Here is a 128,070-nt window from a genome sequence, read left to right as displayed (position 1 = left end):
TGTCACCCGATCCCCTAATACTATGTGTCGGTTCGTGACACCCGATCCCCTACTACTACGTGTCGGTTTGTGACACCCGATCCCCTAATACTACGTGTCGTTTCGTGACACACGATCCCCTAATACTACGTGTGGGTTCGTGACACCCGATCCCCTAACCTCATTCTTTTAGTTCATCAAGCCTTCTTTTATACCAAGGCATCATCATTAACAAGAGGTTTTCAAGATTTAGGATTCAATAGCTCTTCATCATGCTTATTTTATCGCCATTATATCATCACATCATGCAAACACACAATTAAGCATATAGAAGGGCTTACAATACTACCCAATACATATCATTCGCTATTAAGAGTTTACTATGAAATAGCATAAAAACCATAACCTACCTCTACCGAAGAATAGTGATCAAGCAAGCAAATTCCCCAAAGCTTTGTTTTCCTCTTCGTTTCTCCTCTCTCTCGATCGTTCTTCTCCCTCTCTCTGTTCTTTCTATTTTTCTTATTCAACCCTCTTTATTTTACCCTAATTAGTATATAATTAAGTATAAAAGATGATAAAATACCCCACTACTTGTTTCAAGGTTCTCTCTTTTAACCCTAATTAGCAAGACTTGCTCACCCTCCATTAACTCCAAGTCCCTAACCTTTCGATTTGCATATTCTTTTTGTCTACTTTGAGCCGCTAAAAGCTTTTCTTGAATGTATTTCACTTTATCTAACGATTCTCTCAGAAGATCAGTACCCCACGGTCTAAATTCAAATGCATCAAACCACCCAATGGGAGACCTACATCTTCTCCCATACAGTGCCTCAAATGGGGCCATGTCAATACTTGAGTGATAGCTATTGTTGTATGAGAACTCTACTAAGGGTAAGAAGTTATCCCAATGACCTCCAAATTCTATCACACATGCACGAAACATATCCTCCAACACTTGTATCGTTCGCTCAGACTGACCATCAGTCTGAGGGTGAAATGCGGTACTAAGATCCAACCTAGTACCCAATTCAGCATGCAATGTTTTCCCGAACTTAGAAGTAAACTGCGTACCTCTATCTGATATGATAGAAAGTGGAACTCCATGCAATCGAACAATCTTTGAGATGTAAAGTTTTGCTAACTTCTCTGCATTGTAGGTCACCTTGACCGGAATTAAGTGAGCAGACTTAGTTAACCTATCAACAATCACCCAAATGGAGTCATACTTACCCATTGTCTTTGGAAGACCAACCACGAAGTCCATTGCAATTCTCTCCCACTTCTATTCGGGAATGGGCATTCTCTGAAGTGTTCCTCCGGGCCTCTGGTGTTCATACTTTACTTACTGACAATTCGGGCATTGAGCAACAAACTCAACAATGTCACGCTTCATCCTACTCCACCAAAAATATTGCTTTAGATCACGATACATCTTGGTTGCACCCGGATGTATAGAATACCTTGAGCTATGAGCCTCTGTAAGAATAGTGTGAATCAAATCATCGACGCGGGGTACACATACCCTTCCCTTAATTCTCAAAACACCTTCCTCATCGATTTTTGCTTCTTTAGCCTCTCATCGCAACACCTTATCTCAAATCCAAATCAGCTTCTCATCATTAAACTGCTTTACCCTTCTCATTTATTTCTAGCCTCATTAAGTCATTAGCCAGAATTTGGACCTCTCTAGCCAATGGGCGACTTGAAACTTGCAAGTGGGCTAGACTTCCCATGCTCCCTGCCTTTCTACTTAAAGCATCTGCCACAACATTAGCTTTTCCCGGATGATACAAGATAGTGATATCGTAGTCCTTCAGTAATTCCATCCATCTCCTCTGTCTCAAGTTCAAATCCTTCTGAGTAAACACATACTGTAGGCTACAATGATCCGTATAGACTTCACACTTAACCCCATATAGATAGTGCCTCCATTGCTTTAATGCAAATACTACCGCGGCCAACTCTAAATCATGGGTCGGGTAATTGCGTTTGTGTATCTTTAATTGTCTTGAAGCATAAGCAATTACGTTCTTCTCTTGCATTAGCACTGCACCCAAACCCGAATAAGATGCATCACAATAAACAATGAAGTTCTTACCTTCCACTGGCAAGGTGAGAATGGGTGCAGTAGTCAACAAAGTCTTGAGTTTCTGAAATCTTTCTTCGCACTCGTCCGACCATACAAATGGAACATTCTGCTTAGTCAAGCTTTTCAATTGGGAAGCAATAGAAGAGAACCCCTTGAAAAATCGGCGGTAGTAGCTAGCTAGACCAACAAAGCTCCTTACTTCTGACACATTAGTAGGTCTTACCCAATTCCTCACTGTTTCAATCTTAGATGGATCCACCATCACTCCATCCTTAGAAACTACGTGCCCTAAGAAGGACACTGAATCTAGCCAAAACTCACACTTAGAGAATTTGCTCTTTGAGTATACCAGTATATCATCAATGAATACAATGACAAAGAGATCCAGATATGGCTTAAAAATCCCATTCATCAAGCTCATGAAAGCAGCAGGGGCATTCGTAAGCCCAAAAGACATTACTAAGAACTCATAATGCCCATACCTGGTCCGAAAAGCAGTCTTGGGCACATCTGCTGCCCGTATTTTCAATTGATGATAACCAAATCTCAAGTCGATTTTTGAGAAGGTACAAGAACCTTGTAACTAATCGAACAAATCATCAATGTGAGGAAGAGGATACTTGTTCTTAACCGTTACCTTATTCAGTTGTCTGTAGTCTATGCACATTCGAAAACTTCCATCCTTCTTCTTCACAAACAAAATAGGAGCACCCCAAGGGGATGCACTTGGTCTAATGAAGCCTTTGATCAACAACTCTTGAAGTTGGGCCTTTAACTCCCTTAACTCAGCGGGAGCCATTCTATAAGGGGGTATAGAAATGGGGCGAGTACCCGGTTCAAGATCGATGCAGAAGTCAATATCTCTATCCGGTGGCATACCAGGAAGGTCTGCAGGAAACACATCCAAAAACTCACGGACTATCGAAACCGACTCAATTAAAGGTACTTAGGTAGTATCATCCCTGAGGTGTGCCAAGAAAGCTAAAAAACCCTTACTAACCATTCTCTTAGCACGAGTAAAGGAGACGATACGAACTGGATTTGAAGTGTAGTATCCCTCCCACACTAACAAATCTGTCCCAGGCTTGGCTAACGTCACAGTTTTAACATTACAATCCAAGATTGCAAAATTTGGAGAAAGCCAAGTCATACCCAGAATTACATCGAAGTCAACCATTTCTAAGATAACCAAGTCTACATGAGTATTGCTCCCCACAAAAGTCACAAGACAAGACCTATACACCTTTTCAACTATAACAGACTCACCCACCGGAGTAGAAACACGAATAGGCATGTCAAGCAATTCATAATGTAAATTAAGACCATTAGCAAATGAGGAAGATACATAAGAAAATTTGGATCCAAGATCAAACAATACAGAAGCCATGCAATCACAAACCAAAAGATTACCTGTGATGACAGCATCAGATGTCTCCGCTTCAGCTCTCCCAGGGAAAGCATAACAATGGGCTCTATCACCTGTCTGCCCGTTGCCCTTACCATGTTGTGCTGCAGAAGTCCCAATTTTCCCATCACCCCGGTCGTTTTGATGACCACCATTACCTCGGCCACCACGTCCTCCCGAATAACGGCCTCTTCCATGACCACCTCTACCTCTAATCATTGGGGGTCTGTAACTCTGTTTTGGACAATTCCTCCTAATATGTCCAGTATCTCCACATCCACAACATTCTCTGTATTCAAGCATAAGTCTCTGTGAGAACGACAGAGTCTGGGGATAACCTCCAAACTCAGAGAATTGTTGACCGGTCTGTGGTGGACCCCCAGCTACGGTCTGTAGTGAAGACTGAATAGGTCGGGCTGGATAACCTCCGGAACTCTCCCCTCTGGAGTAAGAACCATTAAACTCTCCTCCCTTACAAAACTTCTTAGTTGCTGATGCCATGGTGAAGTCATCTGGCTTCACTCCCTCCACCTCTATCACAAAGTCTACCACTTCGTGAAAGCATTTTGCTGTAGCAGCTACCTATAAGGCTGAAATCCGCAAATCTGACCCCAACCCCTTCACAAAATGGTGAATCAGCTCTTGTGGACTGAAGCAAAGTTGGGTGGCATATCTGGAGAGTGCACGAAACTTAGCCTCGTAAGCAGTAACCGACATCCTGCCTTGCTCTAGGCTTAGAAACTCATATCTCCTCCTGTCCCTCAAAGTACGGGGTATATACTTCTCCATAAATAAACTAGAGAATGATGCCCAAGTCATAGGTGGTGCCTCTGTTGGTTGACACTCAACATGTGACCGCCACCACATTTTGGCGTTCCCTTGAAACTGATAAGTCACAAACTCAACGCCAAGTCGTTCTACTATACCCATCTTGTGTAGTAGCTCATGACAATCAACCAGAAAATCATAGGCATCCTCAGATTCAGCACCCTTGAAGACTGGGGGTTTCAATTTCAAGATCTTACTGAAAAGTTCATGCTGATCACTTGTCATTATAGGCCCTGTAGTCAACCAAGGAAACGAGCCTATTTCAAATGAGGCATCCATGCGGGGAGCCACAGTAGCCACATTTTGTACCTCCAGAACCTGAGGTACTGGTGCAGAAAACATTGGAGGCGTCTGGCCTTGATCAGATAACCCGCTAATATAAGTAAGAACCTGATTGATCATATCTGGGGTAGGTTGGGGTGGTAATTTCTCATTCTGCACTTTCTCATTTTCCCCTTCCTCCCCCTCTCTTACTACTTCCTCAGTCGGTGGAGGAGTCATCGCCCTAGTACTAGATGGGCCAGGTGTTTGTCCTCTTCCTCTAGAGGACGTCCTCCCACGACCTCTTCCACGACTTCTTGCCACTACTTCTCCTCGAGCTACAGCCCTAGTGGCTGGCTCAGACGCATCTTGTCTTGTCGGTGTTGGTGTTGGCGCAGTTGTTGCTCTAGTTCTAACCATCTGCGAAATAGAGTGAAGATGGTCAGATACCAATTTGTATCACCTAGATACCAATTGGATCCAAGTAATAGCACGAAAGAAGAAAGAAGGAATGGAATTTTCCTAAAGTCTTATAGCCTCTCAAAGAAAAGTAAAGGCGTCCCCCTACCGTTCCTTAAGACTCTACTAGACTCTTTCTTGTGTGATTAGACCAACGAACCTAATGCTCTGATACCAAGTTTGTCACGACCCAAAATGGGCTGTGAGTGGCACTCACATTTATCCTCCTATGTGAGCGAACCAACCATTTAAAACCCCAATATTTTAACCATAATAAACAGAATACAATGCGGAAGACTTAAAACTCATTAACAAAAACAGATTAATAACTTCTAAAACTCAAACACTTATTATTATCCCCAAAATCTGGAAGTCATCATCACAAGAACATCTATCCTAAAATAACTAATTCTAAGAGTATCTAGAAAGCTAGAATAAATAAAAAGCTAGTCCATGCCGGAACTTCAAGGCATCAAGACATGAAGAAGAAGATCCAGTCCAAGCTCGAAGCGTTAGCTCACCCTGAAATCCGGTGTAATGAAGAGTGGCTAGAGTTGCGGTTGAGTTGAAGACAACGGTACGTTTGCTGCACTCCACAAATAACAAAAAAACAATTACAAGTAGGGGTCAGTACGAAACACAAGTACTGAGTAGATATCATCGGTCAACTCAAAATAGAAAACAATATATATCAGATAATATCATAAAATCAACTACAATACTCAACAGGTAGCAACAACAAGTACAAGAATCATTGATAATAACGCCAAGTACACCCATGAGGACTCAAGCCTCCATACCATACTTATTAGGGAAATAGGTTTATTAAACTTTGAGTATATTAAGATAATTCAAGATTCATTCTCTTTATTCCTCTTGTGTCGGAACGTGACACTCCGATCCCCTAATACTACGTGTCGGTTCCTGACACTCGATCCCCTAATACTACGTGTCGGTTCGTGACACCCGATCCCCTAATACTACATGTCGGTTCGTGACACCCGATCCCCTACTACTACGTGTCGATTCGTGACACCCGATCCCCTAATACTACGTGTCGGTTCGTGACACCCGATCCCCTAATACTACGTGTGGGTTCGTGACACCCGATCCCCTAACCTCATTCTTTTAGTTCATCAAGCTTTCTTTTATACCAAGGCATCATCATTAACAAGAGGTTTTCAAGATTTAGGATTCAATAGCTTCATCATGCTTATTTTATCGCCATTATATCATCACATCATGCAAACACACAATTAAGCATATAGAAGGGTTTACAATACTATCCAATACATATCATTCGCTATTAGGAGTTTACTATGAAATAGCATAACAACCATAACCTACCTCCACCGAAGAATAGTGATCAAGCAAGCAAATTCCCCAAAGCTTTGCTTTCCTCTTCGTTTCTCCTCTCTCTCGATCGTTCTTCTCCCTCTCTCTGTCTTTCTATTTTTCTTATTCAACCCTCTTTCTTTTACCCTAATTAGCATATAATTAAGTATAAAAGATGATAAAATACCCCACTACTTGTTTCAAGGTTCTCTCTTTTAACCCCCAAGTAATTAAATTAACATTAAACCACTAACTTTATAATTATAAGCAGGAATAGTCCAACACGCCCCTTAAAACATTTAACAGATATTCGACCCAGCTTGGGATTACGCAGTCTGTGACGGCCCATCGTGCCTGCGACGGTCTGTCCTGCATCTTCCGTCACAAAGTTCAGAGACTAAATTTCACTAAAGGATCTGTGGCGGCGCGTCACGCCTGTGACGGTCCGTCCTACCATTCCGTCACGAAGTTCAGAGAGTTGATTTCAGTACCCAAATTTCATAAATCTAAGTGTTTTGGAACGAGATCCCCTCGACGGTCCGTCGTGCCCATGATGGTCCGTCGTGAGATCCTTCGTCTCAGCCAGTTTTTCCAGACATAAAATCTTCTGCTCAAAACGACTAAACAGGTCGTTACAACCGATAGATTACAAATTTACTTTTTTATCTTCTTTGTCTATATAACATTTTTAAGTATTGAGTTAACAATTCTATTCTTCAAAATCCTTTTAGGGTGTAATATTGCCGTACATTTATGTTGATTTATTATTTTATCACTCTATTAGATTGACATTATGAGTGATCTCATGTAACTGTGAACGTACATATTTGTATTAATATAATATTAAATATAGAATACTTGGACTTGGACTTGGGGCTTTGGCTTGGATCAAAACTTAAAATAAATATTTCATCTATAGATTATAATTTTTTTACAGACAAGAGTAACATATATAGAAGTAATGGTCATATCATACATATATATTTGTAGTGCGATACAAACTGTACAAAATAGGTCCAAAATAAAAGAGACCAAAATAGAAGATGGCGATAATGAAATTTATGTACACTCAATAATAATATTGTGATGATCGTTTTTGAGAAATCTCTTCACAATATCTAGGCATAGTTGCAAAACAGTAATCGTCCATGCTTCGTGAAGATCTTCTTCTCTACTTCTTTGAAAACGTCTGTAGTAATAATATGATGCACTTACCACATTTTCTCACTTATTAATCCATCAATCTTGTCAAGTTGGTTAAATATTAACATACGAGTATTACGCTTGATACTTGAAATTGAAGATTGAAGAATCATCTGCTTTGATTCATCATCTCCGTCTATATTTGCTTCTTCCCTTAAATATTTGTCCATTTCAGAGACTCCGATGGACTGTCGGATTCCTTTGGTGTAATCTGCATCTAGATTGAAAATTTGTCGTACCTCATGATCTAGCCTTGCATGCAACACAAATTTAAAGAAGAGTTTTATTTAGTAGAACATAGATTTGATAACCACAAGTTTTTAGCTATTTGCACGATAGTATATCTTGATTGATACATAAAATATTTACAAAAAATACTGCTTTGACCATTTGATCAACCCTCATGTCAACTCTATGGTTCAAGATTGATTGCTCAACATCAATCCAAATAAAGCAACTATCATACTTATATTTAAACATGAACACAACATCTTCCCCAAGTTTTTCAATATACGAATTTGACCCTCCAACAATTATTGGAACACGTTGAGTCTTCTATATTTTTTCTATGTAGACGACAGCTTGCAAACAAAAATCCTCAGCTGTGAAGTCTAAATCTGGTTCAATTTCACCTAAAAATGTGATCAAATTAACTTTCTCAGAATTAAAGAAATAATTTTCTAATAGTAAAGTATATTTTCACTAGAATCTATTATTACTACTATAAAATTATCTAGGTAGTCATTTGATATAAGTATTCTTGAGAATAAACATATATACTTAACAAATAGTGCCCTACACCTTGTTTATCCGAGTTGATTATTTCTCCTCGAAAATTGGTGGCAACGTCAACAGAGAGACGGGATATTCCCATTCCTGTGGCCCTCATTATGAAGATCACTTTTTTCTTGTTGAACTCTTCATTGTTGATGAAAGTGTTCATTTTATCTACCAAAAAAATATTAATTAGTTTAGAATAGTGAATTCATAAAGTCAGACATTAAAAGTCTTGTAAATATAAAACTAGTAAGTAGAAACCTTGCTTGACTTGGAATATACTATCTAGAAATATAAAATTTTCTTGATGGTGGATGTTAAAAAATAAAAAAATTACATTAAGCTTTTATAGTAAAATCTTTTTGTGGACTTATTAATTGAAATACCAATTTCATAATTACTGATATATTCTAGGATAAGAATGACTTTTAAAAGTTTATAGATATGTCAACTTCAATTTTGGTAATTATTATTAAATGTATTTTAGAATATAGTTATTAGTGTTGTTGTTAGGAGATCACATAGAGCTGGGCTTTTATCTTAAAAAAATATTTTTTATGGACTTATTAATTAGTAAATAAAATTAAATATATATAAATTCATATCGTTAAGAATAAGAATAGTTTATTAAAAAATTTAGAGTATTTCACCTTAAATTTTTGCGATTAAGCATAAATTATTTTAGGATGACGTTTCTAGATGTATATTGTTATGAGATCACAAGTAGTTACAAAAGGATTGTACAAAGAACTCAATAATATTTCTAACGGAATATATTTAAGTGATAATGCGTCAAATCTTACACTATTCAACAACACATCATAAGTGTTAAGTCTATTTCCATAAGAGGGAAGTAAACAATTATAGATAACTATTTCAATTACGAGTATTTATATCAAATTCTGCACCATATAATAATAGATCAGGACTTTATTGAATCAAGCTTCAATCATCGTGATAGAATTAGGTAGAATGTATTCATTACCGATAGATTACAAATTTACTATTTTATCTTCTTTGTCTATGTAACATTTTTAAGTATTGAGTAAAGAATTCTATTCTTCAAAATCCTTTTAGGGTGGAATCTTCCCGAACATTTATGGTTATTTGTTATTTTATCACTCTATTAGCTTGACATTATGAGTGATCTCATGTAACTATGTACGTACGTATTTGTATTAATATATATTAAATATAGAAGACTTTGACTTGAACCTTGGACTTGGGCTTGGATCAAAACTTAAAATAAATATTTCATCTATACATAAGAACTTTATTACAGACAAGAGTAACATATATAAAAAAAATGGTCATATCAAACATATATATTTGTAATGCGATACAAACTGTACAAAATAGGTCCAAAATAAAAGAGACCAAAGCAGAAGATGGCGATAATGAAATATGTATACTCAATAATAATATTGTGATGATCGCTTTTGACAAATTTCTTCACAATATCAAGGCATGGTTGAAAAACAGTATTCGTCCATGCTTCGTCAATATATTCTTCTTTATCTTCTTTGAAAATGTCCGTAGCAATTATATGATGCACTGACAACATTTTCTCGCTTATTAATCGTTGAATCTTGTCATGTTGGTTACAAATTAACATACTGATATACCGTGGTTTCACGGTGTTATTATTACTTTTTCCTTAAGTTTAGTATGTCCAAAAGCCTTTTTGTGCTGATTTTTATATAAGTTTCTCTTTGTTTTGCAGGAAATCTATCCAAAGATGAATGCGGAGATTTTAAGCGAAGAAATGCAGAAAAGACCACATACAGAGCTTATGATGGTCCGTCGTTCTTGTGATGGTCTGTAGGTGGCAGTGTAGTGCAGCTGCTGAAGGAAGATGAGAAAGTCTGACCAAGTGTGGGGTTACACAGCTTGTGACGGTCCGTCCTACAGGTTCGTCATGAAGTTCAGAGAAGTAATCCCAGTACCCAGATTCCAAGAGTTGAAGTGTTTTGGAATGAAGAACCTCGATGGACCGTTATGCCTATGACGGTGTGTCATACTTGCCGTCGAGGGTAATGAAGAGAGCAGCAGAAGAAATTGCACAAGTATGGGACGACGGTGTCCATGCCGGACCAAGGATTTAGAAATACATAACTTATCACTTTGCATGCAATATACTAGGAAAGAATTGTTATAGTTAGAATTATTAAGTTATGAACCTATGGGGAACAGTAAACCCTAGTTACTTTGATTAATTGATTAACATCAAACATTCAAAGCTGTTAAGTGTCTCTTTCAAGTTCGTTAGTTATTTTCACTCATTTAGAAATAGAAACCCCCCTCACTAGTTGGGTTATTTACTCGACACGACCGCTTTACTTCTTATTTGAGAAGTAAGTTTGAGTGTATCAAATTTTGGCGCCGCTGCCGGGGAATATAGCTTTTAGTAACTTGAACTTATTACTATAGTTTAGTTGATATTTTATTGATTTTACTTTGTTTTATTGTTTTTGATTTTTTTCCAGAACTATCCTCCTTGTATGCCAAATACACGGAGAGGAAGAGAACCCTTGTTTACCTATGATCACGAGTTAGAGCGTACACTGCGCAATATGAATTGAAACTTGGGAATAAATGATGATGATCCGAACCAGAACATCCCAGCACCGGTTGATGTTCATTGTCAGATGTTACCTGCTGCTCCGGGTGAACACCAACAGAGGGGACAAAATCCCGTTCCACGGCCCCAAGCATACTACAGAGGTTATGATAACATAGCAGACTCGGATGGGCCACTTGTCTTGCCTCCTGTACCCACAGGCCACACCTTTGTGGTAACTAGTAGCATGATGCAAATGCTCATTGCCAAAGGTTTGTTTTCAGGTCTACCTTCTGAGGATCCACATGCCCATATAGCTAAGGTAAGGGTAGTGTGTAAAAGCTGTGTACGGAGGCCTGATTTGGATCTAGATGTAATAGGGCTCAGAGTGTTTCCTCTCTCACTGACGGGAGAGGCTGCTATATGGTTCACTGAGCTCCCATACAACTCAATATTCACTTGGAACCAACTAAGGGATGTTTTCGTAGCATGCTACTATCCGGTATCCAAGAAACTAAACCACAAAGACAGAGTGAACAACTTTGTGGCACTACCAGGAGAGTCAGTTAGTAGTTCTTGGGATAGATTCACCTCATTCTTGAGAAATGTTCCAAATCACGTATAGATGATGAGTCACTGAAGGAATACTTCTATCGGGGACAGGATGACAACAATAAAGCGGTGTTGGACACTATAGCAGGTGGATCTTATGGGGAGTGTCCTTATGCTGAGATTGCTGAAAAATTAGAGAAAATCTCCTGGAATAACAAAGCTTGGAGTACTAGGAAGTCTGATACAGGGAGAAACACCTTCGCAGTGCAGTCCACTCACAACCCAGCCACAGAGGAGATTCGCGAAGATATGGCTCAGATGAGAACCGAGCTTGGGTTGGTACTAAAACATGTCACTAGGGGTGTAGAAAAGATAAATGCAGTCAACTACTTGTCGAAACCACCGCCACAAAACGATGAGTGTTATTATGAGGAGGATTCCTATGCAGTAAATGAACAGATGGGGGGTTTCCGACCAAGTGCCCAAGGCTCTAATCAGGAAAATTGGCGCCAAGGTCAAGGGAACCAAGGTCGGAACTATGGTAACTACAATCGTGAGGGTCATTATGTCCGAGATGGAAACTACAATCGCGACAACAACTTCAAAAGGGGTAACTATGGGAATAGAAATGACAGGAATGGACCCTATATTCCTCCTCAAAATCGTGAATTTACTGCTAGGGATGGTGAAGTTAGTATGTCGCGAGTTGAGGATATGTTGCATAAAATGATGACGAGGTTCGATGCTAGTGATGAGCACAACAAAGAGTTGAGGAATGATTTAGCGGGTATTGGGCAAAAAGTCGATACACATGCAATATCGATTAAGCAACTTGATTTACAATTGACCCAATTATCTGCAACTGTGAACACACGGCAACCGAACACTCTTCCTAGCAACACTATCCAAAATCTAAAAAATGATGGACATTGTATGACAATTACTACTCGCGGTGGCAAGAAAACCATTAACCCACCTATGCCGTTCAATGAGAAAAAGGTGACAAAAGATACTGATAAAGTGGTAGATGTTGATGGTGAATTAGAGGATAACACCGCAAAAGATGCTGAAGTGCCGAAAAAGGTAACTCCCACGCCTAGGCCATCACCCCCATTTCCTCAAAGATTATTGAAAAAGACCGAGGATGGTAAATATCGGCATTTTATAACAATGTTGAAGCAAATTTCTATCAATATCCCTTTGGTAGAAGCTTTAGAACAAATGTCCGGTTACGCCAAGTTTATGAAAGACTTGGTCACAAAGAAAAGATCGGTCACTTTTGAGGATGATGATAGAATGCATCATTATAGTGCTATTTTTACAAGATCTCTGGTTCAAAAGAAAGAAGATCTGGATGCGTTTACTATTCCTTGTACAATTGGGCTATTACATTTTGCAAAAGCATTATGTGATCTGGGGGCAAGCATAAATCTCATGCCCCTCTCGATTTAAAAGAAGTTGGGTTTGGGTAATCAAAAGCCTACTGCGATGCGGCTACAAGTAGTTGGGTTTGGGTGATCCTATTACATATTTCTGGCAGATTTTGTTATTCTTGATTGTGAAGTCGATTTTGAAGTGCCCATTATTCTTGGGAGGCCATTCCTTGCTACGGGAAGAGCCTTAGTAGACATGGAAAAGGGGCAGATGAAATTTTGGTTGAACAATGAGGAAGTGACCTTTAACATTTGTAGGTACATGAGGTAGGGTGGTGAGCTCCAATCAGTATCTGCTATATCCTACAACATGGGTTAGACATCTGAGACACAAATAGAAGAACGTCTAGGAGTAGAAGCATTAGCGGCAGTGATAATGAACTTTGATAGCGATTGCATTGAAGAGTATGAGTCATTAGTCGCGGCTTTTGACCGAGGTGATGTTCGGTTTAAACCGAAGAAATTTGAGCTAGATATGAAGAATCGCGAGTCCCCACCCGCGAAATCATCTATAGAGGAGGCTCCAAAATTAGAACTAAAAGCTCTCCCACCTCATCTCAGGTATAATTTCTTAGGAAATGGTGACACTTTGCCGGTAATCATTGCATCAGACCTGGATGAACAACAAGTTCAGAGTTTGGTGAAGGTACTAAAAAGTTTCAAAAGAGCTATTGGGTGGACTATTGCGGACATTATTGGGATCCCTCCTGGTATTTGCTCTCATAAAATCCAACTCATGCCTGATCATAAGCCAAGTATTGAGCACCAGAGACGCTTAAATCCTCCTATGCAAGAGGTCGTGAAAAAGGAAATCATTAAGTGGTTGGATGCCGGAGTAATCTATCCAATCTCCGATAGTAGTTGGGTATGCCCGGTTCAGTGTGTACCTAAGAAAGGGGGAATGACTGTGGTCCCCAACAAAAAAAATGAACTTGTTCCAATGAGACCGGTTACTGGATGGAGGGTGTGTATGGATTACCGCAAACTAAATTCATGGACTGAAAAAGACCACTTTCCTATGCCCTTCATGGATCAAATGTTGGATAGACTTGCCGGAAAAAGGGTGGTACTGTTTTCTTGATGGATATTCGGGGTATAATCAGATTTCTATTGCACCAAAAGATCAAGAGAAAACCACTCTTACTTGTCCATATGGGACCTTTGCGTTCAGAAAAATGCCGTTTGAGCTGTGCAATGCACCCGCCACCTTTAAGAGATGTATGATGTCGATATTTTCTGACATGGTGGAGGATACTATCGATGTTTTTATGGATGATTTTTCTGTGGTTGGTGATTCATTCGAGCAGTGTTTGACCAATTTATCTGAGGTCCTTAAGAGATGTGAAGACTGCAATTTAGTACTAAACTGGGAAAAGTGTCATTTCATGGTGAAAGAGGGTATTGTGTTGGATCATCACAATTCTGAAAAGGGCATAGAGGTTGATCGAGCTAAAGTCGATGTAATAGAGAGACTTCCCCCACCGATCTCTGTGAAAGGTGTGAGAAGCTTTCTTGGGCATGCAGGTTTTTACCGAAGATTCATCAAAGACTTTTCAAAGATTGCACATCCATTGTGCAAACTGCTGGAGAAAGATTGTAAATTTTGTTTTGATGAATCCTGTCTTAAAGCATTCGGTGAGCTAAAAGAGAAATTGGTGTCTGCACCTATCATTATTTATCCGGATTGGAACAGTCCATTTGACGTGATGTGCGATGCTAGTGGGGTGGCTCTTGGTGTAGTATTGGGACAGAGAAAAAACAAAATCCTTCACCCCATTTACTATGCTAGTAAAACCCTAAATGAAGCTCAGAAGAACTACACAGTAACCGAGCAAGAACTTCTTGCAGTAGTCTTTGATTTTGAGAAATTTTGCTCCTATCTGCTAGGTACTAGAGTTATAGTGCATACTGACCACTCAGCATTGAGATATTCGATGGCGAAGAAGGATGCGAAACCTAGGTTGATTCGTTGGATATTACTGCTACAAGAATTTGACTTTGAAGTGATGGATAGAAAAGGAACTGAAAATCAAGTTGTCGATCACTTGTCTCGTCTAGGGGATGAAGCTATGAGAGAGTTAGGGGATAAGACTGACATTGATGATACTTTCCCCGATGAGCATGTATTGGCTGCTTCACAAGACTTGATCCTATGGTTCGCAGATTTTGCGAACTATCTGGCTAGTGAAGTCTGAATCAGGTTCAATTTCACCTAAGAAAATGTAATCAAATTAACTTTCTCAAAATTGAAAGAAATAATTTTTTAATAGTAAAGTATATTTTTCACTAGAATCTATAATTACTACTATAAAATTATCTAGGTAGTCATTTGATATAAGTATTCTTGAGAATAAACATATATACCTAACAAATACTGTCGTACACCTTGTTTCTGAGCGTGTGTGATCTTGTTTGTAACAATTTCAAGTCGCTTGTAAACTTGCATTTTATCTGAGTTGATTATTTCTCCTCGAAAATGGGTGGCAACGTCAACAGAGAGACGGGATTTTCCCGTTCCTGTGGCCCCCATTATGAAGATCACTTTTTTCTTGTTGAACTCTTCATTGTTGATGAAAGTATTCATTTTTTCTAACAAAAAAAAATATTAATTAGTTTAGAATAGTGAATTCATAAAGTCAGACATTAAAATCTTGTAAATATAAAACTAGTAAGTAAAAACCTTGCTTGACTTGGAATATACTCTCTAAAAATATAAAATTTTCTTGATGGTGGATGTGAAAAAAAATTACATTCAGCTTTTATAGTAAAATAATTTTGTGGACTTATTAGTTGACATACCACTTTCATAATTACGGATATATTTTAGGATAAGAATGACTTTTAAAAGTTTATAGATATGTCAACTTGAATTTTGGTAATTATTATTAAATATATTTTAGGATAAAGTTATTAGTGTACGTTGTTAGGAGATCACATAGAGCTGGACTTTTATAGTAAAAATGTTATTTTTTATAGACTTCTTAATTAGTAAACCAAATTAAATATATATATAAATTCATATCTTTAAGAATAAGAATAGTTCATTAAAAAAGTTAGAGTATTTCATTTTAAATTTTGGCGATTAAGATTAAATTATTTTAGGATGACGTTTCTAGATGTATATTGTTATGAGATCACAAGTAGTTACAAAAGGATTGTACAAAGAACTCAATAAAATTTCTGACGGAATATATTTAAGTGATAATTCATCAAATCTTACACTATTCAACAACACATCATAAGTGTTAAGTCTACTTCCATAAGAGGGAAGTGAACAATTATCGATAACTATTTCAATTACGAGTATTCATCTTAACATGTGCACCATACAATAATAGATAAGGACTTTATTGAATCAAGCTTCAATCACCTTGATAGAATTAGGTAGAATATATTCATTACCGATACATTACAAATTTACTATTTTATCTTCTTTGTCTATGTAACATTTTTAAGTATTGAGTAAAGAATTCAATTCTTCAAAATCCTTTTAGGATGGAATCTTCCCGAACATGTATGGTGATTTATTATTTTATCACTCTATTAGCTTGACATTATGAGTGATCTCATGTAATTATGTACGTATGTATTTGTATTAATATATATTAAATATAGAAGACTTGGACTTGGACCTTGGGCTTGGGCTTGGATCGAAACTTAAAATAAATATTTCATCTATACATAAGAATTTTATTAAAAAAAAGAGTAACATATATAGAAATAATGGTCATATCAAACATATATATTTGTAATGCGATACAAACTGTAAAAAATAGGTCCAAAATTAAAGAGACCAAAACAGAAGATGGCGATAATGAAAGTTTATGTACACTCAATAATAATATTGTGATGATTGCTTTTGAGAAATCTCTGCACAATATCAAGGCATGGTTGCAAAACAGTATTCGTCCATGCTTCGTTTGTATCTTCTTCTTTATCTTCTTTGAAAACGTCCGTAGCAATTATATGATGCATTGACCACATTTTCTCGCTTATTAATCGTTGAATCTTGTCAAGTTGGTTACAAATTAACATACGAGTATTACGATTGATACTTGAAATTGAAGCTTGAAGAATCATCTTCTTTGATTCATCATCTCTGTCTATATTTGTTTCTTCCCTTAAATATCTTTCCATTTCAGGGACACCGATGGACCGTCGGATTCCTTTGGTGTAATCTGCATCTGGAATGAAAATCTGTCTCACCTCATCCACTAGCCCTGCATGCGACACAAATTTAAAGAAAAGTTTTATTTAGTAGAACATATATTTGATAACCAAAAGTAAAAAATTATATAAGAAAAGTTTTTAGCTAGCTGCATGATAGTATATCTTTATTGATACATAAAATAATTACAAAAATTACTTGCTTTGACCATTTGATCAACCCTCATGTTAACTCTACGGTTCAAGACTGATTGCTCAACATCAATCCAAATAAAGCAACTATCATACTTATATTTGAACATGAACACAAGATCTTCCACAAGTTTTTCAATATACGAATTTGACCCTCCAACAATAATTGGAACACGTTGAGTCTTCTGTATTTTTTCTATATAGACGACAGATTGCAAACAAAAATCTTCAGCTGTGATGTCTGAATCTGGTTCAATTTCACCTAAGAAAATGTAATCAAATTAACTTTCTCAAAATTGAAAGAAATATTTTTTTAATAGTAAAGTATATTTTTCACTAGAATCTATAATTACTACTATAAAATTATCTAGGTAGTCATTTGATATAAGTATTCTTGAGAATAAACATATATACCTAACAAATAGTGTCGTACACCTTGTTTCTCAGCGTGTGTGATCTTGTTTGTAACAATTTCAAGTCCCTTGTAAACTTGCATTTTATCCGAGTTGATTATTTCTCCTCGAAAATGGGTGGCAACGTCAATGGAGAGACGGAATTTTCCCATTCCTGTGGCCCCCATTATGAAGATCACTTTTTTCTTGTTGAACTCATCATTGTTGATGAAAGTATTCATTTTTCTGACAAAAAAAAATATTAATTAGTTTAGAATAGTGAATTCATAAAGTGGGACATTAAAATCTTGTAAATATAAAACTAGTAAGTAGAAACCTTGCTTGACTTGGAATATACTATCTAAAAATATAAATTTTTCTTGATGGTGGATGTGAAAAAAAGTTACATTCAACTTTTATAGTAAAAAATTTTTGTGGACTTATTAATTGACATACCAATTTCATAATTACTGAGATATTTTAGGATAAGAATGACTTTTAAACGTTTATAGATATGTCAACTTGAATTTTGGTAATTATTATTAAATATATTTTAGGATAAAGTTATTAGTGTACGTTGTTAGGAGATCACATAGAGCTGGACTTTTATAGTAAAAATGTTATTTTTTATAGACTTCTTAATTAGTAAACCAAATTAAATATATATAAATTCATATCTTTAAGAATAATAATAGTTCATTAAAAAATTTAGAGAATTTCACCTTAAATTTTGGCGATTAAGCTAAATTATTTTAGGATGACTTTCTAGACATATATTGTTGTAAGATCACAAGTAGTTAGAAAAGGATTGTACAAAGAACTCAATAAAATTTCGGACGGAATATATTTAAGTGATAATGCGTCAAATCTTACACTATTCAACAACACATCATATGTAACGACCCAAAACGAGCCGCGAGTGGCACCCACACTTATCCTCCCCACACTTATCCTCCTATGTGAGCGAACCAACAAATCTAAACCCCAACATTTACCAATATTTCAACCATAGTGAACAAAAAAATAATGCGGAAGACTCAAAACTCATTAACGAATATCAATTAAATAACATTTAAAACTCAATACTTATTATTCCCAAAATCTGGAAGTCATCACACCAAGAACATCTATCCTCGAATTTCTAAATCTAAGAGTATTAAGAAGATAAAATAAGTAAAAGGATGGTCCATGTCCGAACTTCAAGACATCAAGACGCGAAGGAGAGAATCCAGCACGAGCTAAGAAAAATAGCTCACCCTGAATTTTGATATGCTGGAGACTAGCTAGAGTTGAGGGAGAGTCGAAGTCGATGGCACGCTTGCTGCACTCCACAAATAACAAAGAAGAAAATTACAAGTAGGGGTCAGTAAAAGGAACAAGTACTGAGTAGGTATCATCGGCCAACTTAGAATAGAAAGCAATATATATTGAATAATAATATAAAATTAACCATAGTACTTAACAGGTGACAATCAATAAGTATAAGAACCATTGACAACAACACCAAGCACACCTATGAGGACTCAAGCCTCCACACCATACTCATTTGGGAATTAGGTTCTTTGGATTTGAGTATATTAACATAATTCAAAATTACTTCTCTTCATTATTATTGTGTCGGAACGTGACACTCCGATCTCCTAATTCTACGTGTCGGAACGTGACACCCGATCCCTTAATGCTACGTGTCGAAACGTGACACCCGATCCATTAATGCTACGTGTCGGAACGTGACACCCAATCCATTTATCTCATTACTTTAGTTCATCAAGCCTTCTTTATGTCAAGGCATCATCTTAATGGAGAGGGCTAAGATTAAAGATTTCCACAATCACAACATACAAACACACAATCAAGCATATAGAAGACTTTACAATACTACCCAACACATATCGATCGCTATTTTGAGTTTATCTATCAGATAGAAACAAACCATAACCTACCTCCACCGAAGAATCGTGATCAAACAAGCTACTTCCCAATGCCTTTGCTTTCCTCTTCTCTTCTCCCTTTTCTCGCTCGTTTTCCCTCTCTCTGTTCTTTTTAGTTTTCCTCTCCAAATTCTTTTTCTTTTACCCTAGTTATCATATTATTCATTATGACAAAAGTAACCCATTATTTATTTCAAGGTTATCTCCTTTAACCCCCCAAGTAAGTAAATTATTAAACTTACCCCACTAATTTCATAAAGTTTGTCATGAATGGTCCAAAACACCCCTTTAAAACTTTTAGCAGAAATCCGACCAAGTCAGGGTTACGTAACTCGTGATGGTCCGTCGTATCTATGACGGGCCGTCCTGCAGGTCCGTCACAAAGTTCATAGACTCAAATTCAGTAAAGAGGTTTGTGATGGTCCGTCATATCTTCGACGGTCCGTGCTGTATTTTCGTCGCGAAGTTCAGAAGTTGATCCCAGTACCCAGATTTTCGAGTTGAAGTATTTTGGAACGAAAACTCTTAACGGACCTTTGTGCATATGACGGTTCGTCCTATCCTGTCGTCGATGGTAATGAGGAGAGCAACAGAAGAATTTACACAAGTGTGGGACGACAGAGTCCATCACGGTCCGTCGTGACCATGACGGTCCATCGTGTGATTCGTCGACCCAGTCAGTTTTTATCAAAAATAGTTTTACTGCTCGAACTGACTAAACAGGTCGTTACAATAAATACCAATTTATCCATCGTTCGTCCCCGAACTATTACAATAAGAAAATCAAGGGCGAGAAAGAGTACCTGAATTTGTAAAAAGATGTGGATATCTTTCTTGCATATCAGCCTCAATCTCCCAAGTGGACTCTTCAATTGGCCGATTCTTCCACCGAACCTTGATAGATGCAATCTCCTTTGATCTCAACTTGCGGACCTCTCTACGTAAAATAGCAACAGGCTCCTCCTCATAAGACAAATTCTCATCAAGGAGAACTGAATCCCAGCGAATAATGTAGTTTCCATCCCCATGGTATTTTTTCAGCATAGACACATAAAATACCGGGTGCACTCCTGACAGTCCTGGAGGCAAGGATAATTCATAAGCTACCTCCCCCACGCACTTCAAAACTTCAAATGGACCAATATACCTCGGACTAAGCTTACCTCGCTTACCAAACCGCATCACACCCTTCATGGGTGAAACCTTCAGCAAGACTTGTTCACCCTCCATAAAATCCAAGTCCCTAACCCTTCGATCTGCATATTCTTTCTGCCTGTTCTGAGGTGCTAGAAGCTTTTCCTGAATGAATTTTACTTTATCTAACGATTCCCTCAAAAGATCGGTACCCCATGGTCTCACCTCCAATGCATCAAACCAACCAATGGGAGACCTACATCTCCTCCCATACAGTGCCTCAAATGGGGACATATCAATACTTGAGTAATAGCTATTATTGTATGAGAACTCTGCTAAGGGTAATAAGTTATCCCAATGACCATCAAATTCTATCACACATGCACGAAGCATATCTTCAACACCTGAATTGTTCAGTCAGACTGACCATCGGTCTGAGGGTGAAATACATTACTAAGATCCAACCTAGTACCTAATTCATCATGCAATGTTCTCCAAAACTTAGAAGTAAACTGCGTACCTCTATCTGATATGATGGAAAGTGGAAATCCATGCAATCGAATGATTTCTGAGATATAGAGTTTGGCTAACTTCTCTGCATTGTTAGTCATCTTGACCGGAATGAAGTGAGCAGACTTAGTTAACCTATCAACAATTATCCAAATGGAGTCATACTTACCCAAGGTCTTTGGAAGACCAACTACAAAATCCATTGCAATTCTCTCCCACTTCTATTTAGGAATGGGCATTCTCTGAAGTGTCCCTCTAGACCTCTGGTGTTCATACTTTACCTGTTGACAATTTGGGCATTGGGCAACAAAATCAACAATGTCACACTTCATCCTACTCCACTAGAAATGTTGCTTTAGGTCACGATACATCTTGGTTGCACCAGGATGTATAGAATACCTTGAACTATGAGCCTCTGTAAGAATACTCTGAATCAAATCATCGACGCGGGGCACACATACCCTTCACTTAATTCTCAAAATTCCTTCCTCATCAATTATTGCCTCTTTAGACTCTCCTCGCAATACCATATCTCGAATCCGGATCAGTTTCTCATCAGTAAACTGTTTTCCCTTAATCTTGTCAAGAAAGGAAGATCTTGCCTCCACACAGGCCAAAAATCCTCCCTTCTCCAGTACATCCAACCTCATAAAGTCATTAGCCAGAGTCTAAACCTCTCTAGCCAATGGGCGTCTAGAAACCTGCAAGTGCGCTAGACTTCCCATGCTCCCTGCCTTTCTACTTAATGCATCTGCCACAACATTAGATTTTCCTGGGTGATACAAGATAGTAATATCATAGTCCTTCAGTAGTTCCATCCACCTCCTCTGTCTTAAATTCAAATCTTTCTGATTAAAGACATAATGTAAACTACGATGATCTGTATAGACTTCACACTTAACCTCATATAGAAAATGTCTCCATTGCTTTAATGCAAACACTAGTGCAGCCAACTCCAAATCATGAGTCGGATAGTTGCGTTCATGCACCTTTAGTTGCCTCGAAGCATGAGAAATTACATTCTTCTCATGCATTAGCACTGCACCCAAACCAGAATAAGATGCATCACAGTAAACAATGAAATTCTTACCTTCCACTGGCAAGGTAAGAATGGGTGCAGTAGTCAACAAGGTCTTGAGGTCTGGAAGCTTTCTTCACATTCCTCCGACCACACAAATGGAACATTCTGCTTAGTCAAATTTTTCAGTTGGGAAGCAATAGAAGAGAATCCCTTGACAAATCGACGGTAGTAGCTAGCTAAACCAACAAAGCTCCTTACCTCTGTAACATTAGTAGGTCTTACCCAACTCTTCACTGCTTCAATCTTGGAAGGATCCACCATCACCCCATCCTTAGAAACCACGTACCCCAAGAAGGACACTGAATCTAGCAAAAACTCACACTTGGAGAATTTGGCATAAAGCCTTTTCCCCCTCAACAATTCCAATACAATTTTCAAATGCTCCTCATGTTCTTTCCTTCTCTTTGACTATATCAGTATATCATCAATAAATACGATAACAAAGAGATCCAGATATGGCTTAAAAATCCCGTTCATCAGGCTCATAAAAGCAGCAGGGGCATTCGTAAGCCCAAAAGACATTACTAAGAATTCATAATGCCCATACCTGGTTCTAAAAGCAGTCTTTGGCACATCTGCTGCCCGTATTATCAATTGATGATAACAAGATCTCAAATCGATTTTTGAGAAGGTACGAGCACTTTGTAACTGATCGAACAAATCATCAATGCGAGAAAAAGGATACTTGTTCTTAATAGTTACCTTATTCAGTTGCCTGTAGTCTATGCACATCCGAAAACTTTCATCCTTCTTCTTCACAAATAAAATCGAAGCACCCCAAGGGGATGCACTTGGCCTAATAAAGCCTTTACTTAACAACTCCTGAAGTTGGGCCTTTAACTCCCTCAACTCAGCTGGAGCCATCCTATAAGGGGGTATGGAAATGGGGCGAGTACCCGGCTCCAGATCAATACAAAAATCAATATCCCTATTTGGTGGCATACCAAGAAGGTCTGCAGGAAACACATCCAGAAACTCACGGACTATCGAAACAGACTCAATCGAAGGTACTTGGGAAGTATCATCATTGAGATGTGTCAAGAAAGCTAAACAACCATTACTAACCATTCTCCTGGCATGAAGAAAGGAGATAATACGAACTGAGGTGGAAGTATAGTCACCCTCCCACACTAGCGGATCTGTCCCAGGCTTGGCCAATGTCACAGTTTTAGCATTACAATCTAAGATTGCAAAATTTGGAGAAAGCCAAGTCATACCCAGAATTACATCGAAATCAATCATTTCTAGAATAATCAAGTCTACATGAGTATTGCTTCCCACAAAAGTCACAAGACAAGACCTATACAACTTCTCAACTATCACAGACTCACCCACAGGAGTAGAGACACGAATAGGCATGTCAAGCAAATCACAATGTAAATCAAGACCAGTAGCAAATGAGGAAGATACATATGAAAATGTGGATCTAGGATCAAATAATACAGAAGCCATGCAATCACAAATCGAAAGATTACCTGTGATAACAACATCAGATGTCTCTGCTTCAGATCTCCCGGGGAAAGCATAACAATGGGCCCTATCACCTGTCTGTCCGTTGCCCCTACCATGTTGTGTTGCAGTAGTTCCAACTTGCTCGCCACCTCGGCTGATTTGGTGACCACCATTACCTTGACCAACACATCCTCCAGAATGGCGGCCTCTCCCATGACCACCTCTACCTCTAATTATTGGGGGTCTGTAACTCTATTTTGGACAATTTCTCCTAATATGTCCAGTCTCTCCACATCCATAACAATCTCTATAGTCTAGCATAGGTCTCTGTGAGAATGACGAAGTCTTGCGATAACCTCCAAATTCAGAGAAATGTTGACTGGTCTGCGATGGACCCCCAGCTACAACCTGTAGTGAAGACTGAATAGGTCGGGCTAGGTAACCTCCTGAACTCTGCCCTCTGGAATAAGAACCACTAAACTCACCTCCTGTGCGGAAATTCTTAGAGGTCGACTCCATGGTGAAGTTATCTGGCTTCACCCCCTCCACCTCTATCACAAAGTCAACTACTTCCTTAAAGGATTTTGCTGCAGCAGCTACCTGTAAGGCTGGGATCTGCAAATCTGACCTTAATCCTTTCACAAAACGGAGAATCCGCTGTTGTGGACTGAAGCAAAGCTAGGTGGCATACCTGCATAGTGCACAAAATTTAGCCTCATAACCAGTAACAGACATCCTGCATTGCTCTAGACTCAGGAACTCATCTCTCCTCCTATCCCTCAACTTCCGGGGTATATACTTTTCCATAAATAAGCTAGAGAATGATGCCCAAGTCATAGGTGGTGTCTGTGCTGGTTGACACTCAACATACGACCGCCACCACATTTTGGCAACGTCAACAGAGACAGGATTTTCCCGTTCCTGTGGCCCCCATTATGAAGATCACTTTTTTCTTGTTGAACTCTTCATTGTTGATGAAAGTATTCATTTTTTCTACCAAAAAAAAATATTAATTAGTTTAGAATAGTGAATTCATAAAGTCAGACATTAAAATCTTGTAAATATAAAACTAGTAAGTAGAAACCTTGCTTGACTTGGCATATACTATCTAAAAATATACAATTTTCTTGATGGTGGATGTGAAAAAAAATTACATTCAGCTTTTATATTAAAAAAATTTTGTGGACTTATTAATTGACATACCGATTTCATAATTACTGATATATTATAGGATAAGAATGACTTTTAAAAGTTTATAAATATGTCAACTTGAATTTTGGTAATTATTATTAAATATTTCATAGGATAAAGTTATTAGTGTACGTTGTTAGGAGATCACATAGAGCTGGACTTTTATAGTAAAAAATTTATTTTTTATAGACTTCTTAATTAGTAAACCAAATTAAAAATATATAAATTCATATCTTTAAGAATAAGAATAATTCATTAAAAAATTTAGAGAATTTCACCTTAAATTTTGGCGATTAAGCTTAAATTATTTTAGGATGACGTTTCTAGATGTATATTGTTATCAGATCACAAGTAGTTACAAAAGAATTGTACATAGAACTCAATAAAATTTCTGACGGAATATATTTAAGTGATAATGCGTCAAATCTTACACTATTCAACAACACATCAATGTCACGACCCAAAACGAGCCGCGACTGGCACCCACACTTATCCTCCTATGTGAGCGAACCAACAAATCTAAACCCCAACATTTACCAATATTTCAACCATAGTGAACAAAAAAATAATGCGGAAGACTCAAAACTCATTAACGAAAATCAATTAAATAACTTCTAAAACTCAATACTTATTATTCCCAAAATCTGGAAGTCATCACACCAAGAACATCTATCCTCGAATTTCTAAATCTAAGAGTATTAAAAAGATAAAATAAGTAAAAGGATGGTCCATGTCCGAACTTCAAGACATCAAGACGCAAAGGAGAGAATCCAGCACGAGCTAAGAATAATAGCTCACCCAAAATTCTGATATGCTGGAAACTGGCTAGAGTTGAGGGTGAGTCGAAGTCGATGACACGCTTGCTGCATTCCACAAATAACAAAGAAGAAAATTACAAGTAGGGGTCAGTACAAGGAACAAGTACTGAGTAGGTATCATCGGCCAATTCAGAATAGAAAGCAATATATATTGAATAATAATATAAAATTAACCATAGTACTTAACAGGTGACAATCAATAAGTAAAAGAACCATTGACAACAACACCAAGCACACCTATGAGGACTCAAGCCTCCACACCATACTCATTTGGGAATTAGGTTCTTTGGATTTGAGTATATTAACATAATTCAAAATTACTTCTCTTCATTATTATCGTGTCGGAACGTGACACTCTGATCCCCTAATTCTACGTGTAGGAACGTGACACCCGATCCCTTAATGCTACGTGTCGGAACGTGACACCCTATCCCTTAATACTACGTGTTGGAACGTGACACCCGATCCATTTATCTCATTACTTTAGTTCATCAAGCCTTCTTTATGTCAAGGAATCATCTTAATGGAGAGGGCTAAGATTAAAGATTTCCACAATCACAACATACAAACACACAATCAAGCATATAGAAGACTTTACAATACTATCCAACACATATCGATCGCTATTTTGAGTTTATCTATCAGATAGAAACAAACCATAACCTACCTCCACCGAAGAATCGTGATCAAACAAGCTACTTCCCAATACCTTTGATTTCCTCTTCGCTTCTCTCTTTTCTCGCTCGTTCTCCCTCTCTCTGTTCTTTTTATTTTTCCTCTCAAAATTCTTTTTCTTTTACCCTATTTATTATATAATTCATTATGACAAAAGTAACCCATTATTTATTTCAAGGTTATCTCCTTTAACCCCTAAGTAAGTAAATTATTAAACTTACCCCACTAATTTCATAAAGTTTGTCATGAATGGTCCAAAACACCCCTTTAAAACTTTTAGCAGAAATCCGACCCAGTCAGGGTTACGCAACTCATGACGGTCCGTCGTATCTATGACGGGCCGTCCTGCAGGTCCGTCACAAAGTTTAGAGACTCAAATTCGGTAAAGAGGTTTGTGACGGTCCGTCGTATCTTCGACAGTCCGTGCAGTAATTTCGTCGCGAAGTTCAAAGAGTTGATCCCAGTACCCAGATTTTCGAGTTGAAGTGTTTTGGAACGGAAACTCTCGACGGACCGCTGTGCATATGACGGTTCGTCCTACCTGTCGTCGAGGGAAATGAGGAGAGCAACAGAAGAATTTACACAAGTGTGGGATGACAGAGTCCATCACAGTCCGTCGTGACCATGAATGTCCGTCGTGTGATCCGTCGACCCAGTCAGTTTTTACCAAAAATAGTTTTACTGCTCGAACAGACTAAACAGGTCGTTACATCATAAGTGTTAAGTCTAATTCCATAAGAGGAAAGTGAACAATTATCGATAACTATTTCAATTACGAGTATTCATCTTGACATGTGCACCATACAATAATAGATAAGGACTTTATTGAATCAAGCTTCAATCACCGTGATAGAATTAGGTAGAATATATTCATTACCGATAGATTACAAATTTACTATTTTAGCTTCTTTGTCTATGTAACATTTTTAAGTATTATGTAAAGAATTCTATTCTTCAAAATCCTTTTAGGATGGAATCTTCCCGAACATGTATGGTGATTTATTAATTTATCTCTCTATTAGCTTGACATTATGAGTGATCTCATGTAACTATGTACGTATGTATTTGTATTAATATATATTAAATATAGAAGACTTGGACTTGGACCTTGGGCTTGAGCTTGGATCGAAACTTAAAATAAATATTTCATCTATACATAAAAATTTTATTAAAGACAAGAGTAACACATATAGAAAGAATGGTCATATAAAACATATATATTTGTAATGCGATACAAACTGTAAAAAATAGGTCCAAAATAAAAGAGACCAAAACAGAAGATGGCGATAATGAAAGTTTATGTACACTCAATAATAATATTGTGATGATCGCTTTTGAGAAATCTCTTCACAATATCAAGGCATGGTTGCAAAACAGTATTCGTCCATGCTTCGTCAGTATCTTCTTCTTTATCTTCTTTGAAAAGGTCCGTAGCAATTATATGATGCGCTGACCACATTTTCTCACTTATTAATCGTTGAATCTTGTCAAGTTGGTTACAAATTAACATACGAGAATTACGCTTGATACTTGAAATTAAAGCTTGAAGAATCATCTTCTTTGATTTATCATCTCCGTCTATATTTGTTTCTTTCCTTAAATATTTGTCCATTTCAGGGACACCGATGGACCGTCGGATTCCTTTGGTGTAATCTGCATCTGGAATGAAAATCTGTCGCACCTCATCCACTAGCCCTGCATGCGACACAAATTTAAAGAAGAGTTTTATTTAGTAGAACATATATTTGATAACCAAAAGTAGAAAATTATATAAGAAAAGTTTTTAGCTAGCTGGATGATAGTATATCTTTATTGATACATAAAATAATTACAAAAACTACCTACTTTGACCATTTGATCAACCCTCATGTCAACTCTACGGTTCAAGACTGATTGCTCAACATCAATCCAAATAAAGCAACTATCATACTTATATTTGAACATGAACACAGGATCTTTCACAAGTTTTTCAATATACGAATTTGACCCTCCAACAATAAATGGAACACGTTGAGTCTTCTGTATTTTTTCTATATAGACGACAGCTTGCAAACAAAAAACTTCAGCTGTGAATTCTGAATGTGGTTCAATTTCACCTAAGAAAATGTAATCAAATTAACTTTCTCAAAATTGAAAGAAATAATTTTTTAATAGTAAAGTATATTTTTCAATAGAATCTATAATTACTACTATAAAATTATCTAGGTAGTCATTTGATATAACTATTATCGAGAATAAACATATATACCTAACAAATAGTGTTATACACCTTGTTTCTCAGCGTGTGTGATCTTGTTTGTAACAATTTCAAGTCCCTTGTAAACTTGCATTTTATCCGAGTTGATTATTTCTCCTCGAAAATGGGTGGCAATGTCAACAGAGAGACGGGATTTTCCCGTTCTTGTGGCCCCCATTGTGAAGATCACTTTTTTATTGTTGAACTCATTATTGTTGATGAAAGTATTCATTTTTCTACCCAAAAAAATAATATTAATTAGTTTAGAATGGTGAATTCATAAAGTCAGACATTAAAATCTTGTAAATATAAAACTAGTAAGTAGAAACCTTGCTTGACTTGGAATATACTACCTAAAAATATAAAATTTTCTTGATGGTGGATGTGAAAAAAAATTAACATTCAGCTTTTATAGTAAAAAAATTTTGTGGACTTATTAATTGACATACCAATTTCATAATTACTGATATATTTTAGGATAAGAATGACTTTTAAAAGTTTATAGATATGTCAACTTGAATTTTGGTAATTATTATTAAATATATTTTAGGATAAATTTATTAGTGTAAGTTGTTAGGAGATCACATAGAGCTGGACTTTTATAGTAAAAATGTTATTTTTTTATAGACTTCTTAATTAGTAAACAAAATTAAATATATATAAATTCATATCTTTAAGAATAAGAATAGTTCATTAAAGAATTTAGAGTATTTCACCTTAAATTTTGGCGATTAAGGTAAAATTATTTTAGGATGACGTTTCTAGATGTATATTGTTATGAGATCACAAGTAGTTTCAAAAGGATTGTACAAAGAACTCAATAAGATTTCTGACGGAATATATTTAAGTGATAATGCGTCAAATATTACACTATTCAACAACACATCATAAGCGTTAAGTGTAATTCCATAATAGGGAAGTGAACAGTTATCGATAACTATTTCAATTACGAGTATTCATCTTAACATGTGCGCCATACAATAATAGATAAGGACTTTATTGAATCAAGCTTGAATCACTGTGATAGAATTAGGTAGAATATATTCATTACCGATAGATTACATATTTACTATTTTATCTTTTTTGTCTATGTAACATTTTTAAGTATTGAGTAAAGAATTCAATTCTTCAAAATCCTTTTAGGATGGAATCTTCCCGAACATGTATGGTGATTTAATATGTTATCGCTCTATTAGCTTGACATTATGAGCGATCTCATGTAACTATGTACGTACATATTTGTATTAATATATATTAAATATAGATGACTTGGACTTGGACCTTGGGCTTGGGCTTGGATCGAAACTTAAAATAAATATTTCATCTATACATAAGAATTTTATTAAATACAAGAGTAATATATATATAAATAATGGTAATATCAAACAAATATATTTGTTATGCAATGCAAACTGTAAAAAATAGGTCCAAAATAAATGATAGCAAAACAGAAGATGGCGATAATGAAAGTTTATGTACCCTCAATAATAATATTACGATGATCGCTTTTGAGAAATCTCTTCACAATATCAAGGCATGGTTGCAAAAGAGTATTCGTCCATGCTTCATCAATATCTTCTTCTTTATCTTCTTCGAAAACGTCCGTAGCAATTATATGATGCACTGACCACATTTTCTCGCTTATTAATTGTTGAATCTTTATAAATTGATTACAAATTAACATACGAGTGTTACGCTTGATACTTGAAATTGAAGCTTGAAGAATCATCTTCTTTGATTTATCATCTCCGTCTATATTTGTTTCTTCCCTTAAATATTTGTCCCTTTTAGGGACACCTATGGACCGTCGGATTCCTTTGGTGTAATCTGCATCTAGAATGAAAATCTGTCGCACCTCATCCACTAGCCCTGCATGCGACACAAATTTAAAGAAGAGTTTTATTTAGTAGAACATATATTTGATAACCAAAAGTAGAATATTATATAAGAAAAGTTTTTAGCTAGCTGCATAATAGTATATCTTTATTGATACATAAAATAATTACAAAAACTACCTGCTTTGACCATTTTATCAACCCTCATGTCAACTCTACGGTTCAAGACTGATTGCTCAACATCAATCCAAATAAAGCAACTATCATACTTATATTTGAACATGAACACAGGATCTTCCACAAATTTTTCAATATACGAATTTGACCCCTCCAACAATAATTGGAACACATTGAGTCTTCTGTATTTTTTCTATATAGACGACAGCTTGCAAAAATGTAATCAAATTAACTTTCTCAAAATTGAAAGAAATAATTTTTTAACAGTAAAGTATATTTTTCACTAGAATCTATAATTACTACTATAAAATTATCTAGGTAGTCATTTGATATAAGTATTATTTAGAATAAACATATATACCTAACAAATAGTGTCGTACACCTTGTTTCTCAGCGTGTGTGATCTTGTTTGTAACAATTTCAAGTCCCTTGTAAACTTGCATTTTATCCGAGTTTATTATTTCTCCTTGAAAATGGGTGGCAATGTCAACAGAGAGACGGGATTTTCCCGTTCTTGTGGCCCCCATTATGAAGATCACCTTTTTCTTGGTTAACTCTTCATTGTTGATGAAAGTATTCATTTTTCTACCAAAAAAAATATTAATTAGTTTAGAATAGTGAATTCATAAAGTCAGACATTAAAATCTTGTAAATATAAAACTAGTAAGTAGAAACCTTGCTTGACTTGGAATATACTATCTAAAAATATAAAATTTTCTTGATGGTGGATGTGAAAAAAAAATTACATTCAGCTTTTATAGTAAAAAAATTTTTTGGACTTATTAATTGACATACCAATTTCATAATTACTGATATATTTTAGGATAAGAATGACTTGTAAAAGTTTATAGATATGTCAACTTGAATTTTGGTAATTATTATTAAATATATTTTAGGATAAATTTATTAGTGTACATTGTTAGGAGATCACATAGAGCTGGACTTTTTTAGTAAAAATGTTATTTTTTATAGACTTCTTAATTAGTAAACAAAATTAAATATATATAAATTCATATCTTTAAGAATAAGAATAGTTCATTAAAAAATTAGAGTATTTCACCTTAAATTTTGGCGATTAAGCTAAAATAATTTTAGGATGACGTTTCTAGATGTATATTGTTATGAGATCACAAGTAGTTACAAAAGTATTGTACAAAGAACTCAATAAAATTTCTGACGGAATACATTTAAGTGATAAGGCATCAAATATTACACTATTCAACAACACATCATAAGTGTTAAGTCTAATTCCATACGAGGGAAGTGAACAATTATCGATAACTATTTCAATCACGAGTATTCATCTTAACATGTGCACCATACAATAATAGATAAGGACTTTATTGAATCAAGCTTTAATCACCGTGATAGAATTAGGTAGAATATAATCATTACCGATAGATTACAAATTTACTATTTTATCTTCTTTGTCTATGTAATATTTTTAAGTATTGAGTAAAGAATTCAATTCTTCAAAATCCTTTTAGGATGGAATCTTCCCGAACATGTATGGTGATTTATTATTTTATCGCTCTAGTAGCTTGACATTATGAGTGATCTCATGTAATTCTGTACGTTCGTATTTGTATTAATATATATTAAACATAGATGACTTGGACTTGGACATTGGGTTTGGGCTTGCATCGAAACTTAAAATAAATATTTCATCTATACATAAGAATTTTATTAAAGACAAGAGTAATATATATAGAAATAATGGTCATATCAAACATATATATTTGTGATGGGATACAAACTGTAAAAAATAGGTCTAAAATAAAAGATACCAAAACAGAAGATGGCGATAATGAAAGTTTATGTACACTCAATAATAATATTGTGATGATCGCTTTTGAGAAATCTCTACACAATATCAAGGCATGGTTGCAAAACAGTATTCGTCCATGCTTCGTCAGTATCTTCTTCTTTATCTTCTTTGAAAACGTCCGTAGCAATTATATGATGCACTGACCACATTTTCTCGCTTATTAAACGTTGAATCTTGTCAAGTTGATTACAAATTAACATACGAGTATTACGCTTGATACTTGAAATTGAAGCTTGAAGAATCATATTCTTTGATTCATCATCTCCGTCTATATTTGTTTCTTCCCTTAAATATTTGTCCATTTCAGGGACACTTATGGACCGTCGGATTCCTTTGGTGTAATCTGCATCTGGAATGAAAATCTGTCGTACCTCATCCACTAGTCCTGCATGCGACACAAATTTAAAGAAGAGTTTTATTTAGTAGAACATATATTTGATAACCAAAAGTAGAAAATTATATATGAAAAGTTTTTAGCTAGCTGCATGATTGTATATCATTATTGATACATAAAATAATTACAAAAACTACCTGCTTTGACCATTTGATCAACCCTCATGTCAACTCTACGGTTCAAGACCGATTGCTCGATATCAATCCAAATAAAGCAACAATCATACTTATATTTGAACATGAACACAGGATCTTCCACAAGTTTTTCAATATACGAATTTGACCCTCCAATAATAATTGGAAAACGTTGAGTCTTCTGTATTTTTTCTATATAGACGACAGCTTACAAACAAAAATCTTCAGCTGTGAAGTCTGAATCTGGTTCAATTTCACCTAAGAAAATGTAATCAAATTAACTTTCTCAAAATTGAAAGAAATAATTTTTTAATAGTAAAGTATATTTTTCACTAGAATCTATAATTACTACTATAAAATTATCTAGGTAGTCATTTGATATAAGTATTCTTGAGAATAAACATATATACCTAACAAATAGTGTCGTACACCTTGTTTCTCAGCGTGTGTGATCTTGTTTGTAACAATTTCAAGTCCCTTGTAAACTTGCATTTTATCCGAGTTGATTATTTCTCCTCGAAAATGGGTGGCAATGTCAACAGAGAGACGGGATTTTCCCGTTCCTGTGGCCCCCATTATGAAGATCACTTTTTTCTTGTTGAACTCTTCATTGTTGATAAAAGTATTCATTTTTCTACCAAAAAAAAATATTAATTAGTTTCGAATAGTTAATTCATAAAGTCGGACATTAAAATCTTGTAAATATAAAACTAGTAAGTAGAAACTGTAAAAAATAGGTCCAAAATAAAAGATACCAAAACAGAAGATGGCGATAATGAAAGTTTATGTACACTCAATAATAATATTGTGATGATTGCTTTTGAGAAATCTCTTCACAATATCAAGGCATGGTTGCAAAACAGTATTCGTCCATGCTTCGTCAGTATCTTCTTCTTTATCTTCTTTGAAAACGTCCGTAGCAATTATATGATGCACTGACCACATTTTCTCTCTTATTAATCGTTGAATCTAATCAAGTTGATTACAAATTAACATACGAGTATTACGCTTGATACTTGAAATTGAAGCTTGAAGAATCATATTCTTTGAATCATCATCTCCGTCTATATTTATTTCTTCCCTTAAATATTTGTCCATTTCAGGGACACTTATGGACCGTCGGATTCCTTTGGTGTAATCTGCATCTGGAATGAAAATCTGTCGTACCTCATCCACTAGCCCTGCATGCGACACAAATTTAAAGAAGAGTTTTATTTAGTAGAACATATATTTGATAACCAAAAGTAAAAAATTATATAAGAAAAGTTTTTAGCTAGCTGCATGATTGTATATCATTATTGATACATAAAATAATTACAAAAACTACCTGCTTTGACCATTTGATCAACCCTCATGTCAACTTTACGATTCAAGACTGATTGCTCAACATCAATCCAAATAAAGCAACTATCATACTTATATTTGAACATGAACACAGGATCTTCCACAAGTTTTTCAATATACGAATTTGACCCTCCAATGATAATTGGAACACGTTAAGTCTTCTGTATTTTTTCTATATAGACGACAGCTTGCAAACAAAAATCTTCAGCTGTGAAGTCTGAATCTGGTTCAATTTCACCTAAGAAAATGTAATCAAATTAACTTTCTCAAAATTGAAAGAAATAATTTTTTAATAGTAAAGTATATTTTTCACTAGAATCTATAATTACTACTATAAAATTATCTAGGTAGTCATTTGATATAAGTATTCTTGAGAATAAACATATATACCTAACAAATAGTGTCGTACACCTTGTTTCTCAGCGTGTGTGATCTTGTTTGTAACAATTTCAAGTCCCTTGTAAACTTGCATTTTATCCGAGTTGATTATTTCTCCTCGAAAATGGGTGGCAATGTCAACAGAGAGACGGGATTTTCCCGTTCCTGTGGCCCCCATTATGAAGATCACTTTTTTCTTGTTGAACTCTTCATTGTTGATGAAAGTATTCATTTTTCTACCAAAAAAAATATTAATTAGTTTCGAGTAGTGAATTCATAAAGTCGGACATTAAAATCTTGTAAATATAAAACTAGTAAGTAGAAACTGTAAAAAATAGGTCCAACATAAAATAGACCAAAACAGAAGATGGCGATAATGAAAGTTTATGTACACTCAATAATAATATTGTGATGATCGCTTTTGAGAAATCTCTTCACAATATCAAGGCATGGTTGCAAAATAGTATTCGTCCATGCTTCGTCAGTATCTTCTTCTTTATCTTCTTTGAAAACGTCCGTAGCAATTATATGATGCACTGACCACATTTCTCGCTTATTAATCGTTGAATCTTGTCGAGTTGGTTACATGTAACGACCTGTTTAGTCGTTTTGAGCAGCAGATTTTATTCTGGGAAAAGCTGTCTTGGTCGACGGGCCCCATGATGGACCATCGTAGGTACGACGGACCATCGAGGGTGTCTCGTTTTAAAATTGGGTACTGAAATCAACTCTCTGAACTTCGTAAGGGAATGGCAAAACGGACCGTCGGGGGCACGACGGACCGTCACACATTTTCCACAGAAATTTAGTCTCTGAACTCTGCGACGACCCAGCAGGACGGACCGTCGCAGGCACGACGGCCCGTCACAGACTGCGTAATCCCAGGCTGAGTCGGATTTCTTTAAATGTTTTAAGGGACGTTTTGGACTATTCCTTCTTTAATTATAAATTTAGTGGTTTAATATTAATAACTCAATTAGGGTAAAAGAAAGAGGGTTTGAATAAGAAAAATAAAAAGAACAAAGAGAGAGAGAGAGAGGATCGAACGAGAAAGAGGAGAAACGAGAAGAAGAACAAAGCGTGGGGAACTTGCTTGCTTGATCACTAATCTTCGGTGGAGGTAGGTTATGGTTTTTATACTATTCGTAGTTAACTCTTAATAGTGAATGATATGTGTTGGGTTGTATTGTAAAGTCTTCTATATGCTTAATTGTATGCTTTCATTAATATGATTATATAATTGTGATGAAAGAAGCATGATGAAGCTATTGAATCCCAAATCTTGAAAACCCATTGTTAATGATGATGCCTTGGTATAAAAGAAGGCTTGATGAACTAAAGTAATGAGATTGATATGCCTTGGTATAAAAGAAGGCTTGATGAACTAAAGTAATGAGATTAATATGCCTTGGTATAAAAGAAGGGTTGATGAACTAAAGTAATGAGATTGATATGTCTTGGTATAAAAGAAGGCTTGATGGATTAACAGAATAAGATTAGTGGAGCGGGTGTCACGAATCGACACGTAGAATTAGGAGATCGGGTGTCACGAACCGACACGTAGATTTAGGGGATAGGGTGTCACAAACTAACACATAGAATTAGGGGATCGGGTGTCACGAACCGACACGTAGAACTAAGGGATCGGGTGTCACGAACCGACACGTAGAACTAGGGGATCGGGTGTCACGAACCGACACGTAGAACTAGGGGATCGGGTGTCATGAACCGACACGTAGAACTAGGGGATCGGGTGTCATGAACCGACACATAGAACTAGGGAATCAGATGTCACGAACCGACTCGTAGAATTAGGGGATCAGAGTGTCATGTTTCGACACATAGTAGTAGGGGAGCGGAGTGTCACGTGCCGACACAAGAGGAATAAAGATAATGAATCTTGGAATTAGGTTAATAAATTCGAATGAAAAGAACCTATTTCCCAAATGAGTATGATATGGAGGCTTGAGTCCTCATGAGTGTACTTGACGTTATTTATCAAAGATTCTTGTACATGTTGTTGCTACAGATTGAGTATTGTAGATGATTTATGATATGATCTGATATATATTGTTTTCTATTTTGAGTTGGCCGATGATATCTACTCAGTACCCGTGTTTTGTACTGACCCCTACTTGTATGTTTCTTTCCTTGTTATTTGTGGAATGCAGCAAACGTGCCATTGTCTTCAACTCAACCGCAACTCTAGCTAGTCTTCATTACACCGAATTTCAGGGTGAGCTAACGCTTCTAGCTTGGACTGGATCTTCTTCTTCATGTCTCGATGCCTTGAAATTCCGGCATGGACTAGCTTTTTATTTATTCTAGCTTTCTAGATACTCTTAGCTTTAGTAATTTGAGGATAGATGTTCTTGTGATGATGACTTCCAGATTTTGGGGATAATAATAGTTGTCGAGTTTTTAGAAGTTATTTAATTGATTTTCATTAATGAGTTTAAGTCTTCCACATTATATTGTGTTATTATATTCTAAATATTGGGTTTTGTATTAATTGGTTCGCTCACATAGGAGGGTAAGTGTTGGTGCCAGTCGCGGCTCGATTTGGGTGGTGACATTGCAAATTAACATACGAGTATTACGCTTGATACTTGAAATTGAAGCTTGAAGAATCATCTTCTTTGATTCATCATCTCCGTCTATATTTGTTTCTTCGCTTAAATATATATCCATTTCAGGGACACCGATGGACCGTCGGATTCCTTTGGTGTAATCTGCATCTGGAATGAAAATCTGTCGCACCTCATTCACTAGCCCTGCATGCGACACAAATTTAAAGAAGAGTTTTATTTAGTAGAACATATATTTGATAACCAAAAGTAGAAAATTATATAAGAAAAGTTTTTAGCTAGCTGCATGATAGTATATCTTTATTGATACATAAAATAATTACAAAAACTACCTGCTTCGACCATTTGATCAACCCTCATGTCAACTCTACTGTTCAAGATTTATTGCTCAATATCAATCCAAATAAAGCAACTATCATACTTATATTTGAACATGAACAAAGGATCTTCCACAAGTTTTTCAATATACGAATTTGACCCTCCCACAATAATTGGAACACGTTGAGTCTTCTGTATTTTTTCTATATAGACGACAGCTTGCAAACAAAAATCTTCAGCTGTGAAGTTTGAATCTGGTTCAATTTCTAAGAAAATGTAATCAAATTAACTTTCTCAAAATTGAAAGAAATAATTTTTTAATAGTAAAGTATATTTTTCATTAGAATCTATAATTACTACTATAAAATTATCTAGGTAGTCATTTGATATAAGTATTCTTGAGAATAAACATATATACCTAACAAATAGTGTCATACACCTTGTTTCTCAGCGTGTGTGATCTTATTTGTAACAATTTCAAGTCCCTTGTAAACTTGCATTTTATCCGAGTTGATTATTTCTCCTCGAAAATGGGTGGCAATGTCAACAAAGAGACGGGATTTTCCCGTTCCTGTGGCCCCCATTATGAAGATCACTTTTTTCTTGTTGAACTCTTCATATTTGATAAAAGTATTAATTTTTCTACCAAAAATAATATTAATTAGTTTAGAATAGTGAATTCATAAAGTCAGACATTAAAATATTAAAAATATAAAACTAGTAAGTAGAAACCTTGCTTGACTTGGAATATACTATCTAAAAATATAAAACTTTCTTGATGGTGGATGTGAAAAAAAAATTACATTCAGCTTTTATAGTAAAAAAATTTTGTGGACTTATTAATTGACATACCAATTTCATAATTACTAATATATTGTAACGACCTGTTTAGTCGTTTTGAGCAGCAGACTTTATTTCTGGAAAAACTGGCAGAAGCGACGGACCCCACGACGGACCGTCATGGGCACGACGGACCGTCGCAGGGTCTCGTTTCAAAACACTTAGAAAATCTGAAATTGGGTACTGAAAATCGACTCTCTGAACTTCGTGACGGAATGGCAGGACGGACCGTCACAGGCGTGACGGACCATCATAGATTGTTCAGTGGAAATTGACTCTCTGACTCTTACGACGACCTGCAGGACGGACCGTCGCAGACACGACGGCCCGTCACAGGTTGCGCAAATCCCAGGCAGAATCGGATTTCCTTACACGTTTTAAGGGACGTTTTTGGACTATTCCTTCCTTAATTATAGATTTTGTGGGTTTATATTAATAACTCAAATTCTTGGGGGTTAAAAGAGGTAACCCTAAGTTAATTAGTGGGGTATTATTGCCATATTTTATTCTTAATTATATACTAATTAGGGTAAAAGAAAGAGGGTTTGAATAAGAAAATAGAAAGAACAAGAAGGGAGAGAGAGAAACGATCGAGAAGAAGAGGAAAACAACAAAGCTTTGGGAAAATTCTTGCTTGATTCAATTCTTTGGTGGAGGTAGGTTATGGTTTTCATGCTTCATAAGTAAACTCTTAATAGTGAATGATATGTATTGGTAGTATTGTAAACCCTACTATATGCTTAATTGTATGTTTGCATGAATATGATTATGTGATTGTGATAAGATAAGCATGATGAAAAATATTGAATCCCAAATCTTGAAAAGAAACTTTAATATACATTATTAATGATGGTGCCTTGGTGTAGAAGAAGGCTTGGTGAATTAAAGTAATGGGATTGATGATGCCTTGAAATAGAGAAGGCTTGATGATTTACAGAATGATATTAGTGGATCGGAGTGTCACGTTCCGACACATAGAATTAGGGGATCGGAGTGTCACGTACCGACACATGTAGGGGATCGGAGTGTCACGTTCCGACACATGTAGGGGATCGGAGTGTCACGTACCGACACATGTAGGGGATCGGAGTGTCACGTTCCGACACATGTAGGGGATCGGAGTGTCACGTTCCGACACATAGAATTAGGGGATCGGAGTGTCACGTTTCGACACATAGAATTAGTGGATCAGAGTGTCACGTTCCGACACATAGAATTAGGGGATCGGAGTGTCACGTTCCGACACATAGTATTAGTGGATCGGAGTGTCACGTACCGACACATAGTAGTAGGGGATCGGAGTGTCACGTACCGACACAAGAGGAGGAAAGATAATGAATCTTGAAAGATGATAATATACTCAACTTAATATACTTAATTCCCAAATGAGTATGGTGTTGAGGCTTGAGCCCTCATGGATGAACTTGATGGTACTTATTGATGATTATAATACTTGTTGTTGCTACATGTTGAGTTTTATAGTTGATTTACGATAATATTGATATATACTGTTCCCTATTTTGAGTTGGCCGATGATATCTACTCAGTACCTATGTTTTGTACTAACCCCTACTTTTATGTTTTTCTTCTTGTTATTTGTGGAGTGCAGCAAACGTGCCGTCATCTTCGACTCAACAGTAACTCAAGCCAGTCTTCGTCACACCGGATGTTCAGGGTGAGCTAACGCTTCTAGCTTGGACTGGATCTTCTCCTTCATGTCTTGATGCCTTGAACTTCCGGCATGTACTAGCTTCTTATGTATTTTTAGCTTCTTAGAAACTCTTAGAATTAGTAGTTTAAAGTAGATGTTCTTGTGATGATGACTTCTAGGTTTTGGGAATAATAGATGTTGAATATTGATAGTTATTGAATTGGTTTTTATTAATGAGTTTAAGTCTTCCGCATTACTTTCTGTTGTTATTACATTGAAATGTTAAGGTTTAGATTGGTTGGTTCGCTCACATAGGAGGGTAAGTGTGGGTGCCAGTCGCGATCCGATTTGGGTCGTGACAAAACTTGGTATCAGAGCATTAGGTTCGTTGGTCTCATCACACAAGAACAGGTCTAGTAGAGTCTTAAGGAACGGTAGGGGGACACCTTTACTTTTCTTTGAGAGGCTATAAGACTTTAGGAAAAATTTCACTCTTTCATTCTTTCTTTCGTGCTACTACTTGAGTCCAATTGGTATCTAGGCGATACGAATTGGTATCTGACCATCTTCACTCTCTTTCGCAGATGGTTAGAACTAGAGCAACGACTACGCCAACACCAACACCGGACCGACAAGAAACAACTGAGCCAGCCACTGGGGTTGTGGCTCGAGGGAGAGCAGCGACAAGGGGCCGTGGTAGAGGTCGTGGGAGGACGTCCTCTAGAGGAAGAGGACGAGCACCGAGCCCATCTGGTACTAGGGCGGTGACTCCTCCACCGACTGAGGAAGTGATAAGAGAGGGGGAGGATAGGGTGAATGAACAAGTGCAAAATGAGGAAATGCCACCCCAACCTACCCCAGAGATAATCAATCATGTTCTGGCTTATCTTAGCGGGTTATATGATCAGGGCCAGACACCCCCAGTGTTTTCTGCACCAGCACCTCAAGCTCCGGAGGTACAACATGCGGCTACTATGGCTCCCCGCATGGATGTTCCATTGGAAATAGGCACATTTCCACGTCTGACTACTGGGCCTATAATGACAAGTGATCAGCATGAACTTTTCAGTAAGTTCTTGAAATTGAAACCTCCGGTCTTCAAGGGTGCTGAATCGGAGGATGCTTATGATTTTCTGGTTGACTGTCATGAGCTACTACACAAGATGGGTATAGTAGAACGGTTTGGTGTGGAGTTTGTGACTTATCAGTTTCAAGGGAACGCCAAAATGTGGTGGCGGTCACATATTGAGTGTCAACCAATAGAGGCACCACCTATGACTTGGGCCTCGTTCTCTAGCTTGTTTATGGAGAAGTATATCCCCCGGACTTTGAGGGATAGGAAAAGGGATGAGTTCTTGAGCCTAGAGCAAGGTAGGATGTCGGTTAATGCTTATGAGGCTAAGTTTCGTGCACTATCCAGATATGCCACTCAACTCTGTTTCAGTCCTCAAGAGCGGATTCGCCAGTTTGTGAAGGGGTTGAGATCAGAGTTGCGGATTTCGGCCTTACAGGTAGCGGCTACAGCAAAATCCTTCCAAGAAGTGGTAGACTTCGTGATAGAGGTGGAAGGAGTGAAGCCCGATGACTTCACCTCGACACCGACATCAAAAAGGTTTCGGAAGGGGGGTGAGTTTAATGGTTCCCACTCTAGAGGACAGAGTTCTGTAGGTTACTCGGTTCGACCCATTCAGTCTTCACTACAGACTGTAGTTGGGGGTCCACCTCCGACCGGTCAACACTTCTCCGAGGGGCCTATGATTGACTCCAGAGAATGTTATGGATGTGGGGAGATTGGACATAGTAGGAAAAATTGTCCCAGACAAAGTTATAGACCCCCAATAGCTAAAGGTAGAGGTGGTCATGGTAGAGGCCGTTATTCTGGAGGACGTGGTGGTCGAGGTAATGGTGGTCACCAAAACGGCAGAGGTAATGGGAAAACTGGGGCCACTACATCACAACATGGTAGGGGCAACGGACAGACGAACGATAGGGCCCATTGTTACGCTTTCCCTGGGCGGTCTGAAGCGGAGGCATTCGATGTTGTCATCACAGGTAATCTTCTGGTTTGTGATTGCATGGCTTCTGAATTATTTGATCCTGGATCCACGTTTTCTTATGTATCTTCCTCATTTGCTAATGGTCTAAATTTACATTGTGAATTACTTGATATGCCTATTCGTGTTTCTACTCCGGTGGGTGAGTCTGTGGTAGTTGAAAAGGTATATAGGTCTTGTTTGGTGAACTTTGTGGGGAGAAACACTTATGTAGATTTTGTTATCTTAGAAATGGATGATTTTGATGTAATTCTGGGTATGACTTGGCTTTCTCCGCAATTTGCGATCTTGGACTGTAATGCTAAAACGGTGACGTTAGCCAAGCCTGGGACAGATCCGTTAGTTTGGGAGGGTGACTACACTTCCAATCCGGTCCGCATCGTCTCCTTTCTTTGTGCTAAGAAAATGATTAGTAAAGGGTGTTTAGATTTCTTGGCACATCTCAAGGATGACACTACCCAAGTACCTTCGATTGAGTCGGTTTCAGTAGTTCGTGAGTTTTTGGATGTGTTCTCTGCAGATCTTCCTGGTATGCCACCGGATAGGGATATTGACTTATGTATTGATCTTGAACCCGGTACTCGCCCCATTTCTATACCCCCTTATTGAATGGCTCCCGTGGATTTAAGAGAGTTAAAAGCACAACTTCAAGAGTTATTGAACAAAGGCTTCATTAGACCAAGTGCATCTCCTTGAGGTGCTCCGGTTTTGTTTGTAAAGAAGAAGGATGGGAGTTTTCGGATGTGCATAGACTATAGACAACTGAATAAAGTAACTATTAAGAACAAGTACCCTCTTCCTCGCATTGATGACTTGTTCGATCAGTTACAAGGCGCTTGTGTCTTCTCTAAGATTGACTTGAGATCCGGTTATCATCAATTGAAAATACGGGCAACAGATGTGCCAAAGACTGCTTTTCGAACGAGGTATGGGCATTACGAATTTGTAGTGATGTCCTTTGGTCTTACGAATGCCCCTGTTGCGTTCATGAGCTTGATGAACGGGATTTTTAAGCCATATTTGGACCTCTTCGTGATCGTATTTATTGATGATATATTGGTATACTCAAAGAGCAAGAAGGAAAATGAAGAACATTTGAGAATGGTATTGGAAATGTTAAGGGAGAAAAAGCTTTATGCCAAGTTCTCTAAGTGTGAGTTTTGGCTAGATGCAGTGTCCTTCTTGGGACACATGGTTTCTAAGGATGGAGTGATGGTGGATCCTTCTAAGATTGAGACAGTGAAGAATTGGGTAAGACCTACCAATGTGTCAGAAATAAGGAGCTTTGTTGGGTTAGCTAGCTACTACCGCCGATTCGTCAAGGGATTCTCTTCTATCGCTTCCCAATTGACAAACTTGACTAAGCTGAATGTCCCATTTGTATGGTCGGATGAATGTTAGGAAAGCTTTCAGAAGCTCAAGACTTTGTTGACTACCGCACCTATCCTTACCTTGCCAGTAGAGGGTAAGAACTTCATTGTTTATTGTGATGCATCCTATACTGGTTTGGGTGCAGTACTAATGCAAGAGAAGAGTGTGATTGCTTATGCTTCAAGACAATTAAAAGTGCATGAACGTAACTATCCCACTCATGATTTGGAATTGTCCGCGGTAGTGTTTGCATTAAAACAATGGAGACACTATTTATATGGGGTTAAGTGTGAGATCTATACGGATCATCGTAGCCTTCAGTATGTCTTTACTCAGAAAGATTTGAACTTAAGACAGAGGAGGTGGATGGAGTTACTAAAGGACTACGATATCACTATCTTGTATCATCCGGGGAAGGCGAATGTTGTAGCGGATGCTTTAAGTAGGAAGGCGGGAAGCATGGGAAGTCTAGCTCACTTGCAAGCTTCTAGACGCCCATTGGCTAGAGAGGTTCAGACTCTAGCTAATGACTTGATGAGATTAGAAGTAAATGAGAGGGGATGATTGTTGGCTTCTGTGGAGGCAAGATCCTCCTTTCTTGACAAGATTAAGGGAAGACAGTCTGATGATGAGAAACTGCGCAGAATTCAAGATAAGGTATTGCGAGGAGAGTCTAAGGAAGCACAAATCGATGAGGAAGGTGTTTTGAGGATCAAGGGAAGGGTATGTGTACCCCGCGTCGATGATTTGATCAACACAATTCTGACAGAGGCTCATAGTTCAAGGTATTCTATACATCCGGGTGCAACCAAGATGTATCGTGACCTAAAGCAACACTTTTGGTGGAGTAGAATGAAGCGTGATATTGTTGACTTTATTGCCAAGTGTCCAAACTGTCAACAAGTAAAGTGTGAACACCAAAGGCCCGGAGGAACACTTCAGAGAATGCCCATTCCGGAATGGAAGTGGGAAAGAATTGCAATGGATTTTGTGGTTGGTCTTCTGAAGACAATGGGTAAGTATGACTCCATTTGGGTGATTGTTGATAGGTTAACTAAATCTGCTCATTTCATTCCGGTCAAGGTGACTTACAATGCAGAAAAGTTAGACAAACTTTACATCTCGGAAGTGGTGTGATTGCATGGGGTTCCACTATCCATCATATCAGATAGAGGTACGCAGTTTACTTCTAAGTTTTGGAAAACATTGCATGCAGAATTGGGTACTAGGTTGGACCTTAGTACTGCGTTCCATCCCCAGACCGATGGTCAGTCTGAGCGAACGATTCAAGTGTTGGAGGATATGCTTCATGCGTGTGTGATAGAATTTGGTGGCCATTGGGATAGCTTCTTACTCTTGGCGGAGTTTTCATACAATAATAGCTATCACTCAAGCATTGATATGGCTCCATTTGAAGCATTGTATGGTAGGAGATGTAGGTCTCCCATTGGTTGGTTTGATGCGTTCGAGGTCAGACCTTGGGGTACTGATCTCTTGAGGGATTCGATGGAAAAAGTGAAGTCTATTCAAGAAAAGCTTCTAGCGGCGCAAAGTAGACAAAAAGAATATGCAGATCGAAAGGTTAGAGACTTAGAGTTCATGGAGGGTGAACAAGTCTTGTTGAAAGTTTCACCCATGAAAGGGGTGATGCGGTTTGGTAAAAGGGGTAAACTAAGTCCAAGGTACATTGGACCATTTGAAGTACTTAAGCGAGTAGGGGAGGTGGCTTATGAGTTAGCCTTGCCTCCAGGGCTGTCCGGAGTACACCCGGTATTCCATGTGTCGATGTTGAAAAGATACCATGGGGATGGGAACTACATTATCCGTTGGGATTCAGTTTTGCTTGATGAGAACTTGTCTTATGAGGAGGAGCCTGTTGCTATTTTAGATAGAGAAGTTCGCAAGTTGAGGTCAAAAGAGATTGCATCCATCAAGGTGCAATGGAAGAATCGACCGGTTGAAGAAGCCACTTGGGAGAAGGAGGCAGATATGCAAGAAAGATACCCACATCTGTTTAAAGATTCAGGTACTCCTTCTCGCCCTTGCTTTTCTTCTTGTGATCGTTCGGGGACGAACGATGGGTAAATTGGTATCTATTGTAACGACCTATTTAGTCGTTTTGAGCAGCAGACTTTATTTCTGGAAAAACTGGCAGAAGCGACGGACCCCACGACGGACCGTCATGGGCACGACGGACCGTCGCAGGGTCTCGTTTCAAAACACTTAGAAAATCTGAAATTGGGTACTGAAAATCGACTCTCTGAACTTCGTGACGGAATGGCAGGACGGACCGTCACAGGCGTGACGGACCATCATAGATTGTTCAGTGGAAATTGACTCTCTGACTCTTGCGACGACCTGCAGGACGGACCGTCGCAGGCACGACGGCCCGTCACAGGTTGCGCAAATCCCAGGCAGAATCATATTTCCTTACACGTTTTAAGGGACGTTTTTGGACTATTCCTTCCTTAATTATAGATTTTGTGGGTTTATATTAATAACTCAAATTCTTGGGGGTTAAAAGAGGTAACCCTAAGTTAATTAGTGGGGTATTATTGCCATCTTTTATTCTTAATTATATACTAATTAGGGTAAAAGAAAGAGGGTTTGAATAAGAAAATAGAAAGAACAAGAAGGGAGAAAGAGAAACGATCGAGAAGAAGAGGAAAACAACAAAGCTTTGGGAAAATTCTTGCTTGATTCAATTCTTCGGTGGAGGTAGGTTATGGTTTTCATGCTTCATAAGTAAACTCTTAATAGTGAATGATATGTATTGGTAGTATTGTAAACCCTACTATATGCTTAATGGTATGTTTGCATGAATATGATTATGTGATTGTGATAAGATAAGCATGATGAAAAATATTGAATCTCAAATCTTGAAAAGAAACTTTAATATACATTATTAATGATGATACCTTGGTATTGAAGAAGGCTTGGTGAATTAAAGTAATGGGATTGATGATGCCTTGGAATAGAGAAGGCTTGATGATTTACAGAATGATATTAGTGGATCGGAGTGTCACGTTCCGACACATAGAATTAGGGGATCGGAGTGTCACGTACCGACACATGTAGGGGATCGGAGTGTCACGTTCCGACACATGTAGGGGATCGGAGTGTTACGTACCGACACATGTAGGGGATCGGAGTGTCACGTTCCGACACATGTAGGGGATCGGAGTGTCACGTTCCGACACATAGAATTAGGGGATCGGAGTGTCACGTTCCGACACATAGAATTAGTGGATCGGAGTGTCACGTTCCGACACATAGAATTAGGGGATCGGAGTGTCACGTTCCGACACATAGTATTAGTGGATCGGAGTGTCACGTACCGACACATAGTAGTAGGGGATCGGAGTGTCAGGTACCGACACAAGAGGAGGAAAGATAATGAATCTTGAAAGATGATAATATACTCAACTTAATATACTTAATTCCCAAATGAGTATGGTGTTGAGGCTTGTGCCCTCATGGATGAACTTGATGGTACTTATTGATGATTATAATACTTGTCGTTGCTACATGTTGAGTTTTATAGTTTATTTACAATAATATTGATATCTACTGTTCCCTATTTTGAGTTGGCCGATGATATCTACTCAGTACCCGTGTTTTGTACTGACCCCTACTTTTATGTTTTTCTTCTTGTTATTTGTGGAGTGCAGCAAACGTGCCGTCATCTTCGACTCAACAGTAACTCAAGCCAGTCTTCGTCACACCGGATCTTCAGGGTGAGCTAACGCTTCTAGCTTGAACTGGATCTTCTCCTTCATGTCTTGATGCCTTGAACTTCCGGCATGGACTAGCTTCTTATGTATTTTTAGCTTCTTAGAAACTCTTAGAATTAGTAGTTTAAAGTAGATGTTCTTGTGATGATGACTTCCAGGTTTTGGGAATAATAGATGTTGAATATTGATAGTTATTAAATTGGTTTTTATTAATGAGTTTAAGTATTCCGCATTACTTTCTGTTGTTATTACATTGAAATGTTAAGGTTTAGATTGGTTGGTTCGCTCACATAGGAGGGTAAGTGTGGGTGCCAGTCGCGATCCGATTTGGGTCGTGACATATATTTTAGGATAAGAATGACTTTTAAAAGTATATAGATATGTCAACTTGAATTTTGGTAATTATTATTAAATATATTTTAGGACAAATTTATTAGTGTACATTGTTAGGAGATCACATAGAGCTGGACTTTTATAGTAAAAATGTTATTTTTTATAGACTTTTTAATTAGTAAACCAAATTAAATATATATAAATTCATATCTTTAAGAATAAGAATAGTTCATTAAAAAATTTAGAGTATTTCACCTTAAATTTTGGCGATTAAGCTTAAATTATTTTAGGATGACGTTTCTAGATGTATATTGTTATGAGATCACAAGTAGTTACAAAAGGATTGTACAAAGAACTCAATAAAATTTCTGACGGAATATATTTAAGTAATAATGCGTCAAATATTACACTATTCAACAACACATCATAAGTGTTAAGTCTAATTCCATAAGAGGGAAGTGAACAATTATCGATAACTATTTCAATTACGAGTATTCATCTTAACATGTGCACCATACAATAATAGTAAGGACTTTATTGAATCAAGCTTCAATCACCGTGATAGAATTAGGTAGAATATATTCATTACCGATAGATTACAAATTTACTATTTTATCTTCTTTGTCTATGTAACATTTTTAAGTATTGAGTAAAGAATTCAATTCTTCAAAATCCTTTTAGGATGGAATCTTCCCGAACATGTATGGTGATTTATTATTTTATCGCTCTATTAGCTTGACATTATGAGTGATCTCATGTAACTATGTACGTACGTATTTGTATTAATATATATTAAATATAGATGACTTGGACTTGGACCTTGGGCTTGGGCTTGGATCGAAACTTAAAATAAATATTTCATCTATACATAAGAATTTTATTAAAGACAAGAGTAACATATATAGAAATAATGGTCATATCAAACATATATATTTGTAATGCGATACAAACTGTAAAAAATAGGTCCAAAATAAAAGAGACCAAAACAGAAGATGGCGATAATGAAAGTTTATGTACACTCAATAATAATATTGTGATGATCGCTTTTGAGAAATCTCTTCACAATATCAAGGCATGGTTGCAAAACAGTATTCGTCCATGCTTCGTCGGTATCTTCTTCTTTATCTTCTTTGAAAACGTCCGTAGCAATTATATGATGCACTGACCACATTTTCTCGCTTATTAATCGTTGAATCTTGTCAAGTTGGTTACAAATTAACATACGAGTATTACGCTTGATACTTGAAATTGAAGCTTGAAGAATCATCTTCTTTGATTCATCATCTCCGTCTATATTTGTTTCTTCCCTTAAATATCTGTCCATTTCAGGGACACCGATGGACCGTCGGATTCCTTTGGTGTAATCTGCATCTGGAATGAAAATCTGTCGCACTTCATCCACTAGCCCTGCATGCGACACAAATTTAAAGAAGAGTTGTATTTAGTAGAACATATATTTGATAACCAAAAGTAGAAAATAATATAAGAAAAGTTTTTAGCTAGCTGCATGATAGTATATCTTTATTGATACATAAAATAATTACAAAAACTACCTGCTTTGACCATTTGATCAACCCTCATGTCAACTCTACGGTTCAAGACTGATTGCTCAACATCAATCCAAATAAAGCAACTATCGTACTTATATTTGAACATGAACACAGGATCTTCCACAAGTTTTTCAATATACGAATTTGACCCTCCAACAATAATTGGAACACGTTGAGTCTTCTGTATTTTTTCTATATAGACGACAGCTTGCAAACAAAAATCTTCAGCTGTGAAGTCTGAATCTGGTTCAATTTCACCTAAGAAAATGTAATCAAATTAACTTTCTCAAAATTGAAAGAAATAATTTTTTAATAGTAAAGTATATTTTTCACTAGAATCTATAATTACTACTATAAAATTATCTAGGTAGTCATTTGATATAAGTATTATTGAGAATAAACATATATACCTAACAAATAGTGTCGTACACCTTGTTTCTCAGCATGTGTGATCTTGTTTGTAACAATTTCAAGTCCCTTGTAAACTTGCATTTTATCCGAGTTGATTATTTCTCCTCGAAAATGGGTGGCAATGTCAACAGAGAGACGGGATTTTCCCGTTCCTGTGGCCCCCATTATGAAGATCACTTTTTTCTTGTTGAACTCTTCATTGTTGATGAAAGTATTCATTTTTCTACCAAAAAAAATATTAATTAGTTTAGAATAGTGAATTCATAAAGTCAGACATTAAAATCTTGTAAATATAAAACTAGTAAGTAGAAACCTTGCTTGACTTGGAATATACTATCTAAATATATAAAATTTTCTTGATGGTGGATGTGAAAAAAAATTACATTCAGCTTTTATAGTAAAAAAATTTTGTGGACTTATTAATTGACATACCAATTTAATAATTACTGATATATTTTAGGATAAGAATGACTTTTAAAAGTTTATAGATATGTCAACTTGAATTTTGGTAATTATTATTAAATATATTTTAGGATAAATTTATTAGTGTATGTTGATAGGAGATCACATAGAGCTGGACTTTTATAGTAAAAATGTTATTTTTTATAGACTTCTTAATTAGTAAACCAAATTAAATATATATAATTCATATCTTTAAGAATAAGAATAGTTCATTAAAAAATTTAGAGTATTTCACCTTAAATTTTGGCGATTAAGCTAAAATTATTTTAGGATGACGTTTCTAGATGTATATTGTTATGAGATCACAAGTAGTTACAAAAGGATTGTACAAAGAACTCAATAAAATTTCTGACGGAATATATTTAAGTGATAATGCGTCAAATATTACACTATTCAACAACACATCATAAGTGTTAGTCTAATTCCATAAGAGGGAAGTGAACAATTATCGATAACTATTTCAATTACGAGTATTCATCTTAACATGTGCACCATACAATAATAGATGAGGACTTTATTGAATCAAGATTCAATCACCGTGATAGAATTAGGTAGAATATATTCATTACCGATAGATTACAAATTTACTATTTTATCTTCTTTGTCTATGTAACATTTTTAAGTATTGAGTAAAGAATTCAATTCTTCAAAATCCTTTTAGGATGGAATCTTCCCGAACATGTATGGTGATTTATTATTTTATCGCTCTATTAGCTTGACATTATGAGTGATCTCATGTAACTATGTACGTACGTATTTGTATTAATATATATTAAATATAGATGACTTGGACTTGGACCTTGGGCTTGGGCTTGGATCGAAACTTAAAATAAATATTTCATCTATACATAAGAATTTTATTAAAGACAAGAGTAACATATATAGAAATAATGGTCATATCAAACATATATATTTGTAATGCGATACAAACTGTAAAAAATAGGTCCAAAATAAAAGAGACCAAAACAGAAGATGGCGATAATGAAAGTTTATGTACACTCAATAATAATATTGTGATGATCGCTTTTGAGAAATCTCTTCACAATATCAAGGCATGGTTGCAAAACAGTATTCGTCCATGCTTCGTCGGTATCTTCTTCTTTATCTTCTTTGAAAACGTCCGTAGCAATTATATGATGCACTGACCACATTTTCTCGCTTATTAATCGTTGAATCTTGTCAAGTTGGTTACAAATTAACATACGAGTATTACGCTTGATACTTGAAATTGAAGCTTGAAGAATCATCTTCTTTGATTCATCATCTCCGTCTATATTTGTTTCTTCCCTTAAATATCTGTCCATTTCAGGGACACCGATGGACCGTCGGATTCCTTTGGTGTAATCTGCATCTGGAATGAAAATTTGTCGCACTTCATCCACTAGCCCTGCATGCGACACAAATTTAAAGAAGAGTTGTATTTAGTAGAACATATATGTGATAACCAAAAGTAGAAAATAATATAAGAAAAGTTTTTAGCTAGCTGCATGATAGTATATCTTTATTGATACATAAAATAATTACAAAAACTACCTGCTTTGACCATTTGATCAACCCTCATGTCAACTCTACGGTTCAAGACTGATTGCTCAACATCAATCCAAATAAAGCAACTATCGTACTTATATTTGAACATGAACACAGGATCTTCCACAAGTTTTTCAATATACGAATTTGACCCTCCAACAATAATTGGAACACGTTGAGTCTTCTGTATTTTTTCTATATAGACGACAGCTTGCAAACAAAAATCTTCAGCTGTGAAGTCTGAATCTGGTTCAATTTCACCTAAGAAAATGTAATCAAATTAACTTTCTCAAAATTGAAAGAAATAATTTTTTAATAGTAAAGTATATTTTTCACTAGAATCTATAATTACTACTATAAAATTATCTAGGTAGTCATTTGATATAAGTATTATTGAGAATAAACATATATACCTAACAAATAGTGTCGTACACCTTGTTTCTCAGCGTGTGTGATCTTGTTTGTAACAATTTCAAGTCCCTTGTAAACTTGCATTTTATCCGAGTTGATTATTTCTCCTCGAAAATGGGTGGCAATGTCAACAGAGAGACGGGATTTTCCCGTTCCTGTGGCCCCCATTATGAAGATCACTTTTTTCTTGTTGAACTCTTCATTGTTGATGAAAGTATTCATTTTTCTACCAAAAAAAATATTAATTAGTTTAGAATAGTGAATTCATAAAGTCAGACATTAAAATCTTGTAAATATAAAACTAGTAAGTAGAAACCTTGCTTGACTTGGAATATACTATCTAAATATATAAAATTTTCTTGATGGTGGATGTGAAAAAAAATTACATTCAGCTTTTATAGTAAACAAATTTTGTGGACTTATTAATTGACATACCAATTTCATAATTACTGATATATTTTAGGATAAGAATGACTTTTAAAAGTTTATAGATATGTCAACTTGAATTTTGGTAATTATTATTAAATATATTTTAGGATAAATTTATTAGTGTATGTTGTTAGGAGATCACATAGAGCTGGACTTTTATAGTAAAAATGTTATTTTTTATAGACTTCTTAATTAGTAAACCAAATTAAATATATATAAATTCATATCTTTAAGAATAAGAATAGTTCATTAAAAAATTTAGAGTATTTCACCTTAAATTTTGGCGATTAAGCTAAAATTATTTTAGGATGACGTTTCTAGATGTATATTGTTATGAGATCACAAGTAGTTACAAAAGGATTGTACAAAGAACTCAATAAAATTTCTGACGGAATATATTTAAGTGATAATGCGTCAAATATTACACTATTCAACAACACATCATAAGTGTTAGTCTAATTCCATAAGAGGGAAGTGAACAATTATCGATAACTATTTCAATTACGAGTATTCATCTTAACATGTGCACCTTACAATAATAGATGAGGACTTTATTGAATCAAGATTCAATCACCGTGATAGAATTAGGTAGAATATATTCATTACCGATAGATTACAAATTTACTATTTTATCTTCTTTGTCTATGTAACATTTTTAAGTATTGAGTAAAGAATTCAATTCTTCAAAATCCTTTTAGGATGGAATCTTCCCGAACATGTATGGTGATTTATTATTTTATCGCTCTATTAGCTTGACATTATGAGTGATCTCATGTAACTATGTACGTACGTATTTGTATTAATATATATTAAATATAGATGACTTGGACTTGGACCTTGGGCTTGGGCTTGGATCGAAACTTAAAATAAATATTTCATCTATACATAAGAATTTTATTAAATACAAGAGTAACATATATAGAAATAATGGTCATATCAAACATATATATTTGTAATGCGATACAAACTGTAAAAAATAGGTCCAAAATAAAAGAGACCAAAACAGAAGATGGCGATAATGAAAGTTTATGTACACTCAATAATAATATTGTGATGATCGCTTTTGAGAAATCTCTTCACAATATCAAGGCATGGTTGCAAAACAGTATTCGTCCATGCTTCGTCGGTATCTTCTTCTTTATCTTCTTTGAAAACGTCCGTAGCAATTATATGATGCACTGACCACATTTTCTCGCTTATTAATCGTTGAATCTTGTCAAGTTGGTTACAAATTAACATACGAGTATTACGCTTGATACTTGAATTGAAGCTTGAAGAATCATCTTCTTTGATTCATCATCTCCGTCTATATTTGTTTCTTCCCTTAAATATCTGTCCATTTCAGGGACACCGATGGACCGTCGGATTCCTTTGGTGTAATCTGCATCTGGAATGAAAATCTGTCGCACTTCATCCACTAGCCCTGCATGCGACACAAATTTAAAGAAGAGTTGTATTTAGTAGAACATATATTTGATAACCAAAAGTAGAAAATAATATAAGAAAAGTTTTTAGCTAGCTGCATGATAGTATATCTTTATTGATACATAAAATAATTACAAAAACTACCTGCTTTGACCATTTGATCAACCCTCATGTCAACTCTACGGTTCAAGACTGATTGCTCAACATCAATCCAAATAAAGCAACTATCGTACTTATATTTGAACATGAACACAGGATCTTCCACAAGTTTTTCAATATACGAATTTGACCCTCCAACAATAATTGGAACACGTTGAGTCTTCTGTATTTTTTCTATATAGACGACAGCTTGCAAACAAAAATCTTCAGCTGTGAAGTCTGAATCTGGTTCAATTTCACCTAAGAAAATGTAATCAAATTAACTTTCTCAAAATTGAAAGAAATAATTTTTTAATAGTAAAGTATATTTTTCACTAGAATCTATAATTACTACTATAAAATTATCTAGGTAGTCATTTGATATAAGTATTATTGAGAATAAACATATATACCTAACAAATAGTGTCGTACACCTTGTTTCTCAGCGTGTGTGATCTTGTTTGTAACAATTTCAAGTCCCTTGTAAACTTGCATTTTATCCGAGTTGATTATTTCTCCTCGAAAATGGGTGGCAATGTCAACAGAGAGACGGGATTTTCCCGTTCCTGTGGCCCCCATTATGAAGATCACTTTTTTCTTGTTGAACTCTTCATTGTTGATGAAAGTATTCATTTTTCTACCAAAAAAAATATTAATTAGTTTAGAATAGTGAATTCATAAAGTCAGACATTAAAATCTTGTAAATATAAAACTAGTAAGTAGAAACCTTGCTTGACTTGGAATATACTATCTAAAAATATAAAATTTTCTTGATGGTGGATGTGAAAAAAAATTACATTCAGCTTTTATAGTAAAAAAATTTTGTGGACTTATTAATTGACATACCAATTTCATAATTACTGATATATTTTAGGATAAGAATGACTTTTAAAAGTTTATAGATATGTCAACTTGAATTGTGGTAATTAATATTAAATATATTTTAGGATAAATTTATTAGTGTATGTTGTTAGGAGATCACATAGAGCTGGACTTTTATAGTAAAAATGTTATTTTTTATAGACTTCTTAATTAGTAAACCAAATTAAATATATATAAATTCATATCTTTAAGAATAAGAATAGTTCATTAAAAAATTTAGAGTATTTCACCTTAAATTTTGGCGATTAAGCTAAAATTATTTTAGGATGACGTTTCTAGATGTATATTGTTATGAGATCACAAGTAGTTACAAAAGGATTGTACAAAGAACTCAATAAAATTTCCGACAGAATATATTTAAGTGATAATGCGTCAAATATTACACTATTCAACAACGCATCATAAGTGTTAAGTCTAATTCCATAAGAGGGAAGTGAACAATTATCGATAACTATTTCAATTACGAGTATTCATCTTAACATGTGCACCATACAATAATAGATGAGGACTTTATTGAATCAAGCTTCAATCACCGTGATAGAATTAGGTAGAATATATTCATTACCGATAGATTACAAATTTACTATTTTATCTTCTTTGTCTATGTAACATTTTTAAGTATTGAGTAAAGAATTCAATTCTTCAAAATCCTTTTAGGATGGAATCTTCCCGAACATGTATGGTGATTTATTATTTTATCGCTCTATTAGCTTGACATTATGAGTGATCTCATGTAACTATGTACGTACGTATTTGTATTAATATATATTAAATATAGATGACTTGGACTTGGACCTTGGGCTTGGGCTTGGATCGAAACTTAAAATAAATATTTCATCTATACATAAGAATTTTATTAAAGACAAGAGTAACATATATAGAAATAATGGTCATATCAAACATATATATTTGTAATGCGATACAAACTGTAAAAAATAGGTCCAAAATAAAAGAGACCAAAACAGAAGATGGCGATAATGAAAGTTTATGTACACTCAATAATAATATTGTGATGATCGCTTTTGAGAAATCTCTTCACAATATCAAGGCATGGTTGCAAAACAGTATTCGTCCATGCTTCGTCGGTATCTTCTTCTTTATCTTCTTTGAAAACGTCCGTAGCAATTATATGATGCACTGACCACATTTTCTCGCTTATTAATCGTTGAATCTTGTCAAGTTGGTTACAAATTAACATACGAGTATTACGCTTGATACTTGAAATTGAAGCTTGAAGAATCATCTTCTTTGATTCATCATCTCCGTCTATATTTGTTTCTTCCCTTAAATATCTGTCCATTTCAGGGACACCGATGGACCGTCGGATTCCTTTGGTGTAATCTGCATCTGGAATGAAAATCTGTCGCACTTCATCCACTAGCCCTGCATGCGACACAAATTTAAAGAAGAGTTGTATTTAGTAGAACATATATTTGATAACCAAAAGTAGAAAATAATATAAGAAAAGTTTTTAGCTAGCTGCATGATAGTATATCTTTATTGATACATAAAATAATTACAAAAACTACCTGCTTTGACCATTTGATCAACCCTCATGTCAACTCTACGGTTCAAGACTGATTGCTCAACATCAATCCAAATAAAGCAACTATCGTACTTATATTTGAACATGAACACAGGATCTTCCACAAGTTTTTCAATATACGAATTTGACCCTCCAACAATAATTGGAACACGTTGAGTCTTCTGTATTTTTTCTATATAGACGACAGCTTGCAAACAAAAATCTTCAGCTGTGAAGTCTGAATCTGGTTCAATTTCACCTAAGAAAATGTAATCAAATTAACTTTCTCAAAATTGAAAGAAATAATTTTTTAATAGTAAAGTATATTTTTCACTAGAATCTATAATTACTACTATAAAATTATCTAGGTAGTCATTTGATATAAGTATTATTGAGAATAAACATATATACCTAACAAATAGTGTCGTACACCTTGTTTCTCAGCGTGTGTGATCTTGTTTGACAATTTCAAGTCCCTTGTAAACTTGCATTTTATCCGAGTTGATTATTTCTCCTCGAAAATGGGTGGCAATGTCAACAGAGAGACGGGATTTTCCCGTTCCTGTGGCCCCCATTATGAAGATCACTTTTTTCTTGTTGAACTCTTCATTGTTGATGAAAGTATTCATTTTTCTACCAAAAAAAATATTAATTAGTTTAGAATAGTGAATTCATAAAGTCAGACATTAAAATCTTGTAAATATAAAACTAGTAAGTAGAAACCTTGCTTGACTTGAATATACTATCTAAAAATATAAAATTTTCTTGATGGTGGATGTGAAAAAAAATTACATTCAGCTTTTATAGTAAAAAAATTTTGTGGACTTATTAATTGACATACCAATTTCATAATTACTGATATATTTTAGGATAAGAATGACTTTTAAAAGTTTATAGATATGTCAACTTGAATTGTGGTAATTAATATTAAATATATTTTAGGATAAATTTATTAGTGTATGTTGTTAGGAGATCACATAGAGCTGGACTTTTATAGTAAAAATGTTATTTTTTATAGACTTCTTAATTAGTAAACCAAATTAAATATATATAAATTCATATCTTTAAGAATAAGAATAGTTCATTAAAAAATTTAGAGTATTTCACCTTAAATTTTGGCGATTAAGCTAAAATTATTTTAGGATGACGTTTCTAGATGTATATTGTTATGAGATCACAAGTAGTTACAAAAGGATTGTACAAAGAACTCAATAAAATTTCCGACAGAATATATTTAAGTGATAATGCGTCAAATATTACACTATTCAACAACACATCATAAGTGTTAAGTCTAATTCCATAAGAGGGAAGTGAACAATTATCGATAACTATTTCAATTACGAGTATTCATCTTAACATGTGCACCATACAATAATAGATGAGGACTTTATTGAATCAAGCTTCAATCACCGTGATAGAATTAGGTAGAATATATTCATTACCGATAGATTACAAATTTACTATTTTATCTTCTTTGTCTATGTAACATTTTTAAGTATTGAGTAAAGAATTCAATTCTTCAAAATCCTTTTAGGATGGAATCTTCCCGAACATGTATGGTGTTTTAGTATTTTATCGCTCTATTAGCTTGACATTATGAGTGATCTCATGTAACTATGTACGTACGTATTTGTATTAATATATATTAAATATAGATGACTTGGACTTGGACCTTGGGCTTGGGCTTGGATCGAAACTTAAAATAAATATTTCTTCTATACATAAGAATTTTATTAAAGACAAGAGTAACATATATAGAAATAATGGTCATATCAAACATATATATTTGTAATGCGATACAAACTGTAAAAAATAGGTCCAAAATAAAAGAGACCAAAACAGAAGATGGCGATAATGAAAGTTTATGTACACTCAATAATAATATTGTGATGATCGCTTTTGAGAAATCTCTTCACAATATCAAGGCATGGTTGCAAAACAGTATTCGTCCATGCTTCGTCGGTATCTTCTTCTTTATCTTCTTTGAAAACGTCCGTAGCAATTATATGATGCACTGACCACATTTTCTCGCTTATTAATCGTTGAATCTTGTCAAGTTGGTTACAAATTAACATACGAGTATTACGCTTGATACTTGAAATTGAACCTTGAAGAATCATCTTCTTTGATTCATCATCTCCGTCTATATTTGTTTCTTCCCTTAAATATCTGTCCATTTCAGGGACACCGATGGACCGTCGGATTCCTTTGGTGTAATCTGCATCTGGAATAAAATCTGTCGCACTTCATCCACTAGCCCTGCATGCGACACAAATTTAAAGAAGAGTTGTATTTAGTAGAACATATATTTTATAGGCTTCTTAATTAGTAAACCAAATTAAATATATATAAATTCATATCTTTAAGAGTAAGAATAGTTCATTAACAAATTTAGAGTATTTCACCTTAAATTTTGGCGATTAAGCTTAAATTATTTTACGATGACGTTTCTAGATGTATATTGTTATGAGATCACAAGTAGTTTCAAAAGGATTGTACAAAGAACTCAATAAAATTTCTGACGGAATATATTTAAGTGATAATGCGTCAAATCTTACACTATTCAACAACACATCATAAGTGTTAAGTCTAATTCCATAAGAGGAAAGTGAACAATTATCGATAACTATTTCAATTACGAGTATTCATCTTAACATGTGCACTATACAATAATAGATAAGGACTTTATTGAATCAAGCTTGAATCACCGTGATAGAATTAGGTAGAATATACTCATTACCGATAGATTACAAATTTACTATTTTCTCTTCTTTGTCTATGTAACATTTTTAAGTATTGAGTAAAGAATTCTATTCTTCAAAATCCTTTTAGGATGGAATCGTCCCGAACATGTACGGTGATTTATTTTTTTATCGCTCTATTATGAGTGATCTCATGTAATTATGTACGTACGTATATTGTAGTTAACAAATTATTAACATCATTAAAATAGTTAGTAATATGTCAATCGATCATTAATTCATTGATAAAATTTAAGAATGTATTAATTATTAGTTGCTAATATTACGTACGAATATTTAGTTGCGTAATAATAATTACCAACTATGAAAAAAAAAATTTGGTAAATTATTAATTATTAACGTATAATTGAATAGTTGATAAATTTACCAATTGAAGTTTAATTTTTTTAATAAATCAGCGTCTAGTGTTGATCTTTCATATTCAGTTTGTGTCGTTAGGTGTTTTAGCTTTTAAATTTTAGCCAAAACTCGACTTTGATCAATATTTTTGGTAAACGTGATCAAATTAAAACTCTGTCAATGTCATTAGCTTTGTAAGATCATTTTTTATCTAACATGAAGGTTGGTTCAAGTTTTGGGGCTTCCATTTTGTGTGTGTCGTTAGGTGTTTTATATCTTATGTTTTGACCAAAGTTTGACTTTGGTCAATATTTTTGTGAACATGCTCAAATGAGAATTTCGTCAGTTCGTACTTTTAGACGTTTTAAATTTTAACTTTTAGCAAAAATTTAAATTTGGTCAATATTTTTAAAATTTCGTCAATGGGGTTGGTTGTTAGCTCTAGATGATCATTTTTTATCTAATAGGATTGTTTGTTTGGATTTTGGTGTTTTCATTTTCAGTTTGTGCCATTAGGCATTTTAGCTTTTAAGTTTTGGTCAAAATTTTAAATAGCTTAACATATTCTGCAAACATGCTTAGATGAGAATTCTGTCAACAATTTGCTTCAAAGATAATTTTTATTCGAAATGGTTTGGGTTTTGGGACATTCATTTCAATTTGTTTCGTTAGGCATTTTAAATCTTATATTTTGATCAAAATTTGATTTTACTCAATGTTTTGATAATCGTGCTCGATTGGAATTATGTTAGCGAGTTAACTCGGTAAAGTCATCTTTGGTCTAGTAGGAATATGATTGGTTCGAGTTTTGAGGCTTTATTACTTCCTCCATTTCAAAAAGAAATGTCTCATTTCCTTTTTAGTCTGTTTCAAAAAGAAAGACCTCTTTCTTTTTCTGGTAACATTAATTTCAGCTATCCTCGTGACATGTTTAAGACCACATGATCAAAGAGCAATTTTGTACATTTAACCTAACTTTAATTTAGGACCACAAGATTCAAAAACCTTCTTTATACTCTTAAACTCCCTCCCAAGTCAAACCAGATTATTCTTTGTGAAACGGAGGGAGTATCACTTTGTGTCGTTAGACATTTTGACTTTTAAATTTTGACCAAAATTTGAATTTGGTTAATATTTTTGAAAAACGTGCTTAGATTAGAATTTCGCCAGCGCGATTTGCTCTAGAAGCTCTTTTTTCTCTAATAGGTGGTTGGTTGGATTTTAGGTTTTCATTTTAAGTTTATGTCGCTAGGTGTTTTAACTTTTAGCTAAAATTTGACTTTGCTTAATATTTTTTATAAACATGCTCAGATGAAAATTCCATCAACGTGGTTAGTTTAGAAAGGTCATTTTTTTAATTTTATTGGATGGTTGGTTCAGCTTTTGAGGCTTCCATTTTCAGTTTATGCTATAAGGCGTTTTAACTTTTAACTTTTGATCAAAATATGAATTTGGTCAATAGTTTTGATTAACGTGCTCAGACTAAAATTTTATCAGCGTGGTTAGCTTTGGAATGTTATTTTTGGTCTAGTAGGATGATTCATTCTGAATTTCAGGCTATTATTTTCAGTTTGCACTGTTAGGCGTTTTAACTTTTAAATTTTGATTAAATTTGAATTTAATCGATATTTCAAGGAAACATGCTTAAATTGAAATTTCATTAGCGCGCTTAGCTCTAAAAGGTCATTTTTGGTCTAATTGAATAGTTTGTTTAGGTTTCAAGGTTTTCATTTTCAATTTGTGTTGTTAGGCGTTTTAACTTTTAACTTTTGGCCAAAATTTGGAATTGCTTAAATTTTTTGCAAACTTGCTCAGATAAGAATTTTGACAACATGTTAGCTTCAGAATATTATTTGTTAACTAATAAGATAATTTGTTTATGTTTTGAGGCTTTCATTTTCAGTTTGTGTTGTTAGGCGTTTTAAACTTTTGAGTTTTGATCAAAATTTAGATTTTGTCAATATTTTTTATAAATGTGCTCCAATTAACATTTCATCAGCGGAGTTAGAGATTCACAGCTGAAACTTTATAGAACTATCATGATTTTGATCTTCTTAGAACGACAACAAGGAAAACTCGAGTAAGTATACTTGTATTCCTACAATTCGATGGTAGTGAATATTACAAAAGTTTGAAACTTAATCATTATTTTGAATACAAATTGTTATATCAAAAGGACAGCTTAAGAGTGTTTTTATTAAAGTTTTCGGAAAAATATTGTTTCGTAAAAGTTTTTCGACTTTTTTAGAGTCGCCTCTTAATTTTAAAAAAATTAAGAAAACTTTAGCTTACAAAAGACTTAAACAGATAAATCGATTGAAAATATTAAGGGGCGTTTCAGGGATCCTTATTTATATTTTAGGAAGAGTTTTACAACACCTAAAATATTTGCTAACTCACAATTATCCAAGAACTAATATATTTGGCTAAAAAAATGATCTAACTTATAAAAATTACTTAGAGTTCGTTTGAAAAAGAGGTATTAATTACTCAAGTGAGTTTATTATTTGCAAAGTTTATTCATCTTTTAGAATTTATTTGGAATTAACTTTTAAGTCAATAAAACATTTACGGCGTTTGCGGGAATATGGATTCTTTAACATTAAAACTAACGACAAGTAAAAGCAGATAATAAACAAAAATAAGGGAGAGAGAGAGAATGTGTGTTGGGTCCAAATCCGGATTATCTATCCGCCTGAATTGATATTTTTACCCATTTGTTTTGGGCTTCTGGCCCACTTGAATTTGTACATGTCCTAAACTAATCAAATAATTAATACAAAATAAATATAGGATAAAACACAGAAAGGGGGCTTAGGCCCCTAAAGCAACTATATACAACATTTAAGAAAATAAACTCGGGCATTTATGGCCCATTCTCTTCCTCACTTCGGGACCTGCACACCTTTCGGAACTTGTTTTCTTGCTTGGTAGGCAGACTCAAAAGAAGAAGGGAGTATAGGACCTTTTATGGCCCCTTGGTAGTGCAAGAAATTGTCCAAAATAGACTGGATTGATCATATGCATCGAAAGAAGAGGAAATAAATTAATATCTATAGGCAGATTAACAAACTCAATTGAAAATTAAATAACAATGCCTACAGAGAACATGGATTAAGCTTCTCAAGACAACGATGTTCAAACCAAAAAAAAGCTCTAACATTGATAGGCTAGTCGGGAAACAATTGCTGTAAATTGAAAAAAAAAAAAAAAAACATGATAGCTTGGATAAAATTTGTTATAAAAAAAAAAATCGACCAAAGCTAGAGGGGCTGGATAATATTCTATAGCTGAAGACAATATCACTTAAAAAATAAATAAAAGAAAATCACGGCTACGATCCAAAGTAGGACAAGCATACATCTTGACATTTAAGCAAACTGCTTTATCACGCAAAAAATTTACAGTGATTCACATTACAAGTAGTATTAATGGGGACAAGTTTCAAAATACATGAGCATACAGGATCAATTTGGGCAGTAACTTTGCAAATTAGAGAATAATGACGTGCTTGAAGCTTAAAACACATTGTGAACCAAATAATGCAAATGAGATGACAGGAGAATATCAAACATGTTCAAACATAAAGAAAAAAGAAGCAACAAAACTAATATAAATTAGCAGAATTTTATGTCACTGTCATAACCAAACAATGAAGACGAACTAAAACAAATACACCACTTTATACACAGGCAAGCTAACGCAAAGAGACAGAAAGGACACAGCAAATTTGAAATATGAAACTGTATTGCAGCCACATCTAACACTATAAAAGTTTTCCAAAGCTAAGTAACAATGATTCCATGATTTTTGCAAATAAATAAGCTATTGTATCAAACGAATAGTAAATAGTGTAGCATACAACTTCCATATTAGTTGGTTTGGAGATTGTATTCTTGTGGTGGAAAGAAGACAACGTAAACGGTTGCAAAACAACTCAATAGTAAATATATTGATGCTTTCCAATTATGAATTGATCGATCAAAGACACAATTTCTAAGGAAGGCGGTTTAGATGAATTACGATAAAATTGAGCTTAAATGTCTTTCAACGAATTAAAGAGGAGAAGGACATTAAAAGAAAACCAATGCTCAACAACAAATGACCATTTTAATCAAAACCAGAAGCAACACCCCTCCATGACAATACCAGGTCAAGCCTATATCACCAACTTAGGACAACAAGATATTCAATATGAATAAGCTTAAACAACGATTTATCACTTTATAAAATAGATTTAGCATTACACATGTCTTAACTAAGATAAAAACAAAAAAAAAAAACACAAGATAGCATCCTGAAAATGTTAGAGTAAATAAAGAAGCTTATGATATATTTCAAACATGCTGGAAAAAAAATAATAATGATAACAATGAAAACGGAAAAGATATAATAGCGGAAAACTTATAAAATAGTGAGAGATGCGGAAGAATCGAAACATGAGTCCTATGTCGAAAGGAGATTTGCTAACACAAGAAGAAAACTCTAAGCTTTGGAACTAAACTATATATGTATATGTGTTGATATGGGTGAAAAACTTAATCAAAGCGAGCTTCAATAATGAAAGTAAAGCAATATGGTAATAGTTTTAATACACTCAATATACTTAATTGAAAATGTCCATAAATACCAATAAAGAAGGACAAATATTGACGATACAAATAGGGACTTGAGACGAGTATAACAAGCCGCGAATTCGATGAAACACAAAACAACAAAGTAAGCTAAGATGAGTATCAAGCCATCTCGAGAGCGAAAATAAACAACAAAAATGGTTTATCAAACAAATTCTATCACTAAATTGCAGCCAAACGACGAGTCCAAAGATATCACGGTCTTCTCCATTTTATCACGTAAACAGATTTCTATTTTTCATGAACAACCTACTTTAACCTTAATCATGAGAATGTTCTTTTCGAAACCAAAAGGAAACCTTCAAAGTTCTATCAATATTAAACTACAGAGAACAGAATACACACGAAAGTACAAATAAAGTAAAAAAATAAGAATCGATAGAGACTCCATGCTTTCTAACACAAAACCATATCAAATGACTTATATAAAGGAAGAGCCCACCTTCTCCGAGGTAGCGTTTTAGGACCAGGCGAGCAAGGAGGATAATCTTTCACCACCAAACGCGATCTCAAAATCGTCCTTCGACTTCGGGTGACTGAACCAGAAATTTGTATCGACCTTGATAGAATCTGGTAATTCTATTAGAACATAAAATTAGTGTTTTGATGATAGACAAGAAATGCAAATATATGGATAAAGGAGTTCGCCAGATTCGTCGCCAAATTTGTCGCAACAAGCAGCCACCAGAACTAATTGTAGCAGTCACTAGAATTATACAATTAAATGTACAAGAGCTAAAGATGCTGAAAATACAAGTTGAGACAAATAAGGAAACCTTAATATATTAAGTAAGGAAGTTGTATAGAAAAAAGATTGTACAATAAAAGGTAAAATCAGTACTCCTTGTTTAACTATAATTACAATTTCCTTACCTAATTTGATAAGGATTCAAGGCACGAGAAGGCACGAGAAAACTCTATAAAAAGAAATCAAACGCAGAAGAAGAAGCCACGACTTTTACATCGAGAGTAAAGCGAGAGTTATTCATCAAGTAAAAACCTTCAAGATCGATAGGTTTTCTAAGTTCAAGAAGTTCTTGAGTTAGAAAGTCTTGAACGTATAAAACTATTTTCTTGATTCATTGTTGAGTTGTTAGTTACGTTTCTTTGTACAAGAAGTGGGTTTGGCTTCTTGTAGAGTTGGCTTTGGTGAGATTTGTAACAAAAGGTGGGTTTGGCCTTTTGGAGAGTAGAAGTAGTCAATTATAGTTAATCGAGAGTTGTTGTAGTGGTGAGGTTATTGATTATTGAGTTGTAATCATAAAATCATCTAGTTGAATTAATAAAACGAGGTTTTTCCTTCCTTGATTGAGGAAGGTTTTTAATTTAACAAGTGTTTGTGTTCTGACTTAAAATCAACTTACAAGAACCTGATTCTTGTTCTAGGGGATAGGTTTCTTCGATTAGTATCAGAGCAGGTCTTTTCGATAAAAAGATTCACACCTTGAAAAGACTCGATGGCGGCACCACCTACCCCAGAAGAGGGAGCTTCACAAACACGACCACCACTATTCAATGGCAAATACTATGGATGGTGGAAAAATCGTATGATGGATCATTTTATCGGCAAAAATCCTGATCGATGGGGAGTAATTCTAGATGGACCAACTATACCTATGAAAACTGCAACTGATTGAATCACCAAAATCCCAAAGGAAAGAAAAGAATGGAATGCTGAAGACAAGCTTGCAATCCAAAACAATGCCAAAGCCAAGAAAATTCTGATCTGTGGTATAGGACCATACGAATACAATCGAATCTCGTCTTGTCAAGATGCCAAAGCCATATGGGAAACACTACAAACCGCTCATGAAGGAACAACGCAAGTCAAGAAGTCCAAAATTGAAACTTAAATAGACAATATGAACTATTCAGAATGGCAGAAGGAGAGACTATACAAGATATGCATACCAGGTTCACTTCAATCATCAATGAGATGTATTCCTTAGGAGAGATAGTTCCCAATGAAAAGGCAGTAAGGAAACTCCTGAGTGTCCTTCCTGAAACCTAGGAAAGCAAAGTCGAGGCTATTTCTGAAGCCCGCGACCTAGATACACTGGTCATGGATGAGTTGATTGGTAATCTCATCACATATGAACTTAAGAAAAACCAAGAAAAAGAAATCTGAGGAAAGAGAAAGGAAAGGAACTTGGTTCCGAAGGCAACTGCATCAGATGATTTTGAGGATGAAAATATTGCCCTTATAACCAAAAGGTTCACCAGAATACTGAAAAGAGGACAAGCATTTTAAAAGAAAACTCCTCAAAAATCCAATGAAAATACTAAAGACCAGGTTTGTCATAAGTGCAAAAGTTTGGATCACTTCATCAAATTCTGTCCACTTTGGGCTTTAGAGCAGAAAATGACAAAATCTGAGAAGGAAAAAGACATTAAGAAAGATAAGTTTGTTCCTTCAAATTGAAGAATGACAACTCAAGAGGCAGATATCTCAATGAAAAGGGCCTTTGCAGCAATGGAGAATTCATCTGATAAAGAATCTAAGGATGAAGAGACAAAAAACAAATCTCTTCTTGCACTAGAACAAGAAGATGATTATGACTTTCTTGCTCTAGTAGCAGTGGAAACCTAGGAAAAAAAGGAAACCTACAGATCACAAGAAACTATATTAGCACTCATGGCTGGATCAGATTTTGAAGAGGACAAAGAAAAAGAAGATATGAATGAAAAGCTTAGTCTTCATCACATACAAGACAATTTAAACTCATACTCAAAAAGGGAGCTAGAATCTTTACTCTACACCCTCATCAACACATATAAAACAATAGACTCAAAAAGAGAATTGATAATGGAAGACTATGCATCATTAAGAGAAGAAAACAAGAAGCTTGAAAAACAAAATCATCATTTATCGTCCAAAAATATTGAGCTAAGTAAAAACCTTGACTTGGTAAGAAAAAGGAAAGAATAGCTAACCAAAGAGCTTCTTGTGACTAAAATTGAAGCTGAGAACGGAATGAGATGGACCAGGTCCTCCATACTGCTTGACAACATTCACAAAAATCGTACTTCTGAGAAACATGGGATAGATTTTGATAAAACTAGTCCTCAAGTGAAAAATCCCAACATAGACTGTTTATGCATGCACTGTGGGCTGGTAGGGCATAAGAGTTACGATTGTCAAAGAAAATTGATTCCTCATAACAAAAATTTAAACTCTTGAATTCCTTCGTGATAATGTTGAGAAAGGTAACCTAGTAATGACATTCTGCAAAACTGAGGATCAAGTTGCGAACATTTTCACCAAAGCACTAGGAAGAGAATCATTTCAGAACAATCGACTTTTGCTTGTGCTCATCTTTTTGGATTGATTACTGCCGTACCAAGTCCTATGGATATAAGAACCAGGTCCATTCTAGTTGGTTCTACAACTGCTTTACACTAAGCATGGAAAATCAGCAGTCAAAAATAAATTTTAAAAAAAAGTAAAACTATTTCTCTTTCTCTCTCATATGCCACTTCTCTGGAAAGCAAGTGAAACCATCAAAGCACACGTCCCTTCAATGTCAATCCCTCATAATTACTAAAACCCCTCGAAGATAACACCAAAACCGTTCCCAATAAAGCACTTCCTCTAAACAAGCAACCAACTCCTTCTCTTCTTCCATTTTTCAGAAAAATCATCTTTAATCACTATGTTTAATCCTCTTGTTGCTTACTCAGATGATGAAAATTCATGTGACAATGCATCTTCTCAGGGGGAAGAGAACCCTTTCATTGATACAGTACCTGCTCAGGGGGAAGAAAATCAACCACAAACAAACCGTCTACATCTTCTCCATCTTCCCCAAAATCAGATTAGCCTACATCTCCACCACCACCAGTCACAAAATCACCTCCTCCACCAATCACAGAATCACCACCACCACCAGTCACAGAATCTCTATTACCACCAATCTCATAAACACCCATTACCACTACCACTAAAAAAACCCTCTTCTTCTCCATCTCAGAAACCCATTCCTCAAAACCTACCTAACTCCCCTCTACCACCATCCTCACATTCCCTAAACACTGATGACATCCTTCTAAGCACACTTCACCCTAAAAAACCAAGACGGACAAGAAAACACATTGCAGTCAAACAAGTTCGTCTGCACAGACTAGTAACTCGGAGTGCGAATGTAGTCAAACCAACTGATGGTGCGACATCCAATGGGAAGCGTCGTCGTCTGGGTAAGTCTCATGTTCACTCATCTGTTTCTCCAATGGTTCTTGATTCTGAATTTGATGATGGCTCTGAGGGTAAAACTTATGAAACCCCTCAGTCAAAGTCAATCTGCAAAAAGAAATGTGGATAAATTTCTCAAAGTTGGAAGGAAAAACTATTTTCAAACTAAAACGGTGCTTAGGGGTAGAACTTTTCATCCAGATATTCTATCAATGGACATAGTCAAGCAGGTTTGTGAGTTAAAAGATCTGATCTTGTATTCACTCACCGATTCCGGCTTAGTTGAACCCAATTTCTTCACTTGTAGTCTAAGGTTTCAGGGGTGGGAGGAGTTATTTCTTGAACCGAATCTGATTTATGAACACGAAGAAGTAGATTTTTACACAAATTTAACAATCTTGGAAGGGAATGTGGTACCTTCTAGTGTAAAGGGAGTTGAGATTGTTTTTGATGCAACTAAGCTTGGAGAAATTTTACACATACCATATGTGGGTATTACTGATTATCATTGGGTTTTTTTTATGAACATTCTAGTCTTCCAGCTAAGTTTCTCAAGGAAGAGTCAATTCTAGGGCACAGACTGTGTTAAAAGGTATCATGGGATCAGTTCATAAGCTTCTCTTTGAGATAGTACGTAAGGGAATATTACCCAGAGGTCACCAACGTCACATTGCTTCTATAAGGGACATGGGACTTATGAATGCTCTTGAATGTAAAGAACGTATTGACTAGCCCACATTGATCATCAAAAACTTTGCTAGAATTGTTGATCCTCAACTTGGTTCTCATCAATTAGCATTTAAGAATCTTTTAACTAGAGTGTTTAATGCATTTGAAGTACCATTGGGAGAAGGAAAGGTTTTGACTCGTGCAGATATGTTTACTCAAGCTATTCTTGCTGATTGTGGCATTCCCATGGAATCGGAGCAGGTTGCTAATGCTTCTCCACGTTCATCTGGTCATGTTACTCAATTACTCAGGGAACTCAAAGTGGTAGAAGAAAAATATGCGACTCTTGAATTGAAAAACCAGAATTTGCGTGCTGAACTTCATACTTCAAATGCTGAGATTCATGGGTTGAAAAATCAGTTGGTGCAGCAGCAGCTTGCTAACAATGCAAGGGTTGATAGAGTACTTGATATGCTTGCTTCTGCCTCCACCAAGCCTAGTCAATCTTCAACTTGAAAAGCATCTTGTTTGCACCTTGTTTTTTTGATTCCTTAATACTGTGTTGATATTTCTCTTTGTGTTGCCAGATCATTTTTTTTGCTCAACTGGCTGAGCTTCAATTGTTGTTGTGGATGTTATCTGGTTTTGTTTAGCTGTTATTGGACTCTTTTTTATTTGTCAAAAGGGGGAAAATTATTATATGTTGCATTACACAGGTTTGTCTTCATCAAAAAGGGGAAATATGATAGAATCTGGTAATCCTATAAGAACATAAAATTAGTGTTTTGATGATAGACAATAAATAAAAATATATGGATAAAGGAGTTTGCCAGATTCGTCGCCAGATTTGTCGCAACAAGCAGCCACCAGAATTAATTGTAGCAGTCACTAGAATTATACAATTAAATGTACAAGACCTAAAGATGCTGAAAATACGAGTTGAGACAAATAAGGAAACCTTAATATATTAAGTAAGGAAGTTGTATAGAAAAAAGATTGTACAATAAAAGGTAAAATTAGTACTCCTTATTTAACTATAATTACAATTTCCTTACCTTATTTGATAAGGATTCAAGGCACGAGAAGGAAGGAGAAAACTCTATAAATAGAGATCAAACGCAGAAGAAGAAGCCACAACTTTTACATCGAGAGTAAAGCGAGAGTTTTTCATCAAGTAAAAGCCTTCAAGATCGATAGGTTTGCTAAGTTCAAGAAGTTCTTGAGTTAGAAAGTCTTGAACGTATAAAACTATTTTCTTGATATATTATCGAGTTGTTAGTTACATTTCTTTGTACAAGAAGTGGGTTTGGCTTCTTGTAGAGTTGAGCTTTGGTGAGGTTTGTAACAAAAGGTGGGTTTGGATTTTTGGAGAGTAGAAGTAGTCGATTATAGTTAATCGAGAGTTGTTGTAGTGATGAGGTTATTGGTTATTGAGTTTTCATCATAAAATCATCTAGTTGAATTAATAAAACGAGGTTTTTCCTTCCTTGATTGAGGAAGATTTTAATATAACAAGTATTTGTGTTCTGACTTAAAATCAACTTACAAGAACCTGGTTCTTGTTCTAGGGGATAGGTTTCTTCAGACCTTGGATGAAATAATTTTCTTACTTCCAAATCAAAATAGTAAGAAGATTATTAAATGTACAATTTTTGTGCAAAAGCGAAACAAACACTCTGTATCTATTCTTGACTTAAAAAATTCTCACTGTCCAAAATCGTCTTCCAAAATCCAAAAAAAAATCCCCTTCAACAAGAACATGAAATGACCTTATATAGGGGGAGAATTAGGGTTTCGTTTTTTTGGGGGAAAGGGCAAAATCGATCAAGAATAGGTGAAAAACTCTTTACAATTTGAATCCAATTCCTGAGGGATTACAGCTCACTGTACGAAATCCTCCACATTTCAGCAATGGCAACGGAAAAACAGAGAGTACCATTCGATCTTGATGCCAAATCCACCTGAATGTGAACTACGAATCTGGCAGTTGCTTTTGCCAAAAATTCGGCTGGCCCAGACTGTGCGAGCATACTAGCGAGGAAGACGAGCTCAGCCACACATTTTGGTCGCATCCAGCTTGCCATTCTCTGCTGAAGCGGCATTTTCGAATTCTCATCGCGCGTGGACTGGATTTCCTGTGAGGAAGAAGAAGAACGGGGCGGGTCGATCGATTTGTTGTTGTGCTCTGAATTCAGGTTTCTTTTAGGAAATTGGGTCGGGTTAAGAGTTGCTTGGGCTGGGTTAAAGGGGAGAAAACAAAAAAGAGGATGGGCCACTGATTTGGGTAAAGGAATTAAGGGAAATTGGGCCTACTGCTGGATCACTGAAAGGGTTGAGAAAAGAGTTGGGAACCAAAATAAGCCACAAAAATAGAAAAGTAATCAAAATAAGTCACTATTTTAGTAAGTAACTAAAATAAGCTTAGTGGAAAAAAATTCACTATATTCAATTTTCTAAACGTTTTCCGTTAGTATCATAACGTTTATTTTAATATATAATGGAACTTTTTCTTCCACTTTATAAAGTTGAACTTTTTATTCCAATTTATTAAAAGTCACCTTTTCACCTGCACCTTCACCTTCTCTCCCTTTCCTTTTCATGGATCCCAAAAAAAATTCACTTTGAAGATGGTCCCAATCCGACAGTTTGAAGAGGCTCCACACTAAACAAATCAAAATTTTGGAGTAGCACAACCCGACAACATTCAACTCATATTTGTTGCTTTATGTGCAAAAATAGGTAAGATTGTAGCCTTGTACTTGTAGGAAATTTTTATGTTTTTTAGAATGTGGTTTTGGTTTGATTTACGTTCAACCTTAGACTTAATTTAGTGTTGGTTAGGAAGACATCTAAATTCATTGATAGAAAACTTTAGGTTTACACATCCTATAAAAGTTTTAATAGTAACACCACTTCAAAATCATATGAAAATAAAATAAGAGGCAGAATAGCGTAAAATATAAGACAAAATAAAAGTATCTATGTCATAAAGTACACAAAAATTTATCTTTTTGTCTAGCTTTAAGTTGAAAAATTTTCTTATTATTTTTTTCGAAAAAATATCAACAAATCTTCCATAATTTTCCCATATGATGGATGTTATTGTTTGACTAGTTCTGCACCAATATGTGTCTTGTATCGACATACAATTGACTACTGTTTCAGGATTGAAGTGTTTCAAAGCTTCCATGAACCTCGGCAACTCCGCAAAAGAACCCTCCCAAGTACCATAAACTTTTTCAAAAGCCCGCTTGCAACCAAGATGGGCTTTTCTTTTATTTACTAAAATATCATATGCTTAAGAATAGTTGTTTGACAGTTTTTGATGGAAAATCTGAAATTAATAATAATATTAATTATCAAATAAAAAATGAATATTTCCTTATTAAATACAAAATCATATAGCGATAAAATAGTACCTTGGCGTTTTTTCTATATCAACACGGAGGACTTAGCAATCATCTCAACATCCAAGTTGAAATGTCCTTCGAGGTACGTACCCATATCACATGTATGTTCTTTAATGTATCTTCCAACTTTCTTTATGTTAGTATGTTTATCAATAAAAGAAATCAACCTAAATCGACATCCTTGTTCTACACGCCTCCAAACAAGTCGCCATGATCTCTTTCTCGATCTAATAACAAAGCACTCCCATGCTATCTTCAAATGTAGAAGTTTAACTGCTCTTTGCAACTGCTTCTTTGAATTGAATAACATGTCTTTTTCAATAAATAGCATCATTCATAAAATCTTCTGGTTCATGCCACGTACTTGTGATCTATGCTCATCATGTGTATCACCAAAGATATCTAGACTATCCGGGAAATGATCAAGATAAGGAATTTTATGATACGAAAAGGACTCATGGACATTAGTCTTGGCGATGATTGGGAGTCAAAAAATCATCATCACTCGATGATGCCTCAAGTGGAACATTATCTCCTGATTCCTCAGCATTAGGCAAATCATCACTATCACTAGCTGAAGGTGAGCCGTAATTAGGAAGGTCATGATCATTGATATTCACAGGATCAATGGGCTCATCTTATGTAATATTTTCCCTATATATGTAAAAAAATATATAAATATTTGGCTCATGCAATTAACTTACTCAAATTTTAAAAAAAAAGTATTAGACATAGCGATAATCATCTGAATTAAAGTAGGCGAGACATGAAAATTTGAGGATGTCCCAACATTTTTCGTCATTTCAAAGTGTGAGGACTGACCAAAATAATTATTTAATCCATAACTTGGAGCAATATCCCTATTTGCTGAGGTAAACCGCTACAAAATATATAATAATAAAAATAATAAATAATATAAATTAATAAATAATTGACATTATTCAACCAACAATAATCAAAATATAATAATTGAGCATTACCAAACACTTCCATTGATAGTTTCGTTTAAATCAAAATCATATCGTCCGATAAGAATATTTTGACAATGTGTCATTTTAGGAAAATTAGTAGATTGAATTATCGGAAATCCATCAATGCTATTACGATTTTCTAATTAGGGATGGACATCGACTGAAAAAGGAGAACGTTATTGACTAATCTTAGGCTCCTTCTTATCATAGATTTCAAGTATAGTTAACTTGATTTGATCTATATAGTCATTTGAAACCCTCAAAAAGTCGGTCAACGATTCGTCATTATAGATAATCCACTCTCCAAAATTTACTTGTCCTTGTGATAAAAATGAAGTAGGGTATTTTTCGACTATAATCAAATTATAATTTGTACTGTTTATACCCATTCTTTTATAAATTGGTGAAATAAATTTATGATATCGGACATTAATTGGATATTTAGCATTGTGTTTGGGAGGGAAAAAATGGTATTTCCGTCATGTATAATTTCTTCATTCCAATAAAATGAAACTTTAACTTTAGGTGTAGAAGACATCTTTTTAGATCGAAATGAACAAATATAGAAGACTTTATGTTGTAGGTGCTATCAATTATATATAAACGTCCTTAAATAGAGATTGAAAGATTTTTCAGAATAAAAAAATAAAAGTACATAATATTTTATTTTTTCCGTTTTAATGACATATCAAAATCAATATAATTTATATGATAACACTGAAAAAGCTTCTTCAAGACGTGAAAAATATTCTTCTTATAAAGTGTAATAAAAAGTTCCACTTTATAAAGTGGAATAAAAAGTTCCACTTTATAAAGTGGAAGAAAAAACTCCACTTTATAAAGTGTAAAAAAAAGTACCGTTATATATTAAAAATAAACGTTATGACACTAACGGAAAACGTTTAGATTATTGGATATAGTGAAACTTTTTCTTCCACTAAGCTTATTTTAGTTACTTACTAAAATAGTGACTTATTTTGGTTACTTTTATATTTTTGTAGCTTATTTTGATGGGAGATTTTTTAAAATGTCATTATTTTAGTATTTAATAAGGTATAGTGTCAACACTTTCAATATTTAGTGATAATGTCAAAATGTTACAGTATTATGTATTTTAATTATATTTTAATTATTTTGTTTAATTAAAAAGAATACCTAATTTATATAACAAACTAGAGCTATTTAGGGGAGAGAAAAATTATAAAAAGTAACAGATGCTTAAAACTCTCTACATCAGTTACAATTTTTTCAAATCTTGATGATATATCTAGCCATTATTCATGAGGTTCATCCGGGAAAAAAAATTATCGTGATTTTATTGTTTTGTCAAATAAACTAGGTAAACGATTTTTGGAAAATAAACAAAAATGAAAAGTCAAAATTCAGGTATGTTTTAGTTAATTAATCGTTATATGTTTTGTATTTGATTGTGATTTGTTGCGTTTTTTTTTATATAATAGTATTCTGATTTGATTTCGTTTTTTAACTTTAGTATACGAAATCGTATATCCAACAGAATACTTATTTGATGCATCAATTGTTTAGACAAATAATAATATTCAAATCTTTTATTTGAATTACGATTGTAACTTTATTATTTTGTATTCTTTATACAAGTTATTGATTCGGAAAATGATGCATCTTGTACTTGGTTTTTTGAACAGTTTAGAGAAGCTCATGGTTTAAAGGATAAAATGTGTGTTGTATCCGACAGAAATGAGAGTATTATAAAAGCAGTTTCGAGGATATACAATATACCACATTATGCTTGCACGTTTCATCTTTGGAAGAACATGAAGACACTTTACAAAAAGTCACATGACAGTCTTTCAGAAGTGTTTTATGCAATGGAAAAGGCTTACAAACTTTCTGAATTAAATGAACTGATGAAAAAAGTAGAACATGTTGATATTAGGGTGAAGAATTATTTGGAATTGGCTGGTTATGACAAATGGGCAAGAGTGTATGCACCAGTTGATCGAGACACTGTGATGACATCAAACATAGCTGAATGCGTAAATGCATGCCTTGTGGAAGCAAGAGAATTACCTATATATGATTTTCTTGAGGAAATTAGACAAATGTTTGATCGATGGAATTTCAAAAACCATACATCTGCTTCTAATACATTCACGACACTTTGTGGTAAAGCACAAGAAATGCTCGCTGAAAATGAAGAACTTTCACTGCGTATGACGGTATGTTTATGCTTCCTTAAAATTGTTGTATTTTGTATTTAATTCAGTAAAAATTAAAGATTATATAACTGGTATGATTTAACTTCCTTTTAACTTTGTGTAATAGGTAGTTGCGACAAGTAATTATGTGCACAGTGTTCGTCATAAAGGGGAAACATTTATTGTTTGTCTTGAAAAGAAAACTTGCACATGTAGGAGATTTCAAGTGGATGAAATACCATGTTCGCACGCTTAGGCTGTTTTGAAGAAGAAATTTCTTGATCCTGAACCGTATTGTTCTGACCTTTACAAGCCAAATACATTACTTGTTACATATGCTAATCCAATAAATCCATAACCTGATCGAAAAGATTGGAATGTGCCTGCATATGTAGAGAATGAAATAGTTAAGCCTCCAAAATTCAAAAAACTACCTGGTAGGCCTCCAAAAAAGCTTCGTGATAAGACGTACAGTGAGCTATATGGAGAAGAACAAGAATTCTTGTAGTACTTGTGGTCAAAAGGGACATAATAGGCGATCATGCAGGAATGGACCATGAACTGAATAGTTAGATATGTTTGAATTTGTTTTGAAAAATAAATTTACATGTGTTCGTACAAATCGTTTATCCTTGTAATTGATGTTTTCATAATGTTCAATAAATAATATTTTATCAAAATATGTTCGTTTGCGCTTATTTACTTGTATACTCATAAAAGTCGTTTGTTAGCTCACTCCATAGTAGTGCCTATCACACTGTATATTAATAAGTTGATTTCTTCAATATGTATATGTATATGCAATAAGACTAAAAAATATGGCTTGAGAAACTGTGTTTTAATGTTCATAAACAAATATATTTGACATTATATAATACAACTAATGTGACCACATTTAAAAATAAATTATATTTTAATATAAAACAATACAACTACAAGTAATGTGACTTAATGAATAATGTAATACAATAATTTTACAACTATGAATACAACATACAAAATATAATAACCAGTTCTTTAATATGTATATGTATATCCAATAAGACTAAAAAATATGACTTGAGAAACTGTGATTTAATGTTCATAAACAAATGTATTTGACACTATATAATACAACTAATGTGAGCACATTTGAAAATAAATTATATTTTAATATAAACAATAAAACTACAAGTAAGTGACTTAATGAATGATGTAATACAACAACGATGAATACAACATACAAAAATGCAACATATGGAATCAACTAACATAATATATATACGTAAATTCAAAATGAAAAGTATGCAGAATAAACTGCTAAACAAACAATAATCAAAATGATAAGTATCCAGAATTATCTGCTACATAAAAGTTAATCAAAATGATAAGTATGCAAATAATAAAGCAACATAAAAGTTTAAGAAACATAAATTAACTAGTTTTAAATCACAAAGAAGTATCATCAACAAACGCACAACTACTATATTTCGATTGGAGCAGATACAACACGAACAGATTGAGGCATTGCATGCCTAGGGGGTGCCTCAGATTCACTAATGGCTCCGTTGTCTTGCTTTTGCTTAGCATAATTCCAAATAAGTGTTGCATATCTTGACCTTGAAAACATTACGTCAAATGTACCACTTGGATTTCCTTGACTATAAGACAGCCACTCGGCAAAAGCAAGCATATAGATACCACAATCTCTGAATAACACATGAGAATACAAAATTAAAATTTAAATACAAAATAAAATTAAAATTGACTAACAGAATTAATACAACTTACAAGTTGTCATCGGTCTGTTGAGGTATGTTGTCTATAAAACTATCTCAAATAACTCATTCTCTTCTTGACTAACAGATCTATCTAAGCCTCTGTTCTTGTAATAATCATACATAGTCAACTTAAGCGGAATGAGTTGAGCTAACTTGGTAACCTCTTTCCTGATTGCTGCATCATGACCTGCCGCTCTGTAAGAATCATAAACATATACACGTCTATCATTAAGAGAGAGTACCGCCAAGACCCAATGAAATTTTTCCTTTATATTTACAGGTATAAATACGTGATCCACCAAATGCCACGGAATATCGGCATGAACTTTATACCCTCTAATGTAATCTCCTATAAAATGCTCTTCATCAGCGCAGCAGACATCACTATCTAAATCTTCATACTTCTTTCAAATTGATGAAATCTTGGACGTAAACACACAATTTACAGTTGTGTATTCATATCTGCTGTCCACATCATACTTTGCTTTCTTTCTGAAATAATAAAATATAACATTGATATGCTGAACAATAAAAAATAAATAATCATTAGAAAACAATAAAACAACGAAGAATAACTAAATAACTACAGTTATTACTTACCGAATCATTCAACAATTGTCCTTTTCAGTACAAATTGTAGAACCAATTTTTATTGTCTACAATATCAACACCAAAGCCAAATGGGACAGGAATGCATGCTTTACCCCCTTCTTGTATCGATCCTGATCATGACGTCTAAAGAAATACACAAAAATAAAAGGTATACAATATGTACACAGTAGTTATATGACGTCTAAAGAAATACACAAAAAAATAAAAGGTACACAAATAATAAAAGGTATACATAGAAACATAGAATTATATAGGTATCTAATGTATTTGTAAAAATATGCACCAGAATTTAGAGTAACATACATAACAACAAATAAACATTTGTATTGTTATTACAATACATAATTTTAAAAGGATTAACGAAAAATATATAAGTTGTTTCAATTAATTTATAAAACAACATGCATTAGCATTCAATAAGTTGATTAATTGAAAATACACTAACATGTTTAGAATACATTAAAAAAATGAATCAGATTAAAAACTGATTATGCAAAACAGCCTCAAAAAATAATAATCATGAATACAAAAAAAATAAATATCATATACTAAAAAAATTTAGAATACATAATACAACATACAACTTTTTTATATTATTATGTGTATTACATACTTACTTGTTCTCATGTTTTGCAAAAAGACCTTCGCGAATCCATGACCGGTGTGCATCCCACATAATGATATCACGATTGCCAGAAATAAGATCAAAGATGAACGGGTGTTTCAGTTCAAAAATAATTGGTTGCACCGATGAAGTAGTGGATGTAAATGTTAAATTAAAAAATAACATACCATATACAAAAATTAGAATAAACATATATAAATCAGATCTAAAATACATTAAAATTTGTTATGTCTTTATACCTGCAGATGAGCCGAACGATGTCATATATGGGGATGTATTGAAAGGTCCTGGACGTCTAATCCTATGCGCAGGTAATGGTGTGTGAACAGGACTTTTTTTGTTCTGACTATCCTTGCTAGCCTGTTTTTTAATATTTGAGTTGTCATTGCTTGTGGTTGGAATGTGCATAATAATGCTCTGTTCTGCATTAATGGTATTGTCAGTAGCACAAATACTTTTTATGTCACTGAGACTTGGCATTAGAGAATCATCCAACTCAAACTGTGATGTGGTGACCCTTCCAAGGGAACAATAGATTGAATAGGGGTAGGAAATATGAAACTGGTCCTCTTCATCATTGTCATCTTGATCTGTAAAGTCATGTTGACTTTCAAAAACAAGTGACCTTATTTTATTGGGTTTGTCAAATACAAATGATGGTTGAGGTATCTGTAGTTAATAAAAAAAAATATTATTCAAAAAAAGCAAATTATATTAACAAGAACAAAAGTAATTAGTTTAGATTAGTAGAAAAACATACACTTGAGATTATTGATTTAGACGAACTAAAACCAACATCTACATTGATCAGATTACGCACAGGGGAATTGTCACAATCAACCTTTAAAAATATAAAAATGTTAATTATAAACAATATTCCCAACTGCACTATATAAATATGTAGAGTTAACCAACATACTTGTTTATCAGCACCCCCAACAATATCGGGTATGTCTCCCAGATTTGTATTTTCAAAAATTGAATGATCCTTTAAAAAAGGAGATTGAATAAAAAATATCGTTAAACCATCTAAAAATACAAAATTTATAATGAACATACTTGAAAAACTTCCTCGCTGCCATCATTTGAGCTTTCATCACACTCCGACTTTTCATCATTAAAAAGACCATTCAATCCATGTAGATACAAAAATAGTCAACATACATAAAAAAATATTTATATTGAAATACAATATTAACGACATGTAAAATACAAATTAATATTAAACATAAACGTAGTAAGAAAAACAGAATACAAAAATACTAATCTTTATTTTTAAAAATAAGATGTCTCTACCTGATTTTGATTTTCTGATGCAAATGGACTTGTAAAATGTTGTCGTCCTTGAGCAGCATTGTGATTGTTTATGTTGTTCTAAAAATATATTTGATATAAAAACAATCAACATACATTTAATCACTGTGGATAAAGAAATAAAGTACTTACAAATATAGGAAAAAAATAATATTAGACATATATATTACAGTATATAGAATACAAACAAAATAAACTATTATTTTCAAAATGAGTTGTGTGTACCTGATTTTGATTTTCTGATAAAATTGGACTTGTAAAAGGTTGTGATCCTTGACCAGCATTGTCATTGTTTTTTTTTGTCCTGTAAATATTAAATTACAACATAGAATTCAAAAAAATAAAAAAAATAAAAAAAATTAAACATAAAAATTTAGCATATTGTATAACCTTCAAAGTAGACATAATGATATTAAAATTATCATTTATCAACTTCCGTATGTCTTTAAACTCTTCTCTAACCTGAAACAGTTACAATATGATTAACTTTTACAGATTGCAATAATTTGAATAAATATATTGAAAAAACATATGTATAAACAATATATACCTCCTTTCGTAACTCAGAGAGTTCATTCCTCATTAACTGTTCATGAGACACACTTACAGATGGTATTTGGGAATCCTTTGTTGGCACACAAGTGCGAGTGGTTTTCTCCTTAGAACACAATTTTTTTTCTTCCGCACAACTTTTCTAATTGCAACTTTTTCCACATTCCGGTTCTCTACTGGATCGATCTGTTCATTCCGTTCCATTTGATCTGTGATATTTCATTCCTTTTTCCGTATCCTTTTAGCAGGTGATACTGATTGCCCCTTTTTTCTTTTACATGTAACCTTCATTGAAGGTGGAGGTGGATTGACAAAATCATCATCTGAATTATGTCCAGCAAGTACTTGTTCATCAATATCATGATGTGGCTCTGTTTGAACACCTTCAGTTGATTTTTCAACACCTTCAGGAGGCAATTGTAGAACAGTAATTTCCATTAGAGAAGGGACACCATTCTTCCATTTAATCTGAAAATGATAGTAAACAGAATAATTAACATAATAAAATATATACATCGAATTAATACAATTACAAGGGTAAAAATTCATGAATTACATACAATACCTCTCTATTACCATCATTGAATGTATCTTTCATCAAGGTTTTGAATCGGGGTTTTGCTCCTACTGTTTTCCAATTTAGAATACGGGGGATACGATCATTGATTTTCCGTGCAAAATTTGTCTGACGCTTACCCATGCACTCGTATATCCATATTTGAAGGACAACAGGCATACCACATATCTATAATATTGACTATCAGTAGTCAAAACCTTGTTGATACTCTATAGAAACCACTCAAATGTTTTTCTGTCCTAAGGATAATGCATATACCGACCACTTTCAACCAAATCAAAATGAATTCTAGGAATTCGCAACGATCTCTTCTCGCCAGAGTACACAAACATATGAATGAAATATAATATTGCAAACTTAATCGCATCATCATCATTGTCAACCCAAACTTTACCATTGAACCTATCGAACAAATCAGATCTACGTATGATCTCATTACCACCAAAGTACTGAACAATAAGCCGGTTAGGTTCTTCTGTGTTACACTTGAAATCCTCTACAACACCAACACAGTTTAATCTAGTAATAAGCACAAACGTCCTAATTGTGAACTTTAAAATAACTCCATTTACTTTGATTTAAAGAGCCTGATTACTACTAGCTTCTACTTCTAGTGACATACAACACCTGTGAATTTGACCTTGCCCAACACATTTTCTGATTTTCATATACTGACCAAAACACGTACTCTCACAAAAATAATTATACTGCTTCGGTGTAAGCTTGTCAGTCAACTTGGATTTAATGTCATGATTTACTATACAGTGAATGTGGGGTGCATCTTTTGGTAGCTTTTTGCAAGCATAAGAAGTCCCCTGGCATATTGAATTCCAAAAAATGAAATAATACTAAAATAACAGAACAAAAAAACATTATAATAAATAAAAAATCAACACAGTTACAACAACATACAAAAAAAACACATATGGTTACAAATATGTGGTACATTGACATAACTAACACACAAAAAAACAGAATACAAAATGAATTTATGGATATATACAGATGTAATACAGAATACAATATACAATTCCCATTCTATGTATACCAAAAATACAATAAAATTATGAACTACAAAAATACATACTTGACTAAAACATCAACAGAACTCAATATAATAGTAAATACACAATCAAACTTATAAAATTTGTTACATTGACAAAAAAAATACAATAAACATATTAAATACAGAAATACATGCCAACTATAATTGTGAATACAAAAAACATTAGAACTATGAAAAAAATAACTATAACAAGATGAAAATTCCGAATACACTTAAAAATGTATACGATAATAGTAAATAGACAATCAAACTTGTAAGTTGTATTACATTGACAACTAATACAAAAAAGAGGAACAGAATACAAAATACAATACATAAATGACAGTCAAAAAAAATTTCAATACATAGCGACTATAACAGACTAAACATTCCAAATACACTTTCAAAATCATTGTAAAATGTATTTTATTCAATCTTAAAAATTACTAAACAAATTAAACTAAACATGCAATACACAACACATGCAAAAAAAAAATTACCTCTTCTCCAAAAAATTGTTCTTCTTCAACTTCATGAATTTCTGTGGGATTTTGCACCTCGACAGATTCAGTCATTTTTCCACCATCCTTAGACTTAGAAGATGAACCTACATTGTTGTTTATTTCTTGAGTGAAAATAAAATAAAATATGAAACTCGGAAGAACTGTGATTTTTTTTTTACAATACCTCTAGTAACTCTTTTGAATGCATCCATTGAAGAGTGAATTTGGTATTATGAAACCCTAAAAAATAATTTAAGAACAACAACAAAATATCCAAAATTAAAAAATAAAATAAAATAAGTAAGTAATCAAAAAGTAATATAAAGAACACAATAACCAACTCAATGTGAATCTCCAAATCAAACCTTCAAACGGAATTACTTGAGAATGGTGTAAAATAGGAAAATTCGGGTTTGAAGAAATTGAAGCGTAAACCTGGAGATTTGATGATATATGAATAAATTGATTTTGAAAATGTTTTGTCTGTTGAAGAATGTTAGAGAGATAACCTGCAATTCAAACAAAAATCATGGAAGATTAAGAGTTGAAAATTAAAAAAGATATTCTGAATAATTAGTTTTGGAAAAGGGATTTTAGAGAGAGAGAGAGAAAATATTTTATTAATAAAATTGAAAATAATGCATTGGAAGTTGTTGAATTATCTATTAAAGATGGTTAAGATATGACGTGACAACACAATTAAAAATCTGGAAAGAGAGTGTAAGAGAGATAATGTGACATTCCCAACTAAAAAGATATTCTGAAGAATTAGAAGGGTTTTTAGAGAGAGAGAAAATACTTTATTAATAAAAGTGAAAATAATGCATTGGAAGTTGTTGAATTATCTATTAAAGTGGGTTAAAATATAACGTGACAACACAATTAAAAATCTGGGAAGAGAGTGTAAGAGAGATAATATGACATTCCCAACTAAAAAGATATTCTGAAGAATTAGAAGGGTTTTTAGAGAGAGAGAAAATATTTAATTAATAAAAGTGAAAATAATGAATTGGAATTTGTTGAATTATTTATTAAAGTGGGTTAAGATATAACGTGACAACACAATCCCATTAAAAATCTGGAAAGAGACTGTAAGAGAGATAACGTTACAATATCAACTAAAATCTGGGAATGTGATAAGTTTAATATTAATAAATATAAAAGGAAAATTCGGAAATCAATGCATAATTAATTTTGAAAAAATGTTATAAAGATAGTAAAAATATTTTATTAATAAAAGTGAAAATAAATCTTGAAGTTGTGGAATTGATTAGTAATAATATATAGATATAAATTAATAATAATCTTAATATAAGAGAGAGAAATTTTAAAATATAATTAGTATATATCTAATTACTTAAATATAGGAATATATATAATTTATGAGAGAGAGAAAAATGGTGTAAATAAAGAGAGAGAAAATATTAATAATATAATAATAATTATTTATTTTAAAATAATGACATTTTTGATATTTTACTAATATTATTAAAGTATGGACATTATCACTAAATAAGTTGATTTTTTTTTACTAGTTAGCTAAATTTTCCTATTTTGATTCCCAACTCTTGATAAAAAGGCCTAGATTTTGGTCCCTTTTAAAATGGACTTAAAAGGATGGATTTATATATTAGACTAGGCCTAATGGGTTACAAATTTGATCAAATCGCTGACCAAATTGAAGCTCAAACTTGGAAGTTTGATTTAAATTTAAGCAAGACGAACTAAATAATCGCTCGACGAGCCTCTTGATTTTTTAACAAGATAAAATATTATCTTAATACTAACAATTTGGACAAACTCAATTTAATAAAGTATTAGGTAAAACTAACGTCTATTTGAAGCGATTTTTGAATATTCATAAAATAACTAATACATATAAGATTATCTAAAAATAAAATATATTAATTAAGCTATAACGAGACGAACCAATAAATCAACTATAAACTAGGGATCCAAACCACAAGCTACTAAAACTAGTTTAATAAGACATTAATTGGAATTAAAATCTTTTGATACAATTTTTGGATATTTTATAAGATAAATTAAGCATGTATATATATATATATATATATATATATATATATATATATATATATGTATGTATGTATGTGTATATCACTTTAAAGATTATAAAACGGCTAACACAACTTTAACAAATGACTAAAAGAAAAGTTGAAATATTATAACCTCAATTATTTCAACTCGTTTGAAAATCAAGAAGCTCGAGAAATAATTATCTTCGGGGAGGGTCAAAATTGGGTGTCAACAAAGAGTTTAAAGTAATTTATCATCATGGACTATCAGAACCAGAATGCTTGTAAGTTGTAAAGTAGCTATTATATGATGTCTAGCTCTTTGCTCGGTCTTTATATATAAGGGTTGTAGTGTCATAGAAAGGACTATATTTTATTATTAAATTTCCTAGAGAAAAGTAATGAACTCCCGTGGCTAGCTAATTCTAAATATTATATATCGCATCTTAGTATTTCTTGATGAATTCTTAGACCAATACTATAAAATCTAAGATCATATCAACATGTTAATCTGCAAAGTAATTCAGTGATCCTCCAATAAGTTTTTTTTCACAAACTTACGATCTTGTTTGTTTGAAGGCTTTCTAAGGAAATGTTGGTGCATTATTCGCTTCATCTTTTAGACTTCATCTTCAAGATCGTGATTAGGATGCTCAGGCAAAAAATGTATTGTATACCTATTTCCAAGAGAGAAAGCATGACATCTGAGGGAAAATGAGTCACAAAATGCAGCAACAAGTAGATAAGATTATTCAAGCTAGTCTTGTTAGTTGGATACATTGTCAACTTGTACACTACATACCTTTAGAAATACATTATGATATAGTGAGATGTGTCATATTGAGATTACATTAACTTGGTATCGTAGATTTTGCATTGTTTCATTCAAATATGATATATAAAATTGATATTAATATTTTTGAATTTATATTCATACTCTTAGATTTTTAAATACAATAAACTAATAAATATTTTACTATTGAATAATTATTCAATTAATAATATTTTGAATGTATCATTTGGGCTAGAAATAATATAATTGTCCATAAAACATGATGGCTACGAACTATGTGAACTGAACTGTCAGGGCTTTCAAACCAAGGCTGAAAAAGCTATTGTCAATCAATTACTAACCTAACATTGAACTTGAATGATATATTAATAACAAACTAACAATTAGTTAGTAAATTTATTAGAAAAATAAATAATCATACTAACATATTTAAAATTTATCTCCAATAAAAGCAGTGATGGAGTGGTAAGTACTCATTCATCCTTAACCAAGATGTCTTTGGTTCTATTCTCCTTGGGTACGGAGTCACCTTTGTTAGGGAGTGTTTTACCCCTTAATGTGGGAGTTTTCGGCGTGATCCGAATTTAGTCGGTTTCCACATGTCAATGTACCTTCAAAAATTTACTAGAAGACTTATACTATTATTACCAATTGAATCGAATAATGAAGAAAAAAATTTACTAACTCCTTTTCTGTAACGACCCACTAGGTCGTTTTGAGAACTAGGACTAGTTTGACTCCTTTTGAAAATTTAAAGGGGTATTTTTAAACTATTCGAAACTAAGAATATTTAGTTGATAAAAATTTCAGTGAAGAATTAATCTAGTTAATAGTTAGTGGGTCATATCCATAATTCATTTAATACCTTTTTACTTGACCCATTAATTGATTTAGGTTAGAGGGGTTAGTTTGTTTATTTTACTTAATTAACATTAGAAGGGCAGAAAACAAAAGAGGTAGAAACTGATTTTTTTGGGCAGAGTAGATTACAGAACAAAGAGGAACGAAGTAAAATATTGAAGGTAAAAGTTTTTCCTTAACCGATCTATATTCTGCATAAGCATGCATTAGTGGTAAAAATTGTTGGCGTGAAGAATCTGTTGATATCGTATTGTTTGTCGTAACTTGTTATTAAAAGAGATATAACTTTAGTAAAATTATTAGATTGAATTGAATGGATGTTTAGTTATTAAGAATTCCTAATGATTGTCATATATAGGAATATTTTTAAAGTTGAAATTTATATACAGTCTTAGTTGCAGAATTTGAAGAAAAAAAAGGGGTCGTTGGTCTATAATTATATTTTTTTGATATCAAAATGGTGGGGAGGGGAATGGAATCTCAAGCCAATCATTGGGCAATCATGCCAATGATTTGCAATTTAGAGAATGCATTGAAAAAAAGGAATTAGCATGTTGCAGGCATAATTGACGTTTAGGAAGAAAAAAAGAAGAAGAAGGTCACATTGGAGCAGTGGTTTGTTGATTCTTATTTTATACATATATAAAATTAAGATATTAGTTTGATATATTGAGATTGGTAATTAATTATTAGGTGTATATTATATAATTTAACATTGAATTCAAGTGTATTGGGAGATGTTAAAGTTAAGTTCTTGGCTTGAAATTTAGCAAGTATGAAAAATTTGGCATACCAATATATATCAAGATTGGGAGTTTGGTTGGAAATATGAGTGGGTTTAGCGTCTATGATAGACATATAATAATTTGAATGTCTACAAAAATTTGCTTACTTATGAATATTGCATAATTGGTAGATTGGAAACGTTCCAAAACTTTGCGAAAAGGGAAGGAACTATCTTGAAGATTCGTGGCACGAGGTTCGGCTCTTAAGGTATGTTAAGACTTTTAGACTTGTTGAAGGACGTTTTCCTAATTAGAGATAAAAAATAAAAATAGACAAAAGGGTAAGGGCGAAAGATGGGGGTCTCGTATCAATGGTGTGACGGACATTGGTACAATTACCGGTGTTATAAAACAGAAAATTTCTACTATAGAATGTGGATTGTAATTTGAGAATGCCAAGCATATGGGCATTAGGTGATATATTATTGACTTGAAATCCTTGTGTGATTGTGTTTTCTTTATTACACCTGTATAGTTGTGATAATCGAGGTGGTTATGTAATATGTCGATATCTGACTGATTCGGGTGCATCATCATCCCCTTTATCGAAATGATATTATGTACATGCATTGACATGAGATTGAGTATAAGTTGGGCACGTGGAGATCGTCCGTGCTGGGGATGGTGAGATGTTAAGATTTTAATTTGGGCACGTGGAGACCGTCCGTGCAAAAATTGTTTGATATTATGATAGTGCGTTGAGATCGTCCGCACAGACATGTGGAGATCGTCCGTGTCGGTATATGGACCTCGCGAGTCCCCCATGGGTCATGAGCTCTCGATGTACTTTCGAGGAGTATTATGTATATACGGTTGAGTGAGTACTGGTATTCTGAGACGATTCATTACATGGTATCATATTGCATTGCATTTCATCACATCATTTATTTTTTTATGATTAAGTGTTTTGTTTGGTGTTTGGAAAGTACTTGATGCTTGACTACCTTTATTGATGAAACTTAAATAGCGAGTGTAATACATATATACTTATATAATTTAAGAATTTTTTTTAAACTCCCGTCACTACTTCTTCGTTGTCGGTCAATGATACATACTGAGTACACGTGGTTTCGTACTCATACTACACTTGTTGCACTCTTTGTGGTGCAGATTCGATTCCGAGTAGGAGCACATCTCGAGGAGCAGTTTGAGTCTTAGTTTGGAGTGTCTTGGAGTTGTGGTGAGCAACTTGGCTGTTTCGTGGCCCATACCTCTCTCTATCTTTTACGTATTCTGTTATTCAGTATTCAGACAGGATATCCCTTATGTTAGATTTGTCATTTTAGTTTCAGACTTGCATCGTATTTTAGAAGCTCTTATACTTATGACACCGATTTTTGGGTAGTATTTTTTTCAGTTTTCCGCATTCGTACTTATAAAGAACTCAGTGTTGGAGATTTTGCAATTTGTTGTCTTTTCACTTATTAGTTAGTTAAGTTTGTTAAAATATGTTGGTTGGCTTACCTATTGGTTGGGAACATAGGTGCCATCACGACTCGTGATTTTGGGTCGTGACAAATTTGATATCAAAGCCCTAGGTTCATCGGTCTCAAGAGTACAAGAGCAATGTCTAGTAGAGTCTTGCGGATCGGTATGTAGACGTCCATACCTATCTTCGAGAGGCTATTGGACATTTAGGAAATATTCTATTTTTTTAATATATTATCGTGCACACTAGACCTTGTAGAAATTCTAATCTTGATATCTCATTCTCTCTCAAATGGTGAGGAATCGTACATTGGCAAATGGTGGTCAGGATCCTATTCATGCGCCTGCTTCTGGGAACACTATCCGAGGTAGAGGTAGGGGACGAGCTCGAGGTCGGGGTAGGGGTCATACTGAGCACCTGTGGATGGTCAAGTACCAATAGCTACCCTAGGTCGTGATAGGACCGTACCTCCTGATGCAGAGGTTATTCATGGGGATGTGCAAGATCGTGTCGAGGGGGATGGGCCATCTCAGGCTCCACCCAGTACTATTGTCCCCCCAGTGCTTCAAGATACATTGGCTCGTATGTTAGGAATCCTAGAGAGGATGGCCCAGGCAGGAGCTTTTCCTGTCTCTTCTGATGGCTCACAGACCCGTGTTGGAGATCAAACTCCATAACCGATAGTTGCTCCAGATTCTCAGACTCCCAGGACTCAGCCAGCTGCCGCTGTAGCTCCTCGTTTGGATAGTATGGAGTTTCCAGATATGACATCACATTTGGTGAACAGGCCTTCTATGACTATTGATGAGCAAAAGATGTTTGGGAGGTTCAGACTAATGAATCCTCCTACTTATACTGGTGACTTAGCTGAGGATGCATATGAATTTATAGTTCGTTGTCATGAGAGGTTGCATAATCTTGGATTAGTGGAGTCTCATGGAGTTGACTACACAACATTTCAGATGACTGCTATACTAAGCAGTGGTGGAGCGATTATATTAGTAGTAGGCCAGCTGGATCCCATCCACTATCCTAGACTCAGTTTACTCAGGTATTTCTATCCAAATTTGTTCCACGCAGTGAGAGGGAGCGCAAGAGGGCCGAGTTTGAGGGTTTGCAATAAAATGGTATGTCAGTTGCAGAGTATGAGGGTAAATTTCATGCCTTGGCTAGGCATGCTTCGATGATACTTCCCACAGAGGCTGAGAGAGTGAGAAGGTTTGTTAAGGGCCTGATTATTCCGATCCGTCTAGGAGTTTCTCAAGTTGCTGCTTCTGGTGTTCCATTCCAGAAAGTAGTAGATGCTGCTAAGTAGTTGGAGATGATTCGACGTGAGGGATTTGAGCAGCGAGAGGGCAAGAGGACTCGTTATTTAGGTGATTATGGTGGTGCTCCGCCTATGAGTCGGGGTTACTTGGGCAGAGGTTATCACCCTCAGTCCAGCAGACCCATTCATGCTGATATACCAGCGTCTGAGGCTGGTTACGCTGGGCATAACTCTTCGAGCTCGGTGCATACTTCACAGGGTTCATTTTCTAGACCTGTAGTTCGTGGAGGGCATTCTGGTCATTCAGGTTCCTCTCATCAGCCTGCGTCTCGTAGGGGCTGCTTTGAGTGTGGTCATATGGGACACTTTGTGAGAGACTGCCCTAGGACCAGACGTGGTGGCTTACATCAGGGTTCTCAAGCTTCGACTTCCAGGGCTGCACAACCTCCACTTAGGGGTGGTGCATAGAATGGTAGAGTGGTTCTCATTCAGGTAGAGGTGGTTCTCCTTCTGGTCGAGGTGGTGGTCGTGGAGGTTCACAATCTGATGGAGGTCGTTCTCACTGTTATGCTTTTCCAGGTAGGCCAGAGGCTGAAGCCTCAGATGCTGTTATCACAGGTATTATTCCGGTTTGTCATCGACCAGCTACTGTATTATTTGATCTAGGCTCTACTTATTCTTATGTTTCCACATATTTTGCTCCTAGTCTGGATATATTGTGTGAGTCTCTTGATTTGCCGATACATGTTTCTACCCCTGTCGGGGATTCTGTAGTTGTAGATCGGGTGTATTGTTTATGTATTGTTACTTTGATGGGGGTATGACACTCATGCAGATTTAAAGGTCTTAGATATGATATATTTTGATGTGATTCTTGGTATGGATTGGTTATCTTCTTACCACGCAATTTTAAATGGTCATGCCAAGACCATCACTTTAGCTATGCCTGGAATTCCTATAGTAGAAGGGAGAGGTACTCTTAGTCATCCTTCTAAGGGTGTGATATCACTCCTTAAGGCTCGTCAGTTGGTACAAAGAGGATGTTTGGCAGTACTTGGCCCACATTTGAGATACTAGTATTGAGACTCCTATGGTTGAGTCTATTCCAGTAGTGAGTGAATTTTCAGAAGTATTTCTGACCAATTTGCCAGGTCTTCCACCAGATCGTGATATTGATTTTTGTATTGATGTGGAGCCAGGCACTCGGCCTATTTCCATTCCTCCTTATCGTATGGCATCGGCTGAATTGAAAGAGTTGAAGGAGCAGTTGCAGGATTTGTTGAGCAAAGGTTTTATTAGACTAAGTGTATCTCCTTGGGGTGCTCCAGTGTTATTTGTGAAGAAGAAAGATGGATCTATGCGTATGTGTATTGACTATCGGCAGTTGAACAAGGTAACCATCAGAATTAAGTATCTCATACCTCGTATTGATGATTTATTTGATCAGTTGCAGTTTTCTCCAAAATTGACTTGAGATCTGGCTATCATCAGCTGAAGGTTAGGGCGGAGGATATCCCTAAGACGACTTTTCGAACACGTTATGGTCATTACGAGTTTTTGGTGATGTCTTTCAGATTGACTAATGCCCCAGCAGCTTTTATGGACTTGATGAATGAAGTGTTCAAACCATATTTAGATTCCTTTGTTATTGTCTTCATAGATGATATATTGATATACTCACGCACTAAGGAGGAACATGAGCATCATTTGAGGATTGTTCTTGGTATTCTAAAGGAGAAGAAACTTTATGCAAAGTTTTCAAAGTGTGAGTTTTGGCTTAGTTCTGTAGCATTCTTGGGACATGTAGTGTCCAAGGAGGGTATCATGGTGGATTCTAAGAAGATTGAGGCGGTTAGAGATTGGGAACCTGCTTCAGTTACTGAGATTCGAAGTTTCTTTGATCTTGCAAGTTATTATCGACGGTTTGTTGAGGGTTTCTCATCCATTACATCTCCATTAACTAGATTGACACAGAATGAGGTGACTTTTCAGTGGTCTGACGAATATGAGGTTAGATTCCAAAAGCTCAAGACTTTATTGACTACTGCTCCGATTTTGACCCTACCCGTGGAGGGAGAGGGTTTTGTTGTATATTGTGATGCTTCTCGGATTGGTCTTGGTTGTGTGTTGATGCAGAAGGGAAGGGTGATAGCTTATGCTTCGAGGCAGTTAAAGGTTCATGAGAAGAACTACCCTATTCATGATTTAGAGTTGGCGGTTGTTGTGTTTGCATTAAAGATTTGGAGGCATTATCTTTATGGCGTGCATTGTGAGGTGTTCACGAACCATCGTAGCCTCCAATATATATTCAATCAGAGAGATCTGAATTTGAGGCAGCGGAGATGGTTGGAGTTGCTCAAGGACTACGACATGACTATTCTTTATCATCCAGGCAAGGCAAATGTTGTAGCAGATGCCTTGAGTCAAAAGGCGGTAAGTATGGGTAGTCTAGCCATGTTACAGGTCGACGAGCGTCCTTTAGCTAGGGATGTCCAATCCTTGGCCAATAGCTTTGTGAGACTTGATATTGCAGAACCTGGTAAGGTGTTGGCTTATATGGAGGCTAGGTCATCCTTGTTGGAGCAGATTCGGGCTCAACAGTTTGATGATGGTGATTTATGTAAGATTAGGGACAAGGTATTAAAAGGAGAAGCCAAGGCTGCAATTCTTGATAGTGAAGGAGTTTTGAGGATTAAAGGTCGTATCTGTGTTCCTCGTACAGGTGATTTGACTAGATTAATCATGGAGGAGGCCTATAGTTCGAGGTACTCTATTCATCCGGAGGCTACTAAGATGTATCGTGACTTGAAACAACATTATTGGTGGTGTCGTATGAAGAGGGACATAGTAGATTTTGTATCCCGTTGTTTAAATTTTCAGCAAGTGAAGTATGAACACCAAAAGCCTGGAGGTGTGGCACAAAGGATGCCTATACCTGAGTGGAAGTGGGAGCGTATTGCTATGGACTTTGTGGTAGGATTGCCATGCACCTTGGGTAAGTTCAATGCTATATGGGTAATTGTGGATCGACTGACTAAGTCTGCACACTTTGTACCAGTTCAAACTACCTATAACTCAGAAAGGTTAGCCAAGATTTATATTTGGGAGGTAGTTCGGTTGCATGGGGTTCCTATATCTATTATTTCAGATCGTGGCACCCAATTTACATCTTATTTCTAGCGGTCTATGCAGAAAGAGTTGGGCACTCGGGTGGATCTTAGTACAGCCTTTCACCCTCAGACTGATGGTCAGTCTGAGCGGACTATTCAGGTTCTTGAGGACATGTTGCGGGCGTGTGTGATTGACTTTGGTGGTTAGTGGGATCAGTTCTTGCCTTTAGCGGAGTTTGCTTACAATAATAGTTATCACTCGCGCATTGAGATGACACCATTTGAGGCTCTGTATGGTAGGAGATGCCGATCTCCAATTGGTTGGTTTGATGCATTTGAGGTTAGACCATGGGGTACAGATTTGTTGAGGGAGTCCTTGGACAAGGTCAAGTTGATCCAAGATAGACTTCTCATGGCTCAGAGTAGGCAAAAGAGTTATGCAGATCGAAAGATTCGTGATTTAGAGTTTATGGTTGGAGAGAGGGTTTTATTGAAGGTTTCACCCATGAAGGGTGTGATGAGGTTTGGAAAGAAGGGAAAGTTGAGTCCAAGGTATATTGGTCCTTTCGAAATTGTTGAGCGTATTGGTGAGGTGGCGTATCAGTTGGCTTTGCCACCCGGTTTGTCAGGTGTCCATCCTGTATTTCATATTTCAATACTTAAGAAGTATCATCAGGGTGGTGATCATGTGATTCAATGGGATTCAGTGTTACTTGATCAGAATTTGACTTTTGAGGAAGAGTCGATCACCATTTTGGATAGGCAAATTCGGAAGCTAAGGTCCAAGGAGATTGCTTCAATAAAGGTGCATTGGAAGCATCGTCCAGTGGAGGAGGCTACATGGGAGACGGAGTCAGACATGAGGAGTAAATATCCTCATCTTTTTTAGCGTTCAAGTTAGCTCTTTTCTTTTCCCGTTCGAGGATAAACTTTTGTTTAAGTGGTAGGTGATGTAACGACCCGCTAGATCGTTTTGAGAATTAGGACTAGTTTGACTCCTTTTGAAAATTTAAAGGGGTATTTTTAAACTATTCGAAACTAAGAATATTTAGTTGATAAAAATTTCAGTGAAGAATTAATCTAGTTAATAGTTAGTGGGTCATATCCATAATTCATTTAATACCTTTTTACTTGACCCATTAATTGATTTAGGTTAGAGGGGTTAGTTTGTTTATTTTACTTAATTAACATTAGAAGGGCAGAAAACAAAAGAGGTAGAAACTGATTTTTTTGGGCAGAGTAGATTACCGAACAAAGAGGAACGAAGTAAAATATTGAAGGTAAAAGTTTTTCCTTAACCGTTCTATATTCTGCATAAGCATGCATTAGTGGTAAAAATTGTTGGCGTGAAGAATCTGTTGATATCGTATTGTTTGTCGTAACTTGTTATTAAAAGAGATATAACTTTAGTAAAATTATTAGATTGAATTGAATGGATGTTTAGTTATTAAGAATTCCTAATGATTGTCATATATAGGAATATTTTTAAAGTTGAAATTTATATACAGTCGTAGTTGCAGAATTTGAAAGAAAAAAAAGGGGTCGTTGGTCTATAATTATATTTTTTTGATATCAAAATGGTGGGGAGGGGAATGGAATCTCAAGCCAATCATTGGGCAATCATGCCAATGATTTGCAATTTAGAGAATGCATTGAAAAAAAAGGAATTGACATGTTGCAGGCATAATTGACGTTTAGGAAGAAAAAAAGAAGAAGAAGGTCACATTGGAGCAGTGGTTTGTTGATTCTATTTTATACATATATAAAATTAAGATATTAGTTTGATATATTGAGATTGGTAATTATTTATTAGGTGTATATTATATAATTTAACATTGAATTCAAGGGTATTGAGAGATGTTAAAGTTAAGTTCTTGGCTTGAAATTTAGCAAGTATGAAAAATTTGGCATACCAATATATATCAAGATTGGGAGTTTGGTTGGAAATATGAGTGAGTTTAGCGTCTATGATAGACATATAATAATTTGAATGTCTACAAAAATTTGCTTACTTATGAATATTGCATAATTGGTAGATTGGGAACGTTCCGAAACTTTGCGAAAAGGGAAGGAACTATCTTGAAGATTCGTGGCACGAGGTTCGGCTCTTAAGGTATGTTAAGACTTTTAGACTTGTTGAAGGACGTTTTCCTAATTAGAGATAAAAAATAAAAATAGACAAAAGGGTAAGGGCGAAAGATGGGGGTCTCGTATCAATGGTGTGACGGACATTGGTACGATTACCGATGTTATAAAACAGAAAATTTCTACTATAGAATGTGGATTGTAATTTGAGAATGCCAAGCATATGGGCATTAGGTGATATATTATTGACTTGAAATCCTTGTGTGATTGTGTTTTCTTTATTACACCTGTATAGTTGTGATAATCGAGGTGGTTATATAATATGTCGATATCTGACTGATTCGGGTGCATCATCATCCCCTTTATCGAAATGATATTGTGTACATGCATTGACATGAGATTGAGTATAAGTTGGGCACGTGGAGATCGTCCGTGCTGGGGATGGTGAGATGTTAAGATTTTAATTTGGGCGCGTGGAGACCGTCCGTGCAAAAATTGTTTGATATTATGATAGTGCGTTGAGATCGTCCGCACAGACATGTGGAGATCGTCCGTGTCGGTATATGGACCTCGCGAGTCCCCCATGGGTCATGAGCTCTCGATGTACTTCCGAGGAGTATTATGTATATACGGTTGAGTGAGTACTGGTATTCTGAGACGATTCATTACATGGTATCATATTGCATTGCATTTCATCACATCATTTATTTTTTTATGATTAAGTGTTTTGTTTGGTGTTTGGAAAGTACTTGATGCTTGACTACCTTTATTGATGAAACTTAAATAGTGAGTGTAATACATATATACTTATATAATTTAAGAATTTTTTTTAAACTCCCATCACTACTTCTTCGTTGTCGGTCAATGATACATACTGAGTACACGTGGTTTCGTACTCATACTACACTTGTTGCACTCTTTGTGGTGCAGATTCGATTCCGAGTAGGAGCACATCTCGAGGAGCAGTTTGAGTCCGAGTTTGGAGTGTCTTGGAGTTGTGGTGAGCAGCTTGGCTGTTCCGTGGCCCACACCTCCCTCTATCTTTTACGTATTTTGTTATTCAGTATTCAGACAGGATATCCCTTATGTTAGATTTGTCATTTTAGTTTCAGACTTGCATCGTATTTTGAAAGCTCTTGTACTTATGACACCAATTCTTGGGTAGTATTTTTTTCAGTTTTCCGCATTCGTACTTATAAAGAACTTAGTGTTGGTGATTCGACAATTTGTTGTCTTTTCACTTATTAGTTAGTTAAGTTTGTTAAAATATGTTGGTTGGCTTACCTATTGGTTGGGAACATAGGTGCCATCACAACTCGTGATTTTGGGTCGTGACATTTTCAATTCTTTAGTAAAGGTACTAACGGTATATCAACCAAAAATCAATTAGTGAAAAATTACGAACAAAAATTTTCAGGGCCATATTTTAAAATTTTGTAACAACATCAATAGTTGTTTACCAACTGAATATTGGTTGGTAAGTTTACCAAAAAATTAAAATCGATTGATAATATTTATCAACGAACCTTTTGACAACGGATTAATATAAGTTGACATTTGGTTGATAACTCAATTTGCCAACCAATTTGATTAATTTACCAACGATTTTTTTTGTTGGTAATTGTGTTTCCTTTTGTAGTAATAACTTATTCTATTAATAATATGTTAAGGTTTTTAATTTGATAGCCAACAATTTGATTTTCTTAATATGGCAATGACTAATTGACTTTTTGATATTAATTAATGGGAAAATGCATAAGTACCCTCTTAACCTATGTCTGAAATCTCAGAGACACACTTATACTATACTAAGGTTCTATTACCCCCTGAACATATTTTATAAATAATTTTCTACCCTTTTTCGATCTACGTGACACTAGTTTGAAAAAAAAATGTCGACACACCTTGCGCCCACAAGATAGTGTCACGTAGATCGAAAAGGAGTAGAAAATTATTTATAAAATAAATTCAGGAGGTAATATGACCTTAGTATAATATAAGTGTGTATCTAGAATTTTGGATATTAATTGAAGAGATACTTGTACATTATTCCTTAATTAATTAATATTTAATTTATTACGGAACTCATGAAATATTTGATAAACTTCATGGAAATAATTTTGATCTTAATGTGCACTGTATGCACAACTATTATTGGTAGTAATTTATAGCATTAATGACATATTGACAGTTACAAAAAGTTACTGGTGATAAGACTGAAGGGTATGGAATTTACCATATACTATATCTATATATATTACTTTGGTTTGTTAAAAGAGGGACAATGAGATATTACATCAAAATAATTTTTCTTTTCTTCCTTATTTATTTATTTGGTTTCTTAAGTAAAATATATTTTTTGTTAGATTCTTTATTCCTAATTTTAGTACAAGAAAAACTTGTTGAATACACATTTACTGGTGAAATATCCTTAAGGATAATGACATAGGCACGCCTCAAGTTACGTGACTTCCAATAGTTTTACAACAATAATTATACAAATATAAATATTTCTTGCCATCTTTTTTTGTCTCTCTCTCACTTTATACAAACACAAGTTATACAAAAGACAATATAAAATTTGTGTTTGTATAAAACGAGAGAGAGATTTCATATACAAATGTTTTAACTTGATTCAATTATATACGAATTTAAATTTTATGCAGATATATAGACTGAATCATTCATTAATATACATAGTAGTTAAATATATACAATTATCTAATCGGTATACATATACAATTCACCTCTCTCCACTCTCTACCCACTCTAGCTCGTCTCTCTCAATCTCGCTCGTCGCTCTAACCAAACACAGAGAACATATACATATACAAACACAATTTCATAGACACAGACGAATGAGCGCTCGATTAATACAATTGGAGCGATTTATACAAATTAGATGCTCCATAACAAACATAATCTGGTTATGAAGCGTAAATAACAAAATTATAGCTGTAGAGCTCTAATATAATTTTTTATCTTTGATACTCCTAAAATTTACTCAATAAAATGTGACTATATTTATTCTAAGCTAATTACATTATTGTATTTATTCATGTTTTAACTTTAACTATATATTTTTTTAAAAATAAAAAAATAAACTTGCCACATCATGAAAGATGTAGTTGAGATGACCCGACCCGTTTCTTATGCTTATGAGAGCGGGTCATCACTTGTCCGTTAGAAAGAGAGAAGAAATGAAGGCTTTGAGTATAGCCGTAGCAGCATTTTCAACATTCCATACAACTCGCCCTCGTCTCTTCACTTTCCCAAACCCTTCTACTTCTTCTTCTCTCCTTCTTCCGTCCTTCAAACTAAAGAGATTTTCTATCTTCTCCGTTCAACAAACGCCGCCGGCGTTAGGGTTTTACGCCGGAGTTACAACAATGGTGGAGGGCTCAGCATTTCAGCCGTTGTCAGTTCAAGTGAAGGACCATATTGATTTATCGCCGAAAGAGGAGCAGATATTCAACCGTCTTCTTCAAGTTGTCGAGCATTATAATATGGGAACACAGCTTCGTGTTGCTGGTGGTTGGGTTCGCGATAAGGTTTTGATTATATTCATATTCTATTGGTTATGTTTTTATTGAGATTTTGCTGCAGACTTCGTTTATCTATACCAAACTAAACTGTTATGAAATTTTACAATCAAATTACTACTATGTATTGTGGAGCTATAACTTAATCCCATCATTGAGAGTCTGTTTCAACTTATATGATACTTGACGTCCCACATACACCTTTCACAAACTTATCTCACAAATATTTAACTATTCAGGATTTCAGCTTGTAACATATTTACTTAATACTTTTTTGCACCCATCTTTTCTGTACTGTCACTGATAATTACTCCTTAGGTTTCAATTTGCTCGTCTTACTTTTTAAAAAAGAACGTCTTTTGACAACTCTTTAATTTCGATGTATAAAGTCATGAGAGTAAAGGACATTTTGGTATATTTCACGTATTGATTAAAGACCGCAAGACTCAAAAGTTTCTTTATTTTCTTAAACTCAGCATCAAGTCAAAACCAGATAATCAAATTGAAAAGGAGCGTATGAAAAGGAGAGAGTATGATATATGTAATGAATGTAACACATACCCTCGTGGATGGAGTAGTATTTTTTTTCTCAGAAGTTAAATAGATTATGTATCGAAAATGCACAACTTAACATCAAGTTGGTGCTAGGGTAGTACATGAGACACTAATCCTTCTGTACGGAAACATGAAGGGAGTAGTATTTTCATGGAACTTTAGTGAGTATTACACTCTATAATTTGAAATATTATGTCAAAGGACACTCTATAAAATGGGTCAAGATTTCAAGTCGACCTCACAATCATCTTAGGTCACTGAAAGGGGGGTAGAGGATTTTCACAATGTGGAAATTAGAAAACACACTGCATGAAAGTGTTGTTTAGAGAAGTGGGAGAGAGTACAAGATAAATGAGACTCGAGGTCTTCAAGGCATTGATAGATTGAAAAGAGAATCAGGTCCTATTCATTTGCTTTTTAAATTGCTCAGAACAGATTTAGTCTTAAGTTTAAAGCTTAATACAGGGAGATTCGGTGAAGTAAGCAACCTTTTGATGAGCCTTTATTTTCGAGATCATATTTTCTGGTTTTCTTTTAATCATGGGGGGTATATCCAGGTGTGACAGTGTATACTCTAATAAGTTTTTCATCAATTAAGTTTTCTAGTTTCAACTTAAACTATTCTATCAGTGCGTATGTGGGCAAAGAATAGCTGGTACCAGGCTGGAATGTAGGGAGAAGTTTACAGCAGGTTATCTACCATGGAAATAATTCTTGTGCACACAAATTTGATTTCTAAACTGACAGTGTTCATTTCTTTATAAGAGGTCCCCATATAAAATGTTAATTTTGACTAGTATAGAGAGGGTGGACAACCAAAATTTTGATTAATGCATATTTTTTCTGTACACTTACCTATAGTTGCGTGTTTGATTTAACACTAATTATTTTTTTCCAAATAATTGACCCAAAGAAAAAAAAATATATTCTTGTCATTTTCTGATGGAATGCAAGATCTGAATATTTCTTTTTTCTCCGCAGTCCACACTGTGGGAAATATTCTATAGATATACGCATGCATGTGTCTCACATACTAAAGCTAGCAACAGCATCTGTTATTCACTGTCCATTCTGTAAACCTTGTATCCTTTTCTAGTAACATGTAGCTTTAAGCTTTAACAAATAAACAGAAATAATGCACATCATTGGGGATGTACAACCTTTTTTAGATTTTTTTTCTCTGTCATCTTGTTAATAGCAGCATGCAAAACTATGTAACCTGAACCTATTAGCCTAAACTAGTTTGATGTTTCAGTTGACTACTAACTTTCTTTCCTGTGGACGTTTTCTGGAATTGCTTTCTACAATAGTCAAGAAATTAGATTTTGTTGTTTTATATAAGTGATTTGTTTTTCTACGACTTCTTTTCCTTTGGCTAATCTGGAATTCTATTTCTGAAGCTGCTAGGTAAAGAGTGCTATGATATTGATATTGCTCTTGACAACATGTATGGACGAGAATTCTGTGAGAAAGTGAACGAGTACTTGTCAGCATCAGGTGAGGAAACCCAAGGAGTTGGTGTTATCCAATGGTATGTTCCTGCATTCTTTCCTCGTAAGATGTCTGTTTCCAATTTTTTTCTATCACATTAGGGAAGGGGGACAATGAGAATAAAAACCACATCTATCGTGGAAAACTCCCACTTGTACATTGGACTATAAGTCTTGGTTTCGGCAGATGTTGAGCAACCAAAATAGAGGTAAAAGTTGGGTCTGTCTTTGATTTCAAAGGAGGATGGGTAAATCGGTGAAAGGCAATTGGCACAAATGACAAATGATGAACAAGCATATTAGGAAACTTTTTGTCTCACTAAAACGGGGAGTCCTCTATTGTCTCATCGCAAGGCAATACTTTTAACGAAATAAACTTTATATCTGTGAATGAATTGGGAAAACTAGTCATTTTCACAGATGGCAGATCCACGGACTAGCTATTAGTTAAATTTTTGTTTTTCTGAAGTGGGAAGTGAAGCTGTGTTATCCCTCATTTAATGTAGGCCCAATTACTTTTACACTTTGCTCTAGTAGATTTCTTAGTCTGGAAATTAGTATTGTAGTGAGGGTTCAGATCGCAACAAAAATATAAAAAACTAGGTGGTTTATTCACATTTGCCTAAATCTTGCTTGCCAGAATTATCTCGTACTTGTACTGGTGGGAGTAGTAGATAACCAATGGAATAGTCGAAGTGGAGGCTAGGTAGTTCGAAAACCAGCGTTATTGAAATAATAATAATGTAGTCTAGGACGCGCATTGTGTTATTGAGAACGATCGCCAAGTTGTCATTGACAACAACATATCCAATGTGATCTTGCTAGTGGGGTCTGGGGAGGGTAGGATGTATGCACCTAACCTACCTTTGTGGCCGGGGGGGGGGGTAGAGAGGTTGTTGATAAGGTATCAATTAATTAAAAACATGACTTGAGCATGTATGTTTAACTCTAGTGCAATTGGGTTGCTTTTGTGTAGTCCTCATTTGTGTTTAGTGTAAGAGTATTGTAATAAAGTTCTAGCTAAAATTTATCTTGGCGTAAACGAAAACTCTTTTTTGTAGCTTGGCGTAGAGTAAAACTCTTTCTGCAGGTCTGTGCCCTTTGAGTGGAGTTTGGGACTTGAGGGCTAATATTGGTTTGCCTACATTAAAAAGATGCAAGTTCTTAGTTTTGGTGCTAAAAAAGGAAAAGAGGAAAATTAATACTTGCTCTGCTATATGTAGGGGCCGGCATGGCTCGGTATTGAAAATTTCGGTTTTTAAAAATGCTGTACTGTTACCATGCCAAATTAATTTGATATGGTTTGGTATTTAACGTTTGGTTTAGGTATTTTGCAGCACGGTAAATCGGTAACCATAGTTTGGTCACCTTCAACTTACATATATTCATATAAATAACTATGACCTCGACTTGTTAAGAAACAATCATACTTACACCTTACACTTGTAGAAATATTTAAATAGAAGTACAAACAATTTCCTTCATTACTCAATCTCCGAAAAAGGACATTTCAATCAAGATAGAGTAGTCAAAGTTCCAACGTCTAAATAGTTAATTTTGTATTAATACTATTTGATATATTTGCCAGCATTATGATATATCTGAATTTAGATGTAACTATACACTTCGGTGTAGTATTTGGTATTTCGATATTTTTGTTATAATACTGAATACCTTATCGAGTACCAAATACCATAATTTCTGAAACTGTAGTATAAAAATTTTCAATTTCGATATGGTATTCTGTATCTACCGTACCATGCCTGCCTCTAGCTATAAGGGGTCGTTTGGTTGGGACAAGTTATTCCGGGATTAGTTGTCTCGGGATAAGTTATCCTGGAATAGTTATTCCACCCTGTATATTCCCATCAGTAAGGTATAAATAGTCCTAGGATTGCCTAATACTGCCAACCAAAACGGCATGAAAAAATAGTCTTGCATTTCATCCCTGGGATAATGCCTTATACCTCACACCAAACTACTTTAAGATCTTACGACTATCTGTTTTGATTGTGATAAACCACTTTCTTGTTTTTGTTGTAGAGTAATTTATCTATAACTAAATACAGTTTTTCAATTTTTACAGCAATCCTGATCAGTCAAAACACTTGGAAACAGCAAGGATGCGCCTTTCCGACGTATGGATTGATTTTGTCAACTTAAGAGCAGAAGACTACAGTGAGAACAGTCGAATTCCAACAATGGTATGTAGATGTGAATTGGTAATCAAATGTATATCTTCTCTCTTTTTTTTTTTAACCATAAATGCGAGGATGAAGTCCAACTAGATTCCACCAAACTTAGCTATGAAAAATTAACAAAAGGGAGTAAAAGGAGTAAGTAAATCTAGAACCTCTGCATGAGTGTCCTTCAATGCATTCGGTATCAAAGACCTCAGTTAAGAGACTGCAATGCTTAGTTTCATGCTTTCAATTAAGAATGACCTAGTCCTAAGATTTGAGGTTACTAAGTGGGCAAAATTGGGGTGGCTATTTACTGAATGAGAAGGCTGAATCATGTTACCAGTTCCAGTCCACCGCTTGCTCAAGATCAATCTCCTATTTAATATGTTGGAATAGTTGAATTACCAAGATATAATTTCTTTTAAACATGTTTTTTTTAAAATAGGACCTTTATACATGAACTTAATCAGCTATTGTTGCTATAGTATGAAGTCTTCATATATTTATTGATATCTGTTAATATCAAATTCCTTTCCATTTATTTAATGTTGTCATCCTAACTGTTATATCAAAAAACTAAAATGTCAAAGTTTTAACACTCAAGCGTGTGTTCAGTGTACCATGTATGCTAGTTTCTTCATTAACTTTTTCTCATCTGTTGTTCCTTTAGAAATTTGGGACTGCAAAACAGGATGCTGATCGCAGGGATTTAACCATTAATAGGTACTTTGTAATATCTTTACTTTCTGGCACCTTATTTTTATTTTTGCAACACCTTCACTCTTGTAGGCAGCAACTTGGTTTAGTCGATCTATTTCCCTTCATCCCAGCCCAAAGTCCCAAACAACAAAAACGAGTAAATGAGGAAACAAACGCACCTTGTTCACATCAGTGTTAGAGCACAAACTCCAGTGGAGCTTTTAGTTTCTTTTTCTTCTTCCTTTTTTTTTCTAATATATTTATTCATTTTCTCTGTATCTTTTTTGTTTGTTTTATTTTTTTCTCTCAGAGGTGTGTGTGTGTGTTTTCATATCTCTTCATTTAGTTTTTTTTTTGAAACTGGTAACATTGTATTCCTCAGCATTAAGGGCTATGCTGGCCACCTCCAAAACTGTTCAAATAAAAAACAGGACTACTTACAAAGCTCCTATGAAATCCACTAGTTGAATTTCTTCTTCTATGTTCATTACTTTACACCAAAAACCTAAAGTGGTAATTACTTTCCACTTAATCTTCTCTATAGTGCATTCTTTCCCTACAAAAATTCTCTGATTTCTCTCCTTCCAAATGCTCCACCAGATACAAGTAGGTACGGTTCTCCACCACCTCCTCTGGCTTTTACTACCTCCCCTTCTGACCCAGCAACTTAGTAGGTCTGCTGTATGTTCTGGCATAATCCAATTTAGACTCATTATATTGGTAAATAGAGCCCATACGCGTGTTGTTACTTTGCAGTGGAGAAACAGATAATTGTTGGTTTGTAGGGCCTCTTTACAAAGATAACGTCTTGAGGCAATAATTTTTCCCCTCTTTTTAAGTTTATCATGTGTCAGGCAAGCTCTCCCAGTTACCAATCACGTGAAACACTTCACCTTAGTAGGGGCTACACTCATCCATGTAGCACTCCACGGCCCTGATTTCTTCACCGCTATTGTGGCTAGATCCCTTTTGTACATTCTGTTCATGAAGAATTGACCATCAGTATGATGCCTCCATAACAATTTATCTGTTTCCAGATTTGTGCCAGGAAAATCTCCAATCAAAGCTAGCATATCCGTTACCCAGTCTATTTCCCAATCATTAAGAAATCTTCTAAAGAGCAAATTCCAACCTTGTGGGGACCAAACCTCTTGTATTTTACTGTCAGGATTCAGGCAAATGGAAAACAACCCAGGGAATAAATTTTCCAAGGACCCTTGACCAGTCCAGTCTTCCTTCCAGAACAAAGCCTTATTTCCTCGACCAACCTTTATCCTTACATTGTCTCTGAAAGCCAGCCATAGGTTTCTTATAGTCCTCCATACTCCCACACTATATGTTTCTGTCACTTCCTCTGAACACCATTGATCTTCCTGACCATACTTGATCTAGCCTTTGGATGCATTAATGTATTAGTCCAACTTTATTTAAAGTTAGCTTTTTGTTTCCAAAAGATAAATATGATTTCCTTGTTTAATCGGTTAATCCTTCACTAAAGATTATGTTTACAGCTTGTTTTACAACATTAACACCAGATCAGTCGAAGATCTTACAGAAAGAGGTTAGCATGCCTCTCTTCCTTTTGTCCAGATCCAGTAGCGTACCAATAAAGATAGTTAAACTACAAGTGTCTAAATAATTATATTCATGTTTCTCAGGCATTGCAGATCTGAAGTCTGGAAAAATTGTCACTCCACTACCTCCAAAACAGACCTTTTTGGATGATCCCCTAAGAGTTCTTCGAGCTATTCGTTTTGGTAATGCATTAGACAATCTCTCAGTTGCCTCCATCCCTCTTCTTATGAAAGCCTTGTTAATTCTATATGTGGCATAGATGTCGGTTGTTACAGTTGACTGAAAAAATATACAAAAAAGCTCTAACGTTCATTGGTGTTTTAAGCGCATATAAGACATGGGCTTAAAAGACGCAAAGGAAGATACAATACAAATATATGTTTAGTCCAAGACTAATATTTTTAAGCACGAGTAACAAATATATGAATAAAGAAATTGAAAAAATTATGAAAAAGTGAAATATCAACTGTTTAGTGTCACCTCTTCAAAAGAACTTCGTTGGCAAGTAACAGTATGCCTTAGGACCTTGATGACGACACTGAAGCACACATTAAGCGAGGTGAAGCACTCAACAAATTTTAAGCCTCACTCTAGGGCTTAAACACATCTTTGACAACATTGCAGCTTTGGAGTTTCAAGCATGGATTTATAATCCGTTGAGTTAAACTTTAAACAGGTGGAGCTCTTTCTGCACAGAGCTCATGTGCGAATAATAGAACGGGTATAGCCATCCCCGTCAAATTCAAGAGTGAGACTTTCTCCATGTTTAACCTTGGCTATTTTACAGGCTTAGCAATATCATTCCCAAACTTAACAATGTTTAATAAATTTGAAATTCAAACTATAGCACAAAAGGATATAAGGGTCTGGTCTGGGTGTGTGAGTACGGTATTAGGGATTTTAATAATGTTAGATTCAGTATGTTTAGTATATCACCCAAATCAACATGTATGAATTATGATTGTTTTGGAGGTATTTCTTCGAAGTCATTAGCATATTGAATATTTCTAAGTGTTTTGTAGATTGAGCTAAGTGGGGCATCTAAAGTAGTATTAGTTCAGGAGTTCATCCTTATCCTTCAAAATTACTTATAAAAATAAAACATAAGATGAGGAATTTCTCCGAGAGAACTAAATTGTGTTAAGGGCTGGCTGGATAAGGACTTTCCACTATACAAGTGGTGTACAGGCAGCAGTGAGACTACACCAATATATTGTTCTCTACAAAGAGCACACCTAAATTTGATGAGAATCTGAAACAAGGTCAAGTCATTAAACTTGGTCATTTCGATCAACATGTCTGCAAGTGACTCCCTGCCCATCTGCTTTGGCCAATGGTCTAGAAATGGCTGCAAGAGACTGCTCTGTGAGCCTATCATTTTCTACCCTTCAAAGGCTCTCTTATTCCTTTTCCCTCAGAAGTACCTGTACCAACCAATTCTCTTGTTGTCTTGATTTCTTAATCTTTGGTGTTAGCCAGAACAAAGGAGCAGGAACAAACTCCTCTATGTAACCTAAAATGGCTTGGATCTACTGCAGGGGGCTCTTGCATTACCTTCAATGTAATCTAGCACGAATTAAGCAATTCTTTTTGTTCCCCGAACTGGTTCAAATCCATCTCGTGGAAGAGGTTGCATATTTTATTTGTGTACATTTCTTTTTGAGTAGACTTAAGTCAAATGTAATGGTTAACTTTTTCTTATCTCCTTCAATCACTTTAGGTTCCAGTAATGTTCGTACTTGGCTGGGATGTAACTTTGTTGTGCTAGAAGCTAGATGACACTCACATTTTCCATTTGATTTGGTGATTTTAGGTGCAAGGTTTGGGTTTATATTAGATGAAGAACTAAAGAAGGCAGCTGCAGATGAAGACGTGAGAGTTGCTATTGCTGATAAAATTAGCAGAGAACGCATAGGACATGAAGTATGTTTATCTTATCTCTAAGTGAAATTTTACGTGATTGAAATTAATTTGGAGCTCTAGATTGTGCTTCAAATCTTCATTTCACTTCCTTTTTTTATAGATTGATCTTATGATGTCTGGTGACCAACCGGTCAAAGCAATGACTTATATTGCTGACTTGAAGTTATTTTCGGCTGTATTTAGTCTTCCTTCTGATTTTGAGCCATCAATTCCTGATGGATGTGATAGGTATTTTTTACTCTCTCCCACATCTTCTTTATTTTTGAGAAATCATTAGCTGTGTGCTTGTTGAGATGCTCCTTACAAAGAAAATGTGTATATTGCTGTGTTCACAAGGACCAAATATCCAACAAGCCTAGTTCATTCAGTCTTCGCTAGTAGAAGTAAAGGGATGACCTTGTTTGCCTTGAAGAAAGAAATATTAACCCTGATTGCTCGGTACTAGAGATGGGGTTGAAGGAACCTCCCCTAAACTGGACGCTATTTTCTTGGGAGAAGGATGGTAGTAGAAGTAAGACATGATTTTGTTTGCTTTTGGTGATGGGAATATGGATTTAACTGCTTAGAGCTAGATATATGGAAAACCTAACAACAGGAAGAAGTTCTGAGCATTCCCCTATGTGATGGTTTCTCTGGTCTAACTCCAGTAGTTGGTAAGCTAGATTGTTTCTATATGCTTTTAGCAGTGTCATCGTCTCTTGGGTGTTATCATTTTTAGTTTTGTTGGGAACACTTCATTTTTTGTTTTTGAGCAAGTAACAAAGTTTGTATTATAGACCAGTACTTGAAATTCCCAATTTACCAGAGAAGTAAAAAAAAAAAAAACTAAAATAATACAATCCTAACAGGAATCAAACTTTCCTAGGATTGTCTTTTTATCTTCAAAATAGGACTTCGTACACCAAAACAAAATAACAGAATACAGTTGAGTTTAATCTTCTGTATTGTGTTCTATCCTCAAAATAACTGACAAAAGAAAATTTTCTATCCTCAACACCTGACATTTCCTTCTTTCCAGATGGTCCACCATATACACGCAGGAATGATTCTCCAATCGTCTATGTCCCTTGCCTCAATTCCAGCTTCTCCTAGCTAAAATGAGTATGAACAATCTAGCCAGGCATTGTTCAAGAGATACCTCTGAGATGATAAAAATCTTCCATAGGTGATCTTTGACTCTGCAATGTAGGAATAAGTGGCCTACAATCTCAACTTCATTCCCACATAGAAAGACCTTGAGCATAAAGAGATTCCTCTCTTCACACATTCATATATCAACACAGCCTCATTGGCTAACAATCATGTGAAACAACCAACCTTGTAAGGTATCATGACCTCCAGAGATACATTTCCATGGCCAAATAGAAATCTGAGGCTCTGGCAAATTCATAATCTTATATCTTGCATTCACCATGTAAAGGCCCTCTATATTACCAGTCAGTTACAAACAGTTTACTCCTTGCTATCTGTTGAAGGATTCCGGGTGTTTGTAGAGTTCAGTTAGTCTATAAATCTCCTGATCATTCATCATCCATCTAAGCAACAGTTCCCAGCCTTGAGGAGACCACATCTCTACCACTTTCCTGTTTTGGTGTTGAGCAAGAGGATACTGTTCAGGAAAAGACTCCTGCAAACTCCTATTGCTTATCCACTTATCTTTCCGAAGATGGTGTTGTTGCCATTGTGAACTCTGATAATAGAATGGCTCTTACTGGCCATTAAACTCTGATGGACCTCCATTTACTCAATCCATATGGGGTATGGATCTCCTTGGAACCCAATTATCCTGCTCCCCATAGCTGTTCTTGATAAAACTTCCCTAAATAGTCTGTGGTTCCTGGGAGTATCTTCATAACCATTTTGATTTCAAAGCTTTGCTCTGGTTCTTCAAATTCATAATGCGAAGTCCTTGTCTTTTGCTTCTATCAAGATTTTCCACTTTAGTAAATGGAAACATCTTTGTTCCCTGTTCCCTTGCCATATAAAAGAAGATGAAGTATGATCCCAGGTTGTATTTGGTGGTGGACTATCGGGAGGAAAAGGCATCTAAGATGCTTTGAAGGAAAGAGCAACTCAATCCAGACTATAAAGCATAACTGTATTTTACTTTTTCACCATGGAGAATACTAAGACTCTAATGCAGTTGTTAGAGTCTCTATAGATCTTTTTGCTTAGATTAGCTGGTTTTTTGGGAGGGAAAGGAATACTAAGACTCTAATGCAGTCTCTATAAATCCTTTTGCTTAGATTAGCTGGTTTTTGGGAGGGAAAGGAATCTAAGAAGCTTTGAAGGAAAGAGCAACCCAATCAAAACGATAATGGTTAATTGTATTTTACTATTTCATTTTTGGTGTAAACACGAGTCATGGAGAATACTGGGTTCTCTATAGATCTTTATGCTTAGGTTAGTTTGTTCTCAACTTCTCATGACATGTAATAATGACTAAACAACCCTTTTTGGTTAATACAATACGTTGACTTAGTCATTTTTTTTCATCAGTCAGAACTTCTTCTCTTGCTGAGAGCCACATGAAAAAAACTACCTTAAAAGGTACTTTGACTTTCCAAACCATCTTCCATTGCCAACAACCCACCCAATTGTTGGAGGAATTAAGATCTCTTTAAGCAGAATTAACAGTGAATTTTCCGATACTGTCATACTGCCAATCCATACTGTCTTCTTCTTCTGTTAAGCCATTGAACTGGGCTACAGTGTTGTAGAAATAACAGCCCTGTCCATTTCTTAGTTGTAATCTTCGTAGATTGAGATTCCATCATTTTCCTGTCCATACTTCAGACACAGGTGCTTGTTGTTGACATTAAGTTTAGATCTCTGGAAGTACATGCTTTGTGTGTCCTGCTCCAAATATTTGTCATTCCAAAAGGATATTTTCATCCCCCCATTTCAAAGCCCACCCTTGATTGGAAGATTGACCATAGTTTTTGATGGCTTTGGATACTGCAACCATAAGGAGTGGCCGATGTCCTTTTCCCTATAGTTAGCTTTAATATCTTTCTTTTCCAGAGTGGGTTATTTGCAGTACCTCCATAGCCATTTCATCAGTAGGCTTAGTGTGAATCGTCATGTTCCTGACTCCTATCCCCCTTTCTATCTGCTTGTTGTCAGAATTTCCCATTTGTCTAAATGAAATTTCTTCTTATGATGTTATCATCACTGCCTTAAATTGCTCCTTAAAGTATCTATCTCTTCTGTATTACATTATCAAGAGCAAGGAGGATATACATTATATCTGCAGGTAATGCATCAAGCATACTGTTGATCCTGGTCAATCTTCCTCCGTTGGGGATGTATCGACTCTTCCAGTTGGTCAATCACACTTTTCTAGTACCTCATTGCATACCCTCTTGATTTGTTCCTTGCTCTCAAAGGCATACCCAGGTAAGTTAGTAGGATAGAGCTCCTATTGCCCCCCCCCCCCCCCCCCCCCAAGGCATGAGCAAGTGTTTGGATATCTTCCACCTCATTAATGGGATATATGTAGCTCTTGTTCCAGTTTATGAGTAAGCCTAAAATGTATTAAAAGAGGATGAATATAACTTGTTTAAGTATTGGACTTGCTCTTTAAAGGCCTCTTAGAAAGTCAGAGTATCATCTTCATATTGAAGATGTGTAATTTCTAAGCTATTCATGGTGCTGGGAGTTGCCTGGAACCCTCAGACCCACCCATTTATTTAGCTGTCGGTATAATGTTGCTCATGCCTATCATAGCTAGCATGAACAGGAAAGGGGATAGGTGATCTCCCTGTCTCAAGCTTCTAGCCTCTGTAGGAGGAGAAGAAACAATAGGAGAACCAAAACTGAAAAATCGAGTCTGCTAATACACTGTTTGACCCACTTCAACCCCTAGCACAGTAGACCATATTGGATAGTTGGTCTAGCAGGTACTTCCAATTCAGATGATCAAAAACCTTTTGGATATATAATTTGCATTGAATACCTGGTAAATCGCTCCTTTGTCTGCTATCAACACATTCATTTTCTATCATTATAGCATCCATGATTTGCCTCTTTTGATCAATGATATCTATTGGCAATCCAACTGTTTGTGGATCACTTGCTTCTCGAAGTTTCTGTCAATATTTTAGAAATAATCTTGTGTATTCTACCTCCAATCAGGCAATTGGTTGAAGTCAGACAATTCAAATAAACCTTCATTGTGGAAATTTTACTCTGTGGCTATTACATCTGGACCGATCACCTCCCAACATTAAGAGAAGAATACCATGATGTATCCATCTGATGCTGGGGCTTTGTCTCCTGCACATGCTTTGACACAGTCCAGGATCTCCTGTGGCTCAAAAGGCGCCATCAACATCATATTGTCCTCTGCATTATCATGGGGCAATCCCTCATGTTGAAATGTGGTCTCCATTCCTGAGTCTCTGAGTAAAGTTCTTCATAGTAGGACACTATTTCCTCCCAACCAAATTGGGGAACCACTGGGGATGAGAATGACTCAGTCCACAGCATCATTTGATTTAAGCACTCTAGGCGCCTGTGCCTCCAATGATTGGTTTGTCAATCACACACTCTCTTGCTTAATGTCAGCTATGTCAGTCAGTTTCTCCTCGTACTGTTAGCTTATCAGTGTCTTCACTTTCTTGTGTTTCTGCCATAGAGTCCTAGATCTTTGTATCCAAGCAATCTCGTGTCTTGCTATATCTTCAAATTCCATTGATAGCTTTTGGTTATTTCATCTTCTGTTAATAGCTTCTGATCTTGGATTTTCATCCAGCTTGTTAACTGATTTAAAACACATTGTTTCTGTAGTCATAGTTTACTATAGATTGTTTTACTCCATTCCTTTAGCTTCTTCTTCAGAGCTTTCAATTTGAAGGCCAGAATGTAATCAGGCCTTCCAGTGAAACAGAAGGATCTCCACCAGTTCTTTATTCTGTCACCATAGTCTTCTGCTCGAAGCCACCAATTCTCAAATTTGAAGTAAGAATTGTTATGTTCCTGTTACCACATTGTAGCATCAATGGTGAGTGATTGGTAGTCTCACTGTGCATGTTGGCATGATGGACTTGAAAATCGGTACAAATGAACCATGTGGGGCGGGAGCTTTGAGAATAGATGATGGCAAATAGATAGACATGCCCGAATATGTGACATTATTATGTGCCTTATGTTCCGGAAGCTTGTATCCCCTTTTTTCTGAAATTAAGAACCTATCCAATCTTTCTGATACTGCATTGTCTACCCTTATCCATGTTCGCCCCCTGTACTTTTAAGTTATCAATATTGTTGTTTCTCTTATAATCATTGGCAATGTGATGAAAGAACTTGGTATTTCAATTCGACAGTCCCTCTTTCATCTATAAGGTCCTAGACCTCTGTCTCTATGCAATCTCCTCATTAATTTGTAGTTCTTCATAATCCATGAGAACAACTGCCTTTTTGACCTTAAAGAGTCCAAGTCTTCCATTTGTCTGAGCAACTTAGACCTTTGGATCTTCAGGTTCCCTTTTTCATTCTTACTCCATTCCTTGAGCTTGCCTTTGAGGGCTTTGAGTTTGCAATCTAATATGTAGTCAAGTCTTCCAGTGCAGACAAAAAAGTTCCACCAAGTTTTAACTCTACCAACAAAACCTTCTGTGGTCAATCACCAATTTTCAAAGTTGATTCCTAGGACCCAGAAAGAGTGCTAAAGGAACATGATAAAATTGTACGAGTGTTTGTGTCATGTTGTTGAGTTGCTCATTCCATTCTAAGGAAATCAAAATTCTATCTATTCTGGATGTTTTGATGTATCATTTTCTAATTTTTGCTCCTTGATGGTTGTTACTTCTTACATGTGAATCACTTGTGACTTCCACAGGCTGTGTGTTTCTTGCTTGGGAACTTTTAAACCTTATTGGACGCTCCTCATTTTCAGTGAGTGTTTCTTCATGATCATGCTTCTGCCTTAACTTGTCATCTGTATATGAAATTAAAAGCTGGTGATATGTCTGAAAATCCTTATGAGTTGTATATACTATTCAAGATTCTATTGCATGCAGATGTGCTCAAATATTTACGTCCTGTTCGGCTTTATTAAAAAAAACAATAATTTATGTCCTGTTAGTCTTTATCAAAAAAAATAAATTTATGTCCTGTTCGTTAGTACAAGGGTGGTTCTTTAACTTATCATCTCATGTTTTCAACAGTTATCTCCTCTTCCATTCTCACCTTACAAAGTAATGTTTGGTTGTACATATTCTGAGAGTTCTATTTTCTTTTTGGTGTGACGAGACAATCAGTATCACTTTTTTTTTGTGATTAGCGATAAAATTGATTTTGATGTGATGATTGATCCAAATGACCCCTCCCCCCATGTCTTATAGGCTAATTAAAAACTAACCTTGTCATATCTATTTCTGGTTCTAGGATGATCAGAGGAGACTTTGCCTGTATGCTGCTTTATTTTTGCCATTCAGAGAGACCATTTATAGAGATAACAAAGCCAAAAAGGTAAACTCTGGACCATCAAAGAGTCCATGCAGGCTTTGCATTGATTGATTCCACTCAGCATCTTTTATGTGACGTGAACAGTTCTTATGATTCCATTCCATCTAGAGTGTGTTTTGCTTAAGATGGATGTTGCTGGATATTGTTTCTAAGCAGAAGAAAAATCATGGCCCTAAAGATACTATTTTTTTATGTAGTTGTAACCTCTTTCTGCGAACTTGATAATGTCTACACATGTTGAGGATTTGCGATTTTTTTTGTCAATAATTACTAACTTTGGCTGATGCTGATCAGATTCCAGTTGTCAATTATATTTTTCGCAATTCACTCAAGTTGAAGGCCAGTGATGCGGAAATAGTGAGTGATTCTTCATGCGACTGTTTCATGAATTTGATTGAACCTTGTGTGACTCTCTACATCAAGAAGTGTGATATTTAATGATCCATTTGCAGGTCATGAGCTTGCATACGGTAACTAGGAAGTTTGTCACCTTAATATCACTACTCATTTCTAAAGACGATATCCAAGTTCTTGAAGTTGATTGGAAAAGGGATACCATTGAGGTTCCAATAGCTTCAAAACTTAGAATATTGACTGGTAACAATATCTTTCTTCTGCAGACAAGTGCTCTACCAATTAGTGTGGCATATTGCAAATTGATATAGTAAATGTTTGTTTACAAACAGGTTTGCTACTTCGAGAAATTAAAGAATTTTGGCGTGTCGCTCTTCTTCTATCTATGCTGCTACATCCTGTTGACGTTGTGTCCTCTACAAGTTTCTCAAATGAGAACTTTGAACTGGACAAGAGTAGCGGATTATTTAAGACAGTAGAGAATGCAGTAAGAACACTAGGTATTGTCATTCGTCCTCTTTGCTTCTAACTTTGTGTTCCCTTTGCGATTGTGAAACTGGACGAATCAATCATCTCATATAGCTACTGAGCATGAATTTTAAGACTTGAGGTTACAATTGCGTCCCTTTTATCTATTATTTTTCTTACTCAATGCTCCTGTGTTGCTGCTCTCTTTCCCCTTAAGCACTTATCTTCAGTGTTGCCTCAGAGTTTGGATCAATTCGGTTGAAGACAGCCATAAAAGATAAAAATAACTTAACCTTGTTCACATTCCTTTGTTATATCCCATACCAAAGTCTTTTCTCACTTCCACACTTATTTAGCGTGGTTCTTAAATGAATTAAGGTTTCTCATGGAGTACGACTCCCACCAAGATGTTTCACTGGACAGTAATATTAGAATAGTAAAATTTTGCATACATCATGTGATGTGCATGTTGCTTTTGTAGAAACTACATATTTGATTGATCTTTTTAACCTATGAGCTTACCTTAATTTCCAGGTCTGGAGAAGGTTTGGGAAATGAAACCACTGGTTAATGGAAAGGAAATTATGAACATTTTGGAGATTAAAAGTGGAGGGCCAGTTGTTAGAGAATGGGTATGCCACTAATACTATTTCCATAACCAGCGTTTAATCGGTTATAAGTATTTACTGATAGTTCAATTTTCTCCGCAGCAACAAAAACTGCTGGAGTGGCAGCTCGCACACCCTTCTGGTTCAGCTGAAGAATGCATCGACTGGATGAAGCAAGCACAGTCAAAACGTGCAAGAACCGAGTAGTTTTGAACTTCAATCATATAAGAGAAGTATTGAATAGCTGACGGAAGAGAAGACGCAAGGTGTTAGATGTTGCTCGACTCGACTTGACCCTTACATGCAGAGAAAGAAATAGGAGAACAGTTAAGTATTTTCTTCAATGGAGGAATAGCCCCTAATCTCTTATTTCCCTTTGCAACACCCATGAGGTTTTGGTAGGTATAGCATATATTTGTAGAAAATCATATCATTTTTCTTTTTGTTGTGGTATTCTCCACATATACAGGCATTTTTTTGTGCCTATTGTTAATAACATCTAATCTTATTTATTTGATTAAAAACTGAAATTTCAATTCACATGCATAATTTTATATTTGGGTAGTGTGATAACCATTGTTGTCTTTAAAGATTCATTCAAATAAATTTAATAAAATTTGGATTCTTCCTCGGTTTTTTTTCTTGTTATATGACGTTTTATGGGTTTTTTTTGAAAAAATATTCAAATAAATATATAATTAGATAGTGTTTTAAATATTTTTTAGTCCCACTAGAATACAACTATCCTTAAAAAAAGGATCATGTATGCCATTATTTTTTAACGGTGTTTTCGATTAAAATTTTATATATATATATATGTATATCTACATAAAAAGCATAAGAAAATTTAATCGGCCACCCCTAGACACAAGTATGTGCATGGTGTTCGTGGTTAAGGATTGAACTTTCAATTTTGAGGTTGTAAGTTCTATTGTCATATTGCTCATTTTTAATGTATTTTCTGTTTCTTTTCCAAAATAAAAATGTTTGGTGCTTGGACTCCTACCTGTAATCCACACATGACAAAACAGTAATAATACCATTAAGTCATGGGCTATATTTGACTTTAAATAGACCATATTATAATATGATATATGTGACGAAAAATTACAAACGGTTGAGACTTAACAATAATAATTTGATCATTCAATTAACCTAACGATATGACACTCACTACCTTCAAATCCTAGATCCGTCTCTGACTTTGGGTATGCATAAATAGACAGTTAAATTTGTATAAAATTGAAGAAATAAAGACAAACGTCCTACATGACATCCTACATTGAAGTTTGAGTCCATGTATTGTAACACGTAGGACTCATGTATCTATTTTTTGTTCAACTTTATACAAGTTTAAGTGCTCATTTGTGCACACTCAAAGTTGGAGGTATAAATGTAAAATGAGATTAAGTTAATGTAAAATTAAAGAAAAAATACTCAACATTATAGTCATTCATAATGTTGAATTGATTTTTTTGTTAGAAAATATTAATTTAATTTTGGTTTGAGTTTTACTAGAATTACTGGCATTAATGAACGTAACCTTTATTATACCATTCAAAATTCAAAGTTTCAAACTTGAAATAATAAGTTAAAATATAAACATAACGAAAAAATATAAGAAATTCAAAATGGTGAATCCAAATTAAACCGAACTCTAATATGAATACTAGATACCAAATAAAAAAGCCCCAAAATATAATTAAAAATAGAGAAAATAATAATATTTTTGAATTATAAGGTAAAATTTAAGTGTCTATAACTACAGAATATAAAATAGCAGTGGTAGTTATTACCATTTTTTCGTTAAATAAACAATTAACTAACCATCTTCTTGAGTCACTTCATATTGAATTAAAAAAGTGTAAAATCTCTGCTTTATTTCATCTTTCTGTTTCGACTTTTTTTTGTAAAAGAAAGAAAAAAGTTACCTGAAAACGACGAAGAAGAAGAAGGGGAAATGGAGATTGATGGACATAATGAAAACGAAGAAACGAGCATAGAAAATGAAGAATCTGATGAAAAAATGGAAGAATTGAATCGAACGAAAAAGGAAACTCCAATACGAAGATAAAATTGGCGACGACAAAGAGGAAGAAGAAAGAAGAAGAAGAGCTGTTGAAAAAGAAAAAGAAGAACGAGAAGAAAGAATAAGAAAAGCAGTTGAAAAAGCTAAACGACCTATTTGTACTTCTGATAACTCTTTACGATACTAATTTTCAGAAGCATTACCATATTCCTGACTAAAAGATCAGAAACTCGATTTGATATCATATATGATTCATAATCTTTACAGAAGCATTACCATATTTCTGACTAAAAGATCAGAAACTCAATTTGATATCATATATGATTCATAATCTTTACAGAAGCATAACGATATTTCTGACTAAGAGATGAGAAAAACTTGATTGGATATGATGTATGTGGCAAACTGTTTGATATAGAATAAAAGAAGTGCCATTTCTTGTTAGTAATGTTTCAGAGATTATCATTCTTTTTGTTCTCTGATGATGCTTATTTATTCACGCTATTTACAGGAAAGAAAATGTAGATTGTTTGTCTGCTCAGCAAAATTATTTGAATTCGAAAAAAGAGACATCAATAGCTTTTGTTTGGATATCTTTTCCTCGCAAGCAACTTTTTGCAAAACAATCCTTCCTGTCATTTGCCTCGGCTGCTGATAAGCCAATAGCAGTCGATAAAGCCACTCAAGATAAGTCGAGACCTAGCACGGTTAGAGTTAAAGTCGAACTTGGTTTACTAGCAATTTTCCACATCGAATGAGAATTCAATATGTCGACAAAAAAACAGGAAAAAGTGTGGAGCAATTTAAGAAGTTTGTATTGGATAATCTGCCGTCTTATTGGAACTTTTGTAAGCAATGAAAGTGAATGTCGACTATTATTAGGAAATAATGCAGCAAGAAACCAAGAAGAAGCATCGAAAACTCTAAGGCAAAGCCGTTGCGCACAAATCAGCTTCAGGGGATCAAAGTTTAATCACTAGAATAACTTTGGTCCTAAAGTTACTGGTGCGAGACTTTGCATCAAAGATACCGTAGAAATAAGCCTTAATTTTCAGTTTCATTTACAGAAGCATTACAATATTTACATGGCTCTGCATTAATGCCTCCCTTAATCAAAGAACTCCATACGACTATTGAATACCAAATGGAAACCTTTTGCCATTAGTTTTTCCTAAGAATAAGTGCAAAGAAATTGAAAAAACGAGTACTAATTTTGAATCTATCCGTGGAAGTTATAACTGTTTTTTTCTCAGTAATTAGTTAGTTTTATTATATAATAGTAAGGGTTATTATTTGTTAACCATTTTCTTCAGTCACTTCATAATCTCTACTCATTTTTTCTCTCTGTTTTGATTTTCTTTGCAAAAAATCAAGAAAATGTTAACTACAGTTCCTGCAATTGGACGTAAGCGAATACGTACTCATGAAGAAGAAGATGGTAATGCAAATGAAAAACGTAGAATTCATCAAGAAGAAGCAGGTCAAAAAGAGCTAAATCAAGAATCTGATAAAATAGAGGATGGAAAAACAGATGGAGATCCAAATAAAGGACGAAAAAACACACACCAAGATGATGAAAATGGCTACAAAGAAGAATTCATACAGAATGGAGGATGGGGATATAACTGTTGCGGAAGCCGAATATATAGAGAGTGATGGAATCACAACTACTATATCTAAAGGTAGCTAATAAATAGTAAATGAGACAACAAGAGAAAGAACACCAGGAATTAACGAGGTTCGGCAAACTTTTGTTCTCTTTTGCCTACTCCTCGGACACGACCAACCAATATTTATTTCACTCCAAAAGAGTACAAGTGAAATACTACAAGAGAGAAAGAAGAACAAATGTCTTAGGAGATGAGAAGGCAAGTTAGAGGTATGTTACAAATGAATTTGGAGCTACCTATTTATAGTAGTGAATTCTTCCTATTGATGTCATCCATGACATCACAATATGTCAAAATGTCAACATTTACCTTGTGAAATCAATTTATGGTTCACCTAAATTTCACCTACAAAAGTTGCTATCTTGACTTTTCTACCAATGAAGAATTATCCTCCTAACTACCATATCTTCTCATTAATCCATTTTTGAATCTTGTCAAATTTAACAAATTGGTGATTCTTTAGCTTCTCAATTTCCTCTTGACTCTTAGAAGCTATCAACATAGCATCAACATATAGGAGAAGGTATATAAAGGAATTATCTTCAAGCTTGCGCAAATACACACAATGATCGTATTTGCTTCTTATGTACCTTTGCTGCAACATAAACTTGTCAAATCGTTTGTACCATTGTCTAGAAGATTGTTTCAATCCGTACAATGATTTTTCAAGTTTGCACACTATATTTTCTTTTCCATCAACTTTGAATCCTTCTGGCTGAGTCATGTAGATTTCCTCTTCCAAGTCTCCATGTAAAAATGCAGTTTTTACATCTAATAGTTGATCTTTCAATTTTTTACAGATTGACCTGTAACCCCAGAACCTCTGAAAATTGATTGTAGTAGTAGTAGTTGGATAGAGGTTTTATCAGCCCTACACAATATTAGAAGCTCATCGGCAAAACACACATGTACAAGATTCATTCTGCTGCACTTAAGATGGAAATTGAAGTTTGGGTTCAACTGGAATTGTTTCAAGGATTGTTCAGGTATCCATTACTAAGACAAACAATGCAAACTGTGTCAGCAAAATCTTGTCTCTGCAACATTTCAATAGGTATAGGGAGACATTGAATTTGTGCAACAATGTTGATCACCACAAGTGAGTGGACCAATTGTGGATGGTATTAGATACTCTGTGTACTTGAACCAGTTGACATTCTCCCTGTGGGATCATTTAAGTAATCGGATGCTATTTCCCATTCAGTTCCTAGCTTTCACTTCTGTCAGGGTCGGTTCTCGTGTCTCTGGTAAGGTGTCGAGGTAAAGGTGGGTCTCATATCGAATTCCCATTCAAAATGGACGCGCGAATCCAAATTAAGTCGTGTTCCAATATGAATATGGAAAATCCCCAAATATAACACAGAAAATACACGAGAATAATATAAATGGACGTGCAAGTTAAGACTGTTATTATAATAGATAATTTATTCCACTAATTAGTTTTTTATTATATAAACCATCTTCATATTGAAAAATAAGTGTAAAATCTCTACTCATTTCATCTCTCTGAAAAAAAAAAAGAAGAAGGAGAAGAAGTTACCGAAAACGAAGAAGAAGAAGAAGAAGAAGAAGAAGAAGAAGAAGGGCAAATGGAGATTGATGGAAAGAATGAAACTGAAGAAATAAAGCATGAAAATGAAGAATCTGATGAAAAAATGAAAGAAGCAGAGGAATTGGATAAAAATAGAGGACATAAAAGAAAACGTGGGAACGAAGATATAATTGAACAAAACGAATTGGAGGAAGAAAGAAGAAGAGCTGCTGAAAAAGAATCAATGAATAAAGAGGAACAAGAAAGAAGAAGAAAAACCAACTTCTGATTATGATGACTGGAGCTGGAAATAGGTTACCAATTTTTAATTTCATTTTAGTATAAACATTACACAAGAATTACGATATTTTTGACTAAAACATCAGAAACATGATTTGATATCCTGAATGTGAATGTGATATACAACACTATATGAAAATTTCACAATTATGCTATTTCTTGTTTGTAATGTTTTATTGTATTGCTTCATTTATCATAACTGTTTAGGGGTCCGAAGCAAATGATTTTTACGACCCCAAAGAGATTGATTTCATCTTAGAGCAGACTAAATTAAAGCTATGATCATTCTTTTTGTTCTTTGTTATTATTTTTGTAAATTTTTCTGATATTCTTTTTTTAACTTGATGATCATCATTTATTCGTGTTGTTTACAAGAAAGAAAATGTTTCAGAGATTGTTTGTTCAGGCACATTAAATGTTGGTTCTAATAACTATACTAATTTTCAGTTTCATTTACAGAAGAAGAATTACGATATGTCTGACTAAACGATCAGAAACTTGATTTGATATGATGTATGTGCTATTTTTGCCAAACTGTTTGATACAGAGTAAAAATGTGTGCCATTACTTGAGGTTCTAAAATGCAAGAATATCTAATCCATATGCTACATTTATGCTTGTCCAAGTCTGATTACTGCTTTCTTGATAGGATACGATATTCTTGCATTTTAGAACCCCAAGTTTTTAAACCATCCCCATATCGAGTAGGTATTGTTTTAATCTGTCTGCAAGAACGCAGGAATAGCATAGAATTCTGGAATAGTAGTCTGTTTCATTATGTTCCCAAGCATTTAAGCTCTAGACACTCATGAAATTATAAGATTTAAGGAATATGTGCTGCCAGGGATCAACGGAGCTTGTATAGCATCAAGTCCAATGATCTGTTCGAGGATTTGCCTCAGGATTCAGAAGATCAGTATCGAAATACTGACTTACAAGTCGTCTCCACTTTGAGTTGTGATATTGTATTGTGACAAATATGGGTTTCAATAGACCACGAAGAATCATTTCATTCCACAAATATGCTTATTAAGATGAACGTTTTGGGATTTTGGTCATCTTGAATAAGGTATGCAGATAGGTAAAAAAAGCTCCAATGAGGGGATGTAACCGTTTCAACTTCAAAATCCATCCTTTCATCACAATCTAATTAGATTCGGAAGATTTTCCCGGTTATCGGAGATATGTTGAGTTTATGATATTCACTCAATGCCGGACTTTAACCTATTCTAGCAGCTTTCATTTTATGTGTTTCTTAGAGATCTGAGTACAACAACTATTTGCCTCAATCCCAAGCTTGTTGGGGTTGGCTAAATGAATCCTTAATGTCCATGTCACTTCATTTAAGCCTTGTCTGATTTTGAACAAAAAAAAATAGGATACAATATTCTTTCATTTTAGTAGAACCTCAGGCATGATAGTTAGAAACCTGGAAGAAATTAACTCGCTGTTTGGTAGGCCTAATAAAAGTTACGGTTTTACAAATTATCTGTTATTCTATTTCATGGCTCTGCATCAATGTTTAGTCACTAAAAAAACTGGAATGCCAAACTAAAGAGAATTCTGGACAGCTCTTAGGCAAAGCAGTTGCGCACGAATCACCTTCAAGGGATCAAAGTTTAGCCACTAGAAAAACTTTGGTCCTAGAGTCGCAAGTTGATTTCGGGAAGCAATCAAATAGCAACACGATTGAAAACAACAGTGTTAATGTTTCGAGACTTGGCATTAAAGGTACCGTAGAAATAAACCTTAATAATAAAGGTGGAAAAATGATTTTTTTGCAGATCGATTCTAAGATTGTCGATGATGTCCATTAATCAGGGAACAACATTGGAGCTACTGAAACATTAGAGGAAAAATTGAATGAAAATCAACTTTCTTTGACTACAAATCACTCTAATTCTCAATGATGATGAGGGCCAAAACAATGCAGCTACAATTGTGGTGTCGACAATAGATAATGGACAACAACTAAATAGAACATCCATTGGCAATTAACGCAACCGTTATTTGGCATTAGTTCCTTTAAGTGCAAAGGTAGTGCAACATGATGTTCAGGGTGATGGAACTGTTGAATGCAGCAGGTCGACAATGCCAATAAAAAAATTGGAAGTGATGTCAGAGCTGATTCAATTGCCTTGATGAATACATGCCTAGGCAATTGACAGTAAAGGATATTTCTGACTAGAAGTTTTTCAACTCATTACTATGTTGATTTTGTGAGTGAATTTGATGTATGGACAATGACATATAGCATATTTTAGCAAAATTGTTTTCATAGTGGAAAGTCAGTCAAAAAGAAAGTTATTGGACAAAAAATAGGTTCTCTACGTGGTCGATCATCAGTATCACTCAGCATTAATTCCAACTCAATGCTTGATTTGCTTGACTGGGACTTCCTAAATTCTTTCCGGGATTTCAGCTATCCGACTCGAGTAACTGGGAAACTGGACTTGGTGAATCGTATATTATTGGTTTTGGCTGCTAGTCCTTGAGCTTTCTTCTTTTCTTCTTCTTGAATCATATTTAAGTAATTTAATCAGGGATTAGATTTTGTTTTCTCGCAATTGAAATTACTTCATAAATTATTAGGGTCACACACCATTGTTTTGATATGTAAAATTAATAGTTCTTTGAAATCATTCATCATACTTTGGGCACCTGCAATTTTTTGAATAATTTGCATTCACGTTTCTAACAGATTGCTATATGTTGCAACAATTGACTATTGGAACAAATTATAGCCATATGTAGTAACAACAAGGTTATTTCAATAGCAATATAATTGGCAGATGTTGCAACATATAACTTACACAAGTTGCAACATATAAGCTAGACATGTAGCAACATATGACTTACATGTCGCAATCGACATGATAGTTATATAATACCCTTGTAATCATTGTTTAAAGTATTATATCATATTTTATTGCTTAATTATGGTTTAAAGTACTAAAATTTTGTCCAATTTGACATTTTTTTCATTCCTAAATCGCTCAATTTATCGATTAAGTCATCCTTGAAGTGACATATGTGGCAACATATGCACATTCTGTTGGGAAAATTTCAACAAAAATGTCATATGTGGCAACATATGTATATCACAAAATGATCTTTTGTGGGTTAATTCAATTAAATTGTCACCTAATTCAACATGTAACACTAATATATAGTCCTACAACAAGTCTAAGTACAAAATTATGGTTTAATACAACAACCTTTATCAATTCTATCAATTATTTTTACAAAGACTATCATTTTCCACTAGTTCATCATACAATGACCAGTAACTATATGTGATAGTTATATAACATCCTTATAAATCGTTGTTTCAAGTGTTACAACATATTTTTATTGCATAATTATGGTTCAAGTTACTAAAATTTGATCTAATTTGACATTTTTCATTCTAAATTGCTCAGTTTATTGATTAAGTCGTCATTGAAATAACATATGTAACAACATATGCACGTTTGGTTAGAAAAATTGCAACAAAAATGTCAAATGTGACAACATATGTATCATTAAATGGTTTTTGAGGGATTAATTCAATTAAATTGTCACCTAATTCAACATGTAACACCAATATATAGTCCTACAACATGTTTAAGTAAAAAATTATAGTCTAATATAACAACCTTCCTCAATTCTATCAATTATTTTTACAGAGATTATCACATCACTAGTTCATCATACAATGATCAAGTAACTTCATATGATAGTTATATAATATTGTTGAAAATTGTTGTTCCAAGTGTTATAGCATATTTTTATTGCTTAATTATGATCCAAAGTACTAAAATTTGGTCCAATTTGACATTTTTTCATTCCTAAATCGTTCAATTTATCGACTAACACATTCTTGAAGTGATATATGTGGCAACATATGCACCTCCTGTTGGAAAAATTGTAACAGACATGTCACATGTGGTAACATATGCATATCATAAAATGATCTTTTCGGGGTTAATTTAATTAAATTGTCACCTAATTCAACATGTAACTCTAATTTATAGTCATACAACATGTCTAAGCATAAAAATATGGTCTAATACAACAACTTTCATCAAGTTTATCAATTATTTTTACGAAGACTATCATATCACTAGTTCATCATACAATGACCAAGTAACTTCATATGATGGGTATAGAACACCCATGTAAATTATTTTTTCAAGTGTTATAACATATTTTTATTATTTAATTATGATTCAAAATACTAAAATTTGATCCAATTTGACATTTTTCCATTCTCAAATCACTCAATTATTGATTAAGTCAACCTTGAAGTGACATATGTGACAACATATGCACGTTTTGTGGAAAAATTGCAACAGATATGTCATATGTGGCAATATGTACATCTTAAAATGTATTTTTTTCAGAGAATAATTCAAAAGCAATAACAATCCAACCATCCTACAAACAAACAAGTGATAAAAACCACTAAAAAATGTTCTAATTTATTACCAATAACTATTATATTTTATCTTAGAAGATATCAGCGATAAACTAGAATGATGAGGGCAACGACGCTTTGTTGTAGAAGAAAATCGCAACATATTACCATTGATGTTGTAGAAAACATTGCAACAATTTGAATCATAAAGAAATAATGGAACGAGAGAAAGGAAAGAGAGAAAAGAAAACAAAAATTAGTAAAAATAAATTAGATTTGAAATATGAATAATTTATTTGAAATATGAAACGAAATGACCTTTTATAGAGGAGAGGAGAGGAGAGAAGGAAAAGGAAAGGACGATTGTTTTAGACATTTTTATTTTGTTTCAATTTTTTTTATAATTCATAATGTGACATTTGTTGCCACAGATATCCTTTCTGTTGGGGTACATCCAAATAATTTTATAGTTTTTTTTATGACAAAGGTTACATATGTTGCCACATACACCACATTGGTAACAATAAAAGTTGAAACATATCTCCTTTCTATGACATATGTAACCTCATATCTCCTTTCTTTGACATATGTTGCCACATGTCTTCTTTCAGTGACATATGTTGCCACATATTTTCTTTAAGTGACATATGTTGTCACATATCTTCTTTCTGTGACATATCTTGCTACATATCTTCTTTCTGTGACATATGTTACCACGTATCTTCTTTCTGTGACATATGTTGCCACATATCTTCTTTATGTGACATATGTTGCCACATATATCCTTTCTATTGGGAACATGTAGATAATTTTGTGGTGTTTTTTTTACAACATAGGTTATATATGTTGCCATATTCACCACATTTCTTCTTTTCCATCATAATTGACATTTATTTCAATGAAGTTCATTAATATTATCAACAAAAATAAATACTTTACCAATTGTTTTATACAACTTATCAACAAAAAAAGTAATTCACAATGGTATACATAACCAGCAATCTAATCAATGGTGGATATTATTGCTTCACATCACAATTGACGACTTCGACTTTTTTCTATATCTCTTTCACTTTCTTTTTCAATTTCTCCGTCTCCATCTCTAGGTCGTTCTCCTTCTCTTTCTTGTTCTCCTTGCCTTTTGAGTTTGCGTGTGATACAGAGCAGTAGTCATTGTTTTTTTTTTTAACTAATTATAGATAGTGATTGAGAAATAGATTTTTTCAATCTCCTACACTTCAAATATTTGTGGACAACTGAACAAAACTATATTTCTTAAAATGTATTTTTTTCAGAGAATAATTCAAAAGGAATAACAATCCAACCATCCTACAAACAAATAAGTGATAAAAACCACTAAAAAAAATGTCCTCATTTATTACAAATAACTATTATATTTTATCTTAGAAGATATCAACGATAAACTAGAATGATGAGGGCAACGGCGCTTTATTGTAGAAGAAAATCGTAACATATTATCATTGATGTTGTAGAAAACATTGCAACAATTTGAATCATAAAGAAATAATGGAACAAGATGATTTGATCTGCTTTTGGTCAACCTGTCACCAAAAACCAAACCAAAACTTATTTGACACCTTTCATTTATTTTTCTCGTGTTACACAGTACACAACTAGTACTACTATGACATTGTCGAGTCTTTGATGAACGCCTAGTACTACTTAGTCTGTCAACTGTGGCAAGTCTTTGATGAACGCCTAGCCACAATACCATTTTCAAAAAATTCCACTCGAGTGAGTCATAGAATTTAAAACAATTCATGTACTACTATGACATTGTCGAGTATACTCGATCCTGCCTAAAATGAAGGCTCTAAGATTCTCCAACCACTTTTTTGAGTATAGCCGTGATTACTGTTGGTGCATAAACACCAACAATTACTTAAGAAATATTTGTTGACTTGTATATTATTCAGTGAGCTTGGTTATTCAGCTTCCTGACTATTACAAGGTTTTCCTATCCATTCCAGTCTTGTGACCCAACATTAAACAATCTTGACAATATAGTGGCTGTCATTCATATTTAAGGTAGTTCAATTGTCACATAATCAGGTAGGTCATGGGTAATATCAATCTCAATGAGAATACGAGCATAAGAACCTCACACCTCACTTTCCATCTTAACTTAAAGTCTCAGGTTTCGATTCCCAATACTAATCCTTGATCCGACTATTGTTTCTCATTTCGAGACCGACTCGAGATCCAACTCCTGAATTCTGGATTGAGTCAGGGTCAGTGTCGAATCTTAGGTCTCGAGTCTTGGTTTGGTATTTCAAGTCTGGTCACAGGTCGGGTCTTAGGGTTGATGTCGGGTCTCAAGTAGGGGTTGGGGCCAGGATCGTGGGTTGAAGTCTCGAGTCTCAGTCTGATATCAAGGCAAGGGTAGGGATCGGTTCTCGAGGTCAGGGTTAGGTGTCACGGTCAAGGTCTAGTTCGAGATTGGGGTCTTGGGTCAAGGTCAGGTCGAGTCTTAGGAAAGGATCGGGTCGAGGTCGATCACAGGTATGGGGTCGGGGGTAAGGTGTCGAGGTCGAGGTTGAATCTCGAGTTGGAATTGGGTCTCAAATCAGTTCTCGTGGTCGGATCTCGATTGAAAATTGGATCTTAAATCGGATGTTGGGGTTGGGAGTCGGGGTCAAGTATCATGTTGGGATCGAGTTCCGATTCAAAATTTGGATCTTGAATGTTTCTTAAAATGTCAAATCATTTAATAAAGAGTGATTTTGTTCTTTTTCAAACAGAAAAGGTTCAAATATGTAGTCCAACTTTGAGAAAATACTTATTTATGTCATTCATTAAAAATTTTACTCATCTACGCTAGATTTATTTTCATTCCATTATTTTTTAAATGAACGAACATATATATGTCAAACACTTGGTCGATTAAATAAATGAGTTTTTTCTCAAAATTCGATGACATCTATATATTTTAGTCTTTCCCTTTTTTCAAATAATGTGATTGTACTTTGAACAAAGTAAACTAAACAAGCAACAATAGTTAAATATATATACTCAATTTACTATAAGTCATGTTCTCGGGGAGAGTTGACAAAACAACCACTCATCAAACTTAATTGAACATTTAGACAAAAGTTTCAAAAATTGATACTTTAGACACCATATATGACATCACTTAATATTATTCCAAAACATATAACACCCTACTCTCAAGTTTTTGATACTACACTTTGGTCCCTACTCAACCAAAACAAATGTGGAATTGCTTTTATTTTTCATTTATTAAAAAGTTTTACTGGAGAAAATCTCTCCAACAAGAAACCAAAATGCTCCCATTTTTGCAACCGATTTAGCTAATTCTGACGATATTTTAGCTTTCACAAGTGA

At 34.8% G+C, this 128,070-nt stretch overlaps 6 protein-coding genes, 3 long non-coding RNA genes and 3 pseudogenes across 10 annotated transcripts; 3 read left to right on the top strand and 9 right to left on the bottom strand.

Moving 5' to 3' along the window:
* Positions 1-12,180: 12,180 nt before the first annotated feature.
* Positions 12,181-12,903, top strand: LOC138339209 (uncharacterized). Its single transcript, XM_069290791.1, has one exon. It carries the CDS (start codon positions 12,181-12,183, stop codon positions 12,901-12,903), a length of 723 nt encoding a protein of 240 aa, XP_069146892.1.
* Positions 12,904-15,034: 2,131 nt separating this feature from the next.
* LOC101246496 (adenylate isopentenyltransferase 5, chloroplastic-like) lies at positions 15,035-17,877 on the bottom strand. The gene is made up of 5 exons (XM_069290790.1): positions 17,658-17,877; positions 17,251-17,505; positions 16,922-17,104; positions 15,249-15,473; positions 15,035-15,096 (listed from the first exon to the last, which is right to left on the bottom strand). The coding sequence occupies exons 1-5, from the start codon at positions 17,875-17,877 to the stop codon at positions 15,035-15,037; spliced, it is 945 nt and encodes a 314-aa protein (XP_069146891.1).
* A 14,661-nt stretch (positions 17,878-32,538) lies between these two features.
* Positions 32,539-33,661, bottom strand: LOC112940050 (adenylate isopentenyltransferase 5, chloroplastic-like; annotated as a pseudogene).
* A 339-nt stretch (positions 33,662-34,000) lies between these two features.
* Positions 34,001-34,985, bottom strand: LOC101245611 (adenylate isopentenyltransferase 5, chloroplastic-like; annotated as a pseudogene).
* A 13,469-nt stretch (positions 34,986-48,454) lies between these two features.
* Positions 48,455-49,822, bottom strand: LOC138339208 (adenylate isopentenyltransferase 5, chloroplastic-like). Its single transcript, XM_069290789.1, has 3 exons — positions 49,603-49,822; positions 49,196-49,450; positions 48,455-49,049 (listed from the first exon to the last, which is right to left on the bottom strand). Exons 1-3 carry the CDS (start codon positions 49,820-49,822, stop codon positions 48,652-48,654), a joined length of 873 nt encoding a protein of 290 aa, XP_069146890.1. The 3' UTR covers positions 48,455-48,651.
* Positions 49,823-51,054: 1,232 nt separating this feature from the next.
* LOC112940065 (adenylate isopentenyltransferase 5, chloroplastic-like) lies at positions 51,055-52,225 on the bottom strand. Its single transcript, XM_026028028.2, has 3 exons — positions 52,006-52,225; positions 51,599-51,853; positions 51,055-51,452 (listed from the first exon to the last, which is right to left on the bottom strand). Exons 1-3 carry the CDS (start codon positions 52,223-52,225, stop codon positions 51,055-51,057), a joined length of 873 nt encoding a protein of 290 aa, XP_025883813.2.
* A 1,439-nt stretch (positions 52,226-53,664) lies between these two features.
* On the bottom strand, positions 53,665-54,628 carry LOC138339207 (adenylate isopentenyltransferase 5, chloroplastic-like). Its single transcript, XM_069290788.1, has 3 exons — positions 54,409-54,628; positions 54,002-54,256; positions 53,665-53,855 (listed from the first exon to the last, which is right to left on the bottom strand). Exons 1-3 carry the CDS (start codon positions 54,626-54,628, stop codon positions 53,665-53,667), a joined length of 666 nt encoding a protein of 221 aa, XP_069146889.1.
* Positions 54,629-55,665: 1,037 nt separating this feature from the next.
* Positions 55,666-57,031, bottom strand: LOC138339206 (adenylate isopentenyltransferase 5, chloroplastic-like; annotated as a pseudogene).
* Positions 57,032-62,167: 5,136 nt separating this feature from the next.
* LOC101247089 (uncharacterized) lies at positions 62,168-71,551 on the bottom strand. Of its 2 annotated transcripts, none has more exons than XR_011212432.1 (3): positions 67,072-71,551; positions 64,580-64,716; positions 62,168-62,511 (listed from the first exon to the last, which is right to left on the bottom strand). It is a non-coding gene; the product is annotated as an uncharacterized lncRNA (long non-coding RNA). The 2 variants fall into 2 exon arrangements; XR_003244320.2 differs by having other exon boundaries at positions 70,932-71,164.
* A 3,066-nt stretch (positions 71,552-74,617) lies between these two features.
* Positions 74,618-75,978, top strand: LOC104644569 (uncharacterized). Its single transcript, XR_011212502.1, has 3 exons — positions 74,618-74,762; positions 75,041-75,574; positions 75,681-75,978. It is a non-coding gene; the product is annotated as an uncharacterized lncRNA (long non-coding RNA).
* Positions 75,979-77,107: 1,129 nt separating this feature from the next.
* Positions 77,108-83,594, bottom strand: LOC112940364 (uncharacterized). Its single transcript, XR_011212503.1, has 3 exons — positions 77,914-83,594; positions 77,324-77,805; positions 77,108-77,241 (listed from the first exon to the last, which is right to left on the bottom strand). It is a non-coding gene; the product is annotated as an uncharacterized lncRNA (long non-coding RNA).
* Positions 83,595-98,092: 14,498 nt separating this feature from the next.
* LOC101245020 (tRNA nucleotidyltransferase cca2-like) lies at positions 98,093-115,315 on the top strand. The gene is made up of 16 exons (XM_026028129.2): positions 98,093-98,458; positions 100,405-100,535; positions 102,581-102,698; positions 103,348-103,400; positions 104,888-104,937; positions 105,035-105,133; positions 106,765-106,874; positions 106,975-107,102; positions 110,655-110,659; positions 112,717-112,772; positions 113,265-113,348; positions 113,640-113,702; positions 113,798-113,942; positions 114,032-114,199; positions 114,702-114,799; positions 114,878-115,315. The coding sequence occupies exons 1-16, from the start codon at positions 98,108-98,110 to the stop codon at positions 114,980-114,982; spliced, it is 1,764 nt and encodes a 587-aa protein (XP_025883914.2). The 5' UTR covers positions 98,093-98,107; the 3' UTR covers positions 114,983-115,315.
* Positions 115,316-128,070: the final 12,755 nt, after the last annotated feature.

This window comes from Solanum lycopersicum, chromosome 11, assembly GCF_036512215.1.
Source record: "Solanum lycopersicum chromosome 11, SLM_r2.1".
In the NCBI taxonomy this organism is placed as follows: domain Eukaryota; kingdom Viridiplantae; phylum Streptophyta; class Magnoliopsida; order Solanales; family Solanaceae; genus Solanum; species Solanum lycopersicum.
This window is presented reverse-complemented; position numbering and strand designations above follow the sequence as displayed.

Coding starts and splice junctions, on each gene's coding strand:
- LOC138339208 (XM_069290789.1), bottom strand. CDS start 49,822: ATGAATACTTTCATCAACAATGAAGAGTTCAACAAGAAAAAAGTGATC. Junction 49,451..49,602: donor TGTACGACACTATTTGTTAG/GTATATATGTTT, acceptor ACATTTTCTTAG/GTGAAATTGAACCAGATTCA. Junction 49,050..49,195: donor TGATCAAATGGTCAAAGCAG/GTAGTTTTTGTA, acceptor TGTCGCATGCAG/GGCTAGTGGATGAAGTGCGA.
- LOC138339207 (XM_069290788.1), bottom strand. CDS start 54,628: ATGAATACTTTCATCAACAATGAAGAGTTCAACAAGAAAAAAGTGATC. Junction 54,257..54,408: donor TGTACGACACTATTTGTTAG/GTATATATGTTT, acceptor ACATTTTCTTAG/GTGAAATTGAACCAGATTCA. Junction 53,856..54,001: donor TGATCAAATGGTCAAAGCAG/GTAGTTTTTGTA, acceptor TGTCGCATGCAG/GGCTAGTGGATGAAGTGCGA.
- LOC101246496 (XM_069290790.1), bottom strand. CDS start 17,877: ATGAATACTTTCATCAACAATGATGAGTTCAACAAGAAAAAAGTGATC. Junction 17,506..17,657: donor TGTACGACACTATTTGTTAG/GTATATATGTTT, acceptor ACATTTTCTTAG/GTGAAATTGAACCAGATTCA. Junction 17,105..17,250: donor TGATCAAATGGTCAAAGCAA/GTAATTTTTGTA, acceptor TGTCGCATGCAG/GGCTAGTGGATGAGGTGAGA.
- LOC101245020 (XM_026028129.2), top strand. CDS start 98,108: ATGAAGGCTTTGAGTATAGCCGTAGCAGCATTTTCAACATTCCATACA. Junction 106,875..106,974: donor GAGAACGCATAGGACATGAA/GTATGTTTATCT, acceptor CTTTTTTTATAG/ATTGATCTTATGATGTCTGG. Junction 113,943..114,031: donor AAAACTTAGAATATTGACTG/GTAACAATATCT, acceptor GTTTACAAACAG/GTTTGCTACTTCGAGAAATT.
- LOC112940065 (XM_026028028.2), bottom strand. CDS start 52,225: ATGAATACTTTCATCAACAATGAAGAGTTCAACAAGAAAAAAGTGATC. Junction 51,854..52,005: donor TGTACGACACTATTTGTTAG/GTATATATGTTT, acceptor ACATTTTCTTAG/GTGAAATTGAACCAGATTCA. Junction 51,453..51,598: donor TGATCAAATGGTCAAAGCAG/GTAGTTTTTGTA, acceptor TGTCGCATGCAG/GGCTAGTGGATGAAGTGCGA.
- LOC138339209 (XM_069290791.1), top strand. CDS start 12,181: ATGACGAGGTTCGATGCTAGTGATGAGCACAACAAAGAGTTGAGGAAT.